Here is a 131,559-nt window from a genome sequence, read left to right on the forward strand (position 1 = left end):
CATGAGTCTTTTGGAGCTGTCTTAGATCCTTAAGTCTATCAAAGTCAGTTAGATCTGCTCTTTGGGAAGATCAATTTGATGGTTAAGTGGAAAATGGACTGGAATGGAGTGATTTGAAGCAGGTAGGTTAACCAGTAATCCAGGAGTGTTTCAACAACCCGGCTAGCAGCTTCTGTGGGGGTGTAAGATCCACCCACAGCCAGCACCCAGAAAGCTGCCAACAGCACAGGTTCTTTTGATCTGCTTAACTAAGGAAAGCAAGGTGAAGGGGTTGACAAGCTCACTTTAATTCAGCACACAAATATCAGTCACATCTCTGAAGTTCAGGGGAGAAGGCCAGCACCCTGAACTTCAGAGCAACATACAAATTATAAACATCAACAGACAGACCCAATACAATTCATAGTTACCAATATCTAGGTTCAGCCCGGGAGCTCAGAGCAAGGGCTGGCCCAGAGTCACTCTCCACCACTGCTGCGGCAAAGAGCTCCAAAGAACAGACAGCCAACCCCTGGTTTTTATATCTTTTTCAGCATCAGGGGTGAGTCACACATGCGACTTAAACCCATGTGGTCTAAAAGCCTCTGCTCTCCCAGACATGTAAACTAGGCCCTCCCTGGAGTTAGCCCCACCTTGGGCCCCACCTTAGTTGCCAATCCACACCCACTAAGGTTTTACACCTAATAGGGGTTTTGGCCTGGGGCTTATAGCACCTAGTATGGCTCAATGAATTACTCCAAGGGAACAAAAGCCAAACTATTCAAGGGCACTTGTTGAACTAAGTGCTAAGGAGCCCATTTTTGGTTACCAACACAAGGAATGAGGTGATAAGAGATTGTATCACGGTGATAGCAATGTCAGAAGAGAGAAGGGGGTATAAAAGAGATGTTGCAAAGGAAGAACAACAGGATTTGGCAAATATATTGGTTATAGGAGGTGAGAGAGAGTGAAGAGCTAAACTCTTTCTAATCCAATTTTATACTCTCCTTTTCTTTGCTTTATGAAATGGATGCTACTATTTATGATCTTCTATCATACGTTTTTCTAGGCCAGTTCTGCATTTGGTGATCATATTCTTCACTTGGCAAGGAAATCAAATATTTGCTAACTAAGGAGCTTTTAAGGCTCTGTTATTCTCCTTGTTATGCCAGTTAATTTATATCAATTAAACTTCTGTATGAAATTATTAAAAGCAGTGTTAAAAGCTAACATCTATGTAGCACTTTTAAAGTGGCACAGTGCTTTATTTCATGTTATGGCATCAAAATAGGTCCTAAACAGAATTCCTAACATCAGAAAAGGGAGTTTATTACTAATTAGTTTTTATTATTTTTCTATTTTTTGAGGGTAAAGGGCTTTTGCAGGACTCGTGTATATGTAATGTATTGAGGATAAGGAATTATGTGCCAAGCTCATCCCACCCCCATATTATGGACCCCTTTACTCCCCACCTAGAACAACACCTAAGACTTTGTCATTGTAGTTCAGTCAAGTCCAACTCTTTGTGATCCCATGGACCATACTATCTGTAAGAAAAGATAGTATTGTATCTGGTTTTGCTCCCACAGAAGCTATCCATATAACTGAGTTAAAGTTTAATTTTGAAGACAATGGCCATCCTGGTGTCAGGGAAACTAGAGCGGGTAAACCAGTTCAAGCTTATCATGTCAGTTCAAGGGTCAGGTCCCTTGACCAGGTCCCCCTGGTCAAGTGTCCAGGTCTACTAATTTGCATAATTTGCATATGTTAAAGAGGGAAGGTAGAGAAATAAAGAATGTAGACTAATCCTAACTTAGACAAGGAAGACAGAACTAATTAACTTCAACTTTTGCTTCTGTATCCTTACTATCCTACCTATGTAAACTGTATAAGTTAAGAAAAGTATGTAGAAAAGCAAAGAATGTAAACTAACTGAAACAGTAAGGCAATAATAACAATGCAGACGATAATTGTCAAAATGCCTATGTAGTTCTGTATTGCAAAGTATACAAGACTCTCCACATAGAAGGTAGAAGAAGTAAACCATTTATTCAGACACCAGAGAACCATATCCCATAACCAAATGCTCAGCTTCCACAGCCAGTCAGTCCACTTCATCATAACAGCAAGGAACCCAAAACATTCCATACAGACTATCACAGCATGGAGCCTCAACATCCCAAAACCTCTCTGACCCCCTGCTGGAGTCTTCCCCAAAACAAACTCACAGTATAGCTAAGTCAGCCTGTTCAGTTCTAATAATCATAAGAATGGCCATTAGCAGCCACCAGTAGCCATAACATCTTTTTTCTCTCTCTCTCAGCAATTTTTCCTGTGATATAACTCCCTTTTCCTGTCAGGAAGCTCCTCCCACCATGTAACTTAGGCTTCCTGTGATGCAGGTCACATGGCCTATTAATGGGTGGGAAAGATCTTCAAATCAAAATTGCTACTACACTAACTCAAACGAGGATGTAGAAACTGGTTACCCTCACTCCTTTCTGTATCAGTGTGAGTGTTCCTAGTGAGCACCGCACCTGCTCTCTTGTGAAGAGTGTAATAAATGTCTTCTTCTGCCCACTCAGGTCCTGAATTCTTTGGGTGAGAATGGGAAAATCACATGGATTTTCCTAAGGTTATGCAAACAGGAAAGCAATGAGCTGTGGAAGTACATCTTGGGCTTACTTCCTGACCCTGCCTTGGGGAGTTCTGTGATCCCCACAGATGAAAGAGGGCTACCACTTGGTCTTCCTCAGGGTCTAACCCTGTCTAGGAAGTCTTGTGATCCCCACAACCATGTTTCTCACACTATCCATGGGGTTTTCTTGGCAAAGATACTAGAGTGGTTTGCCATTTCCTTCTCCAGTGGATTAACGCAAAAAAGGTTAAGTGACTTGCCCAGGGTCAAACAGCTAGTAAGTGTCTGAGGCCAAATTTGAACTCAGATCTTCCTGACTCTAGGACCAGTACTCTATCCACTGAGCCATCTAGCTGTCCCACCTAAGACACAGTGACTATTTAATAAATGTTTATTGAATTGAGTTGTTAGGTCATTTTGTGAAGTCCTTTTATCAGTACTTCTATAGCCATTCTCATCCCTGAACTCATCTTATGAACTAAGTAAACCCAAATCATATCAGGTACTTTTACTGGATTTCAAAAAATAGTAAGAAGTGTCCTTCAAAAGATATCCACTTATGTAATATGAAAATTGAAGGGCCATAGTACTCATAAATACCTCAGCAATGCTCCAATGTGCTTCTATGATTTTTCAAAAGCTAGAGTGGCTAAAATTCCTGCTTCTTCTTCTACAATTAATGATCCCACTAGATCCCTCCAAAAATAGCCTAAATATAAACACCAGCAAATTATGCCCCTTGACCCTATTTAACTCTCAGATAAGAAAAGGCCAGGTTCACTTGAATTCAAGGAATTGCTGAAGGGAGAAATTTGAAGTTTGGATTCCAATTAACTTGCACTGATTAACTCTACCACTGTCCTTTAGTCAACAGATTTAGAAACTCATTGGTTAATGAAAATTTCCAAGGGTGAAACTGGATGCTTAAAAAGTCAAATGCTTTCATAACATCTGCTGAAAATGGCTCTAAAGATGGAATAGAATAGCATTTATTATCATTTAATATTATTTATTAAATAGAAAAGCATTAAGCACTGTGCCAAACCCTAAGCTAATAGGAAGAGAGTCTGTTAAGAACTAGGCAATGTGAGCTAGAGTGTAGGAGGGAACGGTCCACAGCTCCCCAAGGCTTGCTCTTGCAGGTACTGAATAAAATTAACAATGTGTTCTCCTGCTTCTATTTCTCTAACAGACAGTCATCATGAAACAGAAATTTAAGAAACAAAAGTTTTGAAATGAGACATCACATGTCTCCTTGAGTTATCAAAATTAAATTCCTTCCTCTATAGTATATTGAACTTGATATGTCTAGCCTTAACAGTTTTAGAAGACAATGTAGTATAGTGACTAGAGGACTAGCTTTAGAGTGAGAAAGACCTAGTTTCAAGTTTTGCCTGCCTTACCGTGTGACTGACCATGGGTAAGTCATTTATTGCTCCCAGGCAACTCTAAAATAAGATACAGTGATCAGGATGAAATTACAGATACATACCTGTACCTTCTTCTCCTGTCCCCTTCAAAATAACAACAACCTGTAGCACACATTTTTTACATCCTCGGTGATCATGGGAATAGATTTGATTTGGGGAAACAGCCAAAAGGTATTTGAAACAAATGCTGGAGAATAAGGTAATTAAGTTGGGAAAAACTATTTTTAGTAAAATATTAGAAGCTGCTATAGAGTAATAAGTGATTTCTACAGCTCATAAAATTATTTTGGAGACAATTCCACATGAAAAGTTTTTTAAAATTTTGAACATGGGAATGTTGTTAGACTAAGTAAAATCATCCAAATTTACCATTTTGAAGGACAAATTCATATGGATGATTGAATTCTGATATTAAACCCTCTGTCCTGCTTACCTGTGCTTTCTTCTGCTCTCTTCTTTGCATTTTAAAAGTGTTTTAATGGCCTTATTATTTGGCCTCACTTTTGCTACTCCTCTTCCATTCAAATTCACCTTCCAATTAACAAAATAAAAGAATTTAAAAAAAAAACCTTGTAATTTATATGCATAGTCAAACTAAACATCCATATAGTATGGCTCTTTCTGCACCTTAACATTTCTTTGTCATGCTTCATAATAGTTCATGAGGGAACATGGATGATCATGGCATTGATCACAGTTCTCAAGTTTTTCAAAGTTTTTTTTTTCACAATGTTGTCATAAAAATTGTGATCCAAGTTCCACTCACTTCAACTTGCTTCAGTTCTTATGACACAGGCTTCCCTGAAATCATTTCATATTCTCTGATAGCATAATAATATTCCATTCCATTCATATTATACAAATTGTTCAGTAATTCCCTTTTTGATAGGCACCCTATTAGATACTAGTCCTTTTCTTTTCTTTTTCCCTTTTAAACCCCCTTATAGGATCAGAGAGTTTATTTTGCTTGTGACTATTCCTTCCCCAGTATTATACTCCCTCCCTCATCCCCACTTGTTTCCCTACTGAGTTTGATGTATCTCTATATCGAGCTGTGCATGTGTTCAATCTTCCTTCTTTTCAGATAACAGTAAGGTTCATCTAATACCTTATTCTCCAACTCTTTCCTCCATGCTTATATACTCTTTTTCTCATGCACTACAGTAATGAGAAATAACAAATTCCATCTCCCTTTCCCTCCTGACAACACAAGAATATCCTCCTTTTACCCTCTCAGAACAGAACCAATCCACTCCCAGGTCATCTGTTTTTATAATTTAACTCCCTCAGTACCCTTGAAAGACATTAAAGTTCTGAAGAGATACTTTTTTCTTATCCCTTTATTACAGTGATAGCATTATGTCATTACAAAGCCCCTTCCAAATTGCTCTTACCATATGAGGTTTTTCTCAACTGTTCCATTTTGAAGTTCTACACAGCTCAGGTCTTTTTATCAAAAACATGTGAAAATCCTCTATTCCATTAAAGATCCGTTTTCCCCCTATAGGATTATATTCACTCTTGCGGAACAAGTTATTCTTGACCTAAGTGTATATGCCTTTTGGAATACTGTTTTACAAGAGTTCTCATTTATAGTAGAAGCTTCCAGGTCTTACATGATCCATGATTCCCGGGTACTTGAACTGCTTCTTTCTAGAAATGTGAATTTTTAATTTGATATGGGAGTTGTGGATTTGGGGTATAACATTCCTACTAATTTTTCTTTTGGTATTGCTTTCAGAAGTGTTCTGTGGATTCTTTTTTATTTTCATTTTGCCTTCTATCTCCAATAGATCTAGGCAGTTTTTACTTATGATTTATTAAAATATAGTATTGTCTTTTTATCATAGTTTTAAGAAAGTTAAATGATTCTTAAATTATCGCTCCTTGACCTGTTTTCCAGGTCAATTGTTTTTGGTATCAGATATCTTGTGCTTTCTTCTATTTTTTTAGCTTTTAGATTTTCTTCTAATATTTCTTGTTGTCTCATAGGTTCATTGATTTCTCTTTGGTCTGTGCTAGTTTTCATGGAATGCATTCTTTGGATAAGGTTTCTTTCTCTTTTATTACTAAAATATGAGTGTAAAGAAATAGTTTTCAGATGAGATCTGTGGAGTTTGAGATAGAAAATGAACTGTGATATAAATATATCAGTTTAAATTACTTTGTAAAAGTTGTAGGGTGATGCTTCATTTGTATGGGAACAGTTTTCTTGTTTGAAGGGGAAAAGAAATAACTTTTATTTAAAATTGGCAACATATGTGTATGAAAAAAAACAGCTTCAATGACAGGCTGATGGGGGAGCCATTTTGAGAACTTATGCTTGTAGAGCATTATGGTCCCTCAGTTCATTGTCATATAACTATTTTAAGTTGTAAGAGGATACAATTCACAAAATGAAAAATAATATAACAATTTGGAGGCCAAAGGATGATTAAGAACTATTGATTTCATACATGAAATTCAATGGCTTGTCTCATAAATGAAAGGTGAGTCACTGAGTATCTAATTTAAGTAACTGAAATAGGCTAGAAAAGCAGGAGACTGAGGCTGACAAAGTGGTCAAGAACAGGTAAATGAAAAAGGTGGAAGAGTCAGAAAGCAGTTTTGTGAGAGTTGTTGGACAAGATTTCAGCTGCTAGTTCTTGATTGGCTTAAACTTCCATATATAATATTGCCCTTCAGACCCCCACTAGAATTTAAGAGGCCCTCCCATAATCTTTCTGTATATAATCTCCATCTTCCCTCCATGAAGGCACTCAGATTCAACCTAGCTCAGATTCAATCTGGCCTGCTTGTGAAAACAAGCGTCACAAAAGGGTGGGATTTCTTAAGACAACCCATTATGCTGAATCCCTAATAAACTTTGTCTTTTTCCTTGGCTAAAAAAAGAAAAGAATTTAAGAGAAGTGCAGGTCAGCTGGGTGACACAGAGGGCAAAGCACTGGGCTGGGAATCAAGAAGACATTCCTGAATTCAAAACCAGCCTCAGACACTTACTAGCTGACAAGTCACTTTAACCCTGTTTGCCTCAGTTCCTCATCTGTAAAATGAGCTGGAGAAGGAAATGGCAAACCACTCCAAGAAAACCATAAATGGAGTCACAAAGAGTCAAACATGACTGAAACAGCAAAACAAAAGTTTCAGAGAGGGGGGAGAACCTCTCAAAAGTGCCTGTTGCTATTGCCTACCTTGCTCTGGTTTCAGTGGGAAAAGAAAAGGGAAAGAGGTTTTGCAACTGCTTTGTTATATAGGAAGAGATGATGAAATCTAATTGGTGAATGAAGAGCTGCTTAGGTTTGTTTGCCCCAAGAGAGAACCTGAACCCTGCTCTGATAGATCAGCATCCTGTTGAGCGAATAGTTGGATTGTCTGATCTGTAGTGTCCAAAGATAACTAGCCTGATGAGCTTTGCAGGGAAAGTTGGTAGTACAAAAATAAGATTTCATGTAGAAGACATATTTGGCCCATCATGCTAGATAGGATAAAGTTAGAATCAACAGGTAGAAGCTACAGAAGGCAGATTTCTGTTTACTGTCTGGAGAACCCTAACAATTAGAATTGACCAAAACTGAAATGGAATGCTTCAAGACATAGTTGACTTGATTTGACTCAGTTCAACATACATACATTTATTTGTTTATAGCTTTTAGAAAGGGGTATTTACTGAGGTGATGAAGTAAGATCAGTAACTATAAAACATACTCTCCCACAGTACATACAGAGTTCATGTACAAATAGGTGTATCAGCAAGGCAATAACCACAATATAGATAATAATTGCCAAAATGCTTATGTGGTTGTGTATCACAAAATATACGAGACTCTCCATATAGAAGGTAGAAGCAATAAAACATTTATTCAGACACCAGAGGACCAGATCCCACAACCTAGAAACCAACCCCCACAACCAATAAGCCCATTTTATCATAACAGCAAGGAATTTAAAACGCAATATGACAGCATGGAGCCTCACCATCCCAAAACATCCGCCCCCTTGCTGGGACCTTCCCACAAATACAATCACAGCCACCACACTTCTGTTCTTTCCCTCAGCTCTGTCATAACTGCTCTCTCAGCATGTCCTGTGACACAATTTCTTTTTCCTCTCAGCAAGCTTCTCCTACTACATGTGACTTAGGCTTCCTGTAAGGTAAGCAGATCACATGGCCTATTAATGGGTGGGAAAGACCTTCAAATCTAAATTGCTAATTCATTTGGCCCCAAGATCTTTCTTATCCATTACATAGGGCAGTGGGAGTTTTGTGATAAGTGTTGTCAACAGATCTTTACACAACAATATAACAGGGATAACACAAGATAAGCATATAAAACAATGTCATCATGCCCCCCTCAAATGAATGGTGCTCAAAATCTTGGGGTAAGGGGTGAAGGTCTCATCCTCCATAGCTTCTTCCTCCTGAAATTGGACATAGAGCTATCCCTGCCCCAGGAGGTCAAGAATCCTATTCAAGAGGTCAGTTCTTTAGCAAGCTGGCATCTGGTACTAGCAAAATGGGTCCACCAAACAGCCAGCCATTTGGGGTCCAGGCCACACACCAGTGGGCACAAAGTATTAGTATCTCTCATTCGCTGTTAAAGCAAGTAGCAGAGGAATGTTATATATGTCAATTGGAAAAGAAATGAACTGTTCCTCAGGTAGTAACTGGGGCAATTACAAGGGGGAAAATTCCAGCTCAGATTTGGCAGATAGATTATATTGGACCACTACCCCAAGATAAAGTATGCAAATTTATATGTACTTGTGTTGACACCTATTTAGATGTACTAGTGGATTGTCCTTATAAAAATGTAACCCAGAAAAACACCTGTAAAACTCTAGATATTATAACTCTATATTATGGAGCCCCAATGCAGATTCAAATTGATAACGGGTCACATTTCAAAGGTAATGAGATGAAGAGATATTGTGTATTAAACAATATAGAGTGGATATATCATATTCCATATTATCCACAAGCATCTGGGTTGATAGAAAGAATGAATGGACTGTTGAAAGAACAGTTAAGAAAGTTAAGTTCTAATAATTCATATCAACATTGGAAGGATAATTTGTTCACTACTTTACATAATTTGAATAATAGACCATTAGGAGGAAGTACACCTCTAGCCAGAATGATGACCCCAAATCTGCTAATCAGAAAACAGCAAACATATAAGATCCCAAATATTGAGTATTGGTCTGTAAGGGAAGACGTCCCACCACCGTATCCAGGAATACCTGGTTTGGCAGGTTATAATTTACATTGCTTAGAGGACTTTTGGTTGGATAGAAAAGAGATAAGAAAAATCTCTGCTGGGATATGTATGAGAATCCCTAAGAATCATTTTGGACAGATGTTACCTAAATTAGGATTAGCAGCTGAGGGAATACATGTATTGGCTGGAGTGATAGATTCTAACTATCAAGTAGAAATTATTGTACATTCCAGAATTTGTGGCTCTAATTTTTTCTTTTTTTGGAGGGGGGAAGGGCAATTGGGCAACTTGCCCAAGGTCACACAGCTAGTAAGTGTCAATCATCTGAGGCCGGATTTGAACTCAGGTCTTCCTGACTCCAGGGCTGGTGCTTTATTCACTGCACCACCTAGCTGCCCCAACATTCCAGAATTTGGATGAAGAACCTATACAGTTTGTAAAAATGATAGAATATTTCAATTAATTATTTTCCTTTGTGAAACAATACCCCTTGTGAAAACTGACCCTCCTTCCAAAATAACTATCAGAGGAAAGGAAGATTTTTTTTTTTTTGGAGTTGGGGAAGGGAGGGCAATTGGGGTTAAGTGACTTGCTCAAGGTCACAGGTAGTGTGTCAAGTGTCTGAGGCCAAATTTGAACTCAGGTCCTCCTGACTCCAGGGCCAGTGCTCTACTCACTGTAGAGCTGCCCCTGAAAGGAAGGGTTTGGTTCTACTGACAATAAAAATGGAAGCTAAAGTATGGGTAAAGCAGAAGCTGGAAGATGTTCCAAAGGCTGCAGAAATTATAGCACATGGGAAAGATAATACTGTAACAGTTGTTTATCCAGGAGAAAATGACTATGAAACTGTATCCTTAACTCATGTATTCTATTGTGAATGAGACTATGATAGTCTCTGTTTCTTTTTGAATTTTTGTCTGCTAAATTTGTTTGCTAGATTTTTTTTCCTGCAGGCTTAGTACCATTCAGCTGCAGATACCAGATTGCTTAAGCTGGATGTCATCCCTGGCCCTATCCACGATTGTGATGTGTCATTCCTGGACCTGGCATCAACTGTATTCTGGATGCCAGCTTGCAAAAGAACTGACCTCTTGAATGAGACTCTTGACCTGTTGGGGCAGGGGCAGCTCTATGTCCAATTTCAGGAGGAAGAAGCTATGGAGGATGAGACCTTCACCCCTTACCCCAAGATTTTGAGCACCATCCATTTGAGGGGGGCATGATGACATTGTTTTATATGCTTATCTTGTGTTATCCCTGTTATATTGTTGTGTAAAGATCTGTTGACAACACTTATCACAAAACTCCCACTGCCCTATGTAATGGATAAGAAAGATTTTGTAATAGCAATTTAGATTTGAGGATCTTTCCTACCCATTAATAGGCCATGTGATCTGCTTACCTTATAGGAAGCCTAAGTCACATGTGGTAGGAGGAGCTTGCTGAGAGGAAAAGGAAATTGTGTCACAGGACATGCTGAGAGAGCAGTTATGACAGAGCTGAGGGAAAGAGCAGATGTGTGATAGCTGTGCTATAAGTTTTGGGGAAGGCCCCAGCAGGGGGCAGAATGGTTTTAGAATGGAGTGGTTCTGGGGCAGCTGGGTGGCACAGTGAGTAGAGCACCGGCCCTGGAGTCAGGAGGACCTGAGTTCAAATCCGGCCTCAGACACTTGACACATTTACTAGCTGTGTGACCTTGGGCAAGTCACTTAACCCCAATTGCCCTGCCAAAAAAGCAAATAAATAAATAAATGAATGAATGAATGAATGAATGAATAAATAAATAAATGAAATAGAGTGGAGTGGTTCTCTGTTGTGATGTTGTGGACATATTGGTAATGGGATCTGGTCCTTTGGTGTCTTAATAAATGTTTTACTTCTCTTACCTTCTATGTGGAGAGTCTCGTATATTTTGCTGTATAGAACAACAAAGGCATTTTGACAATTATCATCTATATTGTGATTATTGCCTTGCTGATACAATAGGTTCAAATTTAGAGCGCTCCTGTGGAAAGGGAGTAACTCACAGCTCCTGATTGTTGAAGTCCTTTTAGCTCCTTCATGAGATACTCAAGAAATTGTCTGTAGGTGTACGGCAAACTACTCCAGTATCTTTGCCAAGAAAACCCCAAATGGGGTTACAGAGTCAGACATAACTGAAATAACTAACAACAACAGACCTTAAGTTCATGAGATTTTTCTCTGGTCAATTATTTTGGAGGGATGGGGAAGGAAGAGCAATTTCTCAAAGGGTTTATTTAGCTGGAACCCTCTCTTCTCATTCTACACTGAAATCTTTATCTTAACATAAGTTTACTATGCACCTGCCCTCAAGGAGCTTATATTCTACCAGGAGAGAGTATTAAAAATCAGAAATCACCTGAAGTGTGGAATTCAAATACTTCCCCAGAGATTATAAGAGTAGGCCTAAAGCCAGGACCAAAGGTAAAATTTTTGAGAAATGTCTTTCAAAAATATTTTCTCCTCTTTCTCCCCAACCACCACATCTCCACCTGGACCTGGGAAAAAAAGTGGACAGGATTTAATCCTTTAGAACTCCTAAAACTTAGCTAAGTTGTAACTGTGAAACCACAATGAAATAACCTTAACTGAGAGGGAGTTCTGGAGATGAAAGGGTTAGGACCTACAAAGATAATTGGAATGAGAAGTATAGGGGAAAGTCAGGGAACCAGATGTCCATGGAAAGATTTCACTTTTACCGGTGAGAGTAAAGAGGAAACCCAAGATCTACCAATGGATAATTTACCCAATGGATGATGAAACAGGGACTTCCTGAGTGAAGTGTTACTGCTCAGGTTCCTAAGAAGTTGGTTATTAATTTCATAATTAGGCAGAAAAGGGAAGAGAGATATAGGATAATAGCTAGTAGAGATTGTAGGATCAAATAAGAATTTTTAAGAATGGAGAGACAAGGGCATTTATAAGCAGCAGGAAAAGAGTTGATAGGGAAAAATATAAGATAGGTGAGAAAGACAGGAAGAGTGTGGGAAATCTGATGGAGAAGATGGGATGGGATGGGATTACCTGTGCAGGTAAAGAATTTTGACTCAGCAAGGGAAAGAACCACTTCTTGTTAGGCAGAACTGAAGGAGGATATAATTGGTAAGACATCTGAGTAATGTGAGATGAGGAGGGGAGAAGAGGGAGCTCTTGGCAAATGGCGCCAAGATTTTTCAGTGAAGCATGAAGCAAGATCTTTGACTGAGAGAGATTGGAGAGAGGGTACCACAGGAGGCTTCAGGAAGAATGAAAAGATTTGGAATAGTTACTGTAGTGAGTAGGACAGTGAATTGATTGGGGAGGTATAAAAGGGTTGTTCAGTGAGGACTCAGGTGAGACTATGTAATATGAATTTGTAGTGGACCCAGTTATCATGATTGTGATTTTCTTTAAGTTCTGTTCAGCTGTATATGAATAGAAGCAAAGACAGAGGATGAGTCTTCAGCAAGTAAATAAGATGGTTGGACCTGTGTAGAAGATGAATTGGAAAAGGAAAAGACGAGGCAAGAAGACAAATTGAGACACTAATGCAGTAGGTCAGGTAAATGTTAATAGGGGCCTAGTAAAGTTTGATTGTTAGTAGAAAGGGATAGATGGAAAAGCTGTGACCATGGGCTTCCTGGGAGTGTGCCTGAGGTGGAAACATTGTTGGGAGGTGCCAGTTACTCTGAAGAATGCCCACCACTCAACTGACTCCACTCCCTCACTTCACTCCGGACGGCCCTCCCCACTTCCACACTTCCCAGGGTCTGAGGGCTATCTTCTGAAACCTGTTATAGAAGCTGGTCTGTGGATACTGGGTCAACTTGTTGAGAGCAATCAGCAAAGTGGAGCTCATTTGTAACATGGGGGAGAGGCAGCTAGTGGCAGCTAGGTGGAGCACTCTATGCATTAAAATCTGGCCACAGACCCTTGGCAAGTCACTTAACCCTGTTTGTTTCAGTTCCTCAACTGTAAAATGAGCTGGAAAAGGAAATGGCAAACCCCTTCAGTATCTCTGCCAAGAAAACCCCAAATGGAGTCTCAAAGAGTTGGACATGACTGAAGCAACTGAAGAACAAACGATGTGGAAGAGTAGTGGAGTATGCTAGCAGCCTTTATAACTTGATAGGAACTGTTGCATAGTGGCTTGCCCTCTGCTGGGGTTCCTTCTGAGAACCCCGAGTCAACTCCAGGTCACGATGAGGGAAAGGATGACACACTCTTCACTAATGGAGGTGGTACCTCCACCTCTTGACTTTAACTAAAACTGTTCTTTATTTTAGATATAAAAATTTTGCTCTTTTTAAAATTAGCACATTGTTATAAAGATGCCTTATTTTGTCATCAAGGTTATCTTCAATTCTTGAGGCCTATAAAAAAGTACAAGCTTTGGAAGGTCATACTAGGCTGGAATGTCTTCAAATATGGCCTAGCAATAGTATATGAATTCATCTTCTGAGAAAAAGCCTAAATTCAAAAAAGTTCTTATCTGCTATGGTGCGACAGGAATACATAAGATTCAAGGTTTCATTGGTTCAGGAAAACTAGATTTTAAAATATCATCAAAACATGCTATCAAAAAATCCTTCGAAAGAAATTAGCTACCTACCATTCCAGCTTCAGTACATGCTTCATTTAAAATTTACCTTAAGCTTATGTTGCAGGACCTGGGTATTCAATGTGTGACCATGAACATGTAGCCTCTATGTATTTTAAGAATGTATTAAACCTTGTGTATTTGCATTGGTAAGGAGAGTTTCTGCATGAGGAGTTCCCATCACTGATGAAACCACAGGTCCCAGAAAAATATAATAGTAATAATAAAATTATATAAAAAATTAAGATTCAGAAGGGATTAGAAATCAGGACATTAGAAATGCTCTTATATACACTAACTACACTTATATACACTAACCCAGTGAACTTTACCTTATTACATCTAAATTGTGTAAAAGGATATCCTAGAAGCTAAGCACAACAGAAGGACAGATTGTTAAGACTAAGGGATGAAGTCCACACCAATGCAGTAGGAAAGATTAAACATGTACCAATGAGAAGGTGGGACTCACAATAGTACTTAGTGGAAAAGCCCTTGATATTGGGAAAGATTGAAGGCAAAAGGAAGAGCAGACGCAGAAGATGAGATGGAAATGACAAACATGAACTTGTACAGACTTCAAGAGATAGGAGGGGATAGAATGACCTGTGGTTCATGAAGTCAAAAAGAGTAAAACACAACTGAACAAATGAACAACTAAACCAGTGCCTTACATCTAGTAAGCGATTAATGAGTATTGTTGGATATTTGAAAAAAAAGAAAAAACCCAGAGAACAATGCCAAGAAATATTATTAACAATGATGTTGGAGTTTAATGGAAGAATGACATAGGGAAAATAAATTATAATGGCTAATAATGCTAAAGTTAACATTTATGTAGTAGTTACTGTGTGCCAGATACCATACAAAGCATTTTACAATTATAATCTCATTTGATCCTCACAACAACCTGGAATGTAGGTACTGTTACTATCCCCATTTTATAGATGAAAAAAAAAACGGATCGAACAGTGGTTAAATGATTTGTCTGAGTCCACATTTGAACTCAGGTTTTCCTCAGTCTAGGCTCAGTGCTCTATCCACTGTACCATCCAGCTGCCCATTATAAGCTACAGGAAAAGGAAATACATATCATCCCAATGTTAGATAAATGCAAAGGGCAAGTGGACACAGCATTTCATGTGACAGAATTTCACATTTTACCAGCTTTATTTATTCACTGAAGCCTCATGTATAAGTTAGGTAGCCCAGGGAGATAAATTGTTGCCAACCTGCAAGCACTTAACAATTCAATGTCATCAGAATGTGACATCACAACTAAATACAAATTACAAGCACAAGAATTTTTACACAGGGACTTTTAGTGCATGAAGTTAGATTCCAGGATTTAGAAGAACCTCACATAACCAATTCAATTCACTTCCACAATGCAAGTTCAAAGAATTAGTGTAATTACAAAGACCAGATGGCTAGTAATTTCAGGAGATCAATGACTTTATGCAATGTTTTCTTATCCAGGATAATTTGCTTCTTTCAGAGAAAAGTGACCCTTGGTAATTCATTCCATGAAGCTTAGTTATAAGACCCCTATTTCACATCATAAAAAAGTATCCAAAACACCTCAAGTTTTTTAAAGCATATATTGTGATAGGAAGATTTAAAATACCAACAATTTAGTAACAAATGTCTAAGGGCCACAAAGAAAATCAAATCACATGGCTCTCTGTGAACTTCACCCTCCCACTCCATTTTCTCCAGGTGAAATAATTGTGATTCTTCCCCCTTAGGAAGCTCTTGTTTTGGCTTCTTCTGAACTGTCTTTAAATACTAAGCATTGTACATTGAATATATTGTTTTATTTCTTCATGACTCTTCATTAAAATACAGCCTTAAACAGCAATGTGGTAAAGGGTTTTTTTTGTTGTTGTTGTTGTTGTTTTTTTTTTTTTCACTAATTCATGCACTGCCATCACAAGGGCCAACAAATTTGGTGCCTATCCAGTCAGTCACATTGCACCTTTCATTACCCCTCTGCTTCTTAGTCCCCAGCAAAGATATCTTAAATCAATTTTAATGATTCTCTCTAGACTGGAAGAATTTTCTAAACAAGTGATGGCCTCCATAAGAATGGCCAAAATTACTAGACATTTTTGAGCACACTTTAAAGGTGCCAATCAAAAATCTCTTACTCTGTGCAGGGCACTGTGCTGAAAGCTGGCACATAAAGGTCAAAACAGTCCCTACACTGAGGAAGTTCACATCTTAATGGGTAAAACATAATTAGGTGCATAAAAGATACATGCAGAGTAGATAGGAGGTAATCTTTCAGAGGAAGGCACTAGCAGCTGGGGAAGGGGTACATGGACCCAGAAAACCCTCCTATAGAATTTGTCATTTAAGTGGAGTTTTGAAGGAAGCAAGGTGAAGAGGGAAAAACATTTGTGCATGGGAGGACAGCCAGTGAAAAAGCGAGTGTTGTATGTTCAAGGAATAGCTAGAAGGCAGGTGCTGCTTGATTGTAAAGTATACAAAAGCGAATAGCCTAAGAAGACTTGAAAGATAGGAAGAGGCAAGGTTGTGAACCTTATCAAATGGAGGACTTTATACTTGATCTTTAAGGTATTAGGATTCAATGAAGTTTACTGAGGAGGTGTTGATATGGTCAGACTTGTACTTAAGGAAAATCAAACTGGCAGCTGAGTGGAGGATTAATTGGAGTGGCGAAAGACTTGAGAGAGGGAGACCAACCACAAGTCTCCTGTGATAGTTCAAATGAGAGGTGATAAGGACCTGAACTAGAGTGATGGCCCAGTGAAGAAAAGGAGACATAAGAGAAGGTAAAGTTGACAAGACTTGGTAAATAGAGATTTTAGGGTGAGAGTGAGGAGTCTAGGATGATATCAAAGTATTGAGCCTTGGAAAACTTGTCCTCGATGGTAGAAGGGAAGTTGGAAGGAGGAGAGGGTTTTTAAAGAGAAAGATGAGGTCTGTTTTGGGACACAGTGAGTTTGGGATAACTATCAGACATCCAAGATGTGTGAATGGAGCTCAGGACAGAGATTAAGGTTGGATATGTAGATTTGGGAATTAACTGCATAGACATCATTGAAACCACAAGAACTGATTGGATCACTTGAATTAAATAGTAGAGTAGAAAAAGAAGAAAATCCAGGGCATAGACTTGAGTATACCCATGATTATAGTGCATATGATATGGATGAAGATATAGCAAAGGAAACTGAGGACTGGTCATGAAGGTAGAAGGACAACTAAGAAAGAACAAAGCAATGAACACCTAGAGAAGAACGAATATCTAAGAGAGGGTTACGTCAAATGCTGCAAAGAGTTCAAGAATGGGTCTTGAAAAAAAGGCTATCTGATTTAACAATTAAGAAATGATTGATAAATATCTATATTTTTTTCCCAGTGAAAACGAAGTTCAAATTGAGGACAATAAAAACAAGACAAACATGGCAAATTTGTTCCAACTAAACGGTGACTATACTTAATATGATATGGTTACCTATAGTTAATATAATTAGCATGTTTTAAAACAAGAATACAATCTGCCAAACAGCATGGGCTTATGACATGAATTGTATGTTCATGCTTTCTCCATTTGAATAAGAAGCATGTATAGAGGGGCAGAGCCAAGGTGGCAGAGAAAAGGCAGTGACTAGCCTGAGTTCTCCCAAATTCCCCTCCAAAAAACTTTAAATGATGCCTCATAATGAATTCTGGAGTGGCAGAACCCACAAAAGGACAAGGTGAAAATAATTTTCCAGTCCAAGACAACTTAGAAAGTCAGCAGGAAAGGTCTGTTGCACCAGGATGTGAGTGCAGAACAGAGTGTGCCAGTGCAAACATTGTCCCAGTAAACCGGCAGCAGACCTCAGGGGCAACTGACTCAGGAGTGGCAATAGTGGCTTCCAGAGTTCAAGCCCACATATGGTAAAGGAGGTCAGACAACTGGTCAGAAGGAGATTACAGGGGACCCTTTGCTGACTCTGTTGTACTGCCCATACTCAGATCTGAGTCACAGTCCTGGGGGGTCACAAGCCCAGGATGAGAAGGAGCACACCAGAGCTTGCCTCAGCAAGGGAGCAAGAAATCTGGTCACAGTTCCAGGGCAGAAAAAAGTGTTTGTGGTTGTTAATAAACCAGAGCATAGGCCAGCACAGCAATGATCACACCTCTCTTTAGATCAGGCCTGCACAACATTCAGCCCATAGGCTGAATGCAGGCCTGCTTTAGATCATACCTCACTGAAAGAACTAAAAACTTACAGAACCTACATAACTAGCTCTGAGAGCAACAACAAGAAAGGCTTGAAACTTGGGACAGTGACCTCTTCTCCCTGGAGAGCAGAGCTTCACTCTAACATAATGTACAAAGTTAAGAAAAAGTCTGGAAAAATGAGCAAGCAGCACAAAAGAACCTGACCAAAGAAAGTTACTGGTGATAGGAAAGATCAAAACGCAAACTCAGAAAAAGGCAACAAAGTCAAAACTTTCAAAGCCACAAAGAAAAACATGAATTGATTTTAGGGCCAAAAAAGACTTCCTGTAAGAGCTCAAAAAGGATTTAAAAAATCAAACAAGAGAGGTAGAGGAAAAATTAGGTGAAAAAATGAGTGAAGCAAGAAAATCATGAAAAAAAAGAGTCAACTGCTTGGTAAGGAAGGTACAAAAAAAAATGAAGAAAATAACACCTTAAAAAACAAAATAGACCAAATGGTAAAAGATACACAAAAATCCACTCAAGAGAAGGCCTTAAAAAGCAGAATTGGCCAAATGAAAAAAGATGTACAAAAATTCACTGAAGAACTCCTTAAGGAGTAGAATTGGCCAAATGGAAAAGGAGGTAGAAAAGCTCACTGAAGAAAATAATTCCTTAAAAATTAGAAGTGGGCAAGTGGAAGTTAATGACTTCACGAGACATTAAGAAACAATACAACAAAATCAAAAGAATGAAAAAATATAAGAAAACAGGAAAAATCTCATTGGAAAAACAACTAACCTGGAAAATAGATTGAAGAGAGATAATTTTAAAATTACTGGAAAAACCTGAAAGCCATGATCAAAAAAAAAAAAAAAGCCTAGACATAGGGTAAAATAGAAATTGAAAGAATCCACCAATCACCTCCTGAAAGAGATTCCAAAATGAAAACTGACAGGAATATTATAGCCAAATTCCAGAACTCCCAGGTCAAGGAGAAAATACTGCAAGAAGCCAGAAAGAAACAATTCAAGTATCATGGAGCCACAGTCAAGATAACACAAGATTTAGCAGCTTGTATATTAAATATGACATGATATTCTGGAGGGAAAAAGAGCTAAGATTGCAACCAAGAATCACCTACCTAGCAACACTGAGTATGATCCTTCAGATGGAAAAATGGATATTTAACAAAACAGAAGACTTCAAGCATTCCTGATGAGAAGACCAGAACTGAACAGAAAATTTGAAAAGTACTTTGAAAGAGCTCTCAGAGTGGAAAGGGAAATGGGGAAAGTTGGTGGGGGGTGGGGGAGCTGGCATGTAGCATCATCAGAATTGGCTCAAAGAGGGAATAATGTACATAATCAGTTGGGTAAAGAAATTTATCTTACCCTAAAGAAAGGTAGGGTATAAGAGGATGAGAGAAGGGGGAATGGGCTGATGGAAGGAAGGATGGATTGGGGGATGCAGTAGTCAGAAGCAAAACACTTTTGAGGATGGACAGGGTGAAAGGAGAAAGAGAATAAGATATATAGGGAGAAAAATAAGATAGAGGGAAATACACAGTAATCATAACTGTGAGAAAAATTTGTAGCAACTTTCTCTGATAAAGACTTCATTTCTCAAATAGATAGAGAACTGAGTCAAATTTATAAAAATAAGAGCCATTCCCCAATTGATAAATCATCAAAGGATATGAACAGGCAGTTTTCAGGCCAAGTAATGAAAGTTATCTACAGCTATACGAAAAAATACTCTAAATCACTATTGATTAGAGAAACGCAAATTAAAACAACTCTGAGGTACCACCCCACACCTATCAGATTAGTTAATATGACAGAAAAGGAAAATGGCAAGTATTGGAGGGGATGTGGGAAAATTTGATTTTCAAATACAGGACTCAAGAGAAGCATAAAAAGGTAAACAGGAAAGAGAAATCATAAGGGATTCAATAAAGTTTAACTGTTTACATTCCTACATGGGAAGATGATACCTGTAACTCCCAAGAACTTCATCATTATTAGGGCAGTTTGAAGAAGTATGCATAGGGGCAGCTAGAAGGCACAATGAATAGAGCACCAGCCTTGGAGTCAGGAGGACCTGAGTTCAAATCTGGCCTCAGACACTTGACACACTTACTAGCTGTGTGACCTTGGGCAAGTCACTTAACCCCAATTGCCTGCCCCACCTCGAAAAAAAAAAAGAAGTATGCATAGACAAAAGGCATGGGTGTGAGTTGAATGTGATGGGATGATACCTAAAAAATAAAATGAAGGGGTGAAAAAGGAATGCACTGGGAAAAAAGAGAAAGGAGAGGTAGAGTGTGGTAAATTATCTAATTATAAAGGAGGCATTGTTGGTTATGAACTGATTCAGCCATTCTGGAGGGCAATTTGGAACTATGTCCAAAGGGCTTTAAAACTATCCTTCAACCTAGCAGTACCACTACTAGGTCTGTATGCCAAAGAGAGCAAAAAAAAAAAAAAAGGAAAAGAACCTATATGCACAAAAAATATTTATAGCAATTCTTTTTGTGGTGGCAAAAAATTGGAAATGGGCAGATGTCCATCGATTGAGGAATGGCTGAACAAGTTGTGGTATATGATTATGATGTAATACTATTGTGCTATTAAGAAATGATGAGCAAGATGCTTTCAGAAAAACCTGGAGAGACTTAGATGAACTGATTTAAAGTGAAATGAGCAGAACCAGGGGAGCATTGTACATAGTAACAGCGACATCATATGATGATCAACTGTAAATGGCTTAGCTATTCTCAGTAATACAATTCTGAAGGACTTATGATGAAAAACCACTATCTGCAGAGAAAGTACCAATGGAATATGAATACAGATCAAAGCATACTATTTTTTTTAATTATGTCTTGGGGGTGGGGTTTTGCTCTGTTTTCTTTCACAATATGACTTAAATGGAAATATATTTTGCCTGACTGCACATCTATAATCTATATCAAATTACTCACCTTCTCAAGGGAGGAGGCAAGGGAATGAAGAATAGAATTTTGAAAAAAAATTATTTTTACATGTAAGGAAAAAATAAAACATTAAATAAAACTTTTAAAAGAAGTACGTATATATTAAATAAAACAATTATGGCCTGGAAATTAAATACTAAGATATAGCATCTTTCAAATCATTTAAGTCAGACCCCCCACCAAAAAAAAACCAAACCCTGCAATTTTAAACACTGAAATAGGTTAAATTCTAATTGTCTTTAATTAAAAAAAAACTCTTCATGAGAAATACATAACCAGTTTCAGTTGAAATTATTACAAGCTAGTTGTTACTAGTTTAAATAATGGAAGTATAGCAACCACAAGTATATACATATCCAAAATTCAAAAAATGCAATCCACTATATCACTGGGATTCACAAGTACTGGTTGTTGAAAGACTACTGTATTTGCTTTGCTCAAATGCTTTGTCTGAAAACAGCATGAAATATCATACTGATATTCCAAAAGTGTATGTGCAAAATGTTGGCGAGCCAAGAAATTTTCCAAATAAATTTGGATCCTTTTAATAAGCAAAGAAATTTCCAAAGGCTCTATCTGTGACATCGAAAAGGCTGCTTACACAACTCACATGTCTAAAAGTCATATTCAAATGGAGTTTTTCAAGTTGTTACAAGAGTAATCAACTTTATAAAACTCTAGTGAAAAGAATGTCTTTGTAAAATTGTGATGATACAGAAGTAGAGCATAGGACACTTCTGTATTACTGCAAAAGACAAGGGTTTTTTCTTACCAAAGAATTCTGAAGGGTGTTTGAGCTAAAGAAATTGTCATTTTTCTTAGTGATTAAGTGGAAGCAAATTCATTTTATGACAAAAATTTCCTCCTGTAGCTTGTATTTTGTGGATATTTTTGAAAAAGTCCCCTAAATCAATTCAAGGTTCTTATTCACACTATGATCCAGAAAGATAATCTAATTGTATGAAGATGTTAAAGATATAGATAACTTTATCCCAAATTTTTTTAATCTTTACCAATTTAAAAAAAAAATTTGCTCTGCAGATTAGATAGGAAATATGCTTATGATTCATTTGACCAGTCTGCAGAAGCAATTCTCATTTAACTACCATTTTAAAATATGAATGGATAAGGAACACATTTGCCATGAGCAAATGATATATCTAATTTTACTCCTCAACGAAGACTTAAGTGAGTTATCTTGTGATAGTATACTGAAACAAGTGTATGAACCTGATGTTACTTTTTGGCTAAGGGTGAATATTCTGGTTTAAGCAAACAAATTGATACAAACTTTACAACCATTTAGAATATTTTTGTTGTAGCTTTTATAAAGATAATATCTCAATTAGTGGTTGAGAAAGTACCAAGTAGCAAAATTAATGACATGTTTTGAAAGTTTTGCAGTAGAAAAGCAAGCCTACCCATTACATTAATGTGATGACATTTTGTTATAAATACACGAATTATATTTTTCAATAAATCTATTACACCATTTTTGTATATTTAAATGTAATGAATTGTTGCTTTTATTTGAAATAAAATGTAGAAAAAGTCATTAAGGAAATGACAAAGTTTGGAAATCATTAGTATGTCATATAACTAACACTTAATGAACAGTCTCCGTTTTCTTTTTTTTTTGAGACAGTCAAGGTTAAGTGACTTGCCTAGGATCACACAACTAGTAAGTGTCCGAGGCCAGATTTTATCTGAGGTCCTTCTGCCTACAGGGCCAGTACTCTATCCTCTGTGCCACCTAGCTGCCCCTCCTTAATTTTCTAAATTTAGGAATCTCAAATTTAGAAAAAAAAATGGCTAGAAGATGCTCAAAGAACAAACCTAAGCATATTTAAGACAAAAAAAGGAGTAATATAAATTTAGTCACCTAAGCCCCCGGAGAGTTAGGTATCCCAAGGTATCTACCATTTGGAAAAAGCTACCAAATTCCCAATCCCTTCTTTAATTATTCCAATTACCTATAGAGCTGACTTGAAATCTTCAAAAATAAGATGGGTTCTACAATACAAATGCTTAAGATCATTTATTTTAAAGGGAGGAATATATTTGGAAACAAAAGTAATGTAAAAACAAAAGAAAAATGAAAAGCAAAAGAAAATAAGAAAATTAAAAGTTGAGAAGCCCAAGCAGCATTTACACATTTTTGATCCATTCCTGAGGTACTGATTTGGGGCTTATGAAGTAGTAAATGTTTTTCCTATAAAAAAGATCCAGTAGTTTAGCATGTGATTATATTTTCTATCATAGAGAGATGAGGAAGGAGAGATTTCAAGGCATGGAGGTGAAACAAACGTAACTGAATAGCAGATTATGTGGAAGGGATTAAGGTATAAAAAAACTGTGAAGGTAGGCAGGAGGCCTGGTTATGAAGGACTTTAGAAGCCAAACACAGAATTTTATATTTATTATTAGAAGTAATGGGGAATCTCTTTAGTTCACTGAATAATGGGGTAATCAGACCTGTGCTTTAGGAAGATTTACTACATGAAGAGTTCACACAACTATAGAATCACTACTGGGAGAATCAGCGATTTGACCAATAATACGCAGAGCTTGAAGCTTTGCAAAATCAACAGTATTGTGAGGTAGGTAGTACCAATACTGCAAAATGAGAAAACAAGCTCTGAGAGGTTAAGTGACTTATCTTTGGTCAAATAGCTAGTTATTGTCTTAAGCCTATTAGGTTAGTGGATTTCATGTGTTTTATATATGACTTGGAAGTAATGCTCAATAAAGACCCATCAAGAAAATGAAAAAAGTCAGCTGCAATACCACATTTTACCCCAATACATGCTCCTTGTGAATATTTAATGGTTGCAAATGGATCATCAAGTCTAAACCAAGAGTCTGTTTTCAATTAAGCAGCAAAACTACAGTGCATATTACTGTTTTATTGAGGCACAACAAGGCATTGTAACTTTACTGAACTTGAGGCAATCAGTGTAGTAAGCTTGGACATTGATACAGTTTTAAAGATTCATGGCAAATAACATACATTCACAGCTTTACTAGCAAGGCTGCATAACAATTTATGAGGTGCTAGATCAATGCTGAGTTAGTAATTCAACTTTAAGATTTCACTTAGGGAATTGGAAGATGAAAAGAAAAAAAAGGAACAGTACCTCCTAATTCCTCCAGAAATAGTATTTTTCCTTTGAAATCAAACATAAATAAATGGTCAGTTTCTCCTTTAATCCCCTATCATAAGGAGCTTTATCTAGTATAAATCTATAGTTGATTTTCAGTCCTGATAAAGGAGATATCCTGAAAAAGTAGAGTATTTCCAACTGCTTCCATAAATTGCTCCCCTATGTAAACGTAACCATATCTGATCTCCCTGGAATAGCTGAAGAATTGCATGATTACTAGCAGTTTCATGGTCTGGAGCACCATCATTAGCATAAGCTGATACTAAAACTTCTTCATTCTTCATCAGATTGACATATAGTGGAACATTCACTGCCAGCTTTAACATATGAAAGATGAAAACATAAGTGCCATTAACCGGACAATTAAATCTACCAAGCTGAAGGTCAAAAGTTTCTCCCAAGTTGTTCAGAAGAAGATCAAACACAATAGGCTGGTCCAAAGTTCCAGGGGCCAAGTTAGAGGTTCTGGCTGCTGAGAAGGCAACTCTCATCTGCTGGGGGAGAGGATATACATGTACTGGCAATATGGTGGCTGCTGGACTTGTCACTGGCACATCCACAGGGGTCATGCTACGAGAGTCTCCCTGTCCAGAGTCAACACTGTTGAAGGTTTCATTTTCTCGTTCTGGACTGTTCACCTGAGAAGAATCACTCCACCCTGCTATATAGTATTAGGAACATTGAATGTTTTGTAATGAGGCAATTAGCTTTAAATTTATATTTAACATTAGTTGGCTACAGTTACATAAACATTCTGAACTGAATTCTGCAGTTCTATAAATGAAACATGTAATTATACCTATGGTATATGTGGCTAGACTTTGAAGGACAATTATTTCCTTATGGCAAACATTCTAGATGGCAATATTTTTATACTGTTGCATTTCTATATATTGGTGTGCCATGGTTATTTAACTCATCATTTAAGCATCCTTGGATTTGGAGGACAAAACCAACAGGGAATCTTAAAACAAAAGCTGGAAGGAACCTTTAACTGGTCTAGACTTTTCACTTGCTAATAAGGGAAACGAAGACAAAAAGAGTTAAATTCCTTATTCATGGTCACACAGCTAATAGTGACTATGTTTCCTTCTAGTTCTAAATTCATGATCCTACAATTGCTAACTGAAAAGAAAACAAGACCTACAAATTTGGAATGTAACGTAAATAACTATTCAATGCTTAGTGCCAAGAAAAATGATTATTTTATTATGTTAATAATCAATTTTATATATGGGACCCAAAGATCCTCTTTTTGCTTTCTCATTCAAAGTCTCTCAAGGAGACTTTTTTCTGACCTAGCTCCCAAATTCACCCCACCCAGACCATCTTATCTAGGTAGAATTCTTACCATAACCCCACCACTGTTCAACTGGCAGTCTGACAAGTTCAAAGTCACATCCCTCAGCTTCTAATTACAAAAAGCCTACCCTTCATTATAATATTAATTTTCTCATTAATTGTTAACCAATCAGAGTTGATCTTCACCCATCAGCAATACCCCCTTTTCCACAGGTATGTAAGCATTCAGCAATCAACATTTGGAGTCTTTGGTTACTGAGAGAAACCACTGACCTCGATTTATTATTTACTAACCTAATTAACAGATTATTAATTACTCAGAAAGTCTTGGACTTTTTAATCTGTCTCAGAGCCATGACAACTCACCTCTTGAATTTGTACGGGAACCACCAGAGAGTCCTCCTCGTTTATAACACTGCTGGAAATTAGTATCCTAAAAGGAACACGTCACAATGTTGATCTCAACTCTTATATTAGCTGTCCACCTGAACACAGTCATATAACATAGCAACTTGTCTCACAAGCCAAGCAGCTAGCTTAAGTTTTTGTCACCCTGTCATATTCACAGAAATGGTTACAACAGTCCCTTGTAAGTAACCCTGAACCGTAAATTTTCCTTTTCTGTAGCCAGGGGAAAACTTGTTTCTCAAAAGGTCAAGATTTATATCTGTACACATAACACACAAACATATAAATCTGCATATAGATATCTATGCACAAATGCATACATATATGCCACCTTCATCATGGTGAGGGTGGTGGAGGATTCAAATTTTTTGAAGGCAAAGCACAAACTGAACAGGCTTCAGGCATGGATCTAGAGAGAAGATGGCATTTCAAATAAAAGCCAAAGTGATGAAACATGTGGAATTTTACTTAAAGACCTTTAAAGAAGTTTTAAAAGAACCCAAGGGCACAATTATGTCTTCCATTTATGAGAGGTATGAAATCTGATTTATTTTTAAAAATATACGTTATCTGTTAAAGGTAATAGATCTAGAGCTGGAATCTAAGCCGCAGGTACCTTAGAGATCACCTAGTTCAACCCTCTAATTTTATAAATAATATAATATATAATAATATAAAATAAATAATGTAAAAGATTAAGAGGTTTGTTCAAAATCACACAGGTAAGGGCCTCAAGTGAATTAGGAACAGAGTATTCAAGTGATACACATAGATGAAAAATGAGGTTCATGCTACAATGAAATGATCAGTGGTCAAGAGAAATAATGTTGGAAGACTGCTAGATTTAGAATCAAAGGACCTGGGTTGGGATCTCAGTTCTGCAGCTTACAAGCTGTATGACCTCAGGCAAATCACATAACTTTTCTAGGTGACAGATTAATACTGCTATATAATTCTGTTACATTCCTAAGCCCATTCTGTATTCTCCAGGTTTTTACATTAATGAGAAAGGAAGATGCTGAAGTTATCTTAACTTTCTCAAATGACTGCTTCCTATCTTCATACAAAAATGTGCTTTATCTTTCCACCCTAAAAATCTTTCCCGTCAACCTCCAACACAATTTAGATACAAACCCAACTCTCATCCTTCACTACTCAACTTCTTTAAAGAGTTATTTTACAGTGAAAAAGTATGTTCCATTTTTTCATTAACATTGGGTGTCCCTTATAATATGGCTTCTTTTCCCGCCACAAAGTTTAAACTCTCAAGAGCTCACCACTGACCTTATAACTAAATAAAAGGCATTCTTCTAACTGCTCCCTTCCCCTTTTTGGGGGTAATTTTTGGCTACCCAATCCTTCTGAATGCTATTATCTCCTTAACTTCAGAAATGCAAATCTCATTTCTCCTCTTAACTGTTCTTCTTGACTGGCTTTTGATCTAATCCCTTAAGTCAGCTGGGTTATTTTTTTTTAAAAAAATACAGACAGAACACTGGAAAATTTTAATTTTAATTTTTTCAGTTAACAAGCATTTATTTCCTCTCTCCCTTCTCACACACATCACTGGAAAAGAAAAAAAAAAGGCAAAACCCTCTAAATCAGCATGCCTAGCCAAACCAAAAAAAAAAAAAAAAAAATCCAAAAAACTCCACAGTTGCTATGTTCAAAAATGTGTCTCATTTGACATCGAGTCCAGCACCTGACAGGAGATGGGTAGTATGTTTTATCATCAGGCCTCTTGAATCATGCTTAATGGCTACACCGATCAGATTTTAAGTTATTCAAAACTGTTTTTCTATGCATGGTATTGTGTAAATTTTTCTCTTGGTTCTACTCACTTCACTCTTCATACAAGTCTTTGCAACTGTCTCTGAAACCACTCCTTTTGCCATTTCTTAGTGTACTATAATATTCCCATCCATATGTCGCCATTTTGTTCAGCCACATACCCATTGATGGGAGCCCTTTAAGCTTCCAGTTCTTTGGTACTACAAAAAAAAAGAGTTACTAGAAATATTTTTACACATGTAGGTCCTTCTCTTCGGTTTCTTCGGGTTATAGACCTAGTAGTGGTATTTTTGGGTTAAAAGGTATACAAGCTTGGGGCCTTTTGGACAGAGTTTCAAATTGCTTTCCAAAATAGCTAGAACACTTCACAATTCTATCAGCAGTGAATAATCCCCATTCCCTCACTGCCCCAATATTTGTCATTTTCCATTTTTCTCATTTTCGCCAATATAATGGGTATGAAATAGAACTTTGGAGTTGTTTTAATTTACATTTTGCCAATTATTAGTAATGTGGAGCATTTTTTAATATGGCAGCTGACAGCCTGAATTTCTTCCTTTGAAAATTGCCTGTTTATATCCTTTGACCATTTGTCAATGTGGAAATGGTTCTTATACTTCTAAATTTGTATTAGTTCCTTATAAAACTTGGATATGAAGCCTGTATCAGAAAAATGTGCTGCAAATTATTTTCCCCCAGTTAACTGCTTCACAAAGGTTCTGTCTTTTCAAAGAGAGGGAGGGTTAAGAACTAGGGTTAAGTAACAACTGTTCACACTCATTAACTACCATGGCCTCGAATGATCATCTTTCCACAGATAATCCTCAAATTGTCATCAGCCCTAAATACTCTCTTAAACTTTAAACTTATATCTCCAAATTCCTCTAGAACAATTCTTACCTATATTCCAGAGGGCAGCTAGGAGGCAAAAGTGCACAGAGTGTCAGTCCTGGAGTCAGAAAGACTCATCTTCCCGACCAGTCTCAGACACTTACTAGCTGTGTGATTCTGGGGAGGTCACTTGACCCTGTTTGCCTCAGTTTCCTCATCTGTAAAATGGGCTGGAGAAGGGAATGGCAAACCTATCCAGTATCTCTGCAAGAAAACCCCCAAGTGGGGTCCAGAAGAGTTGGACACGACTGAAATGACTGAACAACTTATGTCCCACCATCACCTTGAAATCAATATCCCTAAAGCTAAATTTATATTGCTCCCTAAAATCAGTTCCTGACTACCTTTATCCTTCCTATCACTGGCACCACTAATCATCTAGTCTTCCATATTAGAAAACTGTAGCATTATCTTTGGATGTGGAAGGTGAGGGAAGGAGGAAAGAGACAATTCTGTTGATTCTACCAAGCCCTTGTTACCATTTAGTAGCATTATTGATATGGCTTCCCAATAGGTATTCTGGTCTTTTTTCTCTCCTCTCCATAACAATCACTTCTTAACTTTCTAGTAATGCTAATTTTCTTTATATAGGTATCTGATATTAATCTGCACAAAACTTTTCAATTGTTCTTACTTAGTTGTGCCGCACCAAGTTCAAACTTCTTACTCTGGCATTCAAAGTCCTCCATAAATGGGCACCAGGGGCCCATCTCCAGTCATCCTGATCTATATCTTGCTACTGGACCCAGATGGCTCCAGAAGAGAAAGTGAGGCTGGTGACTTTGCACAGCCTTCCCTCACTTAAATCCAATGCACTTGCAAGTCATGGCATTACCTTCCTGACGTCATGGTCCTCTTCAAGAAGGAAGGACAAAGAACAACAGCAGCAATTGGGAACCATCCTGCATTTCCAGATGTCTTTATTTCACATCTCCACATACTCTATTTATCAAACTGGACCACTTGCCATCTCCCATATATACTCCCTCCGCCTTTAATGTCTTTACTTATTACATTCCCAATGTTTAGAATGCCTGTTTAATTTTTATTCATCCTTCAAAACCCAATTCCGATGCCACCCCCTTTGATCTGACTCACAAACTCCAGTAGTAATGACTTTTCCCTCCACAGAATTCAGCAGAACTGTATACCTCTCTTATGAACTTAGCTATAATACAGAAAGAAACGTGATCAGAATAGAGAATACCCCTCCAACTCCTCCTTCCACCAATGCACATCATAACCTATGACTTATGAGAGGAAGTTCTAGGGAGTTTCAGAAAACACATGGTGTTAATTGACTTGCCAAAGTCATATAACTAAAGAGTCAAAAGTAGGATTTGAACCTAAGCCTTCTCAAATGTTATTCCAACATTTCACAAACCTTCTATACTTAGTTGTTCAAAAATTTTTGCATACTAAGCTCCAAGAGGGCAGGGCTTAGAAAATTAACTTCTGTGCCGCAACTTCTTCTTGTATCAAATAGGGTTTACATTTGTGCAAGAGAAATGACTCGAACTGTTGTGAGAAAAGTACTTAATAAGTTTTAATAAAATATTACATAAGTATTATGTCTTCCTCAGCATGTAGTCTGATACTTTACATATATGTTGGTGTAACCTAAAAATTATGTTTTATTGTATAGGATTTATATTCTGACATATCTGAAGAGTTTTGTGTCAAGTTGTCACCAATATATACCTTAGTATGTTTAGGAACATTCCATTCTTGAGAGATGGCTTTTTAAAGATATTCTAGTGTGGTTACCATTTTAATTCATCAACAATTGAACCAGTATGTATCTTTCCTTACCCTTTGGGAATATGGTGTTCCAGGATATTCTCTAGCTTGGAACTGCAAGTGACCATAACCGCCATTGGCAATGACAGGGGATCCTCTGTAAGTATCAAAACCTAAAAAATTAAAAATTACCACTATCAGACTTCTTAAATTATCCTTTCCTTTGCTGAAAAGATTTACCTTAGGTTTTAAATGATATATTAATTATATTTACAAATTTGGATTTATCTTCACAAATTGACACAAAAGAAAATGAGATTATTTTATGCTATCTAAGGATAGAAATAAGTTCATTAGTAGGTGAATTAATAAAATAAGTTCATTAATCTAAATCACGGGTCATCGAACTATGACCTAAAGATCAAATCCAGGCCCCTTTTCGTATGGTCTGTGAGCTAAGAACGGCTTTTACAGTTTAAAATACCATATAATTTTATTTAAAAATGTAAAAACCATTTTTAGCTCCCTGGTCAGTTGGCATTTGACCTACTGGCTATAGTTTACCAACTCCTGACTGAATCACCAAAAAATTTCTAGAAGACTCTCGGATTGCTATATGTGTTATACTCTGGTCACTGAGGTTACTAGGTTTACTTATCATACAAAGCAAAAGGTTTTTCAAGAAGCAAGGATTTGAATTCTCACAGAAGACAGACAAACATCTATCCCAGAAAAATATGGGCAACCTTTCCCGTATCAAGTAATATAATCAACTTTTTTCATTTTATAAAAAAAAAAATAAGGCTTGCCACATATGCTTTAGATACATTATAAATATTCTTCTAAAAGCAGAAGACATTTAAAGAATTTATAATTTATCACATATGATAAAGGTAAATGGTAGAGAGGCAAAAATCAAGACGATTCAAGTCTGATAAAATCTATGCAGAACTCATTAGGGGAACAAAAGAAAAACTAGACAACCAAGTACATGATCATGAGGAATGACTGAAAAAAAATGAGAGTATATGAATGTAATTACACCATAATAATTAATTATGAAGAATTTAGGGAATCTTTTGGGAACATTCCTTTGATCTAATGCAGAGTGAATGAAGCAGAATCATGAGAACATACATAATCATTACAGTAATGCAAAGAAAATAATATAAAAGATTGGAACTCAAAACAACACAGATTCGTGATTCCAGAGAACCAATGAAGAAACAAACTCTTTCATCTCAGTAGATGCAGAAGGGGCCATGGGTGGGGTGGGGAGGGGTAACCGTCTGAGTTTATTTTGTTTAAAGGTATTTTATGGAAAAGCAATGACAGAAGTTTAAAAAAAAACATTAAAAATACAAAGACAAAAAAATGAAGCATAACAGAAACTTATTTAAAATCATACCTTTATACCCACCAGGGGAGCGAAAGGAATTTGTCAGTGATCTCCCACCACGAGTACATCCTCTAATAGATCCTCGGTTACTAAGGTATGATTGGGTGGATCTGGGGAACACATTAGTCTGTGCAGGATAAAAGGCAAGGCTACCACTGCTTACTTGAATTGCTCCATCCAGTTGACTGTTTGCTGCATAAGGAGAGGGTTCATGAGAATACCAAGAGTTAAGAATCAAGAAATGTGAATATTGTTGCTGAATTAAAATTACTGAGAGAAAAAAAAATCTGGTAACTCTGTGTGTGTGTGTCTCTCTCTCTCTGACAAAATTCTGGTATATAAATGTAACTACACATCACAATCATATGTACCTTGGGTCTTCCTGACTTCAAGTCCAGCATTCTAGTCACCATAACCACTAGTTTAGATTAAAAAAAAAATGGTTTCTAAGGTAGTGAAAGGCCAATGCTAATTAACAAATGTAGTTTAAGTTCAAAATTTTCTTAATTTTTCTCATAGAGTAGGACAGAATAACATCTCAAAATAACAATCCCACCTTTAAGGTCTCCCTCAATACTATACATTGAAAGTTCATTTAATAAGTTTTTTTCCCCTCATTTTAATTGGATGTCTAATGTAAGAAAAACATGAAGCATAACATGAAAACAGGCTAGCTATATAATAGATCATCAGTGACTGCTTTCAATAGCCAGCATTCATAAAGTACTTTAAAGCTTCCAAAGAATTTTACAAATATTATCTCATTTGATCCCCACAACATCCCTGGGAGTTAGGAGCTATTGCTATCTCTTTTTCACAGATGAGGAAACTGACACAGCCAGAAGTGTGACCCTGTGCGCAGGGTCACACTTTCAGACACGCTTGAATCAAACTGCCTATTGTAAGCAAAATGACTGGATTCATACACACTAGCAATAATTTGCAATCCCCAAGATGTTCAATGAGATTGGCAAGAGTATTGTTATGTAAGTCATAAATAAGAGACTGCACAACAATAAATTGTGAGCCAGCCCCAGTCAGGAAGACCTGGGTTTAAGTCCTGCTTGACCCTTACATACAATGTGACTGTAGGCAAATGTCCTAACCTCTTACTGCTCAAAGCAAGTCTAAAATTTTAAGTTACAAATGAGTTACTAATCTATTAGTGAAAAGGGGTTTCCATACCAGAAATCCCTCATCCTAATAAAAATCCAGGTCTTCTGGTCTGGATAAAAACATAAAATAAAAAATTATAAAATAGCCCTGCACCTAACTAAATAAGAAAGAGTAGTGGTATTTTCAAGGCAGTATCAGGTCCCTCAGGGACTATCTTGCTGTCTTGTATTTGTGTTTCCAGGACCTAGTGTAGTAACTGGGATATAGTAAGTTCTTAGTAATTACTGTTACTATCCATTCACATTCCAAGTTTTTCTTACCAGTCTGCTCTTGGGAGAGAGTAGTTTGTTCCGTATGTGTTGATGGCAATTGGCACTGGGGTGCTGTCTGTGTACTTGCTGTAGTGTAATTCTGATTATATCCACTTGAATAGGGTAAGTCTTTTATCTCTTGTTCTTTCCGTGGAGGTAAAGGTGCATTCACATTGAATACCTTAGAGAGGCAATTGTATATTTTGAGTAGTTTGGAATTTTTCTTGCAAGAGAATTTCACTGAGAGCTATCTGACAAAATTCCATAATGTTCAATACTTGAGGGTAGTTTTAGATTCCTTACAAAATCTAAACCCTATAGCAAAAGACAAAATAACCCAGGTAATGAACACACAAAAAAGAGGCTAACATAAACAAAATAAAAGATTTCTACTTATTCTAATAATTTATTTCATGTATGGAGAATGGCACATGTATTTTCCACATTGAAGAATCCTTTACTGATTTACTCATTCCCATGCCCATCAAAGTTTATACCCTAGTGATCCGCATTTACTTTTTTGCCCATTCCTTTAAATGATTAATAAGTACAGAAATAATTAAGATATTTTGAATGTCTACCATGCTTAAGACATTGAAAGAAATAGGAAACAGACAATCTGTACCTATAATTTAATTGAGGACACAAGAAATATGAAGAAGATAATGTGTAGATGAGTAGTACAGAAAGTTAAAGTTAAAGAATTTCATAGGAGATAAAGAAAGCTTACTATGCATGGGTTTGATATGGTCAAGGAAGGCATCTCAGAAGAGACAAGCCTTAAGCTAGAAAGGATTCAGACAAGCAGACAAAGGAGGCACCTGTGGCAAGACTCAAAGAGAGAATGCAGGTGGCATATTCAGAGGACAGTGACAGCTTTGATTTTAAGTCATAAAAAAGTTAAAAAATTAATTTGGTGCCACGCTACGAAGAGCCCTGAAAGTGAGGCTAAAGAATTTGTGTTTCAGCCTAGCAGCATGACAAAAACAATGTTTCAGGATGGAGTCAGAAAGACTCATCTTCCTGAGTTCAAATCCAGCTTCAGACACTTACTAGCTGTGTGATTCCAGAGGTTACTTGTTTGCCTCAGTTTCCTCATCTGTAAAATGAGCTGGAGAAGGAAATGGCAAACCACTCCAGTATCTTTGCCAAGAAAACCCCAAATGAGCTCACAAGGAGTTGTATACAACTGAAAACAACTGAACAACAACAACAAAAATCTGATGGTAATCTCAGATTTGCTGCCTCTGTACCCTGCTGCTTTTTAAAAAAAATCAGCAAGTGCAACAATGTTCTGGTGATACTAGATCTGCGGTATATGCTCTTTTAATATATATTTAGCATAAATATTTTTCACTAAATATTTTGATAACTACTACAAGCCCTAGAAAAAGAGATGTTTTTTCATCTTCCTTAAGGTAGAACATACAGCTTAAGTATAAAAGAAATAAAATAAACATCACAGTAACATGAACCCCGAACCATGAACAAATTCCATCCTTCCTGTCTGCATAGCTTAAAAGGTCACTATATTCATGGTTACCGTACTACTGCTTGCTGGAGGTGACTGGAAGACCTTTTCCTGGGAAGCTTGTGACATGGGGGGATTTGCAGAAGGTAGTGAAGTTAGCTGCTTACTTGGAGGAATTGCTGCCTAGGGAAGAAAAATGTTAGGGTTTTCAGCCTGTGATCCATTATATACCACAAGTAGTTAGCTTATACTAAACCCCAGATTGTCACAAGTCAGCAGACTGGGCAGGATGATATTTGGACATAGCCAAACAAAAGATTAGCTTGTGCTTACAATTCAAATCTTGAATGCTGAGGATGCACACCAGTGCTTGATTTGTAGCAGCATGCTGACAAAGGAAAGTGTCTTAATTGAGTGCAGGCCTTCCATCGATTTAGAAGATTAGCAGTTGAAAATACAGCTAACACACTCTTAAATTTATGATTTCCCAAATAAAACCAATTCAAAATTTGTAAAATTTGATAAAACTGCAGTTTGAGAAAATCTTAAAAATTTGGGTCAAAGTATAATTTTCAAATGTTTGTATTCAATAATTTAAGTCACAAAACTGGGGTGAGAGCTGCTAGTGAACACCAAAAGAGCCAGGAAGTTAAACGTCTATTTTAATAATCAATTCTTAATAAGCCAAAAGATTTATCAGTCCATACAAGTGAAGAAAACAAATTATATAACAAAGGGTTTAAAGGAAATCACACAGTCAGCTACAGGTAAGTTTAACTATCTCTTAACTAGACATGGCAGCAAGCTTCACATTCATATTCAACAGACTATCTACTGCCTAGCAGGACATCATACTAAGAGGTGGATTAGCACCTTAAATGAAGGATGAGTTTCAATTTGGCATCAAAACCCAATGTTATTCTAAATTGATTTGGAATATCATTTTATATGTTTTCCAGAGGCTTGTTCTAACAGAAACTATAATCACCAGGTAATGTATTATGAAAAAAAAAATCAGTTACCTAGAGCTAAAAGCACTTCCAACATTTTGTCAAAATAGCACTCTGATAAACAAGAAAGTAGCATACCTAATAGGGTTCTAGAATTGAAATCAGACAGATCTGGGTTTAAATCTTGCCTCTAATACTAAACTTCTCTGTTTTATCAGTTTCCTCATCTGTTAAAAAAATTGTGAATAATACCTGTAGTACCTATCTTAGATTGTTTCAGTGAAGGCTAAAGTGAGATTTTCCGGAAAAGGTTTTGCAAACCTTTAAGCACAATATTGATGTCCACTATTATTGTACCAGAAAGACAGCTACAATAAACTCTACATTTCAATTCAAAGTGACAAGGATACATACTTTTTCTCTCAGTAATCCTAAAGATAGCACATATTAAGGAAACGAGTCAAATCCTTATAATTTTTTCATTCTTTTGTCTATTATTTAGAAGCTTAAACCTAGTAAAGCCAGAAAGCCTTTCATTCTTATATACAAACTAAAATTCATTAAAGAGCAATGTAGAAAGCATGCAAATTTTTAAGTGCCACTTCACAATTTATGTAAAAATAAGCACTTCTATCATGGCTTTCACTTACCCCCTCTAGGTACCTAAAGACAATAGGCAAATAATGTAGAAGAAAATCTTTGGGGGAAGAAGCAATAGTTGTAGGCCCCTGATACATATTCAGGGTTACTATTTCTGCCCTTAAAAAAGTCAAAGTAACATTGCCACACCTTCCAGTCCCTCAGTCTCTCAATCTAGGAGTCATCCGGAGTGATCCTCACTATCTCCCCAACTCTCCATATACAATCTGTTTCCAAGACCTGTCAATTTCACTTTTGCAACATTTCTCAAATATGTTCCTTTCTCTCCTCTGACACTGCCACCTCTCATGTGCAGGCTCTCATCACCTCACATCTGGATTATTGCAGGTGGGTTGGCCTGCCCCAAGTCTCTCCCCACTCCAATTCATCCTCTGTTCAGACACTAAAATGGTTTTCCTAAAACATGTTTGATCATGTCACCCCCTTATTCAATAAACTCCAGTGCCTTCCTATTTGCCTCCAGGAAAAAACACAAAATGTTGTTTGGTATTCAAAGCACTTCATAACCTAGTTACCCCCACTCCCTGACCCCAGCCCTTCAAGACATTCTTACATTTTACACCCCAATACATACTCCAATCCACTGACAGTGACCTCCTGGCTATTTCATGAACAAGACATTCCATCTCTCAGCTCTGGACATTTTTGCTAGCTGTCCCCCACGCCTAGAAAGATCTCCCTTCTCTACTCTGACTACTGACCGCCCTGGCTTCCTTTAAGTCCCAACTAAAATCCTACCTCCTACAGGAAGCCTTCCCCAACCCCTCTTAATTCCAGTGTCTCCCCTGTTAATTATCCCCTATTTTCCTGTACTCAGTTTGCTTTGTATATATTTGTTTGCATGTTGTCTTCCCCCATTAGATTTTAAGCTCTTTGAGGGCAAGAACAGTCTTTTGTCTGTTTTTCTCTCCCCAGTTTAGCCCGGCACATAGTAGGCACTTAACAAATGTTTACCAATTGAGTTTTCAGCCATTCAGCAATGTAAGTACTTGGCACAAACACAAAAAGATTAGGCCAAGACTACCGAAATAACTCCATTCTGTTCAGTTAAAGAAACATTTCATCTCTTCAAAGCCAAGGACTTAAATCTACCCCAATGCTTAAGAATTGTAAAGGGTGAAAAGTGGATGAACATACTCATTTCCCCAACTCTGGTTGAGCTTTCAGAAATCTTAGGTGTGACTAAGCAAAATCTTAAGTTCTAAGGTCCTAGGGATTTTAAGTCAATCTCAACGGTCTCAGGCTCCCCTTTGGTCTACATGTACCCCTTCCAAGTCTTTCTATGCCTTAAAATGTTCAAGTACAACTCTGGGGTGATACCAAACCCAAGATCATAGACCCCTACATGTTCCAATCAATTTTAGCTCTATTTCATACCCTCCCTCCAAAATGCACTGAACATACACTCTTCTATTACTTTATTACAGGTTAAATCTACTTTCCAAATCAAATTACTGTTCCATTTGGTTATTTAGCTTTTATTCCTTATTCTATCAAGGCAGAATGGGGCTGGTTTGACAAAAACACAGCCAGGTATTACTCAACACATTAGTCAAGCATAACTATGGAACCATATTCATTACAGTTTATAAGTAATGATCAGCCTCATTATCACTACCTCTACTTAGTGACAAAAGTAAAGCTAGTTTTGCTTTATGATCAGCATCAATATATCTTTTACCTGAGGAGTCTCTAGCTCTGTTTCAGATCCAGAAGAAGCTTGATCAGCAACCACTAAAGAATTCGTACTATGCTTAACAGGAGAAGCAGCAGCCTACACAGAGGAAAGTATAATGATCAAAGTGAAATATAATTTACCAAAACATACATTTTTTGCCATATAAGAGGAGCCTTTTGGTCATGAGTATGACTAAATCAGCAGTAAAATTATACTACCCACAAAAGTCTGTAAAGTACAAACAGCTCAGTAACTACACTCAAATATCTCTCCCAGTTCTAAAATGTACTAAGCAAGCTATGCATGGAATACTACAGTTCAGGAGCCAGTTGTTTAGAGGGCAACTCATACTTACTCCTTTCACTCCCAATACATATTCTACTCTATCCTAGAATCACTCATTCCAAGATAATTTATGATCAGTTATGTGTCTGAGTAGCGTACAGAACAAGGGTTTCTCATTAGGAGCTATTTAAGTTCTGTGTTCTTAAGAAGTCAAGGTCAAAAGGACAGTGACTAACAACTCTAGAGATTAAGAACTTACTTGTAATGGCTCTTGAAGAAAGTCATTTTGGTTGGGTAGTTTCTGTTCTATGGAAGCTGCAAAATATATAAGTAAGCTAATGTTAAAAAAAAGTGAGATTTTATTTCTTTCATCTCTATAAACTAGGTAGCAAGTCAGAGGGGATATTGGGAAAAGTACTAGTTGCAGGTGAGATACAACATCTAATGTTCAGTTCACTAAAGGTTTGATACTGTATCTTTAAAATAAGAAGTTGGAGAAAAATTTGCCAAAAAGAGGGAAAAAAGATGCCTGTTCCCACTATGTTACACATTGATATTACAAGGATTAAAAAAACACAGGGGAAGAAAGTGGTATTTTGAACTTTCATAAAAAGAGCCAAGTCGTTAACTACAGGGTATAAACCTCCTCATTCCCCCTATTCTAAAAACTTTCCCTTAACCTGGCTACCACCCCGCTCAAGCTACGGTCTTATCTCTTCTCCACTACCAAATGTGTAGTGAGGAAAAAAAAGAGGAAAAAAAATTCTGGAACTATAATCAAATCAACTGCCATTGTTACTGAAAAGGGTGTGTCAATATACTTACATTTATTCTAGCCTTAAAAAAAAACAAATTCCAAGCTGCACATTGAGAGATTCAGTCTCATATGCAATCCTTTTTCTGTTCCTTTATATAGGGAAATATTTATGCTTGTGAGGTTCATAACAAAAAAGTGAAAAGTAAATAAGAATGTAAGCTACTCCTTGAGGGCAGGAACTGTCAGACTTTTGTATTTGTGACTCATTGCTCAGCACAGTTCTTTGTTCATGGCAAATACTTAATATTTTTTCATTTATTCATTCACTATTCAGACCCTTAATAATTTGGCTTGTATCCCTACTATTCTGAAATAGCTCACTTGAAAGTCCTTTAACCTCCTTATCATTGAAGCAAATGGATTTCCCTCCTCTCCTATCATCTTCAAATCTCAACCCCATCCTCCTTTTCCTCCACCTACTTCTTGGTACTGTCTCCCTTTGGCTTCAATGACACTATATTTTCATGGTTCAACTTTTTGTGCTAATAACACATCCTCTTGACCTCTAAATGTGGATATACTCCAAAGTTCTGTCCTATACCCTCTTCTCATTTTCCTACAAAGTCCCTCCCTTGGTAGTCTCATCTCTTCCATTCTTGGGATGGGAATCACATTCATGTTCCTTCAAGGCCAAACTCAGATGCCATCTCTTCCATGAAACCTTCCCTGACTGGTTTCTGACCTCTCCCTCATCCAGGGGGAAATGACGCTTCAGTTTTTCAGATCATTTTGTCTAGGCCTCTCCCTTGTATCATTGCAGGGAATTTGTCTTTCTCTTTCACCATCATCATTATATTGTAATTTCTTCAAAAGCAAGACATATGTTATATCCAGGGGTGTGCAGAAGCCAGCTCAAATCAACTTGCAAGAGCAAGTACATTATATATCAGGTCTTGACTTATGGTTTCATTGATAGTCCAGACCTAAGGATGATGGAAAAAATGTTAATAATGCAGATTAAATTTAAAATGCTGATGATTCACAAATCAATCTATCTAGCCGTAACCTCTCTTCAGATTTCCAATCTCAGTCTCTATCAGCCTTTCAGACATTTCCAGCTGGATGTCCAGTAGGCAGGCCGTCCAGTAATCCAGTTGACTTTAAACTCAACATGCCCGAAACTGAGCCCATTATCTTTTCCTCCCCCTTGTAAACTTCCTCTTTACTACTGAGGGCATTACCATCTTCCCAGTCACCCAGGCCTTCAACCTTGGTGATATCTTTGAATCTAGCTTTCACTTGCCAGGGCCTCTTTATTCCCGCTTTGTCACATCTCTCAAATACATCCCCTTCTCTCCTCTGATGTAGGCCCTCATCTCCTCACTCGTGAACTATTGCAATAGCCTGCTAGTTGGTTTGCCTGCCACAAGTCCCTCCCCTCTCCAGTCCACCATTCATTCAATCAACCAAATTCACTTTTCTAAAGCATCATTCTGTGTCATCCTCACACTCCAGTGGTTTCCTATCATCTCCAAAATCAAATACAAAACTGTTTGACATTCAAATCCCTTTATAATCCAGCCCTCCCTCACACCCCTACCTTTCAAATCATCTTACACCTTACCCCTCCCACATACTTGATCCAGTGACACTCTTTGCTGTTCAACAAACAAGACACTCCATCTCTCACGTCTGGGAATTTTCTCTGGCTTTGCCCTATGCCTGCAACACTCTCCTTCCTTGTCTCTCCTCCTGGCTTCCCTGACTTCCTTCAAGTCCCAGCTTAAGTCTCATCTTCTACAGGGAGCCTTTATCAATCTCTCTTAATTTGAGTGCCTTCCTGTATTCATTACTTTCTATTCATCCTGTACATAGCTTATTTGTGTATAACTGTTTGATTGTTGTCTCTCCCATTAGATTTTGAGCTCAAAGACAGGGACTGGCTTTTACCTTTCTTTGTATCCTCAGCACTTAGCACAGTGCCAGACACGTAGTAGGTGCTTAATAATGCTTACTGACTGACTTAAGTGTGTTGTGTGTATATTCTTCTCCCCCACTACCCTCAGCAAATTATTAAACATTTACCAGCACACCCCGCTGGACTTCGATGATGCTGAAGGAGAGAGTGGGGCTGATAACTCTGCGCAGCTTTGCCTCACTTATATCCAATTCATTCACAAATTAAGACATCACCCTCATGATGTCATTGGTTCTCTTCAAGAACAGAGGATGAACAACCAGCACACTCTTGGTTATACCCATATTTGTAACCCCAGTGGACTTAATACAGAGCCTCATACATAGCAGACACTTAATATATATTTGTTGCATTGAGCTGTCATAAAATTGGAGTCTGAGTCACTTTGAAAAACCAAAGTTCAATGATATTCAATTTTACAGATTGTAAGTTTCAATATATCCAATTTTTTGGCTAAGCAGGTTTGATATCTGTACTAGGTTTAGGTATATAAAACAGTTTCAATCCATCCACAATCATTTCTTAAGGTCCTAGGGATACAAACACAAAAATTAAAAAATTCCTGCCCTCGAGAAGCCTGCATTCTAACAAAAAAAGTTTCACATGTATTTTAAGAATCAAAATAACTGCTGGTATGAAGGCCAACTTGACAAGACTATGAGAATATGTACTACAAGAGAAGGAATGGACAACGCTTCAAATGTTGCCATGCTCTACCTCCAAATTATATAATAGGTTGGGGAATTTCAAGAAATGTCATTTTACTCTATTACCTAAATGTCTGTCCCTACCAAATTCAACAATCACATAAGCACTGGGCAGGCACAGATGACTAGTCAATTTGGAGCTCCTTCCAACTTGGCAGGATTTTCCAGCAGGATCACTCTTTATTATGAAAGGGTGGCTGTAACTAAAGATTTCAGACTGATTACATACCTTCAGGACTATCTGGAATAACTGAAGGCAGCTGTGGTGAAGGAATTGCACTTGAAGGCTTGTCAAAATCCAAAACCGATTCCTTAAGTTTACCATTTTTTTTAAAAAAGCAAAATTAAAGATTATGAAGGAGCAAAGATTATTAATTCATTTAAAAGCTCTGTTACCAGTATGCAAGCTATAAGCTCAAACTTGCCTGTAGTTACTTTTATGATGCAGAGTATTTTTATTTGAAAGCTGTAGTAGAATATTAAACTTATATCCTCCTACCTTCTGTAAAAAAAAGTTTAAAGCAGCTTTTTAAAGAAGGCTAGTCTAAAGCAGCTGCCAAAATAATTGAAGCCACTTTCTACAATTATATGGAATAATTCTCACTTGGGGGAAAAATAACAATTTCCAAAACATCATCTTTACATGAGAGTGTCTTAGCCCTCATTTTTGTGTGGCAAAGCCTTTATTCAAGTAAACTAAGAGAAACTCCAATTTATTTTATCTCAGACACATAGTGGTTCATGTTACTGAGTTAATGATACTGCTTAAATTTGAATTCCCCATTTCCTCCTTATACCAGTCAAACTTAGCCATTCCATGAAGCCTTCCCTTTCTAGTTTTACATTTAATGGCCTTAACCTTTGAACTTTTACCATACTTTAGTTGACCTGATTTAGCCTAGAAAATCTAAGCTTTTACATAGCTTGATCTAACTCAGAGTTTGTTTTATGCAAGGCAGATAGGTGGTACAGTGAATAGAGTACTGGACCTAGAGTCGGGAAGACCTGAGCGCAAATGCTTCTTCAGATACTTACTAGCTGTCTAACCCTGGACAGGTCACTTAACCTCTGCCTACACAATGAAATAGGGGGAATAACTAGCACCTACATCTCAAGGTTGTTGGAAGGATAAAATGAAATAATATTTGTAAGGTGCTCTGCAACCTTAGAGCACTAGATGAGTGCTAGGTAAATACTATTATTATCTCCCCAAGCGAGTTATAAGATATTTGAGTAGAGACTATCTTATTCTTTTAAATCCTAAACATTACTGAACATAGAGTGGGTACCCCAGATTTGTTCAATTGAAGTAAAGTGCTGATAAGCAATTGTTTTAATGGCCCTATATAGTAAAAACCACTTAGACTCTTACCTGCATAAAGTTATAAGTTCCCTGAATCTGAGTCATCAGATCCTGAAGCTTTTCTTTCCTTAGAACCGAATCATTTGGAGGGGCAGAAGGGGTATCTGCAGACTGATTCAAAAGCTTAGGCACCTGAGAGAGAAGTCCATGAGGTAGAAGAAAATGAAATTAAATTCTTCTATTGAAGAAATCTTTGCCATTAAGTTATCACTGCCATACTGCACAGTCCAATGATGCCACTCAAGGGCTAATATATATACATACCTGATGACTCACATAGAAGTGACTGACCAACTAACTATGATGAGACATGACTCAATGTAGCCACGATGTACCATTTAGTAATTGAGGGCCAAGTCCATAGACAAAGACTTTCACTTCCTCAGAGTCTTTTTGGTTCTTTTCATGTTCTAGGGAGTTAAGGGTGCTGTATAAAGCAACCTCCAGATCATAAAAACATTGCCACACTTCACCTTCAAGTTCTACCCTTAAGTACTGTTACACTTATTACTCTTAAGTATTCTGGATCTCAGGCTGTCTGTGAGATGGGTTTGCCAAACAAATGGGCCTTTCTGATCTCTCAAGAAGCAGACAGGTCCCAACACAAAAAGCCATCCTTATACCAAATTCCATTCAAGAGTAAACAGAAGTAGAAAGAAGCCATATATAAAGACTCTGATTTTATAAAGATAAAAGGGGATAAAGGTGATGACAAAGACATGTTTGAGAACCATCGTTCAGTTCTAGTTTTATAAACATTGGCATAAAATCATATTGTAACTTTACTCATCTGCCAAATTTAGTCCATAAAATACTAAAGAAGGCTGCAGAGACAGGCTTAAAAATCTAAGGTTAGTGATTAGAAGAACATTTTTAAAAATGTCGTGTAGGACAAATAAATCAGAATTGTGGCAGTAATTTTGCCACCAAGATACTCTCTTCATCAGACAGACATAAGTTGGGGGTCATTTATTTATTTTATTCTATGCTTGAATGTGCCCAAGGATTACAAGGTTACAGAGAGAAACCTTGGTTTGAGTTCAACTGCAAGCAAGTCTCTTTTGAGGTACGAAATACTGGCCAATACAAAAAATTTTATATTCTTTAATGAGGGATATAAATTTTGCATTGTGGGCAATACAAATGATTTAAAACAAAAGGATTAAAGACAGAGGAACCCATGGGGATTACAAAAGATTCACTAAAACCTTTTACAATCCATTACAAAGCTTGAACTTGAATGAAGGTGTAGATTCTTAATAGCTAAATGTATAATAACAAACAATCAAAACTGTTGGCTCACAAGTGTTTCCCTGGACATAGCTTCTCTTTTTTTCCCAATCTATGTTTTCCTATATAACAAAGCTAGCTACTCCATGAACTATCTTTATACCCAGTGTTTCACCTCTGAAGGAAACGTTTCTATTCCCACTATATCCCAGGGCAAAATTCAAATTTGAATCATGTCTTAGCTACCAAAATGTCTTACCTTAGCAGATAGGTACAAACTGGTGTTAGGGAGCAACATCAACAGAGATAAGCATGAAAGTGAAGCAGTAAGATTAACCATACCAGAAGATATCACTATTGTACCTAGAATATTATTTCTAGTATAAAAAGTTTTCTTTAGTCCATAGTGTTTTTGTACATTACCTACTTTTTTCACTTCATGATTGTGTTGCTATCTGTGTTCTCAGTTCTAAAATGCAAGAGTCACCATTTCAGTACCAGTGCCTGTGATTTCAGCACCAATTAACTAGTTTTCACATGAGGAAATTTCACCCCAAACTGAAGTAGCTAAAGACAAATGGAATATCTCAAAGGTAGCTGGGTCTAGTAAATAAAGAACAAAATTAAATCTCTTTTAAGCTATTTTTGGCAAGGGCTATAAAAACGGGTCTCAATATAATTAGATAACAAGTTCTCTATAATTCTAACAGCAGAATAATGCCCGACTCACATCTTTGGACTCTGAATCATACTGCCTGGTCATCAGTTGCCCATTCATTACAAGGCTTGCTGCTGGAGGTCCCCAAGACTTTGAAGGAGATTGTAACTGCTGCAGTAAAGCCTGTTTCTGACTCTCAACATTGGCTTCCCATGGCTCTGGAATCTCAGATGGCTTTGTATCTTGTTCTTCATGAACTGAAGCTGGCCAAGACCTAATGGCCTTCTGCCCATTCTGTGCAGAAGGAGTCCAAGAGTTGGGAGTCTGTTTCTTTGGCTCCAACTCTTTCTGCAGAGGAGCAACCCAAGGCTTTAGTGACCCTTTTTTCTTCTGTTCCTCCTGACCACAGACTGCATTAGCTTTAGGAATGTCTTGTTCCCATGACCCATGAACTATGTTGGATTTAGAGATCTCTTGCGTCTTTTGTTCTTCCTGAATATCAATAGTAGTAGATTTTGAACTCTCCTGATTATCCTGTTCTGGAGTTAATACAGGCTTTGCAGTCTCCTGTTGCTTAACAGAATCCCAAGACATCAGGGACTCAAGCTTCTTCTGGCCTTCTAAGTCAGCAATCACTTCCCAGCATTTCGTAAGCTTTGGCTTCCTGGTATAATCTTCTTCCCAAGATTGCTCTCCCTCTGATTTCTTGCTTGAATATTCAACTTCAGATAGGTAGCGTCTGTTGAGAAACTAAACCAGAGAAGTCCACTTATGCTTAAGATATAAAACTAGGAAAGTTATTTATTTGACTGAATAAATGTGCCTGTTTCTGCCAAGATCTCTTTCACTATGCCACAAACAAAATCAGGGCAGGGGAATGGACAAATAAAAGAGGAGCATGATATAACAGCTTAAGTAGAAGACACTGATGGAGAAATTGAAAAAAGGGTTCGGAGAGCCCTATAGTCCACAAAGACAAAACTAAACCTATTTGAGGACTATGGATCACATCCTGGGTCTTACTTATTATGCTTCTGCCTTTGACTGTTTAAGGTAGAAGCGAAACACCAGAAGTATCTTTACACTTCTTTAGTGAACTCTATTCGGCTTCCTGGATTCTACATAGGACATAGGCAACTCAATATATTACAAGGAAAGAACATTGTGATTTATGACTTATTGGGTTAGAGTCTAAGGCATTTGTGTATTGTGACCAAATTTGATTGATACTAAAAATTAAATAATGATTTGGAATTTAAAAATGCTTATTGACAAGAACAAAAACCATATGAAGATACCAAAAAAAAGGCTTTTGATGGAAGTATGGACAATCATTCATGTTTTTCAAAAAGCATAGGAACAAAAGGATCTTTCTTTAATATTATCAAAAACATTTATCTAAAACCAAGTACTAATATGATTTATAATAGAAAAATACTGTAAAGCTTTCCTAGATGGATCGGGAGTTAATCAATTCTGTCCACTGTCACCAATACTTTTTTTGTCAAAGAACTAGAAATGCTAGCTACAATAACAAGAAATTAAGAGAATTAGTGTAGGGAAAGGAATAAAAACTATTACTTTTTGCCCAAGACATTAAAGTTAACTTTTGAAAACCCTAGAAAATGAATTAAGAAGACCCCAACCATCAGTATAGTAGTATCAGTAATGGCATCAGTAAAGTAGCACAATATTTTTAAAAATCCAAACATCATCAGCATTACTAACAAAATCCAGGAGAAAGAAAAGAGAACTCCATTTAAGATACAACCCTCCTTCAAAACAAAACTAAACTAAAACTAAATATCCAATATTGATGACTAGGTTATGCCAATATAAGTATTATTTAAGTTAATCTACAAATTTAATTCTTATCTAATTACCAATTGTTAAATAGATGTTAAAAATCACTAAACAGATTTTTTAAAGGCAATATTCATATGGAAGAACTAAAGGTCAATAACATCTATGAAAATAACAGGGAAAAATTAGGAATGAAGAGGATTAGACATTATTGGCTCTTAAGTTATCATCTAGCAGTAATTACTGAAATTATCTCCTGTACTAAAAAAATAAAACAGACTTCCTATACATCAGTCTAGTCTCTGACAAACCCAAGAAAATGAAATAGTAGGGAAAAACTTATTTGCTTAAGAAGAAGTACTAGGAAAACTAGATAGCAGTTTGGTGAAAAACCGGTTTAGACCAGAATTTTAAATACCATATTCCACAAAAATTTCTAAATGAGTAAACAAACTAAATATAAGGAACCACTCTATTCATTCAAGAGAATGGATTTGTAACCATCCATGGCAAAAAACACAATAGATTATTTTGACTATATAAAAATCACAAAACTTTTACATAAGGAAAATGTAGCTAGAAGAAATTATTTTCTCCAGCCCATATCTTTGCACAAAGCATCTAATAAATCTGACATATACAATATACAGGGGATTGACACAAATTTAAGATTATGAATCAGTCTCCCATAGCCTCTGTTCTAAGGGTATAAATAAGCATTGGTTTTTTTTTTCAAGTAGCATATTTTTTTTAACTTTTAAAAATAATCCCCTCAATTACATGTTAAAACAGTTTTTAACATTTTTTAAAGTTCTGAGTTCCAAATTCTATCCTTCCCCCTTTCCCTCCCCAAGACAGTAAGCAATAAGATGTAGGTTATGCATGTGCAGTCATGTAAAACATTTCCATATTAGTCATTTTGTACAAGAAGGCTTGAATAAAAGAAAAATAATGAAAGTGAAAAATAACATGCTTCAGTCTGTATTCAAGCAATATCAGTCCTTTTTCTGAAGGCAAATAGTATGCTTCCTTTGGGAATGTCCTGGATTGTTGTATCGCTGAAAAAAACTAAGTCATTCATAGTTCTTCACCGAACAATATTGCTGTTACTGTGTACAATGTTCTCCTGGTTCTGTTCACTTCACTATGCATCAGTTCATGTAAGTCTTTCCAGGTTTTTCTGAAATCATCCTGTTTGTCATTTTTTATTACACAATAATATTCCACTACAATTATATACCACAGCTTGTTTAGCCATTCCCCAACTGAATCCCATGAATAAGCAGTTTTTTAAAAAATGCTCAAAAATAACTCCCTGTTGGTTCAACCATTTTGGAGAAGAATTTGCAAGTTATTCTTAACATGGGTTTGTGCCAAAAGGATGCTATAGACAACCAGATTTTATCTGTACAAAATTATTCATCCCAATACTATTTGTAATAGAAAAAGATTAGAAACAAAGTATATAACTAATGATTAAGAAATTCCTTAACATATAGTTTTATAAGAATATAATGTTATCACTGCATCATAAGAAACACACACGAAGAATTCAAAGAAATATGGGAAGACTTAAATGAACTGATGTGTAACCAGTACATTCCAAAGCAACCATAAAGTCATACACAACAACATTAAAGAAGTGGAGTTTAAATGGCAACAAAACATATATAAAATATGACAATAAAGTTAGTGTTTCCTTTCACAAATGGAAATGATTCAGTAAAAATCAAAACTGGTCCAGATAGTCTGCAGTTCTCTTATTTTTATCCTCCTAAGAATGTTACATATGAGGAAATATCTTGTATCTCTCTTAGATTCTGGCCTTTCAAGGTTAGTATTGTATCATTTACCTGAGCACTCACCAGTACCAAGTCAGTGGTCTCCAGGGTACATGTGGATGGGTGTTTAACATTCTTAAAGAGCTGCGTTTTTATGACTAAAGACTTGGTCTAAATCTCAAGTGTTACAAGCCAGCCAACCACAAAGGTAGTGAATACAGGAATGCCAAAGAAACCTTGACATCATCATTCTTCAAAACAAGTTTAAATATCAGAATTCATAGTGTAACTAAACAACCTTCTTCTCCTCACCATGGAAGAGAGATCTGATTCCTTCCTAATGCTGCCTATACAGTGGAAGAAAATGAAACTAAGTCTTAAGACATCTATCTGTCCTCTGCAAAAAACTATATAATACCTACATGTCTCTACTGGACTCATTTACAGATCTAAAGAACATGCTGCTAAACCTCTAGTTTTCTTACTATACCCATTTGTTTGAATCTCTTAAAATCAATGTACATGTTAGGCAAGTTAGAACTTCTAAGGCTGGCCTCCCTTTATCACCTCAAAGAGGCAAGAAATAGACCAAATAAAATAAAAACAAGAGAAAGACAAAAAAAATCACTAAACAAAAAAAATTCTCAGGGGAAACAAATATATTGAATCGACAAGTATAATAACAATTTAAGAAATAACACATGGTCAACAGAGGAGAATCACAGGGCAACAGCTTTATTAAAACCCTCAAAAAAGAGAATAGGATACAAGAATTACAGCCATTAAGAATCAGAGCTCTTAAAAGAAAAGTTCAAAAAGAAAAAATAATAATTTAGGGAAAAAATGCCAGAAAACAAAGACATAAGCTAAAAAAGGTTGGTACATCAATGCAGAGAACCACAATCAAAAATAAAAAATATTATAGCAAATCCAAATGACCACAAAGTTGGCATAAAATGAAATCTTTACAAACCAAAGACAAGTGACCTTAAAAACAGAGTTTAGTCAATCATTGGCCTTTCAAAAAAAAAGACATTTAACCAAAAGCTTGAATACCATACTTCAGGAAATACTACAAGAAAATTGGCCACAGTTATTGGAAACAGAGGGCAAAGTATAGATGGTAGTATATAGACTATGGTTTAAATCACCCCGATGTAATATTTTCAAGGGCTTTTGGAACTTGGAAATTCCAAGTGGCCTGGAGGAGACAACTGACATACAATGCTGTGTCTATCCTTACTCTCCCAAAGCCACTCAATGAAAAATAAAGAAAAGGCTAGCATATGACACCAAGAAAAAGAACAAAGCAAAGGCAACTGCTAGTAAAGCATATACCTTTTGGGGAAAAATGGATGTTTAAACGAAAGCATTTTTCTTTTTAAAGATTTGTTATTCCTTTTTTAAAAATAACCATAAGAGAGTCTTTGAAATGCAGTAATATGCAAAGAAAACAAAGCAAACATGTTAAAATATGTTGAAATCGGTACTGATTGGCTACAAGGTCTAAGAGACTACTGTCCCTTGAAGTCCTACCTAGTCAGTAAGGTCATTAAGGCAACAAGTCAAAATCATCTACAGACATGGCTGACCATAAAATAGTACTCTACAAGAGAAAACAGGTACAAGAAACTTAATAGTTCTTGAAATCACCAAAAAACAACTAAAGGTTATTAAAAAACAGAAGAAGGGCAGAGGGGCTCATGAGCTACACTTAACTCGTCGAGGTATCTTTAAAAAATATTATAGTAGCAAAACTACAATAAAATGATTCATTCTGAGACTAGGTTAGGTGACAAGAAGAGGGGTAGCAAATCTGAATCCAAGGGTACAATGGGAGAGGGAGCCATTTCAAGTAAAACAAGCCACACCAAGATAGACAGATAGACAAAAAGATAGATAGGTAGATAGATAGATACATAGACAGACTTTTTTTAAGTGAACATGATTCAATAATTTATGTATGCCTATGTGGAGAAGGGAAGGGGAAGCACATCTGTAAGAAAGGGAGGAAACTAGGATAGGACTGTTGTAAGCAAAACAGGCTACAGATACTTAGAGCTGATTTTTTGTTTCCATATTACCTTGATTTCCAAACACATTCCTCTCATTCCCCTCCTCAGGGGGCCATTCTTTGTAACAAAGAATAAAAAGAGAAAAATTATTTAAGCAAAACCAACTAACCTATCAACTGTGTTTGACAGCTCCACGGTCATAGTATCCCATCTCTGCACAGAAAAGAGGATGAACACTACTCTTAAAATAGTGGGTTTTTTTATTTTAAGAGGGAAAAATACTTAATTAAACTTCAAATATTAATGGGGTGAACCCATAAAATGTTGGAGGGTAACAGAAGTGACCAGAAAACAGTAACCAACATTTTGTTCTATAAGAGAAAACACTTAAAACAACAGACTTAGTTAAAATGAGAGACTAAAGTAAGAAATACTAAACTTTAGCTGGATTTTTTTTTCTTCAAAGGAGAAGGGGCAACCACTTTGGACAAGCCAAAAATAAAAATACAATCAAGAAAAATCAAGAAAACTACAATGCAAAGAAATGAAACAACAGCAATATGAAATTTAAGTACTCAAGAACTAACTGCATTGCAAAAAGACTCCACTTAGAAACATGTTCACTGGGTACTTTAACAGAAAGAAAAAGAAAATTATAATCATAGCTAGCATCATATAGAGGCTCTATGCAGGTGCTATGCTAATAAGTGTTTTACAAATATTACCTCATTTGATCCTAACAACAACTCTGGGAGAGAAGTGCTATTATAACTCCCATTTTATAGCTGAGGAAACTGAGGCAAAGGGAGTTTAAGTGAATTGTCCAAGGTCACACAGCTAGTAAATATGTGGAGGCCAAATTTGAACCCAGCTCTTCCTGACTCCAGGCCCACTGCTCTATGCATTGTGCAAACTAGCCACCTCAAGACAGACCTTTAATGATGACTGAATAAAAATCCTGAAACACTTATTTTTTCCAGCACCTTCATAAAAAAATTGATCAGTGAACAACCATATTAAAGATAGCTCCAAATTACTAATAAAATAAATACAAATTAAAACAACATTAAGATTTCACCTCATGCTCACCAAAATGTAAGATGTTAAAAGTATCTTGAAATAAAAATATTTCAATGATGGAGAGGCTGAGAGAAGACAGGAACAAAAAATTCACTATTAGTGAAATTGTGAAACGGCCTAATTATTTTGGAAAGCAATTTGGAACTATGTGGGAGAAAAAGGTAAAATGGCCATACCCTCTGATCTAGAGATCCTGCTGATATGGAGCAAAACATTCATAGCAGCACTTTTTTGTGGTGGTAAAGAGTTTCAGTTAAAATAGGTATGGAGCAATTGGGCAATCTCTAAACAAATCCCACCTGCGATGCTCACTGTCTGTATTGAAAAGTCACTGTAAAATGAGGGGTTTGGATTATACAGCCCTTAGGTCCCTTTGAGTTCCTGCCATAGGAAACAATAAAAGAAGAATTAAAAAAATATGGGAAGATTCATGAAAACTGATAGAGCAAGCAGAACCAGGAAAATACATAGGGATTTACAACATAAGTGCAAAGAATATAATGCAATTTCACATAATGACCAAGATCAGTCCCAAATAGAAGAGTTGAAACAATGTATGTGCTTCACTGAGGTCAGAGGAAGACTAGATGGAGGATGTGGCATGTGTTGTCAGATACAGCTCATGTATTGGTTGGTTTTGCTGAAATTTTTCCCTTTTTTCATCTTTGTTACAAAGGAAAGCATAATTCAGAAATGAATACAATATAAAAATAAAAAGCCATCCATTTTTTAAAGGCAATAATAATAATAATAATAGATAGACCGTGGGCTAGTTTCATAAGTGAAACAAGGACGAGATACTAAAAGTACTAATGGAATCCTAAATACTCAGACCAAGAACAAATTATAAAAATGAAAGAAAATAACAAGAAAGCATATGAAAATTTGCAGGATGAAGTTAAACATATCCTTAATATTTTCACTTGAGAAAAAAGGAAAAGAGAGCTCAGAGAAAAACTGACAAAAAAAGGATTAGTGAATTGAGCCTACAACAACAAAATCAAAAGTCAAAGAAGTAAATATAATTGAAAACAAAAGACTTTAGTTGATAAAAATAAAGTTGGTTTTGAAAAAGTAAATAAAAGAAGCCACTAGGTAAAAGAAAGGAAAACCAGATAACCAAAAATTAACTCTCAAGGGTAGGGAGACAGGAAAATCCTGACATAGATGGATTCTAGAAAACATTTAAAAAGCAAAAATTCCCACTAGTGCATAAACTGGTTGAAAAGGGGGATTGGAGGAGAAAGGAGAATGAAGGCACCTTACTAAACTCCTCTGAGAAAAATATGGAAAAGAAACCAGAGAAAGAAAACTACATATTCAGTAATGAATACAATGTAAAACTATTGATTAGCAAAGAGACGAAAGAAATATACTTAAAAAATTATTTACTATCAACAGTGAATTTGATCCAGGAATGTTGAGACTGACTTAAGATTATAAGGGAAAATGCTAACTGTAGCAACAAGATGAGAAACTGAAGCAATACGCAGAGAACTAAAAGGAAGCAAAATGATCTTGATTTGGAGATTGATATTTACTTAGAGAACCAACAAAAAATGGCGGAGAAAGGTTCCATTTAAGATAATAAAATGCATGAAAATATCTGGCAGTTAACCTTATCAAAATGCACATAAATACAACTATAAGACAATTTACAGAAATGAGAGACCTAAGTTGGAAATTCTATTTTTATTCACAATTGGGCTATGCAAATACATTAAAAATGACAATACTCAAATTACTCAAGATTTTTACCATAACAAAAGTATAAAAGGAAATTTTTATAGAATGATAAAAAGTAGGAAAGAAGTGTAGCTTAGTGCAATCTTATCACAAACTACAAAATAAAATAGTACTAAATAAAAGAAAAACGGAAGACCCCCCAAAAATGCACACAGAGTCTAATTTCTTTCAATGAATCGAAGAACCCTCTGTGTTGGATAAGAGCTGTTGGAAAAGCTGAAAAGCTTTTAAATTTTAAGCCAGTATCTTACATCTATGTCACAATAAATTCTAAGTGAATAAATGATCTACACAAGAAAAGTCACATAATTTTTAAATAGTAAGAAAATAGAAGACAATTACAAGGCATGGCATGTTAGTGTCAAGAAGACCTAAGGTTCACAATGGACTCTGGACTTCTGGACAATGGACTTCTATAAAATGGGGACAAAAACGGCACTTATAAGCTCACAAGGTTGTAGTGAGGATCAAATGAGAGAATATGTATAAAAACACTTTGCAAACCTCAAAGTTCTTTTTGTTGTTGAGTCATTGTTCACTTGTGTCTGACTTTTTGTCATCCCCTTTGGGGTTTTCTTGGCAAAGATCTTCGAGTGGTTTGCCATTTCCTTTCCAGCTTATTTTACATATGAGCAAAAAGGGTTAAGTGACTTGCTCAGGTTCACATAGCAAGTTAGTGTCTGAGGCTGAACTTGAACTCAGGAAGGTGAGTCTTTCTGAATCCAAGACCAGAGTTTTATCTACTGTGCTACTTAGCTGCCCTCTCAAAGTTCTAAATGATAGCTAATATCATAATCAGACACGGGAGAAAAGAGATCATATACAACAGAAACTCAATGATATAAATTTTTAAAATTTTATTTTTCCCCAAATAACAAAAATCTATAATATCCTTTCTCTCCCATCTCTCCCACCCCAAGTTGAAAAAAAAGAAAAGAAACTTTGTAACAAAAAGCACAGGTAAGCGAACAAATTCCTACATCAGTCATGTCCAAAAGATATAGGTTTCATTCTAGAATGTGGGTCTATCATCTCTCTGTCAGGAGGTATGTAGCACATTCTATCACCGGCTTTCTGAAATCACATTAACTAAAAAGCCTTTACACAAATGTAACTAAAATCAGAAAACACATGAATTACCAAAAAAAAAAAAAATTACGGTCCAGTTAGAACTCTGTCCCACTTTAAATGCTAAGCATTAACACTGTAGTGAGAAAGATACTCATTAATTACTACATCAGCAAAGCTCTTTTCAGTATCTCTTACCTCTTGTGGTTGTATCTCAGGCTGTGTATGTTCCATAAGAGATTCTAGGGAAAGAGGAGAATCCATTAGGTGAAATTCAGGCAAAGATTTTTCTCTCTATACTGGATCACTAACATTATTTCTTGTACCAAAGTATACCTAAATATAACAATATTTTTTACTTGTCACAATATATGGTCTAAAATTGTAAAGTGGTCCACCATTAGCCTTTATTCTTTATGGTACAGGTTATATGTTTTATGATGAACTTAACTTGATGGTTTTCATTAAAATATGGCTAAGTCATATTCCCCTCAATTAAAAGATGAATCTCCTCATTAAGCCCTCATACCTTCAAATACCTACTATGGGGAGTCATAGCACAGGTCCCACAAGAAAAGGTACTTGCAAGGGTGTCCTGGGGCCAGCTCATATTGGTTTGCAAAAGCCAATTGTTAAATTTTCAGTGTGAGTGTTTTTACCATAGAAATCAGCAAACATCAGCAATTCAGGGCTTTATTTATTGTTGTATTTATTACCTACTCTAGACTTTATAAAGTGGTAAAGAAAATACTAGTAATGCAGATTAAACTTAAAAGTGTGTTGTATGTAATTTTTTTGAGAGAGTCAATTATTAAACATTTATCAGCACACTCCTGGGTTAACCCAAGTTAATAACACCTATGATCCAAACAGACAGAAGTACCAGTAGCATCTCCCAAACCTAACTGAGGACCAAGGAAAAGTATGGCACTGAGTTTGGATGTTAATGAAAAAAGGGACACAGAACACAAGAGGTACTACTCTGGATTATAAAAGAATTCACCCTTTCAATAAAAAAGCTCATTATCTGTGTCAAATAAGAACTGTGCTTGCAAGTTGATCATATGTGAAGTTAGAGGAAGTTTATTTCCACAGACGCATAAAAAACCTCTGACAAAATAAAGCATTCATTTATGTTAAAAACCCTAAAAAGCACAGGCATTGAAAGGCTCCATTTCAATATGATCAAAAGCACATATTTAAAACCAAGAACTAATATTGTTTATAGCAAAGAAACACTAGAAATTTTCTTAACATAAGCTGAGAGAAAGCATGGGGCTCCCCTCTACTTGGAATTATTTGATGAAAGTTCTAGAAATGAAAATTCATAGCAATAAGGAACAAATACTAAAAAGTAAAGGCTTTAATCTTTTAATAACTATTTCCTTAACCATTCAACATGACAGTAATAATATAAGTCTGTCCTCTAACCAAAGAGGCCAAAGTTGCTCAATTCTATGAAGACTTACATCTAGAAATGACACCAAAAAAACAAAGATGTCATGTTCATCATAGGGGATTGGAATGCTAAAGAAGAAAATCAAAAGATAACTGAAATAACAGGTAAGTTTTGCCTTACAAAATGTAGCAAGGCAGAGACTAAAAACAAACACTCTTTTCAAAAGGCGACTCTATATATGGATATCAACAGATGGTCAATACAGAAATCAGACTGATTATATACTTTGCAGCCAAAAATGGAGAAGCTCTATACAGTCATTTAAAATAAGACCTGGAGATAACTATGGCTCACATCATAAGCCTTTTATTGCAAAGTTCAGACAAATTGAAGAAACTAGGGAAAACCGTAAGATTGCATAGGTATGACCTAAACAACATCCCTTATGAATAAGAAGTAAAAGCCATAAATAGATTTAAAGGATTAGATCTAGAGAATATAGAGTGCTTGAAGAACTATGGACAGAGGTTCACAATATTGTACAGGAGGCAGCAACAAAAAACATCCCAAAGAAAAAGAGGCTCAAGAAAGAAAAATGGCTGTCTGATGAGGCTTTATAAAGAGCTGAGGAAAGAAGGAAAGGAGAACGGGAAACATATACCCAACTGAATACAGAATTCCAGAGAACAGCAAAGACAGATAAGAAAGTTTTCTTAAAGAGCAATGCAAAGAAATATAAGAAAACAACAGAATGGGGAAAACAAGAGATTTTGTTAAGAAAATTAGAGATATCAAGGGAATATTTCATGCAAAAATGAGCATAATAAAAAGATAAAAGGGAAGGATTTAAGAGATTAAGAAGTGGCAAGCGTATAGAGAAGAGCTATAAAACATTTTAATATCACTGCCAACCATGATTGTATGGTTACTGATCTAGAGCCAGATATCCTAAAAAATGAAGTCAAGTGGACCATAGGAAGCACTGCTAACAATAAAGCTAGGTAGGTGCTGGAATTCCAGCCGAGCTATTTAAAATCCTAAAAGATGATGCTGTTAAAGTATTGCACTCAATACGGCAGCAAATTTGAAAAACACAACAGTGGCCACTGGATTGGAAAAGATCATTTTACATCTCAATCCTAAAGAAGGGCAATGACAAAGAATTTATAAATTACTGAACACACCAGCAAGATTATGTTTAAGATTTTGCAAGCAAGGCTTAAGCAACACATGAACCAAGAATTACCAGATGCTCAGTCTGATTTTTGAAGAGGCAATGCAACTAGAGGCTAAACTGCCAACATTCCTGCATTACAGAGAAAGCAACGGAGTGCCAGGAAAAAAAAACAACAACATCTACTTCTGATTCATGGCTACATGAAAGCCTGTGGCAAGTCCTCAAAGAAATGGGAGTACTTTCTGAAGGCTCTATTTTAGAAAACAGATACAATTCCTATAGGCTATGATGGTACAAGTTCCATTGGCCTGAGTAAGGCTCTAACTCTAGAGTCAGAGAATATGAAATACGTGGATAAAGAGAATATGATATGGGATATTACATACTTTGGAAATGGATTTGGAATAACAACGCTTGCCTTACAGACTGTGCAGAATGAAGAATAAAGCTACATGTACTGGTGATGGTCTTAAGGTGAAACCACGGGCCACTTACCATTTGAAACAAAACAAAAAACTTCTCATCTTCTCAAGATTATTCCCAAATATTTTTCTCTAAACAAAAACTAATCCGCTGTTTTTCCCTTCTCACCTAATCCCTCAAAATCCCCTAAATCCAGATATATGATTGGCTCTATGACTTACTGAGAACTCAATATATGAATGAAATGGATGAAAGAACAGTTTCATTGATACAGAATCATATTAACAAAGGCTGGAAGAAAAAAAAAATCATCTTGCCTCCTAAGGAACCAGGTCAAGAAGAAACAGAAATGAATATGGAGCAACTGATTTGTGAAGGAGATTGGGGAAGGAGTATGACAAGGCTGTGAATTGTCACCTTATTTATTTAACCTATATGTAGAATATACCATGAAAATTTGTGTAATGAGTATTGAATGGGGAAAGGGATGAAGGGAAAGAGAGATTTTAGAACTGAAAATCAAATAAAATTTAAAAGAAAGAAAAAAAGAAAAAGTGAGGAAGGAAGAAAGGAAGGCCCAGAGAATCATCAATGAAACTGAAATGATTAATAGTTTTAAGGTGGTAGGATACAGCATAAATACACAAGAATCATCAGCATTTCTATGTAGTACTAACAAAAACCAGGGAGAAGTAAGAGAAGTTCTACAGCTACAAAATACCATGGATATCTGGGAGTTAACAAATTAAGATATACAAAATTTATAAAAATATAACTATACCATGATTCACAGAAATGAAGGAGATAAACAACTGGAAAGATTTCACTTCTCATAGTTGGGCTACATCAATATAAGTGCCAATACTAACTATAACACAGATTAAGTAGTATACTTAATTTACATAGAATATATTTTTAAAAAATAATTCTGAACTTAAATATTAAAACAACAAAGCATTTCTATATGCTTTTCTACTATAGCCTCACCCAGGGGCTCTCAGGGCTACTTTTTATTCATGTTGCCGACATGTGTCCTGTCTCTGGTCATGTTGGCACTCACTTTGCTGGAGGTGCCCCTTTTCCCATTGCCTGTGATCTTCTAACTGACTTTTTGGCAGTTCTGGGGTAGAAGAAGGCATCTGGTATAATCTCTCATCGGATTTCTTTAATTTTTTTTATTTAATATATTTAGTTTTCAGCATTGATTTTCACAAGAGTTTGAATTACACATTTTCTCCCCATTTCTACCCTTCCCCCCACTTCAAGATGGTGTATATTCTGGTTTCCCTGTTCCCCAGTCAGCCCTCCCTTCTGTCACCCCACTCCCCTCCCATCCCCTTTTCCCTTCCTCTCTTGTAGGGCAAGATAAATTTCTGTGCCCCATTGCCTGTGTATCTTATTTTCTAGTTGCATGCAAAAACTTTTTTTTTTGTTTTTGAACATCTGTTTTTAAAACTTGAAGTTCCAAATTCTCTCCCCTTTTCCCTTCCTACCTGCCCTCCCCAAGAAGTCAAGGAATTCAACATAGGCCACATGTGTATCATTATGTATAACCCTTCCACAATACTCATGTTGTGAAAGACTAACTATATTTTGCTCCTTCCTAACCTATCACACTTTATCCAATTTTCTCCCTTGACCGTGTCCCTTTTTGAAAGTGTTTGTTTTTGATTACCTCCACCCCCATCTGCCCTCCCTTCTATCATCCCCCCTTTTTTATCTTCTCCCTCCTTCTTTCCTGTGGGGTAAGATACCCAACTGAGTATGTATAATATTCCCTCCTCAGGTCAAATCTGATGAGACCAAGATTCACTCATTCCCACTCACCTGCCTTCTCTTCTCTTCCTATAGAACTGCTTTTTCTTGGCACTTTCATGCGAGATAATTTACCCCATTCTATCTCTCCCTAGCTCCCTCTCTCAATATATTCCTCTCTCATCCCTTAATTTGATTTTAATTCTTTTAGATATCTTCCCTTCATCTTCAACTCACCCTGTGCCCGCTCTCTCTCTCTCTACATCTATATACACATACATACATACACACACATATACGTATATACATAAACATATATATATATATATGCGTATTCCCTTTAGCTACCCCAATACAGAGGTCTCATGAATTATACACATCATCTTTCCATGTAGGAATGTAAACAAAACAGTTCAACTTCAATAAGTCCCTTACAATTTCTTTTTCTTGATTACCTTTTCATGCTTCTCTTGATTCTTGGGTTTGAAAGTCAAATTTTCTATTCAGATCTGGTCTTTTCACTGAGAAAGCTTGAAAGTCCTCTATTTTATTGAAAGTCCATATTTTGCCTTGGAGCGTGATACTCAGTTTTGCTGGGTAGGTGATTCCTGGTTTTAATCCTAGCTCCATTGACCTCCGGAATATCGTACTCCAAGTCCTTCGATCTCTTAATGTAGAAGCTGCCAGATCCTGGGTTATTCTGATTGGGTTTCCCCAATACTCAAATTGTTTCTTTCTGGCTGCTTGCAGTATTTTCTCCTTGATCTGAGAGCTCTGGAATTTGGTGACAATATTCCTAGGAGATTTCTTTTTGGGATCTATTTGAGGAGGCGATCAATGGATTCTTTCAATTTCTATTTTGCCCTGTGGCTCTAGAATATCAGGGCAGTTCTCCTTGATAATTTCTTGAAAGATGATATCTAGGCTCTTTTTTTGATCATGGCTTTCAGGTAGTCCAGTAATTTTTAAATTATCTTTCCTGGATCTATTTTCCAGGTCAGTGGTTTTTCCAATGAGATACTTCACATTGTCTTCCATTTTTTCATTCCTTTGGTTCTGTTTTATGATATCTTGATTTCTCATCAAGTCACTAGCTTCCACTTGCTCCAATCTAATTTTTAAGGTAGTATTTTCTTCAGTGGCCTTTTGGACCTCCTTTTCCATTTGGCTAATTCTGCCTTTCAAGGCATTCTCCTCCTCATTGGCTTTTTGGAGCTCTTTTGCCATTTGAGTTAGTCTATTTTTTAAGGTGTTGTTTTCTTCAGTATACTTTTCAGTACTTTTTGGGATCTCCTTTAGCAAGTCATTGACTTGTTTTTCATGGTTTTCTTGCATCCTTCTCATTTCTCTTCCCAGTTTTTCTTCTACTTCTCTAATTTGCTTTTCCAAATCTTTTTTGAGCTCTTCCATGGCCTGAGACCAGTTCATGTTTTTCTTGGAGGCTTTTGTTGTAGGCTCTTTGACTTTGTTGACTTCTTCTGGCGGTATGTTTTGGTCTTCTTTGTCACCAAAGAAAGATTCCAAAGTCTGAGACTGAATCTGGGTGCGTTTTCACTGCCTGGCCATGTTCCCAGCCAACTTACTTGACCCTTGAGTTTTTCATTGGGGTATGATTGCTTGTGAAGAGTACTATGTTCCAAGCTTGGGGGGATGCACCAGCTCTGCCACCCCAGCACTCCTCCTTCCTCAAGAACCCCCAACCAGGACTGGGCTTATATCTTCAGCAGGCTCTGCACTCCTGCTCTGATCTGCCACTTAATTCCTCCCACCAGGTGGGCCTGGGGCCAGAAGCAACTGCAGCTGTAGTTCTGTAGCTGCCCCACCTCCTCTGCCCCCTCGGGTGGTGGCCAAACCAGGAACTACTTCTTTCACTCTATCCCCAGCAGCTTTTCCCACTAACCTTCTCTGCTGTCTTTGGTGTTTGTAGGTTGAGAAGTCTGGTAACTGCTGTAGCTCACTGATTCAGGGCACTAGGGCATACTCCACCCAGTTCCTGGTCTGGTTGGTCTGCGCGGCCCATGCTGGGCTCTGTTCCACTCCCCTCCACTCCCAGATCTGTGCAGGGTAGACCTCACCCAGCAACCATCCAGGCTGTCCTGGGCTGGAGCCCTGCTTCCCTCTGCTATTTTGTGGGTTCTGTAGTTCTAGAATTTGTTCAGAGTCATTTTTTATAGGTTTTTGGAGGGACTTGGCAGGGAGCTCACGCTAGTCCCTGCTTTTCAGCTGCCATATTGGCTCCGCCCCCCTGGATTTCTTTATTCTTATGCTATCTGGTGAGAACTTTAGGCTTTTACTGAAATATGTATGTGGGAGCAGGCACACAGATGCAGCTGTGCTGGTGGAGATGTGAACTAATACAGCTGTTCTGGATTTCAATTTGAAATTACACAATAAAAGTGACTAAACTATCTATTTTCTTTGTCTCAGCAATCCCACTATCTTGCATATAGCCCAAAGAATTAAAATAGAACATACACATGTACGAGGCAGCTAGGTGGCACTGTGTATAGAGCACTGGGCTTGGAATCAAGGAAGACTCATCTTCCTGAGTTCAAATCCAACTAGACACTTAGTAATTGGGTAACCCTGGTCAAGTTACTTCATCCTATTTGCCTCAGTTCCTCATCTGTAAAATGACCTGGAGAAGGAAATGGCAAACCACTCCAGTATCTTTACCAAGAGAACTCCAAATGTAGTCTGAAATGACTGAAATAACTGAACCACATACATGTACATTGAAATATTCATAGGAGCATGCTCTGTGGTAGCCAATCACTAGAAACAAATGAGTGTGCATGACCTGGTGAACGGCTGAAAAAAGGCTACTGTATATGAATGGAGCATTCTTGTGTGACAGTAGTTGATTAATATATGGAAAGATTTTTATGAATTGATACAGAGAGAAATGGTTGGTTGGTTATTGTCCTTTGTTCTCAAAGAGGGCCAAAATGACATCACTATGCTAGAATCAAGTTTCAATGTGTCTAACTGTGGCTGATCAGACCAATAAAAGCTCAGAATGTTCTACCATGTGAATGTCTGGGGTGAATTCTCTAGCTTTGTGCATCTTGTGCTTCTTCTGAGCTATTTCAATTCTGCTTTGCTCACACAGCACAGCACCTTCTCTGATAAGGGTACACTATGCTGAGCAGTCCTGTGCCAGTGTCTCTCAGGTCACATAATTCCAAAGTTCCTAAGAGAGACCTTGAGAGTGTCTTTGAATCACTTCTTCTGACCACCATGTGAATGCTTGCCCTGTATGAGTTCTCCATATAACAGTCTTTTTGGTAAGCATATGTTTTGCATTCGAACAATGTGGCCTGCCCATATGAGTTGTGCTCTCTGAAGCAGAGTTTGAATGCTTGGCAATTAATTTCAGAAAAGACCTCAGTGTCTTCTCCTGCCAGGCAATCTTCAGAATCTCCCTAAGACAATCTAAATGGAAGTGATCCCTAGAAAACATTTTTTTTTTAAAAAAAATAGCTGCCATGTGGGTACAGGGACAGAACTACTAGAGTAGAATATTTATATACATTGTCAGACAAGATTTCTGTATTGGATGTTTTTGCTTGTTTTTCTTTGTCATAAGGGAAGGTTCAATCTGGTGGGAAATGATTGACATGAAGACAAAAAGTATCAATGAAATTTTTTAAAAGAAAAAGTACCAAAATAATTTACATAGGTATGAGCTACACAATTCTCAAAGAAATAAAAAGCAAAAAATATAATCAATCCTATTACCTATATGGTACAGGAAAAAAAGGTTATTTAAACAGTGATAATTTTAAGATGACTAATTTTATGTTTTCCAAATCAATTTTTCTTAGGAGCAACGTAATGAAATGCTGCATTTTAAGCATTTAGAGTGTTACTAAAAATGTTATTTGCTTTCTAGAACTCAGGAATGTTACACTACTCCTATGAGAACTAAGTATAGCCAAAAAGAAGTTGTAGGATGAATTATAACTCAGTAGTTGTAGACACATTACAATGATTAACAGAAATTATATTGCATAATTTTACTAGACTGCTCTAAAACTGTTATAGTGGTAATTATGTATATGTGATCTGAAAATTAAGAATGTATTTCTGAAAAAAATAAATCTCGATACAACTTGGGATCTACCACATAAGACCTTTTCATAAAATACAAAATACATCATCATTCTACAACTGAGTTTGCTTATTAAAGACTTGCTTTGTGTTCTGTTTTTTTTTAATTAAGGCAAGTGTGTGTTACTACTTTGAAGGAGATGAGATTATCCCATTTTAATCAAGTAATATTTTGAGGATATCTGTTCCCTGTCAACTTTTTCCAGGTTCTACTGTACTTACATTTGGACAAAAGTCTATAATAGAATGGTCCTAACAGTTTTAAAAACTTATTTTAATCAGTGTTTTCCAAAAGCAACATAATTAAGCATTAAAAGCATAATGTAGAATTTCTTTTAAGGTTTATAGCTTAAATAGCATCAGTCTAGCAGTAAGACAAGTCTTCCCTAAATAAAAGCCTACCCAGCAACAAGTAAAAATTTCACTGATTATAGATAACAAATATGTACAAGTGGCTTAGGAAAAGCTAGATGATTCACACTGATCAGCGTTAAACAAACAGCTGCTAACACAGAATCAAAAATTCAACTATTCATATCAAACCTGATTCTTTAACAGATTCTGTCTGTAATAACTGCTTCTTCTCTGATTTTCCTCGGATTTCTTCATCCAAATCTTCTTTTTGCTTTATAATGTTGTTTCGTGGAACTGGAATACTTTCAAAATAGCCAGAGGTCAGCAGTTTAGACAATAGATCCTTCATGTGTTTGTCTAAGAGAGAAGGACGAAGAATTAGGAACCCTGCAACCTTTAACAGTTTGCAAATACACACACACACACACACACACACACTCATAAGATGTTGGCACAGCAAAATTTAAAAAATAAAAAATGAAAAAACATTTTGGTTTAACCTCAGATATTACAGAAGCCCTTTTTTCCTCTATAAGAAGTAGGCATTAGAACACAACTGGTAGTTACCTAAGAACTAGTCCATTTTTATGCCATGCAGAGTTTCATGCACAAAAACAGAATGCAAACTTGTTTGGTAAGTCATTTAACCCAGGCTCCTATAAAATGGTGGACTAGCTTAAGTGGTTCTAGTTGGTCCATTATGAAATTGGAGTCTACTATGAGGCACGGCCAACACAATTCTTTCCCTATAAACCCTTACCCAAAGTCATCAATCAAGCATTTATTAAGCATCTACTATGGACCAGGCAATGGAAATTCAAAGACAAAAACACAACATGCTCTTCCCTCAAACAACTTATATTCTAATAGAAAGAGACAACATGCAAATATATACAAAAACACATACATGTATATGCTTTCACATATAGGGTAAACTAAGAAGGGAGGGAAACAGAAAACCCAGGAAGGCTTCATGCAGAAGATGGCAGTAGCTAGTGAAAAGACAGAATGGAGTAGGGAGAGGATTGAAGCAGAGGGACCAATTAGAAAGCTATTGATCTAGTAAAAAGGTGAATAGTGCTTAAACTAGAGTGGCAGCCATGTGAGTGGAGACAAAGAGATTCATGTGAGAGATGTTGGAGACCAAAAAAAATGACAAATTTTGGCAACTGACTGGATAAGAGAGAATGAGGAGTCAAGGATGACCTCGTGAGTGACTGGAAGGAAGTTCTCCAGTAATTCTAACGGCTTCTTGGCTTGTCCTTGTTCTGGGACACTTTGAATTTGAGGTAACTATAGGATTCCAGGTGGAAATATCCAATAGGTAATTGATGATGCTAGACTGAAGGTCAAGTGAGAGATGAGGGGGAAATATATAGATGTGGGAGTCATTTTAAAGATAAATGAACCCATGAGGAAAAATGAAGTCATTAAGTGAAATAGTATACAGAGAAAAAAAGAAAGGGATCCAAGACAGACACTTGGGAGAATGCTCAGTTAGTGGGCATGATAAAATGATGATTTGGCAAAGGAGATTAAGGTTTGGTCAGACAGGTGGGAGAATGAAGAGAGAACAGAGATTAAGGTTTGGTCAGACAGGTGGGAGAATGAAGAGAGAACAGAGTGGCCAGTGATGAATGCTGCAAAGAAGTCAAAACATGAGCATTCAGAAAAATTTAGTGGAGATAGCAATTAAAACATCAATGGTAATTTTGGAGAGAGCATTCTCAGTTGAATAATGAAGTCAAAAGCCAGATTGCCAATAGAGACAATGGGTATACATATCTTTTTCCAAGTTGATCTATTTTTCTGGGAAAATTTAGGAGAAAAAAAATTTTGGAAGAAGGTGGGGTCCCTGAGCTAAATCTAAGGTCATTATATCTGTGGCCTTCATTGGAGAAAATCACAAAAGCATACTGACTGTTCCACTACAAATTTATGTTACATAATATCAATTGGGCTTTCATTAAGGCAAGGCAATCCTTTTATGCCTCCCCGGGTAACTCACAATCCCACTCACCACAGTGGTTTTTCCAAACCTTTTCATCCCTCTTAAAGTGTAATTCAATGACAATGACCTCCTTGCTCACACAGGACACTCCATCACCTGAATCAGTGGCTGTCCCCTATACCTGGAGTTTTCCTCTTCCTCATCTCAATAACTTTAGATAATATAAAATACTTGCTAAGACCAACCCAGGAACTATATGAACACAATTACAAAATGTTTTTTATATAAAGTCAGATATAAACAACTGGAGAAATATTGATTGCTCATGGTAAGCAGAGTCAATATGATTTTAAAAAATGATAATTCTACCTATACTAATTTACTTATTCAATACCACACCAATGAAACTACCAAAAATTATTTTATGTATCTAGAAAAATTAATAATTTATCTGGCAGAACAAAAAGTCAAAAATATCAGGAGAACCAATAAAAAAAATGTGCACCGAAGAAGGCCTAGCAGTGCCAGATAGCAAACTGCATTACAAAGTGGTAATCATCAAAAAATGTAGTACTGGCTAAGAAAAAGAGTGGTGAGCCAGTAGAACAGATTAGGTACATCTAATACCACAATAATCTGGTATTAGATAAACGCAAAGATTCAAGCATTCAGGACAAGAAATAACTGTGAAAAAAATTGCTGGGAAAACTGGAAAGGAGCTTGGCAGAGACTAGATATAGACCAGTATCTCACACTATATACCAAGATAAGGTTAAAATGAGTATATGATTTAGACATAAAGGGAGATATCATAATCAAACTGGGAAAGCATGGAATATCTTTCCTGTCAGATGTATGGGTAAGGGAAGAACATTATAGGATGTAAAATAGATAATTTTGATAACATCAAATTAAAAAGGTTTTCCACAAACAAATCCAATGCAGCCAAGATTAGAAGGAAAGCAAAAAACCGGGAAAAATATTTTTACAGCAAGTTTCTCTGATAAAGGCCTCATTTTTCAAATATATAGACAACTGAGTCAAATCTAAGAGAATACAAGTCATTCAAGAAATTAAAGCTATCTATAGTCACATAAAAATGCTCTAAATCACTTTTGATTAGAGAAATGCAAATTAAAACAACTCTGAGGTACCACCTCACACCTATCAGTTTAGCTAATATGACAGAAAAGAGAAATGACAAATGTTGAAGAGGATGTGAAAAAACTGGGACACTAACACACTGTTGGTGGAGTTGTGAACTGATCTAACCCTTCTAGAAAGCAATTTGGAACTATGCCCAAAAGGCTGTGCATAACCTTTGATCCAGCAATACCACTGCTAGGTCTGTATTCCAAAGAGATCATAAAAAAGGGAAAAGGACCCACATGTACAAAAATATTTATAGCAGCTCTTTTTGTAGTGGCCAAGAACTGGAAATTGAGGGGATGCCCATCAATTGAGGAATGGCTGAACAAGTTGTGGTATATGAATGTAATGGGATACTATTGTTCTATAAGAAATGATGAGCAGGCAGATTTCAGAAAAACCTGGAAAGACTTACATGAACTGATGCTGAATGAAGTGAGCAGAACCAGGAGAACATTGTACACAGTAACAGCAACACTGTGCGATGACCAACTTTGATAGACTTTGCTCTTCTCAGCAATACAATGATCTAAGACAATTCCAAAAGACTCATGATGGAAAATGCTACCCACATCCAGAGAAAGAACTATGGAGTCTGAATGCAGATTGAAGCATATTATTTTCTTTTTTTTGTTTGTTTTTTATTTCTTGTGGTTTTTCCCTTTTGTTCTGATTCTTTCACAACATGACTAAGGTGGAAATATATTTAATATGATTGTACATGTATAGCCTATATCAGACTACATTCTGTCCTGGGCAGGGGGAGGAAGTGGAGCGGGAAAAATTTGGAACTCAAAATCTTATAGAAGTGAATGTTGAAAACTAAAAACAAACATATTAATTAGAAAAAACCTTTCACCTAGCAATACCACTACTATGTCTGCATCCCAAAGAGAAAAGGCCCTTTACGTACAAAAAGAGTTATAGCAGCCCTTTTTGTGGTGGCAAAGAATTGGAAATTTATGGGATGCCCTGATGCCTGATGGGAATTCTGACCTTCCCCATATTTTAAACATTTAAGCTTAATACTAAACTTCACAGAGTAAAATTTGTAGGCATCCATCAAGCAGAAGAGACTCACATGTTGTTCCTACCACTGCTTTCTCACTGCCTTCCAAGAGGTCCCAAAAGTAGAGTGATGACTGTTCCATCTGGTCTTCAATACTGAAAATGAAAAGCAGCAAAAAATAAAGCAACTTTAGAAGTATGTTGTGGCATTGACATTTTACAAATTCCTGTACATATATAGTCAAAATAATTTTGTTTCCAATGAAAAGGAAAAATTACACTTGAACTGCTAAAGCTGATTAGCCATTAGATTTTTAATTTAAGTTAATTTCTTAAACAACCTAACTTAAAAACAAAGCAATCTTTAGGCTAGGGACTTTGGATTGCCAGCATTCATTACACACAGCTACCAAAAAGAGCTATTAGGAAACAGACAAGTTTAAAATTACAATTTACTGCTTGTTGTATTGTCAACTCATGACTACTGATGTCAAATAAGTTGAATTATGTTAAGTTCCAGCATGGACTACTTAAGGGCCCTTTACATAATATTTAGGCAGATAAAAGTTTTGTTTAGCTTAAGGTAAATATACATTTACACATTTCCCGAGCCTACACTTAGTAGGGAAGGAAATGGGCAAATATGTACTGGTGATGGCATGGGGAGCCAGTATGTCTAATAGGCTAAGAGTTGACTGAATTTTATAGGTCTCATAGTGATTTAGATTTCTTAGAAATCAGGTCCCTCAGAGATGAATTTGAAACCCATTTTAACAGAATAAAACAAAAATACCATCAAACTTTGTGAAAAAGAAAAAAGTGTATAAAGACTATTTATTCAAAACAAGATGGCAAATATGAATAACTGGAAGGAATGGTGTAGTGGGGGGGGGGAAGGAATAAAAAAAATTCACAAAAGTCTAATTTATATAAATCTGTTGTTTGTGCTTTGCTATTGGGTTAACTTATTCAGTTTCTATCTGTGCGATAATGGCAGAATACCAAGTACTTCTTTTTGAAAGTTCAGTTATATTAGAACAAGTTAAATTTTGCTTGCTCTTTATTCAAGAGGAAAGAAATAAGGATACAAAAACTCTGGGGTAATAAAAAGACAATGTTTTTACCTTAACAAAAAGTTTTTCTAATATCCTCAACGTAGAATCAGTGCAACAGTACTAGAATATATGAATGGTAAGGAAAGGACTACTTCCTTAACCCAAATTTAACCCTTCCAAATACTATGGCTTTTAATCACAGGATTTGCTGTTCTTCAAAGCTGTTCCTAATTAATTCCCAAATATCAACAAACTAAAATGAAGTATGTATCCCATTTTAGGAGAACCTTTTCATTATTGTACCTCAAACTCTCATTTCTCTCAGGGCATGTGAGTTTTGAAAACTTAATGAGGTAGTCTAATTCTCTTGAAGGCAAATACACTGCACCATTCAAGCCACCTTTGAAGTCTTCTTGTACATGTTCTTGTGTGAAGTTCTGTAAGACATACTGAATTTGAAATATAGTCCGGAGCTTCTTTTTCTCAGCCTCAAGTTTTATCATGTGCTCTCTTCTCTGAGCCTTCTTCTGGGCTTTCAGGAGCTATTAAAAACAAATTCTTATTAAAATGGGCTGCTAGCTCTACCTCCCACTAGCAATTTCACATACAGAAAATGAGTCTTATAAGACTTAGGACTTCATTGAAGAGCTAGTCCACTCCCTCATTTTACAGGCCCAGGAGATGAAGAGATATAATAGCAGAGCTAAGATTCCAAATCATGTCCTCTGACTCCAAATCTAGTGCTTTCCCTACATGATCCTATAAGCTATTGAATCTGTACTCTTAGAACATCTAACCCAAAACAACTAAAGATTCTCAAATTTCATGTGACAATTAAAAAAGGTAATAGAATATGTAGCCAATTCTAATTATACCAATTTACAACTAAGTGCTTCTAAATGTACCAAATAAGTCCTTATGAAGTACATGAAATATGAAGTATAAACCAGGTACTTTGCAAAGTGCTGGAGAGCTGAAGAAAAAAGTAAAAATAGTCTGTGTCTTTAAGGAGCTTATATTCCAATTGGGGAGAAGATAAAATTGGAATATACAAGGTAAATATAGAGTAAATGGAAGGTAGGCTTAGATAGTAAGGTACTAGTGGTTTAAAGGACAGAAAAAGACACCTGGGGGAGGTTGTTCTTGAGCCAAATTTTAAAGGAAGCCAAAGACTCTAAGAGATGGAAAATAGGAAGGAGAACAGATAAATGTTCTACTACTACCTTTTTGATACAAATAGGAAAGACAGATATAAAAATGTAGTTAAAAACTGAGACGAAAAGAAGTCAAATTACCTAAGGTTGCCTGGTTAGTGGCAGTGTTAAGACTAGAACTCAGTGTCCTGTCAGCCAATGCCCTACTACTATTCTATCGTCTACCATGAGAAGAACCAATGAAATACAGTTAATCCTAAAAAGGCGACCAACTTGAAAGCAAAATTTTACACGTGCACACATACACACACACACACACACACACACAGAATAATTCTCAATATATATTTTGCTTTCTATGTCCCATACAGTAAAAAAGCTAACAGGCAGCTGCAAAGAAAAAAAGAACCAAGGAGAGCTATAAAAATGGTCAGTTCCAAATAACCGGATGATTTATTTTGCAACAAGACTTATAGGAACTCGTATCCTAAGGCATCATTCCATAGAATTCTGGTCCCCCCGCCCCAAACTGTCATATCAAATAAGCAAATTACACTAAACAGTAGTTTCACTTTACCATCTTGGTTTACTCACAATGTATGATTGTCTAATAGAGAAGATCAAGGTACAGATTAGCCAGACACTGTATTTTAACCCAACTTTTTGGTTACTGGATGTACATGATAACATGGCACAATTAAATTGTCTCAGTATACAAGGATAGAAACTATACTGGTGATTTCATTCATCTAGGAAGCTTCCAGGCAAACCAACTCCCTCTACCAATGCAATTTAACCTTAAAAGGTTGACTAGGGTACTGAGAACTTAAGTGACTTTCCTGGGCTCATGTTGTCAGTATATGTCAGAAATTAGAATCCAGATCTTCCTGACTTGGAAGCCAACTCTCTATCCACCATGCCATTCAACATATGCTATATTTAAAACAATCAGGTCCACTGACTTCTGCACAATATCAATATAGGACAGAGTAGAAAAAAGCCCAGCAAGTTTAAAGAAACAAAACAAAAAATGTTTCAAAGACTCTGACAATGAAAGAAAAACACTGATGTTACTGGTTGAGAGTCTAAAACCCAAACATCTCCTAGAACAAAAATAAGCATGACAGTTTCTAGTTTGCATATATCCACCCATGTGTGTGGATACAAGGTTTAAAAAATGTTTCCAACAAAACTACAAGGGAATTAATACACAGCTAATTTTTAAAATGTAAATAAAAATATGCCTAATTGATATAATCCTCCAAAGACAGTGACATGTAAAATAAAAATATGCCAGGTGGAAACTATTGTGATCTTACAAGTGATCGATAGCATCCACCATTACCTAAAACAAAAACAAAACTTAATAGGAAACAAATCAAGATTTTACTCTAAGAGCTGAAAACTAAATAGATGCCCACTGATTGAGGAATAGCTCAACAAATCATGTTCGCAATCCATGAATGTAATGGAAGATGGTTGTGCCACAAGAGATGAACATGAAGAACTTAGAGAAGATTTATATGAAATGATGCTGAGTGAAATAAAAGGTTCAGGAAAATATATATAATTACTATAATAACATAAAATAGAAAGAACAGTAGTTAAATCCAACACTATTCAATTATACCAGGCTTTCAGAGAAGGGTTGAGAAAATGCACCATCTTTGTAGAGGTAAAGATTAAGGGCTATGGAACATTGTATATACTACTAATTTTCAGTTACCCTGTCCAAATTGCGTTGCTTTTCCTGAAACTACTTACATCTTGGCTGAGTCCAGAAAAAGTTTTTTGAAGCTCTTTGGCAAATTCCAAGTTATGTAAAACTTCTTCATACTTTTCTACTGCCTCCTGTAAAACAATTAAAAAGCAAACATTTAACATGCATGTGTCTATGTCAAAATAAGAATACTCTACAATTAGAGAAGGAAAAGAGGAGGAAAATGTGTGTGTGTGTGTGTGTGTGTGTCTATGTCAAAATAAGAGCACTCTACAATTAGAAATTAGAAAAGGAAAAGGGAAAATGTGTGTGTGTGTGTGTGTGTGTGTGTGTGTGTGTGTGTGTGTACTATTCTCTTATAACAAAGGGTGGCAATTCAAAATTCAAAGAGGAGGTACTCATTCATGGGTATTCTAGTTGGGCTAGTACCTTGAATGGACTATTAGTCAGTTTACTTGTTTGAAAATCTGAGTCTTTAACATGTCTTGCTAAGCATGAGGTCAAACTGGCTCATGGCATCTTCTCTTCCATATGAACATTCTTAAAAGTATGACACATTAATTCAATAGCTGCTTGTCTCAATCTAAAATACAGCAGCATTAAAAAAAATTTTCATTAGGAACCATTTGCCTATTCTTCTAGCACCTGACACTTAGGACATAGAGTTTTCTCTTCCTAATCCAGATCTGAATCAGAACAATAAATATTCAATATTCCAACCATCTTATAAACAAAATTCCATACTGCTACTATAGCTAAGAGAAAATATATGGAGTTCATTAAATTATTTATTAAGTGCCAACAAGTATTTATTAGGGCAGAGGGGATACAAGTACAAAGATGCAACAATCCCTACTGAAAAGGGAATTTATATTCTAATGGGGAAGATGACAAGCACATATATAAAACATGTAGTATAAATATAAAGTTATTATGTACAAACTAGTTAAATAGAAGGCACAATAGAAGGGAGAGATAACAGTAGTAGCTGACTTGGGAAGAGAATCTGAATAGGCTACATATACTTCATGCATAAGATGGTGCTTGAGGTGGAAGTAAAGAGGACTACATTCCAGTCATGAGGAATGGCTAGTGCAAAGAGACACGAAATGGAGCCCTGAGTGAGGAACAGAGAGGCCACTTTGGCAGAAATCAAAGAGTGGGGGAAGGGAATAATGTCTAAAGAGAGTGGAATAATAAGTTGGCAACAGGTTTTTTAAAAGCTAAATAGTGGACTTGATATTTGATCTTAAGAGGTAATAGGAAGCCACAGTTACTGGTTGAGTGGAAGAGTCATGTTGTCAGATCTGCCCTTTAGGAAAATGACTTTGGCAACAGTGTATAGGATGGAATTGACGGGGGAGAAACTTGGAGCAGGGCAACCAATCTAGGTGAGAGGTGGATGGATAGAAGGGGGTCTGACTTAGATACGTTATTCAAAATACAAGTGAGATCTAGTTCAGCTATTATGTTCTCCTGAATGGATCACTTTAACACCATCATAAGGCTCTTTTCATGCAACAAATAACTCCTGTTAGACAAGTAGTACAGATATTACTACCCTCATTTTACAGCTAATGAACTTGAGGTAGGCTCAGGGACGTTAAATAATTTGTCCAAGGTCCATAGCTTAACATTACCAATGACAACACTAGAAGAAATCTAAGTTTTCTGACTGAATTTAATGTTTCTACAATGTGCACAATCACAGTAGCTGCTTCAAAGATTTTAAATTATTCAAAGTATTTCTGTAGAGAAAAAAAATTATCTTCCAAGAACAAAATGTGTTTGGTGATTTTAACTAGTTACAGTAGCATATTTAATTCAATGGAATTTGAGTACCAGCTATGTACAAAACGTGAAAAACAGGATATTGACTAGAAAGATGACACTTGACCATGGCAATTATCAACACTAGACTTTAATACCAGGTTGATGCATGAAGCCCTAGTAACCATACTTTAACTTGAATGAATGTTAGGAGCCGCTAAGCTGTAACTGCTGAGATTCATTCCATAAAGCCTGGTTTTTGAAGAACTATCTTCCTAATGTGTTGATGGACAGATTTAGGATTTTTATAATGGTTAAGTACTGTAATTCCTTTGAGAACATGTATATTGCTTGCTGGAGAATGTATATACATACACATACATACGCTGCTTTAATAATGTCATACTTTTACCATAACATTTTATATTGCAGTATCTAAAATATTAAATTCAGTCCTAGGTGCTGGAAGAACATTGGTGATTTGATTGGTGATTGGTATAAAGGGTAAAAGCAGGATGGTAGTAATAGTAAACTTCATCATCATTATAGCATTTATAAAGTGCATTCAGATTTACAAAGTTCTTTACATATGTCTTCTCATTTGATATTAGGAAAAAAAAAACCCAGGTAAGTAGATGCTATAATTACTCTCATTTTACAGATGAGAAATTGAGGCTAAGTGGTTAAATGACTTGTCCAGGGTCACACAACTGGTGTTTGAGACAGGATTTGAACTCAGGTCTTCCTGACTACAGATTTAACACCACCTACAACACTATCTAGCTGCTTGAGGGACAGGATTCATGCCTGATGAGGCCTGAAGGAACCTGAGGACAATAGATTTGGTCAGTGTCAAGGGCTATGAAATTTAACAAGTTTATACCTGTTCTGCGTTGTCCTAGAGCTCAGAACAAGGAACAATGGATGGAAATTACAGAGGTGGATTTTAGCTCAAGGTAGGAATAAAATCTTGGGAATGATTAGAACTATTCTAAAGTTAAAGGAGCTGCCTTAGTATTATTATAATAGTAGGTTCTCTTTTACCAGAGGTCTTTAAGCAAACTGTAGATGACCACTGCTAGATACAATGTAGAGGGAATAATTGTTTAGGATTTAGTTAAATTAGGATTCTGTAGTTCTGTGGCTTCTAAGCAATGTGAGAACAGTTAGAAAAAAGACATGAGAAGCTGATGAGAGGGAACAAAAGTTGAAAGAAAGTATAAAGGCTAGAATGAATAGCCAATTTTAGAAAAAAAGAAACTTTAGATCAAAAAAGAGAAGGTCAGGGTATTATGTTTAGAACTCAGTTTGAAAGACTTTAGTCCTATCCTAACGCTTTCCTAAATGAAAGTATAAGTATATCCCCCTTATCAAAGTCTAATCACAAGAATATAATAAATTCACATTGCTTTTTATCTTTTATTTTGGAGGGGGGAAGGCAGGGTAATTTGGGGTTAAGTGACAAGGTCACACAGCTAGTAAGTGTGCCAAGTATGTAAGGCCATATTTGAACTCAGGTCCTCCTGACTCCAGGGCCAGTGCTCTACTCACTGCACCACCTAGTTGCCCCAAATTCACACTATGTTAAAGCTAACAAGATGAAATGAAGTATTTGTAAAGCATTTAGCACAGTTCCTGGCACATAGTGGGTGCTATAAAAATGTTAGCTATTATTATTAATCTTTTATTTCCAAGGAATATATTTTTCAAGAACAAAACACAGGGGCTATCTGGTCACATAAACTGGATGGCTTACTGCTGAGAGCTCTATAGACCCTTGAGCTATATGGAACCTGGGTTTTCTCACCTTCAGAGACAAAAGGATTGGAGTTTAAAGAGGCTTTAAAGTTGATTCAACTCACCAGTTCTTCAGTAAGAAAAACTGAGTCCCAGAAAAAACAAAGTAAAGCAATTTGACCACATCATGCAGCAAAGAGCAGAGCCAAGAGTTGAACTCTTAACTCTAACTCTACAAAGGCTCTAATTATAGAGAGGCAGGGAGCCTTGCAAGATATCCTCTCACAATCCGAGCTCCCCTCCCCCCCCCCACCCCCCAAAAGCACTAGGTCTAATGATGTTATAGGGTAGCAGCACTGAACTGAGTATAAAGGAAAAAATTAATAATAATTAGTGTTTTCTAGCAGTAGAACATGTTGCCTCAAAGTAATGAGCTCTTACTAGGGAGGGGAGAAACAGCAATAAAAAAAATTGTTGTAAAATAGTATATTCTCCATTCTAGTAGAGCATGGCTTCTTAACCAGGGTCTCTAAACTTCTTTTAAAAAATACATGTTGATAACTTTCAATATAAATGTTTTCTTATCCTTGTATTTTATACATTTAAAAACATTCTGAGAATGGGCCCATAGACTTCACTAGACTGCCAAAGGGATTCATGACACAAATAAGGTTAAGAACCTCTGAAGTAGAGTATAGATGATAACCTGTGTAGAGGGGATTAGTAATAAGTAATAAGTTGGACTAGATAATCTCCCAAGGTTCCTTCCAACTCTGATTCTAAGGTCCAGTAAGTTACACCATGTATAAGCCTGATTCTAGGGAGACCAATTAATGGGGACATTCACCCAGTATAGAATTCAGGCAAACTGCCAAGCTAGTTAGCCAGCTGCTACAGAAAAAAAAAAAGACTATTTGACCTAGAGTTAAAATGCAGAGTGAAAGCAGGGAGGGGGTGGTGGAGAAAATCCAGAGTTTAAGCAAAAAAGCAGAGAGTAATTACTATGGCAGAAAGAAGAGAAAATAAAAGCCTATCTAGGCATGCCAGTGACCTAAGAGAGCAATGCCTTATCTTTACTTAATGCACCTTGGTACAAGTTATCTAGGCTAAGTGAAACGACAAGTACATAAACATGTCACACATACTCCAAAATTCCTCCCATAGTAGAGAGTTTGCATAAAAGAACCCCTGTAGGTACCACAAGAACAGTACAAGGACAATGAAAGTCATTTGAAGCCAAGCCATTATTCTTCCCTCACTTGCTCTGGTGATGACAGCAAAAGGAAAGAAAAAATTACTCAGCAAAAACTGCCAAAGAATCCTCTACGGGAGCTGCCCTGGATTTGTTTCCTGTGATCCTGCCTTTTTGATAAGATGAGTTGGAGGAGAAAAGGATAGAAACTTGATTTCAACTAAGATTGGGTGGTAGAGCTTCAAATTAAAAGACAAAATTCATTCAACACTTCCAAGAACATGCAGTGAAAGCTGTCTATTCTCCAAAACTGAAGGGAGAGGAAGAAAAAGATTTACCCTGAAGCACTTACCTCTCATATTCAGCACCCCAAACAGACTGTATGTTATTGATAGGACCTATCAGCAAGTATGCTTAAATCTCAGAGACATGAAGATTCAAAAAAGCCTTTACTCTACCCACTGTATCATTATCTCTCTTCCCCATTCTGCAAAGTCTTTAGTCCTATCAAATCCTGAAGTCTTTTCTCTCTTAAAAATCGAGGCTGCAAGTTTTCTGGAAGATGGTTATCTACTTACCAACTGGTCTGAATTGAGTGGCTCTCCGTTTTTCAGGCGATCCTTATAATCTTCTAGTTTGAGCTACAAATAAAAAAAAATTAGTTTGATAAAAAGCTAAGTTCAAATATTAAATTTTTCTAAATAAAGTCTACTTTCCTGCTATGTACAAAATATTTTGATAATTGCTGGGAAAATAAATAAAAGACAACAGCCACGTTCTTAAACATTTAATTGAATGTGGGCCAGGAGGTACAATGGTTTACATACATACACAAATAACTAGGGTATAGGGCAAAAATGCAATAGGAGAGGAGCAAAGATTGAGAAAAAGTTCTTTAAGATTTGAGAGAGACATAATTTTCAGCTGCGAGGAAGAAGATCAGAAATCAAGATAGGCATCATAGAAGCAATAATACCTAATATATTCTTTAAAGGAAGGATTAAAAAGCAGATATAAACAGTAATACATACTAGGTTTGGGATTAGCTGGAAGGGGCAGGGGAAAGAAGGGAGAAAAATGGAAATGGGTTATTGCCTGTACAAATGTAGGATGAGTCTGGTTGAGTGGCTAGTATTCCAATATGGTTAGAACATAGAAAATATGAAGGGAATAATGTGAAATAATGTTGGAAGGGCATTGGAGCCAGATTATGGCTGGTCTTAAATGATAGGCTGAGGAATTTCTATTTTATCTGGGAAGCAACAAGGATCCAAGGAAGGTTTTTAGCAAGGAAGTAACATGATCAGACCTTAGCATTAGGAACATTCTGGCAGTTATATAGATGAATTGTAGAAGGGAATAAGAGAAGAGAGATTAAGAGATTATCATAATAGTTTGGACAAGATGCAACAAGGGCCTGAGCAAAAGCAGTTGAAATTGAAGGTGAAAGGAAGGGATGAAGATGAGAAATACTGTAGAGATGGAATTGAGGGGACTTGGCAAGGAAATAAATATGGGGAATAGAGGAAAGTGAAAGAAAGTGAAAAGTCAAAGATGAATAAAATTGAGTGGTGGTCATAGCCAAGTTCAATTTTGGATATATTGCTTTTGATGAGATGACAGAACACCTAGGTATGTCTAGAAAGCAGTTAAAGAAAACAGAATTGATCTTAGGAGGGAAAGATTTCAGTTGATTATACAATATATTATTTATATTATTATTATATTATTTATTATATAATATGTATAATATATTTATATATCTATTATTTATATTATTATATTATTATTTATATGTATATTGTTTATACAGATTTGACCATCATCTATCTAAGTTGATATCTAGCCATGGAAACGTACTTGAAAATTCCCCATTAAAGTCAAGTTAAATTTAAGTTGCCTATGGTAAGATTTGATTAAGTAAGCAAACTAAGAAATTTGCTAGCTGAGGAATTTATTAAAACAAAACAAAACTTGGTAATACTGAGAACTTCAGAAATGCTACTATTTCAAAGCCTCTATAACTACAGCAAGAGGTGGGGAAGAGGAGAAGAAAACATACATAAATGTTTGTTTAATTAAATTGGGTAAATTAAACATCTATTATAAAATGAAAAGAACATCTACTCTTAAAGATTTTATGATTTAGTAATATAAGCCATGTCTAGTATTGGCACACATATAGGACTATGTTTCTAAAATAAGATCTTGAAAGTAGGGAAAAAAGTAAACATGCTGAAAAAAGTAATTGATTACAGAGGACACTCATTCTACTAGGCATTTACACAGGCATTAAACCACTTCCATTTTATGTGTCAGATCTGGAGGGAGGCAAAGGCAAGGAAGAGGAAATATAATGTATATTCTGACCAATGACATGAAGTTGAAGTGGTACAAAGGAGAGGTCCAAAATGTTATGAGCAATCAGAAGATGGAGATCACTTTCAACTAGATAAAGAGTCAGCAGGAGAAATATATGAGGGAAAGTTGCATAGAAGTAGGGCACCTAAGTTGGCATTTGACAGGTTATTGAAAAAAGGTCAGAGTTGGAGGTGGGAGAATGAGGGCAGAGAAGAGGAAAGTTCGTGCTAGGTAGAGAGAACAGCACAAAGAGGTCATCCAGAACAGGACACAGGAGCCTGGTTTGAACCAAATAATAGCTTATCATGCTTTAAGGCTTGCAAAGGGTTTTACATATATGATTTAATTTGTTTCCCACAATCACCCTCAGCTTTAGATGGCATTATCATCTCCATTTTACAGAAGAGAGAAGCTAAGTGACTGGTCCAGGGTCACACAGCTAATGAAGCATCTGAGGCAGAATTCAGACCTGAAGTTACCTGACTCTTAAATCCAGTGGTCAATCCATTATGCCCTCTCACTTAAAGGGAATAGTATTAGAATGCCAGAGGGCTTTAAGCACCATAAGGAGTTTATACCATATTTGCAAGGTAACAGAGAGTCACAGAGAGGTTTTTGGTTTTTTTTTTTTTTAAGAGGGAGTGATGTGATCAAAACCCTGCATTAGGAAGCTTACTTGGGCAGCTAAGTGAAGGCTGAATTAGGGAGGAAAAGCAACTGGATGAAGAAAGACCAGTTAAGAAGTGAACTAATTCAAGTTCAAGTAAAAAGTGGTGAGGTTCTGAATGGCTAAACAAGTTGTGGTATATGAATGTAACAGAATACTACTGTGCTATAAGAAATGAGGAGCAGATGGACTTCATAACAACCTGGAAAGACATACATGATCCGGTGCTGAGTGAGGGGAGTAGAACCAGGAGAACATTATATGTGATTACAGATACATGGTATCTCTGATAACTAACTTTAATAGACTTGGCTCTTCTCAGCAATGCAAGGTTCTAAGACAACTCCAAAAGAGTCATGATGGAAAAAGCGATTCACATCCAGAGAAAGAATTACGGAGTCTGAATGCCGACTGAAGCAAACTATTTGCTCTCTTTTTTTGTTTTTGTTTCTTCTTTCTCGTGGTTCATTCCATTGGTTGTAGTTCTTCTTTACAACTTGACTATTGTGCAAATACATTTAGTGTGAAGGTATGTGCAGAGCCTATATCACGTTGCATGCTGTCTTGGGTGGGGAGGGGGAAAGACAGGGAGGAGGAGAAAATCTGAAACTCAAAAACTTCAGGAACTGAATGTTGTAAACTAAAACTACTAAAAAAAAAACCTACCAAAAATAAATTAATTAATGTTTTTAAAAAGTAGTGAGGTCCTGAAGTAGGATTGCTGCGAGCAAAATGGAAAGAAACAGATGCTATATTATGGGAGGCAGAATCAAATCAACAAGACCTGGCAAACAACTGAATGAGAGAGAGGACAGAGAGAGCAAAGTCAAAGATGATATCTACTTTTTGGGTGACTGGAAAGAGGGAACACTGTCTTCCATCAGAAACAGAAAGTTGGTTTAATGGCAGAGGTTAGAAATCAGTTCAGTTTCGTAAATACTAAATTTGCAACACCGGCAGGACATTTAGACACAGAAATCTAGAATATTTTTAGAAATATGGAACTATAATCATCTCAAGGAGAAATCAGGACTGGAGATAAAAATCTGGGGATTTAAGAGCCTAGAGGTGGTAACTGAAAACTACAGCAATGAATGACATGCTAGAGAAAAGGGGGATACCTATGTGAGAGACAGGAAAAGAAAATGGAACCAGGATAGAAAAGGAAGAAGGAATGGCTATAGAGGCATAAACATAACCATGAATGAAGGTGTTTGGAAGGAATGGTTGTTAAAAAAAAAAAGTGGTATCCCACATTGCCTTATGCTTTGTTGAAGTCAAAGAGGATGAAGGAAGTTGAGGCAAGAAGATCACAAAGCATTAATCTTAAAGAGAATAGTTTCAGTAAAATGATAGGAATGTGTTAAATTGAAAAAGAATTAAAGTGGATGTAATGAGTACAATCTATTTTTTCTAGAAGTTCTTTTGGTGAAAACAAAGTTTCTCGTTACCTTTTGTGATAATGAAGTCAAGGGGGTGGGAGAGGAGGGATACAGGGCAGGTCTGAGCCCAGGTTTGCGGACCGAAGGGAACAGAGAGATTGAAAAGCCATTAGAGAAAACAGATGATTGATGGAACAAGGTCATAAAGAAAAAAGGGTGTCAGGAATACAGGTACAGAGGTTAACGTTGGCAAGGAGGTTAAACTCATCCTCTAATATCAAAAGGAAGAAAAAATAGAAGTGGATGACAGTGAGAAAAGTATTTCAGAAAGACAGGGCAAATGAGGGTACTCGTACCATATCATGTATTACCTCAAAAGGAGAGAATCATCTGTTGGGAGTAATTTAAAGTCAGATACTTAGAAGCAAAGTTTGGAACAGCCCACTGTTCAGCATGGAGGGCATCCAGTCCTATTCCGATATTAGTTCATTTCTTTGTGGTTTGTTATTTGCTTCAATTGTACCCTTTTTTGATGTGCCAAGTCCAAGAGTAATAACTTTCATACTGAATTTAAGAAAAGCAACATATGAAAATAGCACTCAGGTTGAACCTACTGTAATGTGAGAAACGATAAATCTTTGGTGTTACTGTATACACCAGTACAATGATAACCTCATGTACTCACTGTCAAGCACTTGATGGTAGTCCTATAACATTATGTTGGCTTACACACAAATCTAGTTAAACACACTTAAAATTATGTAGTATATGCTAAAAGGCCATCACTCCTAAGTTTCCAATACACAGCAGACAGTGTACATCATTTGCATAGACCATGCTATTGACCTACCATCAATATAACCTAAGCTTTGTGTATCCAGTAAGGTCGATGAATTTGTGCTGATCCATTCACATTCATACATTGCATACTACTAGTCAGATCAGGCCCAGTCTGTGGAAGCTACAAGTAACTGGCCCTTCTAAGTACCAAAACCTATGACCACAAAAACTAGCTCCACACTAACCCAACCAGACTTATCATTTGAATAACACAACATACATACACACCTTCCATAAAAACAACTCTAAAGTTTTCAGTAGGACTTGGTTTCACATTGATATTCCAATATTTGAAACTCAGGGCCATAAACCCCACCTAGTGGGTTCCCCCATTTAGAATACCAAGAGGAAATCACCAATAATTATTTAATAAATAAAATTTTACATAAACTATACCATATAAAATTTAATACATGAAATACTATATGGCACTATAGTAGTGCCATAACTTAAAGAAATTAATTATGGCATGAATTCGGAATTTTTACATCAGCCTTTGTAGTCATACTAGATCCATATTAATCCTTTCAGTTTTGATAAGCATCTCTAAAAAGATTCACTTCCTGACCATGTCATGTTCAAGCCATAAACTAGTGCTGCTGGAACAGCCTATCATTTCTCAAGCTTCCCATCACTGCTGCAGCTGTACTGCAATAACTACTGCAGAAAGAATACAAACAAACAAGGGATGGGATTTTCAAGTTATTAGTACTGCCTCTCTCTAAGCAATGCCTTCTCATTTAAAAAAAAAAAGATGAACGCTCTAATAAAACTCTAAGCATTTAGACAACAGCATGCAAAGTAACAGTATAAAGCATAAACCCTTCAGCTAAGCAGAACAAATAAATCTAAATTTTGCTTTGTATGCATACTACATCTTTATTCTTAGAAGGGGAGGTGCCTAAGTTAAACATGAATTTTTTTTTTTTGGAAACATTTCACATAACAAAGCTGAAAAAAAAGTTACCTTCTTTTTTTCAATATTTCTAATCTTGTGTTTGAGACATATGAGTCCATTATCAATGTAGGTCTCATAGGCCTGGGAAGAAGTTACAACTGAATTCAGAGCAGACCGCAGGGGGCTCAGAGGAGGCTGGCTCTCCCCACATTGGCCGTGATTGACTTGCTGCTTGGCTGATTTCATATTCTCCACTTTGCTCTCCTCTGAATGGCCTGAAGGTAAGTGGCTACATAAAGAGAAAGCAGCACCATTGAAATAGATGTAGCTATAATGAGGGAGTGAGGGAAGACAGATAAGCATTAGCACAAATAGACATAAGATAAGCATAAATTAGAACTAAAGAAAAAAAGTCTTTTACCACAGAACAAAAATCTAACCCCATGTTCTCAAAATTCTCTATTATTGCCAACATCCCCTCTTCCCAAGTTCAAAGCCAGTGAAATTCCCACTGCTGAGTCTCCTCCCACTACTCTTTACCATAGTACCTGGTGCCAAGTCCAACACTAGAGATTATTCATGAAAAAAGGACAAATGTCCACAGTGGCGATGATTCCAGAAAACTGAGCTTTTCCCTACAGCCAAGCAAGCAGAACTGCAAAACGAGCCGCTGAAATGGCCAAACTCGAAATACTTTTCATAGACAAACATCTCATGCCAAAATTTGCAAGACTCATCATCCCTGTCAGACTTAGGAACAACCCATTTCAATTCTCTAAAGAAAATACTTCCCACGCAATTTCCAAGGAGTTAAGATTTAAGATTAAAACATCAACAATACCAACCCTAGGCTGCCGGTTTGCACCTTCACCTCAATTTTCCGTAATTAACGGAAGCAGCAGCACCTTTGCAGGAATGCAGCCAGCCCTGGGATGCTGCACCCTAGTCTACATAGGCTCAGGACTAGGCTTCAGGAGCGCTGTTGGTTACAGTTTTCTTTTTAATAAGCTCACAAGCTTTCACAGGCTAATACTTACAAATCCATCTTTAGTTAACAGCCATCAGCTGCCCATCCTTCTTTCCCTTAATAACTCTGCCAAAGGCGAGTTTTAGTTCCTCTTCACTAACTATCCCACTCCCTGAAAAGCCTCTCCCCCATTCAAGTGCTCTGCCTTCAGTAGGTAACTCGATCGCCAAAGCTAAAAGCTTTGGGTACATGGGGATGGGGGTGCGGTATGAGGAGGCAACGCCCAGTGCCCTTCCACCCCTCCAAAGCAGACACCTAGCAGACAGTGGCAGGGTAGCATGGGGTTTTTCCAGTTACGGGAGAAAGAAAAAACAAAAAACCCTGCCCTAGACCTCCTCTCGCCACAAGGCCTTCCCCGACCCGGGCGCCGCTGCTCCCCAGACCCCAACAGAGGTGTAAAAGCCGCAGCCGCAGCTGCTGCCGCCACCCCCGCAGCGGCTGCGGTCCTCTCCGCCGCAAGCACGGGATGCCCTCACCTCCGCACCCCCAGCCCGAGCCAGCTGCAGCGCCAGAGGCGGAAGCTCCGGCTCCCAGGCTTTCCTTTCTGCTGGCCGCCGACGACGCCTGGGCTAATAGGGAAATGCAGAGATGCCCTAACAGCCCTGCGCTCCCACCCCCTTCCCGCCGCTCTCTTTCTCCCAGTGTCGGACGCGCGGCGGCGGCGGCAGGGCCGCTACGCCTTCCCAGCTAAGCCAAGCCCAAGCGAAGGCTCAGGCCCGCCCTCTCCAGCGGCAGAGTTTTATAGAGTCCCCGCCCCCCTTCCTCCCTCACCCCGCGTTAGCTCGCCAGCCCACATAGCTGCTCCTCCCCTCGGCCCAACCGCCGAAACCCCGCCCTTCTCCTGCGTACCGATTCCCCCCCGGGCCGCCAGTGCAACCTTCCTGAGCCCCCCGTGTGGCCCTTCTCTTCGGAAGGTCTTCGAGTGGGCAATGGGTTATTCTCCGAGACAGAATCGGAAAGAGAGGGAAAGGGTAAAGAAAAAATCTGGAGATAATTCGGCTGGAGAGGCGCTTTCAAGAAGTGACTGCAATACACTGGAGGACACACAGACTGGCCCTTTAAAGACTGCCCTTCAGGGCAGGGATTTTGGGTGACATCCATCATCGAGCATTTATCAAGTGCTATATCCTGTATTAAAAACAAGCTCCTTTGGACTAAGGAAGACTTGAACCTTCAACTGACCCAGGTCACTTTCAGCATATTAGGTAGTTGTCTGGGACTGCAGTACAGTTGCAGATCTGCACTGGAGACAGGAATGTCCTTATAGACACTTTCCCTGTACCCCATTTGAGGTCCCTAATGTTCCCCTACTCCATTTTGGCGGTACTAGAGCCTATATGATCATTATTCCCCTTTTCCCTTTACATTGTAATGCATGAGCTACTTTAACGCTCTATATTCCCTTCAGTATATACCTTAAAGAAATTTGGAAATTAACTTACTCATGGGTCCTCAGGTCCATGACCTTCCTAAAAGAAAATATCAATTAAAATTTAATGGGTGACTGCCAACAACATCAAAGTCCTTATTCAGGCTATGGTGAATTAGTTTACAGATTATTACTGTAATCAAATAAATGTATAGTAAGCATGCAAAAATCTGGAAAAAAAATACATTTTCAGCCTGGTAAAACAAAGGGAAAAAGTGAAAGAATGTTCATTCAGTATGTACCATTTTTTTTTTAATTTTGAATCTGGTGCTTTAAGATTTTCTAATGGGAAGCAAGAAAAGTGTTAACTACATTTAATAATTCCACTTGACAGATTGTATTTAACATGGTCAGCAGCTACTCCTATATTTCTAGAAGATGCTTTAGAAATAAGATTAATTGTGAGTCCTGAACTGAAGAACTAAGTAGAAGTATTTTAAATAAAAAACATAAAAAGAGAAAGTTCAAGAATATAATCAGGAGACTAATGAGCAGTTTCGAAATCTTGTCCAAAAACTACAGAGAATGTTATTTAATTAAACATTCCTTTATATCATGTTTTGCCATTGATAACCTTACTTTTGTTAAGTTTTTGTATGTGTTTTGCAACCTTAATAATTTACACTAATGTTTCATTTTAGAAGCAAGTCCCTGAGTGCATATGTGACTTAATGGAGGGACAAGCCCTAGATTATTCATTTTCATCATCACGTACAGCCAGAACAAGATAAACAGATGCTGCAGAATGTGAGAGAAGAACACTGTGCTGTTTTCCATGACTGCACAATGAACAGGGGCCATAAAAAGAGAAACAATGAACATGACTCCTTTTGTTCAGTAGGCTGGCCTGGATTTGGCAGGATTTCTATAAATAGAGGCCCCATAGTTTTTTCTTGAACTATATTCAATTCAATCCAACAAACATTCATTAAGTGTCTAGCATGTACAAGTCACTGTGAAATGCTGAAGATAACAAACAGAAAAATGAGAGTAGCCCAATTCTCAAGTATCTTATATTCTACTGGATAAATATGATATTTTAATCCAACAATTCAATACAACAGTCTCAGTTACTGGGGACACAAAAACAAAAATAAAAATAAAAAATGAGTCCCCAAAAGATCCAAGTTTTTGGAACAAGAACTCAGTATTTCACAAAAATTGCTTAGAAAAACAGAAAACAGTTTGGCAGAAACTAGGTATAAGCCAACATCTCACACTGTATACCAAGATAAGATCAAAACTGGTACATGATTTAGAAATAAAGGGTGATGTCATAAGCAAATTAGAAGAGCATGGAATATTTTACCTGTCAGATTTATGGATAAGGGAAGAATTTATGAAAAAAAAAGAGATAGCATTATGGCATGTAAAATGGATAATTTTGATTACATTAACTTAAAAAGGTTTTGCACAAACAAAACCAATGCAACCAAGATTAGAATGAAAGCAAAAAAATTTACAGCAAGTATCTCTGATAAAGGTCTCATTTCTCAAATATATAGAGAACTGAGTCAAATTTATAAGAACACAAGTCATTCCCCAGTTGATAAATGGTCAAAGTATACAAACAGGCAATTTTCAGAAGAGATCAAAGCTATCTATAGAAATGTGAAAAAATGCTCTAAATCACTTTTGATTAGATAAATGCAAATTAAAACAACTTTGAGTTGTCACCTCACATCTATCAGAATATGACAGAATCTATGACAGAAAAGGAAAATAAATATTGGAGGGGATATGGAAAATTGGGACACTAATGCATTGTTGATGGGGCGGCAAACTGAACCAAACATTCTGGAGAGCAATTTGGTACTATGACTACAGGGCTATAAAACCATAAATACTCTTTGATCCAGCAATACTAGGGTTGACTCCAAAGAGATCAAAGAAAAAGGAATAGGACCTCTATGTACAAGAATAGTTATAGCTGCTCTTTCTGTAGTGGCAAAGAATTAGAAATTGAGGAGATGCTCATCAATTGGGAAATGGCTAAACAAGTAGTAGTATATGATTATGATGGAATACTATTGTGTTATAACAAATGATGAGCAGGATGCCTTTAGAAAAGCCTTGAGAAGACTTATATGAATTGATGCAAAGTAAAGTGTGCAGAACCAGGAAAACAGTAACCCAATACTGTATGATAATAAATTGTGAATGACTTAGCTATTCTTAGCAATATGATGATCTAAGACAATTCTGAAGGACTTATGATAAAAAATGCTTCTACCTCCAGAGAAAAGAACTGTTGGAGTGTGAATACAAAATGAAGCATACTTTTTTGTAAACTTTCTTTATTATTCTTGGGGGTTTTTTTGGTCTGTGTTGTATTTTTTCCTTTGCAACATAACTAATATGGAAATGTGTTTTGCATGACTGTACATATATAGTCTATACCAAATTGCTTGCCTTCTCAGAGAAGAGAGGGGAAGGGAGGGGAGGGGAGAATATGAAACTCAAAAATTAAAAAAGAATGTTAAAATTTTTGTTTACATGTAATTGAGAAAAAAATTAATTTTTTTTAAAAAGAGTCCCTATCCTAAAGGAACTAGTATTTTATTTGAGGGGTATGCCAGTGCATGGGCAAAGGCAGGAAATAGCATATCAGTTCAGGCAGAATAGATAGTAGCCTATTTGATGATAATGTAGAGTGTGTGAAAGGGGTTAATAGGAAATAACACTAGAAAAATAGATAGGACCTAGGTTGTGAAGAATCTTAAATAAAAAACTGAAAAGTTTGTCACCAAAGGTTTTTAAGTAGTATAATGAAATAGAATTTGGCCTTGGAAGATTATTTTGGCTATTGTATGGAGCAGTAATGTCAAACAAATAGAAATGGATCCTGCAGGCTACACATTGACTTAGAAAACCTCAAATTAACAGTATCTATGTGTAGTTGTATTTATATTTATTTTGTTAAACATTTCCCACTTAAATTTTAATCTGATTCCAAAGTTTTCTGTCTTTGACTCCTCTGGTATGGAGTATGAATGAAAGGAGACTAGAAACTTGAAAAAACAATCAGGAAGCTCTTACTATTCCAAATGACAAGAGCTTGAAGTAGGATAGATACTCTGTGAACAGATAGAAGAGCACTTGTTCAGTGGTGACATGAACAGTCTTGGGACATCTTCCAAGTCTGAAGAGCCCTGACTCTTGACTTTTTATTCCTTTAGGTGACCAGAAAGCCGTGGCAATATAGTCACAGGCCACCAGGAAGCTACATCAATGAAAATGTGGCTTGAGCCTTAGCCCTCTGAGGTAATCAAATCTTGAGAACAGCTTACTTGCCTTTTAGGGGAAAAAAAACCAAAAACCAACAGTCTGATTTACATAGGGGAGGGAATACTGATAGTGAACCTATTATAGAAGGAAATTCCAATACATTTTGATCTTTCTCTGCAAAGATATGCTTTTCAAATAAACTTGAGGAAGCCTTATGTAATATTTCATTCTCATGGAACTAGACAACTTCAGTTGTGTCTAGTCCTCTACATTCTTCAATTAGATACAGTTTTTCAGATTCATTAAGTTTTTCAGCAGCCAGAAAAAATGTTTGAAATTGCATCCAGAATAACCAGAACAATTTTTCTATCTTTTGCAGTTAAAAGATTGATTATACGTTTCAGAATGTCATTTTGGACAAAAGACAAAATGTATCCAATTGTTCCCCGACTTGGATATTTTGTGACCACCCATAAAGGTCCTTTCTGTGACTTTGGGACTCACTTTGACCAAATTGCAACCAGGTAAGGAAGTTGTCTATAATAAACAACTTGGTTCGTTGTGATATTATCTTTTTTTTTTGGAGGGGAGAAGGCAGGGCAATTGGGGTTCAGTGACTTGCCCAAGGTCACACAGCTAGTATGTCAAGTATCTAAGGCCATATTTGAACTCAGGTCCTCCTGACTCCAGGGCCGGTGCTCTACTCACTGCACCACCTAGCTGCCCCTTGGTTGGTTCTGATAGCCCATTATGTTTGATATTGTCCATGCAGCCTCCTTCTGGATGTTGATTTTGGGGGTGAGTCCATTGCAGTATGAGTTTGTTCATATGTCGCTGTAAGAAATGGAAGGAGGAGTTTTGTTTCCACAGAACTAAAGGTGTGCTTCCCTGCCCTCCCCCACCCCAGCTTTAGCAGAGACCAGGCCTCAAGGTCCGTCAGGTGAGAGGTCAGAGGCTTGTACGCATGTGCGTACTTTTTGAGAAGGCAGTCTGGGGAATTAGAGAGGCCAAACCCACTTGAACCTGTTCAAGCTTATCTAGGGTCTGGTCTTGGTCAAGAATCCAGGGCTACTGATTTGCATCATTTGCATATGTTAAAGAGGGAAAATAGGGGAAGTAAAAGAATATAGTTTAATCCTAAACTAAGACAAGGAAAATCTAATTAACTTCACTTTTGCTTCTGTATCTTATTATCCTATTTATATAAACTGTATAACCTAGGAAAACTATGTAAAAAACAAAGATTGTAAACTAACCATGACTCTAGCAGGAGTGGAGGGAATGGTTATCCCTGCTCCTGCAACTGTATCAGTGTGAGTGTTCCCCTGAGCACTACACCCGCTCTCTCGGGGAGCATAATAAAATGCCTTCCTCTGCCCACTCTGGTCCTGAGTTCTTTGGGTGCGAATGGGCAAATCACATGGATTTTCCTAGGGTCAAGTGAAGGGAAGCAACAGGCAGCGGAAGCTTGCCAGGCTTACTCCTGGATCTTGTCTTGGGGTGTCCTGTGATCCCTGCTGCGGTGTTAGGAGGGCTACCACTCTGGATTCCCTTGGGGAACCCTGTGGTCTGCACGGCCTTCTTAAGGGGACATCACATGGGACTTCCGGCCCTGTCTCGGGAGCCTTGTGATCTTACTGCCATCCTAAGGGGCCATCACTTGGGACTTCCTTAGGGTCTGACCCCTAGGAGGCCCTGTGATCCCCACAGATTAAGGGATGGCTACCACTTGGTCTTCCTCTGGGGGTCCTGTGGTCTGTACAGCCTTCCCTAGGGATTATCACAGGGTTCTTCCTCAGGACTTCGGCCCTGCCTAGGAAGTCCAGTGATCCCCAAAACCACGTTTCTCACAGTCACCGAAACAATTTTTCCTATAGCCATTAAGAAAGGAGCAAACTTCCTTAAAGTAATCAGTAGATAATTCACCAGATCCTACAAGTTTCACTCTCTATGGCGTCAACTCCCATTTTCTTTTTTTTTTAATTTATTTAGTTTTCAGCATTGATTTTCACAAGAGTTTGAATTACAAATTTTCTCCCCATTTCTACCCTCCCCCCCACTCCAAGATGGTGTATATTCTGGTTGCCCTGTTCCCCAGTCAGCCCTTCCTTCTGTCACCCCACTCACCTCCTATCCCCTTTTCCCTTCCTTTCTTGTAGGGCAAGATAAATTTCTACACCCCAGTGCCTGTGTATCTTATTTTCTAGTTGCATACAAAACCTTTTTTGTTTTTATTTTTGAACATCTGTTTTTAAAACTTTGAGTTCCAAATTCTCTCCCCTCTTCCCTTCCCACCCACCCTCCCTAAGAAGTCAAGGAATTCAACATAGGCCACATGCGTATCACTATGTATAACCCTTCCACAATACTCATGTTGTAAAAGACTAACTATATTTTGCTCCTTCCCAACCCCAACCCCTTTATTGAATTTTCTCCCTTGGCCCTGTCCCCTTTCCAAAGTGTTTGTTTTTGATTATCTCCTCCCCCTGTATGCCCTCCCTTCTGTCATCCCCCCCTTTTTTTATCTTCTTCCTCCTTTTTTCCTGTGGAGTAAGATACCCAAATGAGTATGTATGGTATTCCCTCCTCAGATCAAATTTGATGAGAGCAAGATTCACTCATTCCCCCTCACCTGCCTTCTCTTCTCTTCCTACAGAACTGCTTTTTCTTGCACTTTACCCCATTCTATCTCTCCCTATCTCCCTCTCTCAATATATTCTTCTCTCATCTCTTAATTTGATTCTATTTCTTTCAGATATCTTCCCTTCATCGTCAACTCACCCTGTGCCTGCTCTCTCTCTCTCTCTCTCTCTCTCTCTCTCTCTCTATATATATATATATACACACACACATACATATATACATACATACACACTCACATATACATATATATACATAAATATATATATGTATATATATATAAAATACACACATATATAAGCATATTCCCTTCAGCTACCCTAATAATGAGGTCTCATGAATCATGCACATCATCTTTCCATGTAGGAATGTAAACAAAACAGTTCAACTTTAGTAAGTCCCTTGCAATTTCTTTTTCTTGTTTTTTTTCTTGATTACCTTTTTATGCTTCTCTTGATTCTTGGGTTTGAAAGTCAAATTTTCTATTGAGCTCTGGTCTTTTCACTGAGAAAGCTTGAAAGTCCTCTATTTTATTAAAAATTCATATTTTGCCTTGGAGCATGATACTCAGTTTTACTGGGTAGGTGATTCTTGGTTTTAATCCTAGCTCCATTGACCTCCGGAATATTGTATTCCAAGCCCTCAGATCTCTTAATGTAGAAGCTGCTAGATCTTGTATTATCCTGATTGTGTTTCCACAATACTCAAATTGTTTCTTTCTGGCTGCTTGCAGGATTTTCTCCTTGATCTGAGAGCTCTGGAATTTGGTGACAATATTCCTAGGAGATTTCTTTTTGGGATCTATTTGAGGAGGTGATTGGCGGATTCTTTCAATTTCTGTTTTGCCCTGTGGCTCTAGAAAATCAGGGCAGTTCTCCTTGATAATTTCTTGAAAGGTGATATCTAGGCTCTTTTTTTGATCATGGCTTTCAAGTAGTCCAGTAATTTTTAAATTATCTCTCCTGGATCTATTTTCCAGGTCAGTGGATTTTCCAATGAGATATTTCACATTGTCTTCCATTTTTTCATTCCTTTGATTCTGTTTTATAATATCTTGATTTCTCATCAAGTCACTAGCTTCTACTTGCTCCCGTCTAATTTTTAAGGTAGTATTTTCTTCAGTGGTGTTTTGGACCTCCTTTTCCATTTGACTAATTCTGCCTTTCAAGGCATTCTTCTCCTCATTGGCTTTTTGAAGCTCTTTTGCCATTTGAGTTAGTCTATTTTTTAAGGTGGTGTTTTCTTCAGTATATTTTTCAGTATTTTTTGGGGTCTCCTTTAGCAAGTCATTGACTTGTTTTTCATTGTTTTCTCTCATCCTTCTCATTTCTCTTCCTAATTTTTCCTCTACTTCTCTAACTTGCTTTTCCAAATCCTTTTTGAGCTCTTCCATGGCCTGAGACCAATTCATGTTTTTCTTGGAAGCTTTTGTTGTAGGATCTTTGACTTTGTTGACTTCTTCTGGCTGTATGTTTTGGTATTCTTTGTTACCAAAGAAAGATTCCAAAGTCTTTGACTGAATCTGGGTGCATTTTCGCTGCCTGCCCATATTCCCAGACAACTAACTTGACCCTTGAGTTTTTCGGCAGGGTATGACTGCTTGTAGAGTTAAGAGAACTATGTTCCAAGCCTGGGGGGATGTGCCAGCTCTGCCATAGCAGCACTCCTCCTTCCCCAAGAACCCCCAACCAGGACTGGGCTTAGATCTTCAGCAGGCTCTTCACTCCTGCTCTGATCTGCCACTTAATTCCTCCCACCAGGTGGGAGGGGCCTGAAGCAACTGCAGCTATAGTTCTGTAGCTGCCCCACCTCCTCTGCCCCCTGGGGTGGTGGCCGAACGGGGAACTCCTTTTTAAACTCTGTCCCCAGCAGCTTTTCCCACTAACCTTCTCTGTTGTCTTTGGTGTTTGTGGGTTGAGAAGTCTGGTAACTGCTGCAGCTCACTGATTTCAGGGCGCTAGGGCCTGCTCCGCCTGGCTCCTGGTCTCATCAACTCCCATTTTCACAAACACTTCAATCCAGTCATTAGAACTATCCATGAGGCACAGAAAATGGCACAACAGGTATCTGCCATAATTTCTGGATCAGAATGATATAGGAGCTGAACTAAAGTGGGAAGAATTTGCTCAGTGCCTTCTATTGAATGAGCAGGGTTATATTAGGATAAAGATTTGAATGTGTCCATGTAAGATATAAATAAACATATGTTAATAATGATATATCAGGAACTGTAAGCAGAGTGAAAAAGGGGGTCTGTTGAGCTATACTTGATAATTAAGTCTCTATGGACTGAACCATCACCTATAACGTTTCCCAAAACCCCTATAGCCTGTTCACTGGTTGAGAGGGTATTAGGCTAAAATATTGTCAACCCTGAAAACAAATGACCAACAAATCACAGAGTTTTTGCAATTGCTGTTAACTCTAAAAATACCAAAGAGCTCATGCAGGTTATTACAATGACAGTTAATTCTGAAAAATATACAAATAAATAAAACCAAAGAGACAACAGTGGACATAATCAAAAAAATTTATTTATTCCATTGGAAGGAAAAACTAGACACCATGTGCCGGGGCCTCCTCTAGTAGGAAATCTCCTTTAGTGTGGGCAAATCTCAATACATATACCAGTGGCTATGCAGTGAGCTGTACCCCTGACGCCGAGAGGTAACAGCAACAATAAAACAAGTTTGATTCAAAGCAGGGCTTCATGAACAAAACATGGGTTTCACAGGTACTTGCCAGAGCTCAGAGACCACTTGTGCTGGTGTGAAACAGTTCTGGGATTTTACTGTGGCTGAGTTCATCCAGAGGGTGAGTGCAAAGGATTGTTGTTATGCCAAGCTCAAGGCACAGCTTGCTTGCTGAGCTCCAGAAAACAGGGTGTCTCCTAATAGTAAAAAGAGAGGAGCAAAAAGAGAGGGGTGGTCTTGGCATGGGGATCCTGACAATATCTGTCCACCACAATTCAAATATTAATAGTCTAGGAGTATCGGATCCAGAATAAATACCACTTTTCCTGATTGCTCTCAAGGGGAAAAGGGGAAGGAAAGGGAATAAGCATTTATTAAGTGTCTACTATGTGACAAGCATTGTGCTAAGTACTTTATATTATCTCAGTTGAATCTCAGAACAACCCTAGGAGGGAGATGCTATTATTATTATCCCCATTTTATAGTTGAGGAAACTGAGGCAGATAGAGGTTAAGTAACTTGCCCACAATCACACCACTGATTGCTCTCAAAGGGAAGATAATAGTTAGCTCACTGTTCTGGGTTTATACAAATGACCATCACAAATAACTATTACACTTCTTTATAAGAATAAAAAGTAAATAGAAATCAGAAAAGTTATGCAAATAGAGACCAAATAATACACGAGTAAGTGAGCTCTCACTCTAGGAATAAGAAGAGAACAATGGAAGGGAGAGGGAGAAGGGTTCTGCACTTGGCTGTCTCTAGAATTGGAAGTTCTAGATGGTTAAGGACATTTGGAGAGATTGGCTTATTTTACATTCTTGGGCTTCAAAGCATTCTAGTAACAATTTTTAAATCTGTATTTACCTCTCTCAAGCTTGCACAACTCAAGAAATCTCTTTTCCGTTCATGCAGGTACAAAGTGTTGCAGCTCAGCATTGTCTCATTCAATCAGAAGTCACATCTCCCTCCACTTACCCAGCACACGGATCACAGGGCTGTTCCTCAGAAATATTGACTTTCCTGAGTCGGCACAGATTCTTCATTCTTCTAAGCCAAAATTTTTTGCAGTCCCTTCCAAAAAAAAAATCAACTGGAATAAGCTTAAAACCTGTAACTCTACAGCGTAAACACAAATATCTGCACTTGAAAACAAGGACGATTTCACTAGCATCCTAGGTAAGCAACTTACAGCACCAATGAAGATGAGGGGAAAAAGGCACAAAGTACACAAAATAGACACGGCGCCATACAAAGCATGTTTTGATTATTGTTGAATTGTTTCAGTTGTGTCTGACTCTTTGTGATCCCGTTTGGGGTTTTCTTGGCAAAGATACTGGAATGGTTGGCCATTTCCTTCCCCAGCTTATTTCACAGATGAGGAACTGAGAGTTCCGCAAACAGAGTTAAGTGACTTGCCCAGGGTCACACAGCTAGTAAATTTCCAAGATGAGTATTCCTGATTTCATTCCTGAGAGAGTGTCTCAGACATCAGCCGATCAACTGGGGAAATATAAAAAGATTGCCCTGTTACACTGAGGGCCTAGTTGAGATTACGTAACAAATCTCATCCACAGCCAAGTCCCAATTAGTGTAAATCCCCTGAAGTAGTCTCATGAATTCAGATTTGAACTATTCAAAGTTATAATTATATAAAATACGGTAATTGGCTTCAACCTAATGGAAATCTGTAGTGCTAATTCAAATAATGAAATCTCTTCAGGAGATTTGTTGTTCATGGTACTTAATTTTATCCCAAACTTCTCCAGATAAATGAATTCATTTGGAAGTATAATGGTCACAAATTTAATGGATTAAATCAAAGGTTCAGGTTAATAGCCTTGCTAATTGAAGGTCTATTACCGGAACATCAACAGGACACTAAATGTAAAATTCTAGCTGACTTATGCTAGGGAATTGCTTGTCTTTTATCTCAATATCAATATTCAAGCAAGTATAACCAATAAAGAATCATTCTGTTATACAAATAAATAAAACTTACATCACTTCTCAAAAACCCGTTTTCTCAACTATAAAGTGACTGTTTAACCAGATGAGTTCTATCCCTTCCAGCTTTAAAATTCTATGACTACATGAGTCAATGCTCCTGTGTTTCTTTTTCTATTAATTTTCTTAACATCCTAAATGGGATAATTTTTATTTTGTATTTTTATTCTTAAAAGCCAAAGATGACAGAAAATGAAAAGTTATAATGAATAAAATAGGGATGTGACTTCACAGTATTCTTGGTGGTATTCTCTAAATTGTACCCAAGGATCAAATTATAGAGATCTAGGGCATATAGTCTCTCTTACATTCTTGCTTCAGAGTCTCCCTTTTTGGCTCTAGGTAAAGGTCAATTTTGAGGTATTCCAATTACAAAATAATATCTCAAATTGGCAAGGACCTCCAAGGCTATTTAATCTAACTCCTACATGAAATACAATAATCCTTACAAAAGTCCTAACAAATAGCTATCTTGCCACTATTTTTATGCCTCCAGTGAGACTAGAAAGCATTATTTTTCTCCTGTCTGTAATAATTAGTACAACAGCATTTGTAATACTGTTATGATAATTGTGTCACCCAACTAATAAGTATCTCAGACAAGATTTGAATCCAGGGCTTTCTTCCTAACTCCAAAGCTAGCATTCTTTCCATTACCCCATATATGCCTCTCCAAAGAAACTTCTCATTTTGAGTCTGTGACCACTCCTTGGAACCTCTGCTTCCTCTTCAACAAAGAGATAATAATAATGTTACTATTTCTCTTAAATGGTTGTTGGGAAGAAAGCAATGTATTAAGTGTAGTGATGTGTACATAAATGTGAGTAGTTATCTTGTATAAAGGCTTTAGGGCTACTGCGACCTCAACATGGGTTATTTAAAAATGTCTACTGTGTGAACTATACTCCAGGCAATGATACAGTTTCAGATTTGTACCTACTACATTGCATATGAGGGGTGGAGAAGGTGTCTTGAACTCATTACTTTGAGAATTGGCTAGCAATGAGTTATTTGTGATGCTAATGAAAAAACACATTCCATATCCATTATTTTGAAAGTAAAATAGACTTATTTTGCATATGATGATGCAGAAATTATGAATTTGACTAAAAATTAGAAACTTATATTCAACCGCATCCATGAAATTAAAGTGTTGCCTTATTTAATTTCCAAGGTGATAATAGAGGAGTTAAATTACTGCCCATGCTCAACATTTGTGCAAATGCTTTGCAAATTACCTACTTGGTAATAAAGACATGTTGCTTAGCAATGATCGATTTAATATAACTGCTTCAAGACATTTTAAAACCTGTATTTTTTCCTTTGCATCCAAGACAATAGAAAACTATTATCTTTTGCTTGCTTATTTTAAACCAACCTACTTGACCATTTGGAGGCAGCTAGGTGGCTTAGTGGGTAGAGTACTAGGCCTGGATTCAGGAAGAGTTCGCTTCAAATGCAGCCTAAGACACTTAGTATCTGTATGACCCTGGGCAAAATCATTTAACCTTTGTTTGCCTAAATTCACTGGAGAAGGAAATGGCAAACCACTCTAGTATCTTTGCTGAAAAAAGAAAATAACAAAACGATGGACAGTGTGATCTACAGGGTCATACAGAGTCAGACAGGACTGAACAATAACAGTAACACAGCCATCTACAACAAAGAAAGATTCAGCTATATGTTTTTATTTAGATTGTCTGTTTTTATAAGCATGTGCTAATTTGACTGTTTTGACTTTGAAGACATTTCTCCACTGGTCCTTAGTTTAAAGAAAACAAGTCAAGCAAGGAAAATAGAAATGTTGTGAATGGAGAAACAGCAACTAACTGGATACATGGAATGAGGGAGAGTGAAAACAACAAAATAAGGCTGTCATTATGAACCTGAGACCCTGGAAGGACAATGATGCCTCCTACAGAAATAGGGAAGTTTGGAAGAATGGAGAATTTAGACTCATAATTATGAGTTCAGACTTAGACTTGTTGAGCAGAGACAGGGACAGAAACAAAAAGAAAACATCAGGTGCCCAAGATTGTCAACTATTGCAAATACTAGTATACTGATGAGCTAGGGGCAGGGAACTCCATTTCCTTCCCCAGGCTTATGGTGAGCCCATTCTATTGTATTGAAAAATAAATAAAAGGATAGACTTGGATAAAGCCTATTACCATTTCCTAAGAAAATATAACCAATATAAATCTAGTCAGTACCATGAAGAAGATAAAACCATATAGAAACCATTTTAGCCAGCTAATACTTAATGTCCTAGCCAAGTAGATAGAAGCAAAAGGCAGTACCTGGTTAGAATATAAATTCATTTTCAAGATCTTAAGTGAAGATGATGGTTGGAAATTATGAAAAGTATTAGCAATAAGTCATAGACAAAAAGACAAATTTACAGAAAGCTTGGTGAGAGATCCAATTAAGCTTTCTCCTCAAAGATATTTAAGGCTGAAACCAGAAGGAAGTCAATGAATAGATCTTCTACAAAAAATGAAAAAAATTATTTGTAAAGACTTCTATAACCTCTCTATCAATGATAGTCAAACCATTACTTTTGGACTAACAGACCCAACACTACAGAACATGATGAGAACAAATATACAGAACAGGTCCACAATAGAGAAAACATAATGTTAAGGGTGTTGAGGGATTGATTCTTGAGATATCTGAAATACATCTCAAAAAATACCAACCTTGTGATGGGAAAAAAATAGACCTTATTATAACCAAAAAAAAATGTGACGCTAGAAAATATTAATAAGTACCAATCCGTATGCTTGCTTTCCCTTCTCTATAAAATATGTTTACACATAAATCAAGGGCATCATTGATAAAGATATGAAAAGCAAACAGGCTTTCATCAATTATATTCTGTGATAGAGAATCATACAATTGACTGAAAAGTGTAGAGGGTACAAAAGCCCCATTGTATTGATTGACTATGTTAAAAAATTTGATTGGGGGAGGAGGGCTTAAAACTGTCTTTGGCTTTCTCCAATCAGGTATTTCCTATACATGTATGTTGTTGTTCAATTATTTCGGTTGTGTCCAACTCTTTATGACCCCTGTTTTGGGGGGTGTTCTTGGTAAAGATGCTGTAGTGGTTTGCCATTTCCTACTCCAGCTCATTTTACAGATGAGGAAACAAGAAAATAGGATGTTTTTTGGCTATTTATTTATTATTTTTAGTTTTCAGCATTGATTTTCACAAGAGTTTGAATTACAAATTTTCTCCCCATTTCTACCCTCCCCCACACTCCAAGATGGCATATATTCTGATTACCCCATTGCCTAGTCAGTCCTCCCTTCTGTCACCCCACTCCCCTTCATCCCCTTTTCCCTTACTTTCTTGTAGGGCAAGATAGATTTCTATGCCCTGTTGCATGCAAAAACATTTTTTTGAACATCTGCTTTTAAAACTTTGAGTTCCAAATTCTCTCCCCTCTTCTCTCCCCACCCACCTTCCCTAAGAAGGCAAGCAATTCAACATAGATTACACATATATCATTATGTAAAACACTTCCACAATACTCATGTTGTGAAAGACTAACTGTATTTTGCTCCTTCCTATCCTCTCCCCTTTTCTTCAGTTTTCTCCCTTGACCCTGTCCCTTTTCAAAAGTGTTTGTTTCTGATTACCTCCTCCCCCCATCTGCCCTCCCTTCTACCATCCCCCACTTTTTATCTCTTTCCTCCTTCTTTCCTGTGGGGTAAGATACCCAATTGAGTATGTATGTTATTCCCTCCTCAGGTCAAATCCAATGAGAGCAAGATTCACTCATTCCCCCTCACCTGCCCCCTATTCCCTTCCTATAGAACTGCTTTTTCTTGCCACTTTTATACAACATAATTTACCCTATTGTATCTCTCCCTTTCTTCCTCTCTCAGCATATTCCTCTCTCATCCCTTAATTTGATTTTATATTTTTAGATATCATCCCTTCATATTCAACTCACCGTGTGCCCTCTGTCTCTCGATATATGTATATTTCCTTCAGCTACCCTAATACTGAGGTCTCATGAATTATACACATCATCTTTCCATGTAGGAATGTAAACAAAACAGTTCAACTTTAGTAAGTCCCTTATGATTTCTCTTTCTTGTTTACCTTTTCATGCTTCTCTTGATTCTTGTGTTTGAAAGTCAAATTTTCTATTCAGCTCTGGTCTTTTCACTGAGAAAGCTTGAAAGTCCTATTTATTGAAAGTCCATATTTTGCCTTGGAGCATGACTCAATTTTGCTGGTAGGTGATTCTTGGTTTTAATCCTAGCTCCATTGACCTCTGGAACATCATTCCAAGCCCTTCAGTCCCTTAATGTAGAAGTTGCTAGATCTTGTATTATTCTGATTGTTTTTCCACAATACTCAAATTGTTTCTTTCTGGCTGCTTGCAGGATTTTTTCCTTGATCTGGGAGCTCTGGAATTTGGCTACAATATTCCTAGGAGATTTCTTTTTGGGATCTTTTGGAGGAGGCGATCTGTGGATTTTTTCAATTTCTATTCTATTTTACTGTCCTGGCTCAAGAATATCAGGGCAGTTCTCCTTGATAATTTCTTGAAAGATGATATCTAGGCTCTTTTTTTGATCATGGCTTTCAGGTAGTCCCTATAATTTTTAAATTCTCTTTCATTTGGCTACAATATTCCTAGGAGTTTTCTTTTTGGGATTTATTTGAGGAGGCGATTGGCAGATTCTTTCAATTTCTATTTTACCCTCCGGCTCTAGAATATCAGGGCAGTTCTCCTTGATAATTTCTTGAAAGATGATATCTAGGCTCTTTTTTTGATCATAGCTTTCAGGTAGTCCAATAATTTTTAAATTATCTCTCCTGGATCTATTTTCCAGGTCAGTGGTTTTTCCAATGAGATATTTGACATTGTCTTCCATTTTTTCATTCCTTTGGTTCTGTTTTATAATATCTTAATTTCTCATCAAGTCACCAGCTTCCACTTGCTCCAATCTAATTTTTAAGGTAGTATTTTCTTCAGTGGTCTTTTGAACCTCCTTTTCCATTTGGCTAATTCTGCCTTTCAAGGCATTCTTCTCCTCGTTGGCTTTTTGGAGCTCTTTTGCCATTTGAATTAGTCTATTTTTTAAGGTGTTATTTTCTTCAGTATTTTTTTGGGTCTCCTTTAGCAAGTCATTGACTTGTTTTTTGTGGTTTTCTCGCATCCTTCTCATTTCTCTTCCCAATTTTTCCTCTACTTCTCTAACTTCCTTTTCCAAATCCTTTTTGAGGTCTTCCATAGCCTGAGACCAGTTCATGTTTTTCTTGGAGGCTTTTGCTGTAGGCTCTTTGACTTTGTTTGACTTCTTCTGGCTGTATGTTTTGGTCTTCTTTGTCACCAAAGAAGGATTCCAAAGTCTAAATCTGATTCTGTATCCTTTTTTGCTGCCTGGCCATGTTCCCAGCCAACTACTTGACCCTTGAGTTTTTCATTGGGGTATGACTGCTTGTAGAGTAGAGAGTACTTTGTCCCAAGCTTGAGAGGCTGCACTGTTGTTTTCAGAGGTATTTCTACATGGCCAGCTCTGCCACACCAGCACTCCTCCTCTCCCAAGAGCCCCCAACCTGGACTGCGACTCAGATCCCACTCTGCACTCCCACTCTGATCTGCCACTTAATTCCTCCCACTGAGTGGGCCTGAGGCCAGAAGCAACTTCAGCTGTAGTTCTGTATCTGCACCACCTCCACTGCTCCCAGGGCAGTGGCTGAACCGCTAACTCCTTTCTCTCTGTCTCCTGCAGTTTTCCCCACTAACCTTCTCTGTTGTCTTTGGTGTTTGTGAGTTGAGAAGTCTAGTAACTGCCACAGCTTGCTGATTCAGGGCACTAGGGCCTGTTCCACCTGGCTCCTGGTCTGGTTGGTCAGGGCGCAGCCCACCTGGGCTCTGCTCCACTCCCAGCTCATAGACCTTACCTGGCAACCATCCAGGCTGTCCTGGGCTGGAGCCCTGCTTCCCTTTGTTATTTCGTGGGTTCTGCAGTTCTAGAATTTGTTCAGAGCTATTTTTATAGGTGTTTGGAGGGTCCTGGGGAAGAGCCCTAGGCAAGTTCCTGCTTTCCAGCCACCGCCATCTTGGCTCTGCCCCCCAGAACCCAATTTTTATGTTTGGCATTGTTCATTCCTTCATTAGGAGGAATCAAATTCTGCTAAAGAATTAACAACTGAACACTTTTTATAAGAAGATAAACTCCAATACAAAAATGAATTCATTTAAAAGTTGTCTAACTTCAATTGTAAAAAAAAAAGTTAGAATGGACTGCATAAATACAGAATTTAAGATCAGCACTTATTACATGAGGCGTTTGTAATAAAACATTTTTAACTTCTAGTCATGTTCAAATGAATAACCCCTAGTAAAAGTGGATCTCTCTTTGTCATTTTATAAGATAGATCACAAGCCATTCTTCTCTTGAGATAACTAATTATGCTGTTATTCTTTTCATTAATACAGAACTGAGACAGTTATGATATTAACCTCACTAAATAATAGAATTATATCCTGGTTTCATAGGTCTTTGCATCATTTGCCTAATTATCCCCATATCATTAAGAGAAACTAAAGGACCTTAACTTTCACAGGAATATAAAACTAGTAACAAACAGATGGCAAGTCTAAATACTTACTTAGTTGTTTGGAATATAGAAGGAACTAAAATTTTAAACCAAATAGCTCAAATCTTATACCTGAAAAGATCTGTTTAGTTGTTTTTATATTGAGCACCTAAGATGATTATAAAAATTTGCTATAAAAGAATTAAGAATATAGCTATGCAACTATGAAAAATGTTCTCTTGTCTTGATGTCAATTGCAGGCCAGAGTTATGACAGTCAGTTTCATTGAGCCAGGTTTAAAGTCAGCCAGATGGGACATTTTCCATTCAAGAGGAAATACAATAGTGGGGAAAATTGAGTCAGGATAATCCTACCTCAGTCCATGCCAAGAGTCGTTCTCTCAACCTTTTCCACGAGAATTCTTTCTGCAGTTCATGGTAACAGTATTCCCTGATGATCATACCTAGAGTCAGACTCAGAATAACATTAGTTATACTTCCATTAGGTTTTAAGTAGCAAGTTCTAATAATCAGTGCTTCAAGTAGATTAAAGTCTCAAGGATCACACAGACTACCTAACAAGTATTGACTATATTCTCACAGTGGTAACAGTAAGAGATTCATCATGAAAATGAAAAATCACAACTTATTTTGATATAACTTGTACCTCACGGTACAAATGATTTTGCTTTGAGATGCTTAATAACAAAAAACAAAATACTTGGAATAGGATGTTTAAATATAAGAATCCCAAATTGTATGCAGATAACAAGCTGAAATGTTTTCTATAGTAAAACATGTTCAGTTATTAACCATTTTCAAATGGATATAAACAGAATACTAATCCAAGAATCCCTTTAAATAATGGGAACATCTTTAAGGTGACTCTTAACTATTTTCATGCATTTCAGGACATGTACTACATACAGATTCTAATCCCAGGTTAAATAGCAAACATAAGTAAAATCGGATTTCCCATTAAGGTAACACAAGATAGCTCATAAGTTACCACTTTCCATTAACATGACTGACTATACTGAAATACTATTCTTTAAAACAAAACAAAAGAGGTTCCTGACTTTAATCTCCCAATTTAATAGATTCATGTCTTTGTCTCACAAGCTTCTTTATGTTTGTCTAATTATATTCATATCATTCTGAAAGAATGAGATACTTCAGGATCTGAATCTTATACATTCTCAGACTAGGATAGTACACAGCCTCAGATTAAATAAGAATGGAAGAAGAAATCGCTGCTCTTGTCATTGACAATGATTCTGGCATGTGCAAAGCTGGCTTTGCTGGGGATGATGCTCCTTGGGCATCCCCTCCATGTTGGATGCCCAAGACACCAGGGTGTCATGGTGGAAAGGGGGCAAAAGGACAGTTATGTTGGTGATGAGGCCCAGAGATATCCTGTTGAATGTGTCATTGATACACCTGGGATGACATGGAGAAAATGTGGCATCATACCTTTTACAACAAGCTTCATGTAGCCCCCATTCTGCTTACAGAAACTCCCTTAAACCCTAATGCCAACAGAGAGAAGATGACACAGATCACGTTTGAGACCTTCAACACCCCAGCCATGTGTGTTGCTGTTCAGGCTGTGTTGTCTCTGTATGCCTCTGGTCATACCACTGGTATTGTTATGGATGGTGTCACTCACGTTGTGCCTATCTAGGAGTGTTATGCCCTTCCCCCTGCCATCCTTCATCTAGACTTGGCTGGCTGTGACCTGACAGACTACCTCATGAAGATACTGACAGAAGGAAGGTACAACTTCACTACTACAGCTGAAAGGGAAATTGTTCATGACATTAAGGAGAGGATGTGCTATATTGCCCTGGACTGTAAGCAGGAGATGGCCACTGCTGCTTCCTCCTCTTCCCTGGAGAAGAGCTATGAGCTTCCTGGTGGCCAGGTGATCACCATTGCCAATATTTGTGTAGTGTTATATTTAATACAAGCTTCCTACAGATTATCCTGAAAGGTGGGTGGACACAATTAACCAGATGATTATCTGAACTTATTCTTAGACTGAAGATGGTTAAAGACTAATTTCTAAAAATCTTTTCCTTTGCAATTTCTAGTTCTTAACTGAAGATAAAACATTGTACTTTGACCTAAGCATGATATCTTAACATATTGATACTAACTCAGTTACTAATCAGCTATTGATTTTTTTAAACATTTACATTGGTCTTTTAACAATTAAATCCATAACCCAAAAGAATTAAAGAATAGCAAACTTTTCTAACAATATTTCTAAAATGATGAATTATCAAATTAACATTAGGCAACTATCTTTAACACATTACAAATCAGATAACTGGAGTAACTTGACTTACTAACAAACTGCCTGACCCATAGAATATGATAGCAGATAATAATAAATTTCACTTAAAATGGGACCAGAATAAATTCTACTACACCTGGTTTTATTTTCCAAATAACATCACAAAGAAACTTAATTTACAATTTCAATGATTTAGTATTATATGTTTTACAAGGACTATTTATTCTAAGCATTTCATATTTTGGAGCCACTATTTCCAGCTAATCCACTGCAAAAGATTTTAAAAATGGTAGTATACAAGAGATTTTAATTATCACACTTAGCAACACCTTGCTTATCAAATCTCTCCTGACTTTACATAGTTGTCTGTATTGGCTTTCAAATTAAGTTACAAAAATTTTCCTTTTTCATCTTTTCTATTTACATAGGAATCAAAGTTTGCCAATTGGATGGTGGTAGGGTGGGGGTGGGACTGGTGCTGCTTGGTCTCCCCTCAGCTCGTCCACTGGTTTTTCTAAATCTCCCTTAAAACACATTCTAAAGAATGTTAATTCACCCCTTACATCCCCAAACCTGATCACAATTCAGGACTGCGGAAGCAAAGGAAAGATCTAAACAATGAAGGCAGTGTGTATTTAAAAGCCCTTTCACCAGTGCATGCGTTAGATCTACATATCAAGTTTAAAATGTGCATCCAACCAAGGTACCATCTCTTTATCTGGCATACATAAATGTGTGTGTGTGTGTATGTATATGTGTGTGTGTATATATATATATATATGTATGTATATGTATGTATGTGTATGTATATGTATATATATACGTATGTATGTATGTATTTTTTTCCGCTATAGTTTTTCCAGTCTCTACCTAGCCTCATCTCTTAGGATTCTACCAGGCTTTTATGGTTTAATTCCCAAGAGTTCTGCTCCTTCTATGTATTCCCATGCAAATGCATTCAAGAAATTTACTCACCTGCCTCACGTCGGCACACTGGCTTTTCCTTTTGTCTTCCTTTGTTCTTGCAAGAAAAAATTCTCTTTTGCCAAATGATTTTAAGTGTCTATTTAATTTCACTTTAGATGGTAATTTGCCTATCAAAAATCAAAGGTAGCTTTCTCTCATCAGCCCTTGCAAGCTATAGTTCCGGGCCACTTGGTCTGTTGGCTTAAAAATAACTTATTTCAAGGAAGTGCTTGGAGAAAAAGAATCCCTTCTCTGATTCCACTTCCAAAACTCATAATCAAAAGACAGAGAACCCTTTAAAATTAAAATTACCCATCTTAAACTTCAAAAACATGTGAGAAATAATCATCTTACTAAAAACTCCACACGGCCATCTGTGAATTAAAGAAAGATTTTATTTATTGTTCTCTTGCCAGGGCCTTCAAGAACTCAGGTGACCCATAAAGAGACACACCCTTTCATACAATTACAAAACCTTTTAGGTCTTATCCTAATTCTCATTTCCCTCCCCTGTTGTCCATTAGAGGGATACAACTTCCTGAACTGCCTATTCCATGTTCTTCTCTTAGACGTGTTCCACTCCTTTGTCATGAATCACCATATGCATTTAAATTAGATAGCTCCACCCTGGGGGTGTGTTGGTTAATATTAAACAGCTTCTTAAGCATGTGTACAAACTTCTGACCTTTTACTTGATCTAAGCCTGGTTCTGCTAGGTCACAGCTCTGGTTATAACTAGTCACCTCTGAATCACATCCTGTTATTACTACTGTGGAAATAGAATTCCTCCTTATGTTTCTCACACACGGGTAGTCTGAGGGTGTCCTGACCCTCCTATCTAGTGAACACAAGCTATATCTTAAAGACAAAGACAAAAAAAGAAAAGACAAAAACATACAGAAATCAAAACTGAGAAGTAAAAGCTATGTTCCCAATTTGGAAAACATGACCCCCAGGACTAACAGCTTTTATGAGAGTTGGTATCCTCCCAGCTGACCTCAGTTTAAACTTTACCTGCAAGAAGCCTACTTATATTAGGACTGAGGTACCCAGACCATGACCCCAGAATGAACTCTGGACTTCCCAGGCAGCCACTTCTCTGCTGGATCACCCCATTCCCTCCCCTCCTCCAAAAAAAACACAGCTTCTCTGCCTTATTTGACAGAGGCTTCCCGCGACTTCTGTGTACCTCAATTCACCCCCTTATTAAGCCTGGCTTGTCCTATCTTGTCCTATCCTGTCCTAACTTCTCTGCTGACCTCCAATTTTGAATCTCCAGTTATCCTTCAGACATCTCAAACTGGGTATCTAGTAGACATCTTAAACTCAATATGTCTAAAATGGAACTCATTATCTTCGCCCCTAAATTTTCTCCCATTCCTAACTTCCCTATTATGGTAGAGGGCAGCATCACTATTCTCAGGCTGGCAACCTAGATATTATCCTCAACTCCTCACTATACAATCTGTTGCCAATAATTGTCTATTTTACCTTTGCAACATCTTTCAAGTACACCTTCTTCTCTCCTCTGACACTGCCACCATTGTGGTGAAGGTCAGTATCACCTCATACCTGGACTATTGCAATAGCCTGCTGGTGGATCTGCCTATCTGTAGTATTAATGTGATCAAAGATCTTCCCCACCCACTCAATAGGCCTCAGGTGGGGCTAGGTGGGAAAGTTTGATTATATCTTTGTATATAGGCTTAAAGCCTCTACTTACTAAGCCAATTTGGGCATTAAGCCATCAGGGCCCTAAGGGGTGTTGCTAAGACCAGAGCCCAATGGTATGTGCATGGAGTTCTAGTCAATCATGAATTCAGAGAATCAGAGACCTGAGTTCTAGCCAATGAGCCGCCTGGCTAGGACTGGATATAAGGAGAGCCTAGAGTGTGAGGGAACCAGAATTGAAGAGGGGCAGAACTTAAGAGAAGCAGAACTGAAGGGAATCAGAATTGAGAAGCATTCATCCAGAGGGGGCTGAAGAGCAGACATTGAGAGAGCCAGCATAGACAGAGCTGCAGAAGAGAGTGCTGAGTGGAGAGTTAGGATTCATGAGTGATTGTTTACAGAAAGGCCCTAGCAGGGGTTGCAGGATGACTTGGTTCCTTCCTATAATACTGTGTTATAATTTCCTTGTTGCTACATTGAGGTGAGTTTACTAGTTTTGGAATATAATTACTGCTATATTGATCTGGAGTTATTGGTCTTGGGATTTTATCCTCTGGAGCCTAAATAAATGTTATACTTCCTCTGCCTTCTACCTAGAGAGTTTTTCATACTTTGCAATTCTGAACTATAGAAGCATGTTCATGGTCATTCTTGCGATCATGAATCTTGCCTTACTTATAAACTATCTCAAGTATTTCTCCATTCCAATCCATCTTCCATTAAGCCACCAAAGTGATTTTCCTAAAGTATGGCTCTGACCATGTTACACACCCTCTACTCAATAAACTCTAGTGGTTTTGATAAGGTGCTTGGGTGCCTATGCTTGGACCTCAATTCCAAAATCACATTTCTTCCTAGCTATCCTTGGCAGCTTTCTCCCCAGCCCAAGGACACTATGCCTAGCAATTACTCATGAGTGAGCTCCAGCAAAACACTTATCTCTCTCACTGGTGCAGTAACAAACTTCACCAGTAAGAATTATCAGCTTGAACTGGCTTTGTACTAGCTCATAAAGATATTCTATACCCACTGCACTATCTATACCAACTCCCTACTTCATTATATGCATCTTGGATTCCTCGTTATGTGTACCTTAGACTTTAGACATACGTATACTCCCTACATCTATCTTGTCAAACAAGACATTGATGGCTGGCAGACTCAGTTGGCCCTGACCGCTAGTTAACTTAGTGACCTAACCATAGTAGACATAAAAACCACACCTCCTTGTGCCCTCCCTTGGGCTTTTCCTGGTGATCTCTGTGTAAAACACCGGCACAGTACATACAAATAGTGCATGTTCCTTTAAGAACTGACCACTTCTTAACCACTCCCTAATCCTACCCTGAATCACCTAGTTAGCATATTTGGCACATGTTTTACTGTAGTTTATCCTGTATAAACTTTAACAGTACCCCTCCAAGGTCACAGGTTCCTTAAGAATGTTTGCCTGATGAAAAGCGTAAAAATAAACCTTTGCCAACTTGACTTAAAGAATGTTTGAGTCCGTGAATTCATTTCAGATGACCCTGTCCAGTATTCCAGTCCTTGAGGGGTCCTGAACCCCCCTCAAACCACATCATTTCCCTATTGCCTCTAGTATCAAATACAAAATCATCTACTGTATTTCCCCATGTATAAGACACACCCCTTTTTGAAAAATATGGGGTCTAAAAATTGGGTTCATCTTATACAGTGGTTGTAGTTTTTTACTTGCATTTCCCACTTTTTCGCACTTGTCTTTGCGCTCATTGTTTCGCATTTGTTACTGGTGTATTAGGTTGCATTCTGCCCAGAAATGGCTCAGAAAAGATTTTCGTACAGTGCTGAATTCAAGTTAAAAGTGATCCAGTTTGCAAAAGTGAATGGAAATCATGCTGCTGAACTTAAGTTTGGTCCTCCTCCAACTGAGAAAACAATACAAGACTGGCTATGGAAAGAAGAAACCCTACTGAAAACACCATGGCAGAAGAAGGCCATGAGAGGCAAGTCAGCAAAGTGGCCTGATTTAGAGAGGGAATTGAAAATATGGATTGAAGAGCAAAGGGCAATTGGAATTCCTGTGCTCACAAAGATGGTTCAGCATGAGGCAAGAAGAATTGCCGATGAAAAAGAAGTTACTCATTTCAAAGGAGGACACAATTGGTGCTTCAGGTTCATGAAACAGAATGGACTAAGCGTGCGTACACATACCAGACTTGCCCAAAAGATGCCTGAAAGCTATGAGCAGAAGGTCCTTGAATTTCATCATATTTTGGTTTGAATTTTATGATGAATAAAACTTGAGTTCAAGAACTTTATGTAATACATTTTTTTTCAAATTTCGAGCCCCAAAATTAAGGTGTGTCTTATACATGAGAAATATGGTAGGTTTAGCATTCAAAGCCCCCTCCTACTTTTCCAGACTTTTTACATCTTACCAGCTGCCATGTACTCTTTGTTCCAGTGACACTGTCCTCTTTACTGTTTCACAAAGAAGACATTCCATCTCAGCTCTGAGAATTATCTCTGGCTGTCCCTCACACACAGAACACTCTCCCTCTTCATCTCTACCTCCTGTCTTCTTTGGCTTGCTTCAAGTCCCAAATAAAATCTGATTTTCTACAGGAATCCCTTCCCAACCCTCTTAATTCTAGTTCCTTCTCTCTTTTAATTATTTCCTTTTTTATCCTGTATATAGCTTGCTTGTACATATTTCTTTGCTAGTTTTCTCTCCCATTGGACTGTGAGCTCCTTGATGGCAGGAACTGTCTTTTGCATCTTTTTGTATCCCCAGCACTAAGCACATTGCCAGACACAGTAGATGTTTACTAAATATTTATTGACTGACTATACTCCCTATAACTCTGGGAAGGGGAGGGAATTAGACTGACTGTTTCACTCCATTCTTACATGGCATCAATCCTATCAAGTTCAAGTCCAACCCTAACCCCAATTTCTTGGAACCCTGACCTCTCAGGATTTCTCTGTTGGACTGGTGTAATGACAATGTTGCTAGCAGCTACTGTGGCTGTGTAACACCAATAACACTCTTCCAGTGAGTAAGAGCCCCCAAACAAAATGCTAACCTCTGACTTTATATACCCTGTTCAGGGTCAAAAGATTGAGTTGCAGCCATGTGACTCAAACCTAGGTGAACTAGGCTTTCCCTTCATGTAAGCAGGTCATCAAAGACTCTCAATTTAATCAAAGAAACAAAGGCCAGTCTCATCAAAGGCACTTGATTACCTAAGTGCTCCAAAAGAGAAAACAGTAAAAAAAAAAAGTCTTTCCCTGATTACCATTACAACTGGCTGCATGTTTGGCCTAGAATTCTGGGCTCCAAGGTTCTCATGGCTCAAGATCTAGGTCTGACCTCCATTCCCTGCATTTAGAACTAAAAAGGATGAGTGAAACAGACCAAAACTTCAAGCTATTTTTGAGGGGCTGCTACATGGTCTAGGGAGAGGGAAAGTTAGCCCTTAGGTACTCTCCTCTCTGCATTACTACATGGCATTCATTACTGGATGTGAATGAATGAGTTCTTTATTCATGGGTGCACTGGAAAAGTATACACATACACATATACATATATACATGTGAGTATACATATTTTACATACACACACCATCCACTCTTTTCTGTGTGGATGGTCAGACCAAATTCTTTTAAGTGGTTACAGATCTCTTTTAGGCTTTTCAATATTTCAAAGCTTGATGCAACCCATACAATGTCATATCACCCTGGGCCATCACCAGTTGTCCTGAACTATGTCTTGCCACTTGCAAATCAAGACATCCTCCTCCTGATGTCATTGATTCTCTTCCAGAACAAAGAACACATAACAATAAAAACAATATCTACTGATCCTACAGGAGAAGACTTATACCCTAAGGTTTGGATTTCTTGAGATAGTTCTGATTTCAAAAAAATAAAAATATGCTTTTAATGAGAATGTAGAAAAAATAGCATCCTTTGTCAGACTAAGCATTCCAGTTTTAGTTTGGTAAATGAGTCTCGTTTGTTTCTCTGGTTGCAAACCATTCATTTCTACCTGGCAGAATTCTTGGACTTCTACATCATGCCTCAGGAAGCTCTTCATCCTGCAAGTTCATTTTATCCCTGAAACTCACACCTTTGCAGTACCCTTTGTCCCTGGGGCTCCTCCTTAGCTCTGATTTGAGGAGCCTCTGACTCCTCCCAGAACCTTCATTTAAGTAGCAGGCCAGGTCAGACATCTATTTATCTAGCTAGCTGCACTCTTTTGAACTTAGCAACCTCCTTTCTGCTTCCTTTTGTGTGTTGTCTTCCCCGTTAGACTGTAAGCTCCTGGAGGAAAGGGACTCTTATTTTTCTTTCTATTCCCAGGCTTAACCCAGTGCCTCAAACATGGTAGATGCTTAGTAAGTATTTATTGATTATTAGTTATTTTATAAACAACAATACCTATATTCTACAATATAGTGATTCATACATAAGTCATAGCCTATAATATGAGGAAAGGAGGACAACTGGGAGTAAAGACAGTGCCTGGAAATATGGAAAGTCCAGGAAAAAAAGGAATTCTCAGGTAAAAGATGTAGGGGTATATTTGGCTGAGATTGCTTTCATATCCACAGTTGCTGAACCCAGTCTTCCTACTTGAGGTAAAATAGTGATATTATCTCCAATGGTAGACAGACAAAATTGAGCAAAGAACCACATAAAAAGATTTATGACAGCCATGAAAATATGTGACCAGGACTTAAAAGAAAGTACAGTGGCCAACACTAAAATTCACAACATTTAAGGAAAAACCATACATATTCTCATAGAAAAAAGATGTTACCACTTGAAGTTAAGTTCTTAGGCCAGTCTACAAAAGTCTATTTAATCTATACTACCCATATATAGGGAGCAATAAGGTTTTTGCTTACCAAAACACAGCATCAAAGCTAAGAGTTCTCCTGTTTCCCGAACACATAATAAAGGAAAATATGTGGACCACTACGGGTAGACAATACTGACCTGCTCTTCTTTCTCTCTTTTTTAAATTTTATCATTTTTATTCAATATTTTAGTTTTCAATATTGATTTCCACAAGATTTTGAGTTACAAATTTTCTCCCCATTTCTACCCTGCCCCCCCCATTCGAAGATGGCATATATTCTGATTGCCTTGTTCCCCTTTTGTCACCCCACTCCCCCCACCCCATCCCCTTTCCCCTTCCTTTCTTGTAGGGCAGGATAGATTTCTATGCCACATTCCCTATATATCCTGTTTCCCAGCTGCATGCAAAACCAACTTTTTTTTTGAGCATCTGCTTTTAAAACTTTGAGTTCCAAATTCTCTCCCCTCTTCTCTCCCCACCCACCTTCCCTAGGAAGGCAAGCAATTCAACATAAATCACACATGTATCATTGTGTAAAACACTTCCACAATGCTCATGTTGTGAAAGGCTAACTATATTTCGTTCCATCCTATCCTGTCCCCCTTTATTCAATTTTCTCCCTTGACCCTGTTCCTTTTCAAAAGTGTTTGTTTTTGATTACCTCCTCCCCTTATCTGCCTTCTATTACCCCCCCCCCCCTTTTTATCTCCTTCCTCCTTCTTTCCTGTGGAGTAAGATACCCAACTGAGTGTGTATGTTATTCCCTCCTCAAGTCAAATCCGATGAGAGCAAAACTCACTCATTCCCCCTCCCCTGCCCCCTCTTCCCTTCCAACAGAACTGCTTTTTCTTGCCACTTTTATGTGAGATAATTTACCCCATCCTATCTCTCCCTTTCTCCCTCTCTCAATATATTCCTCTCTCACCCGTTAAATTTATTTTACTTTTTTAGATATCATCCCTTCATATGCAACTGATGAAGTGCCCTCTGTCTAAATATATGTATATTCCCTTCAGCTACCCTAATATTGAGAAAGGTCTCATGAATTATACACATCATCTTTCTATGTAGGAATGTAAACAAAACAGTTCAACTTTAGTAAGTCCCTTATGAATTCTCTTTCTTTTTACCTTTTCACGCTTCTCTTGATTCTGGTGTTTGAAAGTCAAATTTTCTATTGAGCTCTGGTATTTTCACTGAGAAAGCTTGAAAGTCCTCTATTTTATTGAAAATCCATATTTTGCCTTGGAGCATTATACTCAGTTTTGCTGGGTAGGTGATTCTTGGTTTTAATCCTAGCTCCATTAACCTCCAGAATATCATATTTCAAGCCCTTCAGTCCCTTAATGTAGAAGCTGCTAGATCTTGTATTATTCTGATTGTGTTTCCACAATACTCAAATTGTTTCTTCCTAGCTGCTTGCAGTATTTTCTCCTTGACCTGGAAACTCCGGAATTTGGTGACAATATTCCTAAGAGTTTTCTTTTTGGGATCTTTTTCAAGAGGCAATCGGTAGATTCTTTCAATTTCTATTTTACTCTCTGATTCTAGAATATCAGGGCAGTTTTCCTTGGTGATTTCTTGAAAGATGATATCTAGGCTCTTTTTTTGATCATGGCTTTAAGGTAGTTCAATAATTTTTAAATTATCTGTCCTGGATCTATTTTCCAGGTCAGTGGTTTTTCCAATGAGATGTTTCACATTGTCTTCCATTTTTTCATTCCTTTGATTCTGTTTTGTAATATCTTGATTTCTCATAAAGTTACTAGCTTCCACTTGCTCCAATCTAATTTTGAAGGTGACATTTTCTTCAGCGGTCTTTTGGATTTCCTTATCCATTTGGCTAATTCTGCCTTTCAAGGCATTCTTCTCCTCATTGGCTTTTTGGAGCTCTTTTGACATTTGGGTTAGTCTAGTCTTTGAGGTGTTATTTTCTTCAGTATTTTTTGGGCCTCCTTCAGCAAGTCATTGACTTGTTTTTCATGGTTTTCTTGCATCACTCTCATTTCTCTTCCCATTTTTTTCCTGTATTTCTCTAACTTGCTTTTCCAAATCCTTTGTGAGGTCTTCCATGGCCTGAGACCAGTTCATATTTTTCTTGGAGGCTTTTGGTGTAGGCTCTTTGACTTTGACCCAGAATAAAAAATACAGTACACTAATAGAAAGTGAGGGAATGTGTGCCATCAGCACAACAGGTGAAGACAAGAAGCACTAAAGCAAACACAAAACAACAAAGCGACAACACTCCTTGCTGCAAAAAGTAGAAAGTAGAAAGGAAATTAGGCTTGGATCAATAGCTTACATCAGGGCTGTCCAAAATATGCCCCGTGGGCTGCATGAGGCCCGCAGTGAGATTTTATGCCACCCACCTGTGGGTTTTAATTTTCACAAGCAGAAAAAATAAAATAATAATTTGCATGGAATATGTATTAGGTTTCTTAATTCCATCACTAATAAATAATCTCATTGAGGTTAATTTTCTTTGGTGTTTTTAAGCAGTATTACAGATGGAACATATTGCACAGAATTTTCAATCAATCTGTGGGATGTGTTTCATCTGTACAATGCAGACTTGTCAGTATGCACCTACCTTTATACTGTTGTGTTGTTACTTTGTTGTTTTGTGTTTGCTTTCGTGCTTCATGCCCTCACCTGTCATATTGAGGGCATGTTCCCCCACTTTCTATTAGTGTACTGTATTTTTCATTCTGGGTGTGGCCCTAGAATAATTATTTTACTTTAATGCAGCCCTAAGATAACCTAAGGTTGGACAGCCCTGTTCTAGGTCTTTTGCTTTTTCCAAATGAAGTGTTGCAATTGTATCAAGCTCTGTAGCATATCTCCTTGATTGGTATAACAATTGAAAGGAATACACATAGACTGTGGATGTCTGTATAAAATAACTGATATAAGGATAAAAAACATAATTAAGAGATGTAAAGGGAGGGTTATGGGAGAAGAGGTAAGGAGGTAGTAGAAAAGGGTAATTACATCAAATGAAGAGGCACAAAAACACGTTATAGTAGAGGGAAAGAAGGGAGGGAGAAGAGCAATATTTGAGCTTTACTGTCATGGGATCTAGTTCAAGAAGGGAATAACATACCCTGATAAGTATAGAAATCCAACTTGTCCTACAGGCAGTAGGAGGGGAAAGGGGGCAAAAAGGGAGGGGGTGGTCAGAAGGGAGGGAAGAAGTAGCAAGTAGAAAATGGTAAGATAAGGGAGGGGAATCATGAGGGAGGGTAAACTGAGGAAGGCGACAGTCAAAAGGAAAACTCTGTTGAGGAGTGGAAGGGGAAAGGGAGAAATAAAAGCATAAACAGGGGGAAACAGGATGGAGAAAAAGATACAGATAGAAATCGTAACAGAGAATGTGAATGGGGTGAACTCGCCCATAAAACGGAAGCAGATAGCAGAATGGATTAAAAACCATAATCCTACAATATGCTGTTTACAAGAAACACATTTGAAACAGGGGGATACACACAAGGTAAAGGTAAAAGGCTGGAGTAAAATATATTGCGCCTCAGCTAAAGTAAAAAAGGCAGGTGTAGCAATCCTGATCTCCGACAAAGCAAAAGTAAAGATAGATTTAATTAAAAAGAGATAAGGAAGGACACTACATCTTGCTAAAAGGCACCATAAACAATAAAGCAATATCATTGTTTAACATATATGCACCAAGTGGTATGGCATGCAAATCTTAGAGAAGAGGTTAAGGGAGTTACAGGAAGAAATAGACAGCAAAACCATAATAATGGGAGACCTCAACGTCCCCCTCTCTGAACTTGATAAATCTAACTTCAAAATAAATAAAAAAGAAGTTAAGGAGGTGAACAGAACTTTAGAAAAGGCAGATATGATAGACCTCTGGAGAAAACTGAATGGGGATAAAAAGGAATATACTTTCTTCTCAGCAGTACATGGCACATACTCAAAAACTGACCATGTACTAGGGCATAAAAACCTCATAATCCAGTGCAGAAAGGCAGAAGTAGTCAAAGCATACTTTTGAGATCATGATGCAATAAAAATTATTTGTAATAAAGAACCATGTAAAAACAAGCTAAAAATTAATTGGAAACTAAATAATCTAATTCTAAAGAATGACTGGGCCAAAGAACAATTCAGAGAAACAATTAATTACTTCATTCAAGAGAATGACAATAATGAGACAACATACCAAAACTTATTGGATACAGCAAAAGCAGTTCTTAAGGGAAGCTTTATATCTCTAAATGCTTACATGAATAAAATAGAGAAAAAGGAGATCAATGAATTGGGCATGAAACTCAAAAAGCTACAAAAAGAACGAATTGAAAATCCCCAATTAAACACCAAATTAGAAATACTGAAAATCAAAGGAGAGATTAATTAAATTGAAATCAAGAAAACTATTCAATTAATAAATAAAACAAAGAGCTGGTTTTATGAAAAAAACAATAAAATTGATAAACCTTTGGCTAATTTGATTAAAAAAAAGAAAGAAAATCAAATTACCAGTATCAAAAATGAAAAAGGTGAATTCACCTCTAATGAAGAGGAAATCAAAACAATAATTAGGAATTATTTTGCCCAATTGTATGCCCATAAATTTGACCTTAGGGATATGGATGAATATCTACAAAAACATAAATTGCCCAGGTTAACAGAAGAGGAAGTAAAATTTCTAAATAACCCCATCTCAGAAAAAGAAATTGAGCAAGCCATCAATGAACTCCCTAGGAAAAAATGTCCAGGGCCAGATGGTTTCACATGTGAATTTTATCAAACATTTAAAGAACAATTAATTCCTATACTTTATAGACTATTTGGGAAAATAGGTGAAGAAGGAGTCCTACCAAATTCTTTTTATGACACAAATATGGTACTACTACCCAACCAGGTAGAGTCAAAACAGAGAAAGAAAATTATAGACCAACTTCCCTAACAAATATTGATGCAAAAATTTTAAATAAAATATTAGCAAAAAGATTCCAGCAACTTATCATGAGAATAATACGCTATGGCCAAGTAGGATTTATTCTAGGAATGCAAGGCTGGTTCAATATTAGGAAAACTATCAGTATAATTGATCATATCAGCAACAAAACTAGCAGAAACCATATGATCATCTCAACAGATGCAGAAAAAGCCTTTGACAAAATACAACACCCATTCCTATTAAAAACACTAAAAAACATAGGAATAAATGGAGCCTCCCTTAAAATTATAAATAGCATCTACCTAAAACCATCAACAAGCATTATTTGTAATGGGGATAAGCTAGATGCATTCCCAATAAGATCAGGGGTGAAACAAGGATGTCCATTATCACCCCTAACTATTCAATTTGGTACTAGAAACATTAGCTGTAGCAATAAGAGAAGAAAAAGAAATTGAAGGAATTAGAATAGGCAAAGAAGAAACTAAATTATGACTTTTTGCAGGTGATATGATGATTTACTTAGAGAATCCTAGAGAATCAAGTAAAAAACTACTTGAAATAATAAACAACTTTAGCAAAGTTGCAGGGTATGAAATAAACCCACATAAATCCTCAGCATTCCTATACATTACTAACAAAGCCCAACAGCAAGAGATAGAAAGAGAAATTCAGAGTTACTGTAGACACTATAAAATATTTGGAAGTTTATCTGCCAAGACAAACCCAGAGCTTATATGAACATAATTATGAAACACTTTTCACGTGAATAAAATCAGACCTAAATAAATGGAAAGATATCAGTTGCTCATGGTTAGGCCGAGCTAATATAATAAAAATGACAATTTTACCTAAATTAATCTATCTATTCAGTGCCATACCAATTGAACTACCAAAGAATTATTTTACAGAACTGGATAAAATAATAACAAAATTCATCTGGAAGAACAAGAGGTCTAGAATATCTAGGGTGTTAATGAAAAGAAATGCTAGGGAAGGTGGCCTAGCTATACCAGATATTAAACTGTACTATAAAGCAACAGTCATCAAAACTACCTGGTACTGGCTAAGAAACAGAGTTGTGGATCAGTGGAATAGGTTAGGTACACAAGATGGAGAAGTCAAGGACTATAGCAATTTACTCTTTGATAAACCCAAAGAATCCAGCTTCTGGGCTAAGAATTCACTATTTCACAAAAACTGCTGGGAAAATTGGAAAATGGTAGGGCAGAAACTGGGCATACACCAATATCTTACACCATATACCAAAATAAAGTCAAAATGGGTTCATGATTTAGGAATAAAGGCTGATACTATAAGCAATTTGGGAGAGCAAGGAATAGTTTACCTATCAGCTTTCTTGAAAAGCAAAGAGACCCAACAAGAGAGAGAGAGCATTACAAAATGCAAAATGGATAATTTTGATTATGTTAAATTGAAATGTTTTTGTATAAAAAAGCCAAAGCAACACAGATTAGGAGGGAAGCAGAAAATTGGGAGAAAATCTTTACAACCAGTATCTCTGATCAAGGTCTCATCTTTAAAATATACAGGGAACCCCACCAAATTTATAGGCATACAAGTCATTCCCCAATTGAGAAATGGTCAAAGGATATGAACAGGCAGTTTTCAGAGGAAGAAATTAAAGATATCTATAGGCATATGAAAAAATGCTCGAAATCACTACTGATTAGAGAAATGCAAATCAAAACAACTCTTAGGTACCACATTTCTCTTGTCAGATTGGCTAATGTGACAAAACAGGAAAATGATAAATGCTGGAGAGGATGTGGGAAAAATTCAAACAGTTACATTGCTAGTGGAGTTGTGAACTGATCCAGTCATTCTGGAGAGCAATTTGGAACTATGCCCAAAGGGCTATAAAAATGTTCATACCCTTTGACCCAGCAATACCACTTCTAGGGTTGGTCCCAAAGAGATCACACCAGTGGGAAAAGGACCCATGTGTGCAAAAATATTCATAGCGGCTCTTTTTGTGGTAGCAAAGAACTGGAAATCAAGGGGATGCCCATCAATTGGGGAATGGCTGAACAAGTTGTGGTATATGAATGTAATGGAATACTATTGTGCTATAAGAAATGGGGAAGATACGAACTTCATAACAACCTGGAAAAACCTACACGACATAATGCTGAGTGAGCGGAGCAGAGCCAGGAGAACATTATACACAACCACAGATGTATGGATTCTGTGAGGACCAACCCTGACAGACTTTGCTCTTCTCAGCAACACAAGGTGCAGGGACAACTCCAAAGGACTCACGATGGAGAATGCTATCTACATCCAGAGAAAGAACTATGGAGTCTGAATGCAGATTAAGGCACACTTTATGCTCGTCTTTTTTTTTTCCCCCTTTTTTTCCTTCTTTTGTTTTTTTTTTTTTTTTTTTTGGTTCTGTTTCCTCTTTCTCATGATTCATTCCATTGGTCATGATTCTTCTTCACAACTGACTAGTGTGTTATACATAGAAGACATATCAGATTCCATATTGGATTCCATGCTGTCTTGGGGAGGGAGGTGCGGAGTGGGGGAAGAAAACCTGGAACTCAAAATTATGTAGAACCAAGTGTTGTAAACTAAAAATAAAAACTCTCAAAAAAATATGATTAGTATAGCATTAAAAGGGGAATGAACTTTGGTAATAATAACATTTTTGTTACATTGACATGGCATAGCCACAAGCACCGAATATTCCTTCACCTATTTAAGTTTTTGTTCTTTATTTCTTTGATCACTTTGTCACTGAATCTATGCGAGTCTTTTGTGTTTTGATAGGTCAATCCCCAAATATTTTTATGCAGTTTCTAGCTTTTGCAATAGTATTTCTCTTTCTAGTATTAATTCTTGGGTTTTGTTATTCTTATGCAAAAAATTATGTTGATTTTTGAGGATTTGTTTTGTAGCTTGCAACTTTGCTGAAGCTGTTTTCTCAACTAGTGTCTTTACTGATTCCCTAGGATTTTCCAAGTAAACCATCACATTATCAGCAAATAGGGGTAGTTTTATCTTTTCTTTACCTATTGTGCTGTAAATATCTTTCTCTTGGTTTACTGTTGTTGCTAGCACTGACAGAACTATATCAAATAATACTGGAAAGAATGGGCTTCTTTCACTCCTGTATTTACTGAGAAAGATCCTAATGTATCCTCATTGCAAATGCTTGCTTTTGGCTTTAGATAGATGCTTTTTATGATATTTTTTTAAAATGTACCTCTATGCCTATACTTTGTAAAATATTTTAGCATAAATGTGTGCCATACTTTGTGAAAGGCTTTTCTTACATCTATTGAGATAATTGTGTGGTTTTAGATATTTTGGTTTTTCATGATTGTGTTGTTTTCCTAATGTTGGTTCATACTTACATTTCTGGTATCAATCAAACTTGATTATAATGAATAATTTCTTGAATAAATTGTTGCAGTCTGTTTGACAGGACTCCCTCAAATTTTTTTTTGGAGTCAATATTCATTAATATTATTAGCCTATAGCTTTCCTTCTGTTTTGTCTTTCCCTAGTTTAGGTATTAGGGCTATATTTGTCTCAGAGAAGGATTCTGATTGGATGTTTTTTCAATTTTTAAGAATAATTTGTGAAATACAGCTACTGATTAAAGCATATACTATTATAAGAGACAGTGACCCAGGGTGATTGACCTTTGGAGTAGGTCAATTGACAAGGTTGGGGAGTAAAAACGGAAGTTGCCCTAAAAATACTGTGGATGCATAGTGAAATCATTTTAAAGCATTTTTTCTCCCTCTCACTGTACCCCATCCCAGCAAAAAAAATAGACAAATGTCACAACAATGTTGCTAGCAACTGTTGTGGGGGTGAAAGACTGATGACATCAGCACACAGCTAGCACAGGCCCTTTGATCTGCTTTTCTAAGGAAAACAACTTTAAGAGATTAACAATCTCACTTTAATTAAACATACATATATCATTCACTTAGTTCGGGGGAAAAAGTTTGCACCCTGAACTTCAGAGCAAATACAAACAGAAATTACAAGCATATATTATATAAACAGAGCAAATAACACACAGAGATCAACAGATAGGCCTCTATTTTTCTGACCAAAGAATTACCTAGTTACCAGAGAGAGAGGCACCAACAGCTGGGTTTTCAAAGCTGGGGGACTCTTAACAATGGCTACCCAGAGTCTCGTCTGGTCAAATCACACGACACACTTCCAGTGAGTGACAGCCCCAAAACAAAATGCCAACCTCAGATCTTATATACCCTTCTCAGGTTCAGAGGGCATCACAACCATGTGTCTCAAAACCATGCGAACTAGGCTTTCTTGTTTCTTAAGCAGGTCAAAGACTCTTGATTTAATCAAAGAAACAAAATACAACAAAAAGTCCACTTTGCTTGCCATTATTTTTGAAAAGCAAAACTCATCAAAAGTACTTGACTGTCTCAGCATTCCAAAAGAGAAAATAGTAAAAAAAAAAAAAAAAAAAGTCCCACCCTAATTACCTTTATAACAAACCAAGTAAGTATAATCAAGCAAAACACAATCAGAATTGGCCAGGTCCAAAAATATCTCATTCTGTGTATTAGTCCATCATATCTCTGTTAGCAGGAAGGTCACAGTTTTCATTATTTGGGCTCTGCAATAATGATTTATCATTTGAATACTTCATAGTTCTTAAGTCTTTCAAAAATTTATGTTTTTACAACATTGAAGTATAATTTTTCCTCTTGTTTCTGTTCATTGCACTCCATTTGCATCAGTTTACCCAAGTCTTTCCAAATTTTTTTTCCCCTTTATTATTTCTTAATAGTACAATTATCATCCCTGTCCATTCACCTGCCATGATTTGTTCAGCCATTTTTCAACTGATGGGAATGCCTTAGTTCCTAGTTCTTTGCCATGATAAAAACTACTATAACTACTTATGGACAAAAAACTCTCTCTCTCTCTGAATTTTAGGCCTAATAGTGGTATTGCTAGGTCAGGGGTGGTGAACAGAGTATGCATAATTTAGTAACTTTTGAGGCATACTTCCAAACTGCTTTCCAGAATGGTTAAACCAATTCACAGCAATACCAATGGTTGAGCCTCATCACCATGCCTGTTTTCCCACAGGTCCCATCCAATTTTAACTGCATTGAATTTGCATAGAGACTTTCATTTTATGTAATTAAAATAGTCCATTTTCTCTTTTGTGATTTTCTATGCCTTGTTTCATCATGAACTCTTTCCTTATCCATAGATCTGCAAAGTAACCTCTTTTGGTTTTAATGTGGTATTTATATTTAGGCCACATATCCATTTAAATCTTATCTTGGTATAACATGTGAGGTGTTGGTCTGACCAAATTTCTGACAGATTGCTCCCCATTTCTCCCAACAGATTTTTGTCAAAAAAGACCCTAGTAGCTGGAGTCTTGGAGTTTAATCTCATTAAGCTTGTTTGCTTTGGTGCATTGTATATCTAATCTGTTCCATTGATGGATCTCTCATTCTTAGCCAGTACTAAATTGTTTTGACAATAACTATTTTATAATCTGGTACTTCATTTCCCAGCTGAGTGCACTGTTGGAATTCTATATCACGCTCCCAGGAACCTCATTATCCTGCAAGATCACATCAGCCCTGATAGGGGCCCCAAACCTCTCTTTGATTGGTGGGTGGAGATCGACAAGCTCCTCTCAGAAGCTCCATTTCATGGGGGCGCCCAGATGAGCCCACTCATTTCCCATTCTACTCCACTTCTTTGGACATCTCCATCATGCCAACTCCCCTTTTCAGCTTTTTTTTTTCTTTCCCCACTTGGATTATTGGCTCCTTAAGATTAGGGACTGTTTTTGTCCAATTTGTATCCCCAGCGCTTAGTAAAGTGCCTAACATATAGTAGATGCTTAATGAATGTTTATTGACTGATTTCAGTTAGGTCATCTTCTTTCCTAATTTTTTCCCCATTGAGATTTGTCCCTCCAGATTTTTTTCCCGTAGCTCTATAAAGTAAGCCTTTGCATAGTGATTGGTATGGCACTGAATGAGTAAATTGAGTATTTTTTTTTAAATTGTATTAGCTTGGCCTGACAATATTTCTCCAATATAATAATATATAAAAGTAACTTAATATTTCTCCAATTATTTAGGTCAGTCTTAGTTACCTCCCAAGCATTTTGTTTCGTAGTTATTTTTAATGGGATTTCTTTTTCTATCTCTTTCTGCTGAGTTTTGTTGGTATATCTTGCAACTTTGTTGAAGTCATACAGTATTTCAGTTAATTTTTTTTTTTTTTACTTTCTAGTATTCTCTAAGTAAATCATGTCATCTGCAAAAAGTTCTCACTTTGGTTGCTCTTTGCTTTTGCTTAACTATCAATTTCTTTTTCTTATTTCTATAGCTAGCATTTCTAGTAATATATTAAGTATTAGTGGTTAGAGATTCCCTGATTTTATTACAAAAGCCTATAGTTTGTCCCTATTACATAATTTTGACTCTTAGTTTTAGAGACACTATTGAGCTTTCCTAGTGTTTTTAAAAATGGAAATGTGTTAAGCTATTTTATCAAAAGCATTTTCTGTACCTTTTGATGTGATTTTTTGTCCATTAACATTTGTTCCATTACATTTATAGTTTTCTTTATAGTAAAACAATCCTACATTACTGGTATAAACTATATTTGGTAATAGTATATAAATGTTTCTGATATAGATTGCTGTAGCATCTTTGACAACATTTTACTTAAACTTTTTGCAACAGTATTCATTAGTGACCTAGAATTTTCCTTGACCCCCTGCTTTAGGTATCAAGACCATATTTGTATTACGGAATGAATTTCATAGGATTCCTTCTTGTCTTATTTTTGCAAGCAGTTTGTAGAATACTGGGTTTAATTGCCCTTTGAATGTTCAATAGTTTGCTTATAAATCCAACTGCTCTCATAGCTTTTTCTTTGGGAGTTCCATTGGGTTTAAATGCTCTATTTCTTGTTCTTTCCACCTAAGTAATTTACATTTTTTCAAATATTCATTCGTCCTTTTTATTGGTATGGAGTTGGGTAAACATTCCACATAGTGAATTTTTTCATTTTTGATGCTGGTAATTTAGTTTTCCTATTTTTAATCTAATTGGCTAATGATTTTTCTATTTGACTTTTTCAAAACACTAGCTCCCACTTTTATTAACTCAATGGATTATTTAGGCTTTCAATTTTATTCACCTCATTTTTAAAAAAAAAATTGGGTTTAAAAAATGTTTTTCTAGTTTTTTAGTTGATTCGTCTAGCTTTGTGTTGATCTGCCCATTCTTTTTTCTTGGTAAATCTTTATGAATTGGTTCTATGATTTATTCTTCGGGCAACCAAGTCTTTAGGATAAAGTTATTTAGTCTCTAATTAATTTTTAATCCTTCCTTTAATGGCCCTTTCTTGTAAGATGGGTTTAATACTACTGCTTTTCTGCATTTGCTTGTGAAGTTTTTGTTTCCAAAAACCTGGTCAATTTTTGTAAAGCACATACAGGTTGCTAAATGGAAATAGAATACATTCACATGTACACACATATATAAAGAAAATATATACATGTGTATCTATATGTATACATGCATGTATTCTTTTCCGTTTCCATTCAATCATCACTAGCTACCTCCCATATCTAACATTTCTACAATTCTGTTCAGAGCCTTAATTTTGGTTAGGTCTAGTTCTGAAAGGAGTACATTCAAATCTACCACACTTATAGCTTTACTGTTTTCTCCCTATAATCACATTAGCCCCTTCCTAACCACCCCCTCCCACTTGGTTTAGGGGTATCACAAGGAAACTAATCCCCCCACCCCCACTCCTGCCTCATAAGCTCACCACCAGGATTGCTTTAGTTGGTACTCACATCTCATAAGTACCTTCATTTGCTTCTGACTACAGAGTGAGGCAAAAGTTCCTCCCCCATTGCCTCCTTTTATTAGAGCTCAAAATCCCAGGAACATCATATGCCACCACCAGCTTGGCTTGGTTTCAACTCCATTATCATGCTCCACCTCCCTTGCAGCTTCCTTTGTAAATTCTTTGAGGGAAAGGAATTTTTTCTTTTTAAATTTGTATCCCTAGAACTTCAGTGTCTGGGACAGTCAAGTACCTAAAATATTTCAATGTAATGCCATTCTGTGCATGTAGAATTAATTTATGTCTCGATGATGTTGAAAGGAAAGGGGAAAAAATATGTACTCGAAATGAGATGAATTGTATAGTATACCTTTCAGTCATATTTAATCTTTTATGTCCATTTTTGATGTTGCCTTTTCTAAAATGATTGCTACTTTCCCCCACTCTTTCATTTGTGGCAAAATAATTTTAATCTCCAACTTCTTATTTATAATTGTCTTTATATTTTGTTTCTTAAAAACAAGTGTTGGATTCGACTAATTCATTCTACCATCTTTCACTTTATGGTTGAGTTCATCCCATATAGTTATGATTATTGTGTATTTCTCTTCATCTTATTCTTTATCCCCACCCCCTTTCTTTCCTTACATCCCTCTTAGCAATCCCCTTCCCCTCTCCCTGAATTTAGGATCTGTTTTGCTCATGATTAATCACTCCTAATCTAGACTCCCTCATCCCTTTCACATTTTTCTATTCCACCATTTCCTGGTTGTTGAGTTCTACACCTAATTCTTTACATGTTTGTTTCCTACCTTTTTTTGATTAGTTCAGATGAAGTGAAGTTTAAATGACCCCTTCTCCCTTTCTTTTCTATAAACTTTTACTTGCTCATCCCAAGTATGTTGGTTTAAGTTCACCCCTCTCCTCCTTTTTCCTTGCACATGCTCTTCCCACTCCCTTTTCTTGACATCACCTCTGATGAGAGTTCTAAATGGACTCTTGTATCATACCACCCACACCCCCACTAGAATGTAAGGTACTTTTTATCTGTATTTACTTTTAATGTTAAATTTGACTCTTCAATTTGTGGCTGTAGTGAAGGTAATGTACTGTATGTAGCGTAATGCATGAATTCTTGAAATTCCTTTATTTCACTGACAATCCACTTTCTCCCATTGTACTCAGTTTTGGGGGGGTAAATTATTCTTGGTTGTAGGTATTGTATCTTTTGCCTTTTGGAATATTACATTACACGCTCTCCACACCTATGATGGTAGCTAGATTTTGGTACTTGAACTCTTTTCTGGCTGTTTGAAGTATTTTTTCTTTGACCTAGAAGCTATAAATTGTGAGATTTCTTTCAGAAGATGATTGCTGAATTGTATTTTTGTTTTGACCTCTTGCTCCAATATGTTTGGGTAGTTTTCTTTCATTTTTTGAAATATGTTCAGGTTCTTTTTTTTGTTCATGACTTTCTAGTCCAGGTATCTTATCAATATTATAGAGGACAACTTAAAACTCTGTTGACTGCAATGATAAATAGAGTACAAAGGAATGAGAAATAAAAAATGCCTCTCACCTCTCTGCTAGAATTTAAGATGAATACAGATACATATTTTTAGACATAATAATATAGAAATTTGTTTTGTTGGAACATACACCTATGTAGTAAGGATTTTTTTTTTTAAACTGCTCAATGGGTGGGAGTGGGGAAGGTGAGAGAAACAGATTAACTTACAAAGTACTAAAAAAAAAATTAAGGAAAAGAAAAAACCAAAGGAGGGCTTCTACCAAATAAAATGGGTCAGTAGTGGGTAATAACAGACACACAGAAGGAAAAACAGTACAAAAAGTACAAAGATGAATTGCTACTAGCTCGCTAAACTTAATATGTCTTAATATTTTCAAAATGTATTTAACAGATCAGCTTCTTATATAATCTTTCTTGTTATCTCTTCAAATGTTTATCAGTGATAAAAGTTCATAATAAATTTTTTAAAAAATCTGAATTGTCTGCAGAAAACAGCACAGTATGAATTATTTCCCAGGATGACCTTATAGATGACATTGCTCAAGCACTTTTACTATGTTTTAGGAAATCATGGACAGATGTTAAAAAAAACAAACTGGTTATTGGCAAATATCCTGATTTTCAAAAAATGCATAAACTATGACACAGTGACCTTGATGTTGATCTCTTTTGAAGTTCAAGAATGTTAACCACATGGTTTCTTAGGACTTAGAAATGGAAGTGGTTGATAGTATGAAATTTCAAAGAAGACCTTACTAAACAAATTACTTTTTCATAAAGTGACTAAACTAAATAGGAAACAAGGTTTCTGGATTTCAGGAAGATTTTTTTTAAAAGAAAATTCATTATAGCCTTATGAATGAAATGGATAGAATTTGATTATGTTAAGCCTGGGCTGGTTTTTACCACTTCAGTAGGTCCTGCCTACCAAGTGACCCAAACAATATACTGCATATAATGTCTGAAGCAGCAAGATTTGGACTAGTCTTTCTACCTACCTCAAGTATGATAATAGATTTAAGCTGTTTATACCATTTTTAGGAGAGCTGTAGAAGAAAATGGCCTTCACAATTATTAGTTAGGAGCTGGAATTGAAAAATCTCATCAAAACTGGTAAAGAATACATAAAAATATATAAAATGTACATTTAAAAATTTTCTTTATTAAGAAAGGATTATCTTAAATATTACCTTAATGAACTAACTTTTCTCTTTGGCTCATGTTTTGTCTTTTTAATCTTAGGAAATGTTAGGCCTGGGGCAAACTGTCTTTGGGGGCATACAGGGAACTCTCACTTCAGAGAAGATAGGAAAACAACATTTAGGAGGGGCTCAAAGTATAAATGCTATATGTATCTCAGATGATAGAAGGAAATTCTGAGATCTTAAACCCCATAAACAAATCTCTGCCCTCTGTGTGCAGACAATGGGAAAAGGAAACAGCAGGAAAGGAACTCAAAATGACCACTGAAGGAACTGTATCTAGGACCAGTATGGAATGAAGAGCAGCTAGTATCTATCTCAAGGGCACTGGGATCACTCTTATACTACCATTATAATGAATGACAACAGGGGCACTAAGGGGTGGGGAGAAATATATGATCTTCCTTAACATACCCCTCTAAATCCTTCCATTTATACAGGACATTGCCTTAAAGACATTCCTCTCCTAAAAGTGTTTTTGTGAGGCACATCTTTCTGTCCTACGCTAAGGGGTATAACACCATACCTCTCCAATTAGGAGAGGGGAGGTGATATATAGAAATACATACACAGGCACACTCCAAATAGAAATTTGTTAGACAGATTCTTAACTGGTTAAGTGATCTTACCCAAAGAGTATTGGTTAATGGGTTATGTCAGCCTGGAGAGAAGTAACTAAAGAAATGGTTCAGCAGGAGAACCTTATGTATAGCAAGAGCAAATTGTGCAGTGATCAACTATGATTGGCTTAGCTTTTCTCAGTAATACAATTTCAAAGGGCTCATGTTGGAAAATGCTACTCACGTTCAGAGAAAGTACTGATGGAGTCTGGATGCTGGTCAAAGCACACTATTTTCACTTTTTTGTGCTTTCCCCCCATTTGTCCTATTTCTTTTTGCACAACATGACTTAAATGGAAACGTTTTACGCATATATAATCTATAAAAAATTGTTTACCATATGAAGGACAGGAGGGAGCAAGGGAGAAAATTTGGAACTCACAATTTTATTAAAGAATGAATGCTAAAAAATATGTAATTTCAAAAAATACTATTTAAAAAAAAAAACCCAAACGTGCATAGTCAAGCAATGCTCACATTGGTTATGCTAAAAATGTATGCCTCATTCCACACCAAAATCATGATTGGTTTTTGTTTTTTTTTTTAGATTTTCACTTTTTAGTTTAAAACACTCAGGTCCATGTTTTCGAGTTCCAAATTTTCTTCCCCTCCCCCCCTCCACCCTCGCCCCCAAGATGTCATCGAATTCAATATATGTTCCACACATACCTTCACATTAAACTTATTTACACAATAGTCAAGTTGTAATGCAGAATTATGACCAATGGAATGAATCATGAGAAAGAAACAAAACCAAAAAAGAAAAGGAAAAAAAAGAGCAAATAGTTTGCCTCAATCTGCATTCAGACTCTACAATTCTTTGGATGCAGATAGCTCTTACCATCATGAGTCCTTTGGAGCTGTCTTTGAACCTTGTATTGCTGAGAAGAGCCAAGTCTATCAAAGTTAGTCATCACAGAAGCAATATGTCTGTGGTTGTGTACAATGTTCTCCTGGTTCTGTTCCCCTCACTCAGCATCACATAACGTAGGTCTTTCCAAGTTATTATTGTCTGTATCTTCCCCATTTCTCATAGCACAATAGTATTCCATTACATTCATATACAACTTGTTCAGCCATTTCCCAATTGATGGGCATCCCTTTGATTTCCAGTTCTTTGCTACCACAAAAGGAGCTGCTATAAATATTTTTGTACATATGGGTCCCTTTCCCACTTGTGTGATCTCTTTGGGATACAGCCCTAAGAATTACTGGGTCAAGAGGTATGAACATTTTTATAGCCCTTTGGGCATAGTTCCAAATTGCACTCCAGAATGGCTAGATCAGTTCACAACTCCACCAACAATGTAACAATGTTCGAATTTTCCCACATCCTCTCCAGCATTTATCACTTTCCTGTTTTATCACATTAGTCAATCTGATAAGAGAAATGTGGTACCTGAGTTGTTTTGATTTGCATTTTTCTAATCAATAGTGATTTAGAGCATTTTTTCATATGCCTAATTTCTTCCTCTGAAAACTGCCTGTTCATATCCTTTGACCATTTCTCAATTGGGGAATGACTTGTATGTTTATAAATTTGACTCAGTTCCCTGTATGAGGCCTTTATCAGAGACACTGGTTGTAAAGATTTTCTCCCAATTTTCTGCTTCCCTCCTAATCTTTGCTGCATTGGCTTTGTTCATACAAAAACCTTTTAACATAATCAAAGTTATCCATTTTGCATTTTGTAATGCTATCTCTTGTGTCACAAATTCTTTCCTTTCCCATAAATCTGATAGATCAACTATTCCTTGTTCTCCCAAATTGCTTCTAATATCAGCCTTTATTCCTAAACCATTAACCCATTTTGACTTTATTTTGGTATGCAGTGTATGACATTGGTCTATGCCCATTTCCTACCATACCATTTTCCAATTTTCCCAGCAGTTTTTGTGCAACAGCGAATTCTTAGCCCAGAAACCGGATTCTTTGGGTTTATCACAGAGCAGATTGCTATAGTCATTGGCTACTGCATCTTGTGTACCTAACCTATTCCACAGATCGACCACTGTTTCTTAGCCAATACCAGGTAGTTTTGATGACTGTTGCTTTATAGTACAATTTAATATCTGGTATGGCTAGGCCACCTTCTCCAGCATTTCTTTTCATTAATTCCCTTGATATCCTGGACCTTTTGTTCTTCCAGATGAATTTTGCTATTATTTTATCCAGCTCTGTAAAATGGTCATCTTTATAATTTTTTTGTTATTTTGCAAATACTTTGCCTTGTCTTGCTCAGCTCTCACTCTGTATCAGTTCATGCAGTTCTTCCTAAGTTTTCCCTAAACTGTCCCTTTTAGAATTTCTTAAAGTACAATAGTATTCCATGGCATCTGGATAGTATAACTTGTTCAGTCATTCCCACTGATCTGTACTCTGTTTTATACTTTTAGCTTTTTATGTGGGTATGTCTTATTCCCCCAATTAGACTATATGCTCCTATAGTCTTGGACCATACAGCACCTAGTGTGGTATTGTACAGTAGGGGCCACTGAATAAATGTTTCCTTTATAACAAAATAAAAATAAAGAAATGGTTCTATCCTAGTCCGTGCCCCATTTAACAATTTCATAAACTCAAATAGATAACTGACTTAGATGAAGATGTATTTACCAATTTTGTGGGTCAAAGTGATGGGATAGTTAATGTGTTGGATAACAAAATCAGAATCCTAAATCCAAAAGTTATGCTAAAACAACATATAAACAAAATTTTAAGCTTGGATTTTTGAAGTCAACTGCATAAGCACAGGGAAGGGAAAACTATCTTGACAGTAGTTCTCAAAAAAACAAACAAACAAACAAACAAAAAAACCCAACCAAACAAACAAACCAGGAATTTTAATTGACTGCAAATTCAAATTAGTGGAAGGAGAATGTCAACAAGATAATACAATCCTAGGCTGTATTAATTATTAATAAATATGTAAGATGCATTAATAAATATGTAATATACAGCACTAGTATACTTCGGTCACAACCACATATGGAACATCATTTTCAGAGGGACATTGGCAAACTCAAGTGCATCCAGAGGAAGGTGTGAAAGGCTTGAAATTTATGTGAGAAATGGTTGAAGAAACTTGTATTTTGCTTGGGGATGAAACAAACCAAAAACATTTCTGTGGCTAAAAGGAACCTTAAGAGATCATCTAGGATAATCAATACACTATTTGATAGATGAGACAACCAGGGCACCAAGAAGATTAATGACAGAAATTCTTAAATATTTGGAGGGGTCTTGTATAGAAGGATAAGACTTAAGATCACACAACAGAGAGAATGATTTCCTAACAAAGTGATCCAAACAATGAAATATGTTGTCTTTTTCCATCATACTTCACTAAATAGAATCCTTCCATTTATATAAAATAAAAGGTCCCTTCCACCTCTAAGATTTCATGACACTATGAATTCAGTGGTTAATTCCACTTCTGTTGTCTGAAATGGAAGTGACCACAGGACAAAAGGGACGAATAGCATATTCTTCAAAAATTCCAAGTATATATTTCTAATGTGTATGTGAAAAATAAGGAAAATT

The 131,559-nt window shown here is 36.9% G+C and overlaps 1 protein-coding gene and 1 pseudogene across 1 annotated transcript; one reads left to right on the forward strand and one right to left on the reverse strand.

Moving 5' to 3' along the window:
• Positions 1–23,940: 23,940 nt before the first annotated feature.
• CAPRIN2 (caprin family member 2) lies at positions 23,941–84,051 on the reverse strand. Its single transcript, XM_036761767.1, has 19 exons — positions 84,004–84,051; positions 82,570–82,789; positions 76,931–76,993; positions 71,698–71,784; positions 69,083–69,321; positions 67,798–67,880; positions 63,806–63,973; positions 54,594–54,637; positions 44,975–45,652; positions 43,024–43,146; positions 41,881–41,962; positions 38,469–38,524; positions 37,928–38,020; positions 34,709–34,819; positions 33,175–33,346; positions 31,748–31,930; positions 30,412–30,512; positions 25,876–25,942; positions 23,941–24,868 (listed from the first exon to the last, which is right to left on the reverse strand). The coding sequence occupies exons 2-19, from the start codon at positions 82,744–82,746 to the stop codon at positions 24,300–24,302; spliced, it is 3,096 nt and encodes a 1,031-aa protein (XP_036617662.1). The 5' UTR covers positions 82,747–82,789; positions 84,004–84,051; the 3' UTR covers positions 23,941–24,299.
• Positions 84,052–103,331: 19,280 nt separating this feature from the next.
• LOC118851347 lies at positions 103,332–109,844 on the forward strand (annotated as a pseudogene).
• Positions 109,845–131,559: the final 21,715 nt, after the last annotated feature.

Source organism: Trichosurus vulpecula, chromosome 5, assembly GCF_011100635.1.
Source record: "Trichosurus vulpecula isolate mTriVul1 chromosome 5, mTriVul1.pri, whole genome shotgun sequence".
Classification (NCBI taxonomy): Eukaryota; Metazoa; Chordata; class Mammalia; order Diprotodontia; family Phalangeridae; genus Trichosurus; species Trichosurus vulpecula.

What these genes read in the sequence shown, in the direction of transcription:
- CAPRIN2 (XM_036761767.1), bottom strand. Translation starts at nt 82,746, where the DNA reads ATGAAATCAGCCAAGCAGCAAGTCAATCACGGCCAATGTGGGGAGAGC. An exon ending in AGCAGTGGTAGGAACAACAT is followed by an intron (nt 63,974 to 67,797) that starts GTGAGTCTCTTC and finishes CTTCTCTCTTAG; the next exon opens with ACAAACACATGAAGGATCTA. An exon ending in CTCCCCTGGTGGGTATAAAG is followed by an intron (nt 30,513 to 31,747) that starts GTATGATTTTAA and finishes TTAATTTTTTAG; the next exon opens with GTTTTGATACTTACAGAGGA.